Raw genomic sequence first — 144,179 nt, forward strand, 5'->3', positions numbered from 1 at the left:
CCCATCAGGAGTTGGTGAACTGAACCAGTTATGTGAATCGAAATGTTAATCCCAATAAACCTACTGCACCCTGTAATTTCACATGAAATAGATATGGACGTAGTCAGTAGTCATCCAGATAATGGACCTAATTTGACTGATGAATCTCTGGCTTTTTTTTTTTTTTCTCCAAAGCCCAGGTGACTATGTCCATGTCCAAAATAGTGAAGCACCCAAAGTGCGACAAACGTTTTTGAGTCTTTTTGACGGCTCTATTCTCACTTCTCACCATTCTATTCACGTATGCTAATCTCTCTTTTAGGCTATGTCTTTTTTGTTAGAATTTTAGGATATGTTTGACGTGAAATTAAATAAGAGAATAGAGTTGCAAATGGATCGAATTTGAACCATGGTATATTTGAATTCAATAAGATATTGTTTGTGTCGAATCTGATCTAACTCAAAGATTTGGTTGAATTTGATAGGACTTGATCTAAATTCAAATCTTATTGGTAAATCGGATCTTCAGATATGATTCGATCCAACTTGTTTTCTTTAAAAATTAAAAAGTTATTAAAAGATTAATAAAATATATTAATTTAAATAAAATAAAAAACAAAAAATACAAGTATTTTTTAACTATTTCCATCACACACACACACACACACACACACACACACACACACACACACACATTATATATATATATATATATATGTTTTTATAAAAAAAATATAATATAGTAAATTTATAAAAATATATATTTATAAATAAATAAATAACATAATATATATTGGATCAGATCTTCTCATATCGGGTAGGGGTGATCCGAATCCAATCCAATTACATATGGGATCATATTATCCAATTCAGACTGATCCGAATAGGGGGTGATCCGAATTCGACCAAGTAAGATTGGATCATGATTCGATCCGTTTGCACCCATATAAGAGATAAGCATACAGTATAGGGAATTTTTTAATTACACCAATGCCCCATTGACATTTAGAATCCTTTTGATTTGCAGCTAAAATTGGAATCAAAATCCTTAGGAATCAGAATGGTCTATTCTCATAATCTTTTTGGTTTAAACAATAACATGATTTCATTCCCAAGGGAATGGGATGGAATGACCATTCCCTCATAGGAGAAGCTATTCCACCAAGAATGAGAATGAGATTCCGATTCCACCCAACCAAACAATTGGTCATTCCAATTCCAAACCCCTATTCCTGCAAACCATTCAAACCAAACAAAGCCTTGGAGTTTAACAATCATTCATTCTGTTTTAGTTGGAGACTGTTTTGAATCATAAATCCGTGTGACAGGGTGTTTCGAGCACTAGAAAACACAAAGTCTTAACGTCCTATAAGTAATGTGTGGTGCTACAATGGATGATAAGCACACATTCTTCGTCAAATAAGATGCAAGTATATGTCTGTCTTTTAAGCATAAACCGTGTTTTAATTCAAAGCATTGCAAGTTGAAATTTCAGAAATATGCAGTATTCTTTTTACATCAATATCTCAATTCACCCTATAAATTTGTAGTTCAGTTTGTGCACATGGGATTTATTGTTGTAGTTTGATCAGTCAACTAAACCTTACTTTATTTGTTTTAAAAATATGAAATTGAGGTTGGAATTGATAACCAATAAATGAGTATCGATTATTTAAAACATGGAAGTATTCCACTGCTCATAAGCGTGAGGCATGGTTTAGAATGCAAATTCATTTCATTCCCTTCCATTCAATGTTGAAACTATTGAGAATCTTGATATGCAAAATTTGCCTATTAAGAGTTCCATTCAAGTAACTTTTGTTTATTTATTTATCTTGTTATAATTTGTTGTCAATTGAATGTCATATATCGACCTGTTCATAGGCCATGCTGGCCCAGGTTTGGGTCAGGCTTTGTTTTTATATTAACAAAACACATTCAAGCTCGAGCCCAAGCCCAACCCAACGATTGGGCACAAGTCTTGAGCCCGAGACTGGCTCTCATATAAAGTTCGAAGTCCAATCTAAAAAAAAATAGGAAAATGATTTTTGTTATTCAATAAAAAAACTACTTTATTTACATCAAAATACCTCAAAACCCAAACATAATGAGCAATCTCACTATGACTAAAAAAGAAAAGAGGAACAAAGAAAATAACATATATATATATATATATATGCATTATCAAGTCAGCCTCGGGCTCGAATTAGACTTTTTTGAGAAAGTCTGAGCCCAAATCGAGGAAAAAAGACGTCTTGTGTTTTGGGCCTGAGCCCAAGCTCATGGAGTCTAAATTCACGCCCAAGCCCAACGGACCTTATTTCTATTTATTTTCCTTTCTTACTGTTTTTCTCTTTATTTTTTCTTGTGATCTTTTCTCCCCCTCCCCACCCTTTCGTTTGTTTATTTGAAAAAAAAAAAAAAAAGTATGAATATGGTCCCTTGTTCATGGAAGCTTTCTTGACTAAATACCCCTCGTCTTGAATCTTGCATTACGACATTTTTGTTTCTCATCGTTAAAGTCCATCAATTAAATCCTCACACAATAATCTTAATGATATGTAAACTTGTATTTTTAAGACATACCTAAAAATTAAATCACATTTTCTATCTATGTGACAGGTAAGTAATTCAACCATTGTGACCCATGATGTCATAAATAAATAATAATAAATTTTAAAATAGATAAAAAAACAAGAATATTAAGAATAAAGAAACTTTGTAGACAATTTTGGCATATTTCTATTACTGCATATTTGTGATCATATTAAAAGAAAGACAAGTATGACAAATACTTTTTTTATTAACGAGGAAAATGGAACATAACAATTTAAAAACAGAAAATGAAATCATTTTCCTACTTGGATGGTGGGTTAGTGGTTCAAACATTGAGGTCAAATGTGTCAACTAATGACACCATGGTTAAAAAGAAAAAAAAAATATACAAAATAAAAAAATGTATTGAACAAAAAATAAGTATGGTAAAACTAAAGTTATTTATATTAGTAATGTTGTAAATGAAATATAAAAAATAAAACCAATCTAAAAATGAAACCAGTTGGAGATGTGTTTGGGACCATTGTTGACATCAGAAAAACCGACACCACTTTAAAGTCATATCAACAATTCGGAATTGATGAGAAATAAAAAAAAAAAAACATGTACAAATCGATTATGCAAATTGAGCCTAAATGAAGAACTGTCATTTTCGATATTTCCTCATTTATTTATTATTATTATTATTATTAATATTTGCGTTAAATGACATGGGATCCAACATAGAGCCATGAAAATGCTGCAACAATGAAAAAAACCACTATTGGGAAATAGTTCCAAACAAAACATCATTGTTGATTTCTTATAAACTAGCTTATGTGCCAGCAATGGAAACAAACTAACAAATATTACTGATTTATGAAAAAATCGTTATGGAGGATTTGGCAATAGCATCAAACAACGCCTTGGTATCTAGAGGCGGGTCAATATTGTAATTTTCTAAGTCAAATGGGTAAATCCATGATTTGGCAATTAAATTAAATATTAAAAAATAAAAATACACAAAATATAAACTTTGTAAAATATATTTGATGCATCTCTAATGTTATATATTCAACATATTAAAATAATTAAAATAAGTGTAAAAATTATATTACTTTTATAAACGATGGGGATGGAATACAAAATTCAAAATCAACCCAAAAGCAAAATGTTTTTTTGTTCATATAGGTGGTAGGTTAGTGATTCAACTGTTTAGTTCAAATACATCAATATAAGATGTAATTATTAAATAATAAAATACATAGAGTTCTAGGAAATGTATAAATATGTTGACAGATTTGGACATATATCTAATATTATATATTCATTGTATTTAAAAAACAAGTGTGATAAATAAAAAATATTTTCATTAATATTGGAAATGGGGTAAAAATTAGGAAAAAATAGCATTGTTATCTAAATATTGACCCCACTAACTAGGTCAAATGGCTAAATAGGTCACCATGTTAATGATTATTGTTGCAAGCAACTAGGTTGGTGGTAGATGAACCTATAATCCTGATTGGGTATGGATTGACCTGCTTAATCAATTGAGTTGACCACAATATATAAAACAATGCTTAAAAATATATTGAAATTGTATTTTCTTCCCAGTCAATTAGGTAACATAAGTTAAATACAATAATAAGAATATATATATATATATATATATATATTGTATGTATGTAAAACTTATAGAATACATGAGGAATTTTTGACCAATCAAAACCTCTCTATGTAATTTGATAAATACCCCATTGTCGGTTATCACTTTTATGACATCGGTTCATCTATTGTAAGGTTTTTATGGTACCATGTCATTGTTTTTTTCCGTATCATAATCGAACTCTAAACAAAAATATGTTTGAAAAATGAGACTTATTGTTATTAAAGATGGGGATGGGTAAAAAAAAAGGCCTTAACATGGCCCGTTGCCCTAGTCAAATAGGTCAATAGTTTAACTAATAAGGTCATTTGGTTGTTAACCAAATCTCTCTCTCTCTCTCTCTCCCTCTCTCTCTTTTTCTCAACCAAGTGGTCTGGCTGGAAATATATTTAAAATTTTGTCAAAGTGACAAGTTAATAAATCCAACCATCTATTCAGTCATAAGTTAAAAAAAAAAAAATTGATGTAAATTATAAGAATAATTGAAGATAGGTCTGGAAATACACCATATTTTGATTTTTTCACTTGTTGTATGAGTTCAAATAAAAATATTATTATTACTATTATTATTATTATCACCATCATCAATAACCATAATAACAACAGTGACATAATTTGAAACTGTCATGTATGATGCACATACACATTCCGTAGTACACATAATGCCCTTCAAATGAGGATGTTTTGAATAGAGTTAACTTTGGCTGTTGGCACCCAACAAATTATGCTGTTCAGATCGCCTTTGGGTTGGATACGTTCACCAATTCATGCCCATGTCTATCATTATGGTTAAAAATAAATAGGACACAATTACTATATTACCCCAAAAATGTTCTCAACGGCGGAGGCAACAGTTAAAGTTTTTCCTTTTGAATATGCCTCACATGAGGATGTGCTTCTAGGCACGCGCCTCACATATAAATCACATGGTTTATCTTGTAATCGCCATTAGAGTGGTTCGATCAAATAGACCGCTGCAGTGATGGAGGTGTCTGGCTTCGACACACTGCCGTGGACTTAATTGGTAGAATCACCAAATTCAATGTAGCATTAAACCACTCCAAGTGTCCAGACTGCATAGACTATGACAATGATGTATTGTCTAGGTTGAGCCGTCTGGTTCTTTGAATTGTTATAAAAGTTAATTGGTCTAATTAACTAGTTGAACTATCCTTTCCGATAAGGCAATAACTGACAATGGATGAAGTACCAGTGGGGCCGACCACTTTGGACCGGTCGGTCTATTAAGTAATTGGCAAAAGTTGGTTGGCTTAACCATAGATTGAAAACATATAATTGACTGTCCTATTTAGGACCAAATGTCATACATATATATATATATATATATATATATCTTATATTTGTCAAAATAGTTTCAATAAAAATGAAAGAAAATACTAGTTTTCAGACAAGAAAAAATATGAATTGATTAAATTATTAATCAAAATAAAGGCATGGAACTAAAACCATTATAATTGATTCAATCGATTTACGTCCGTTGGATAGATCTGACCCGTTGATAGCCCAACCCATACTCTTGAGTCTTATCTTAATAATAGAAGCAAGTCCTGTTTTAGAAGGGTGTGGGGGCGGGGGGAGGATTAGCCAAAATGGGAGATGTAGTATGTATTTGGTACATCCTCCATTTATTAAATAAATGTTTATATTTGATTTGTCTTTAAAATCAAGAAAAAAATAGTTGATTAACATATTTTTGAGATTTATTGACAATTAGACGTCACTAACATTATATAAATTGAACAATAGAACAGTAAATAAACACTAAACACTTTTGTGTGAGAGGAAGTGTTAATATGAAGTTTATTACAAATGTTGAATTGCACATAAATCAAAACAAGAATTTATTATTATTTAGATATAGAAACAGTTCGATGAGAAAACACAGATTTTTTCTCAAGGCATTGAAGACGCCAAGAAGAAGGCCGTTGAAGACTATATTGCCTCTCCGCGTTTTGACGATCTGATGGTGGATTCTTACAGAAGGGGGTTCAAACTGAGCAGGTGGATGATCCGGAACATGTACCCCGACCTCGATGTTAGTGCCATATCCACTTCGCGTATAACTCAGGAGATGGCCAATGCTGCCGATGGCGAGCTGGACTCTGAAAGGGAGGCAGGGCCTTCGGGTGTTGTTGAAGTGCTTTATGATGGCGAATAAGTAGCTCCGAGCATGTAAAGATATTCTTTTTTTTTTTTTTTGTTAGTCCCTTCTGATGGCCAATGTACTCCTGTTTCTTGCAACAAAATAGATAATCTTTTTGCCCAAGTGTTCATTTTCCCCGAACTGATTCTTTGTCGAACTGAATATGCCACTTTCTTGTTCGGGTTATTATACTTCCGCGACCAGTTTTGTTGCGAAGGCTTTTGCAGCGAACTGATTTTTTGCCGAGCTGATAATATGCCCGACTTTTCTTTGCTTGTTTACGCCGAGGTTCCTCTTGGCTCTGCATCGTGGCCCATAGGACCTGATTTCGTCCACTTCGTTTGGTGGTTTATAGGTAGTATCGCCTTAAGTTCACGATGTTCCACGCTCGAGTTACTTGTTTGCCTTCAAAGGTTTCGAGTTCGTATGCCCCCCCGAGCGCTCTCTTTACTTTATAGGGCCCTTCCCAGTTTGGTCCAAGTTTGCCCACGCTGGGTTCGGGCACCATAATCTTACGAAGGACCAGGTTGCCGAATCAAAAGCTTCGTTGCTTTACTCTAGCATTGTAGTAGCGAGCTACCTGCTGCTGGTATGCCGCTGTCTGGATGTGCGCGAGGTCCCTTACCTCGTCCAATAGGTCAAGGTTGGTACGTAACTCATCTCCCTTTGCCCGATCGTCGTATGTTTCTAGTCGCAATGTTGGTACTTCGATTTCCGTCGGGATCACTGCTTCAGTGCCGTAGGTGAGGTTGAAGGGGTTTTCTCCCGTGGCGGTTTTTTTTGTAGTTCGGTGAGCCCACAAGACACTTGGTAGCTCTTCGGCCCACAATCCCTTAGCTCGATTCAGACGTGCTTTCAGTCCGTGCAGGATGGCTCTGTTCATTACTTCCATCTGACCATTTGCCTGCAGGTGCGCGACTGATGTGAAGTTTTGCCAAATCCCCATGTTCTGGCACCACTCTTGGAACTTGATATCCTCAAATTGCTTGCCGTTGTCAGAAATTAGTACCCGAGGTAACCCGAAGCGATATACTATGTTCTTCCAAAAGAAGTTCTGTATGTTTCGGGCCGTAACAGTTGCCAGAGGTTCGACTTCTATCCACTTCGTAAAGTAATCTACTGCAACAACTAGGGATTTTCTTCCACCTGTTGTTGGTGGGAATGGCCCCAGGAGGTCAATGCCCCATTTTGCAAAGGGCCACGAGCTGGCGAGGTATTTGAGGTCGGAGGCAGGTTGATGGTGGATATTGGCGTGCTTCTGACACTTGTCGCATTTTCTGACGAGCTCGACAGCTTTTGCCTTCATCGTTGGCTAGTAGTATCCTTGTTGAAGTGCTTTTTGGGCGAGTGCTTTGCCCCCCAAGTGTCCGCTGCACAGGCCTTCATGAGTGTCACGAAGTACGAACTCGGCTTTGGCAGGTCGCAGGCAATGCAAGTAGGGGAGCGTGTAAGACCGTTAGTATAACCGTTCGTCTATTATGACGTATTTGGCTGCCTGGCGCTGCACCCTCTTGGCCGCATTGCGTTCTGCAGGGAGGGTTTCGTCTACCAAGAAGCTCGTGAGTGGGTCGATCCAGCTCGGCTCTGCTTCTAGGACGGGAGCGACCTCTGCCCCCCCAATAATACTAGGCCGAGGTAAGTCCTCTATGTACACGGTTCTCATGTTGTTGTGACTTGTGCTGGCTAACTGGGATAGAGCGTCGGCCTCGGTGTTCTCTGACCTCGGGATTTGCCTGATGAAGTGTGATTGGAAGTTGAGCAGGGCCTCTTTTACTTTCGCCAAATATGCAATCATGGAGAGCTTGCGTGCTTCATACTCGCCCGTAACTTGGTTGACCACGAGTTGGGAATCGCTGCAGATGACCAAGTGCTTTGCCTTTACCTTTCGCGCTAGGTCTAGCCCAGCTATCAGTGCTTCGGGCCGCATAAGACTATTCCAGCTCCGTTGCCTTGCCGGTTTGAGGAACCATCCACGTGAAGGATCCAGGGCTCCTCATCCCAGTTCGCGTTTTGCCTGACCAGGAGATATGCCACACTGGCTGCTACTTCACGGGGTTCAGACTCTATTGGCTCGGGAGCTCCGGGTTTGCCCGAACTGGGGACCTCAGGCTCGACCTGTAGGGCTTCGTGGCTGAAAGTGCACTCGACGATAAAATCTGCCAAAACTTGGGCCTTAATAGCAGTTCTTGGCTTTGTACTGGAGGTTGTACTCGCTGAGTTCGATGGCCCATTTCGTTAGTCGACTGGAAACCTCGGGTTTGAGTAAAACTTGTCTCAGAGGTTTGTCAGTCAGGACGATGACGGTGTGAGCCTGGAAGTATGGGCGGAGTTTTTGAGCTGCTGTCACCAGTGCGTATGCTAGCTTTTCTATCTGCGGGTACCTTGTCTCTGCTCCCTGCAAAATTTTACTAACATAATAGATGAGTCGCTAGACCCGGTCTGTTTCTTTTATTAGTATCGAACTGACCACCTCGTCGCTTGCCGAGAGGTACAGTTCTAAGACCTCGCCCTCCTCGGGCCGGGCTAAGGTCGGCACACTAGCGAGGTAACCTTTTAGCTCGTCAAACGCGAGCTGGCAGTCCTGGGTCCACTTGAACCCTTTGCCTTTGATTGCTGTGAAGAGAGGTAGGCAGCGGTCTGCTGATTTGGACATGAAGCGGCTTAGAGCGGCTATGCAGCCGTTTAGCCTCTGAACTTCTTTTACTTTTCGATGTGGTCTCATATCTAGAATGGCTTTTATCTTGTCCGGGTTGGCCACAATACCGCGCCGATTGACAATGTACCCTAGGAATTTGCCCGAGGTGACGCCGAAGACACATTTGTTGGGGTTCAATTTCATGCTAAACTGACGCAGGATTTGGAAGACAAAATCTAAGTCTTGTATTAATTCTTGTGAAAATTGTGTCTTGACGACCATGTCATTTACATAGCACTCTATCTTCGTGCCAATCAGGGGCCGAAACAGCCTATTTACAAGTCTTTGGAAGGTCGTCCCGGCATTTTTTAATCCGAAGGGCATGACCTTGTAGCAATATAGGCTGAACTCGGTTATGAAGCTGCTTTTTTCCTCATCGGATTGATCCATCCGGATTTGGTTGTAGCCCGAGTAGGCGTCCAGGAAACTTAGCAACTCATGTCCCGAGGTCGCGTCCACTAGGCGGTTAATTATGGGGAGGGGGAAGCAATCTTTCAGGCAAGCTCGGTTCAGGTCGATGTAGTCGACGCACATGCGCCACTTGCCGTTTGCCTTTTTTACCAGCACTGGGTTGGCCACCCAGCTCGGGTAATAGACTTCCCTTATGAAGTTTGCTGCGAGGAGCTTCTCGACCTCCTCATCGATCGCCCTCTAGCGTTCTGGGGCTAAGTTGCGTTTCTTCTATCTAACGGGTCTGACTACAAGGTCAGTACTAAGTTTGTGAGTTATCAGGCCGGGGTTAATGCCAGGCATGTCAGCCGTAGATCAGGCAAAGATATCTAAATTTTGAAGTAAAAAACTCACCAGTTCGGTTCGTAGGGGTTCCTCGATGGAAGCTCCGATCTGAAGTGTGCGAGCTGGGTCTGTAGCCGAAGTCGGGATTGCGACCGTTTCCTCTGTGGGCGAAGCTCATTCCTCACCTTGCTCCGTAGGCCGCTCTAGTTCGAGGTCGTCGGCCGCCTTGGTTTTTCCCTTCAGGGCAGCAACATAACACTTGCGGGACTCGAGCTAGTCGCCCTGCGCTACCCCCACACTAAAGTTCGTAGGGAACTTCATGGCCAAATAATAGGTGGAGACCACCGCCCGTAGGATATGCGTGATCGGCCGCCCTATTATGGCATTGTATGGGGAGGGGGTCGCGACCACCAAGAAATCATGGTTGAGTCTGACCGCTAAAGGCCATGTACCGACTTCCACAGGTACTGTTATTTTTCCGAGAGGCCTGACTTCCTCTCCATTGAAACCCACTAGGGGAGTGCTTGCGAGCTTCAGCTCGCTCCTCTGTAACTGTAGCTGGTCAAATGCTGATTTAAAGAGGATGTCCGCTGAGCTGCCCAATCCACGAGTACGCGTCTGACCTCGAATTCGCTGATCCTTAGTTTAATGACAAGCGCGTCATCATGGGGGTAGCGGACCCCTCGCGCGTCGTCCTCCGTGAAGAAGATTGGTTTTTTGGTCTTTGGTCTCTTTGGGGGGTTCCGTTCCTCGAGGGCTACTTCGCGAATTGAAGTCTGGGCCGCTGCCGAGGTACACCCTGCTACCACCGAACCTCCCACAATTACATGGATGGTTCCCCGAACTGGCCTCTCTTCCGGAGGCTGTCGCTGCAACGGTTCGGCAGGTCTATTGCTAGACTCAGGGGCATCCTTTTCGTGCTCCCCTTGCCGACATACCTTATTGTTGTTATTGTTGTGTTGTACAAAGTTTCTCAAGTATCTGCGACGGATGAGCCCCTCTATCTCGTCCCAGAGATTATTACACTGCTCGGTACTATGACCATGGTCTCTATGGAAACTACAATACAAATTCTTATTTTTCTCGTTCGGATTTCCCTTTAGGCGAGGTGGCCACTTCACGTATGGGGCGTCCTTGATTGTCATTTAGATCTCGGTCCGCCTTGTGTTTAACTACGTGTAATCCGTCTGAATTGCTAGGGGAGCTCGGAACGACTGGTTCGCTTCGGCTCCCAGGCCGGGTTTTTCCCATTGACTGGGTTGGAGAGCTCGCCTTCCCTCTTTCTTTTCTCGTTCCCGCCTTTAGTTCGTTGGTTGATTTCTTCCTCTGTCCTCATGAACTTGTCCGCGAGCTTGAGGAATTCGGCCACAATTGCGGGCTGGTTAGCTACCATGTGCCATTTGAATTCTTTGTGTGTTACCCCTCTTTTGGCCGCCGCGAGCTGCACCGCGGGGTCCAACCGCGGTATCTGCAAGCATGCTTCATTGAATCGCTTGATGTAGCCCCGTATGGATTCTCCTTCCCTTTGGACTACTCCAAAGATGCTTTCCTCTGTTATGGGGCACCGTTGGCTGGTGACAAAGTGTGCGGTGAAGACCTGCACGAACTGGGCCCAACACTTTATCGACCCGGGGGCCAGGTTCCTGTACCAAGTGTGGGCTACCCCTCTGAGGGTGGTGGTGAAGGCCACGCACATGCACGATTCGCTGGCCCTGGCGAGGTGCATTTGGGGCTGGAAAGCGTCAACGTGGTCGTTGGGGTCGAAGGACCCGTTGTACTTGTCCAGAGGTGGGAGCTTGAAATTTCTGGGTAAGGTGACCGCTAGGAGTTCTGATGCGAGGGGGGAAGGAACTGAGAGAATCGAGGCAGCTCCTACCTCATCCGAGCTCGTCTCTTCTTTGCCTCTGAGCTCTGACAAGACACGGGTCGCGATTCGGCGACTTCGCTGGCGCCTTCGTTGTTGAGTGGGCCTTGTACTGGCGCTGCTGGCCTTCGTGTTGCCGAGCTCGATTGGCTCGGAATGCTGGTAGTCTGCCGCCAGTATGCCGAATCGGTTTTCCGTGAGCGGGAACTCGGGCTTGGAGCGCCGAGGTGCCGATCTCGCGAGCGAGGTTCCCGACCCGCCTGCGAGCTACGAGGCGGGGATGATTACCCTTGCGTTTGTCAATTCGGCCGTCGTCCTTTCTGCTGGGACATAATCGTCACTGCCTAACCGTCTCTCTAACTGGAGATGGCGGTGTCAGTGGCGGTGGCAGGTGGTCGTTTAGAGTGCGGCCGCCAAGCGTCAGATCCCAAGTCAGTCAGGTGCGGCGCCCTCGGGTACGGACTTCCTCAGTGTCAGGCATGGTACGACTTGTTTGGTTTTGGTGCCCAGAAGGTGATGCAGAGTGGTGAGCGGGGCGAAGTCTTGAGTTCGGAGGTATCTATAGGGCTGGTCAGTTCGGCGAGGTGTATCCCGAACTGTTACAAGGCAAGACAGTTCGGCGAGATATATCCCGAGCTGTTACAAGGTTGGCTAGTTCGGCAAGGTATATCCTGAACTGTTACAAGGCAGGCCAATTCGGCAAGGTATATCCCGAGCTGTTACAAGGTTGGCCAGTTCGGCGAGGTATATCCCGAACTGAAGGTAGGCCAGTTCGGATTACTCTGGTTTTGGGCCAAGGGTGAATTTGGGCCCCCCATAGGGAGTTCGGTCCGCTGGTGTCCCCTTGTTCACGCTTTAGGCTAGCCTTTTTGTTGAGCTGTTGTTTCTGCCACGTGTCGCATAACTGTAAGGTCGGGCCAAATCTTCCTTCATTAGGTGTGGGGGCGGGGGGAGGATTAGCCAAAATGGGAGAGTTAGTATGTATTTGGTACATCCTCCATTTATTAAATAAATGTTTATATTTGATTTGTCTTTAAAATCGAGAAAAAAATAGTTGATTAACATCTTATTGATATTTATTGACAATTAGACGTCACTAACATTATATAAATTGAACAATAGAACAGTAAATAAACACTAAACACTTTTGTGTGAGAGGAAGTGTTAATATGAAGTTTATTACAAATGTTGACTTGCACATAAATCAAAACCAGAATTTATTATTATTTAGATATAGAAACAGCTCGATGGGCAAATGCTGATTTTGTAATGACATGGCACCGTTTGATAACGGAAGTTATACCACGGTTACCACTCCAGTGGGTGAGAATCGTGAGATCTTATTTTTGTGGTGATTTGACACCTCCATGGCGCTCATGCCCGTGACACTAGCATAGGACAAAGGTACAATCCAACGTCACAGCGTCACCGTGGTATACTGGTATTTTCATAATTGCAGAAAACCTATTTTCACGGTTTCCCTTTTGTGATTTGAGAACTCCCGTCATTGAGAGGGCTGGCTGGTGATGATAGCATCGTTTTCTTTGACCAAGATAGCCATGTCGGGAGCGTTCTCGTCTGATCCCTAGAGAATTATGCCTATGACAGGTAGATGCATTCTACATACGGGTTTATCAATCTACTCAAATCCAGCGGTTCAAGACTCTTGCACCTGGTCCTATAATCCTCTCGTGCATTTTCTAACATTTTTCCCTTTCCTTCTCCACCTCCATCTCTTTGCTTCGGCGTCCGTTGGCCCTTCCAATCTCAGGCGCCGTTGGAGTTCCGACGAAACCCAACATCTCAGATCTTGTTCTTTTTTTTGGTTTTGTTTTGTTTCATATAATTCTGAATTTCTGGTGAATATGAATTGTTTGGTGTGATCAGGTATGCTTACTTTCTCTCTGTCAAATCATATTTTCAATCATTCATAACAACTGCTAAATGTTAGTCCCAAACAACTACTTTTAAAATCGAGAATTTTCTATTGTCACAAGAATTTGGAGTGTTGCAGTAATTAGTTTACTTTGATTAGACTCCTTTCCTTTCTTATAAACTCGAATTTCTCAAGAGATATTTCTCTGCTTTCTTCGTTCGTGTTTTTTACGTCATTGGTCTATTGGCTTTTGATTGATCTCTGCGCATTTCTATCATTTTGATTTACTATTTATCAAATTTAATTACTTCACGTGAATCTAGGAGGGTCTGTATTTTCACCATTTAGGACTAATTACTTGCAATTGGTTGGTGAATGCATCTGATTTTGGATAAAATATTTTCCTGGTGTAAAAACTTCAGTTATTTTGCTCACAAAACCCATTTGGTCTTGCCAAAAAAAAAAAAAAAAAGAAAACAAAAATCATTTTGTGGTCTTTATCTGCACTTTCAATTGGACTAGAGTTCTTTCTCTTGGCTTACTTTTTTTTTTAATAATTTTTTTTTCTGTTTAACTGAAAATACACGTATTGGTGATTATGGTTATTTTTGTTCCTAGGTTATAGTGGGCATTGCAGGATAATCATGGTAAATTAACCATGGTTGACGTTTATATAAAATTTTAAACATATTTTGGCGTTTAGATCAGTTGATGGGCTGGAATGAAACTTCTTTTCCAAATGATTTGGTTCAGAACAGTTGATGGGCTGGAACGAAACTTCTTCTCCAAATGATTTGGTTCAGAAGTGTTGATGTGCCATAAATCCTGACGGGAAGCATGAACTTCGTTAAGGGTGTTGCTGACCTCATTCGGAGAACATCCAGTGGCCATTCTGGAGATTCTGGTTCATGGTCACATAAGTTCTCTTCTCCATCTCCAAAGATCTGTTTTAGGTACTTCTATCCTGTGATTTCCCATAATGATGCTTATATCCTTTTTCATTGCATATGTCTTGCCATTATGTATGCTTTTTTTTTAATATCTTAGTCAACCTAATATTTGCAGGATATTACAATTCAGAAAGATTTCCTTTTTTTTTTCTTCTCTGAGTTGTTTGTCCTTCTTATTAGATTATCCTATATCAGAAACAGAAAAAAAAGGCAAACATAGATGCTACCTTATCAACCCATCCAGATTGTACTCTCTTTTATTTTAATGAAATTTTCTTTTTTTACTTATCGAAAAAAAACATAGGAGTATGTAGGTGGATACAAGACCAGCATACAAATGCTTGAAATTATGGTTTTTACTTGCACAGTGTTTTGAAATGCTTGAGTAAGACTTCAGAGATCTTATTGAAGGGCAATCCTCCTAATGGCTTCACTATGGTGGTAGCTCAATCCTAAACCCTGGGTTGGTTTGCATGGTTTTTCCTATAGAGTGGATCATAGCATCTTTTTGGTTTTAGTAGTCCCATTGATGTTACAAACTAGTCCGAAGTGTGAGTCAGGTCCCTCTTAATCAATTTCTGTATTGCAAAGCAGGGGAAACTATCCTCCCTAGTCTTGCCATAGAAGGTAATTCATTAACACAATTAGATGGGGGGAGTGAGGATATTGGCCCTTGGTATCTTGTTCACTGCATTAATGAAACTGGGAGATTTTAGTTGGAATTAAGGCACATAATATATTGGATTCTTGGAAATAAATGCAACATTTATTTCCCCGATTTAGAAGAAGAGTGGGGCAGTTTGTATAAAAGACTTTAGGCCAATAAGTTTGATAAGCAGTCCATAAAAATTCTTGGCCAAGGTGTTGTCATGTAGGCTGAAAAAGGTGATTCACGAGGTGGTAGGGGAAACTCAAATGGAATTTGTGGAAGGGAGGCAAATTTTGGATTGGGCTTTGGTGGCCAGTGAATGCATTCACTCAAGGTTAAGAAGTGGGAGACCCGGCTTGGTATGTAAGTTAGACATTGAGAAAGCTTATGATCATGCGGACTGGGATTTTTTTTTGGAAGAGGTACAAAGGTTGATGAGGTTTGGGAAGAAGTGGAGGAGCTAGATGTGTGGATATATATCATCAATATCCTTTTTCATTCTTCTTAACAGTGTCTCATCTGAATTTTTCCAAGTTTCCAGAGGGTTGAGACAAGGGGATCCAATCTTCTCCTTGCTATTTGTATTAGTGATGGAAGTGCTGAATCTACTTATGAAGAAAGGAGTTCAAAAGGGCTAGTTTGAAGGCTTCAAAGTGGGTTTAGATGGTCCGTGTATTTCTTACCTTCAATATGCAGATGACACGCTCTTTTTTTGGATGCATCTGTAAATTAGTCCTCTGGAAAGGTTGGGAGGAAGAGAAGAAAGTTCATCTTGTCAGTTGGGATCAAGTCTGCCTCCCCATGGAGGAAGGAGGGCTGGGTTTAAGGAAAATTAAGGTCTTTAATTCGGTTCTCCTTAGTAAATGGATTTGGAGATTTTCTCAAGAAAGAAGTGCATGGTGGAGGAATCTTATAGCAGCCGAATATGGTGTGAATAGGGGCAGCTGGAGTTCTCAGGATCCCCTACCAAATTGGGGCTGTTCCATTTGGAAAGGCATTATGAAAAATTCCCCATTTTTGGGGAAGGTTTAAGCTTCAAAGTTGGGAGAGGTGACAGAATCAGCTTCTGGAAGGACCCTTGGTGCTTGGAGAATCCTCTGTCTGAGATTTTCTCTCTCTTGTTTCAGTGTGCTGCAAACCAAGATGCCTATTGCTGAATCCTATTCCATCTCGGGTAATGTTGTGACCTGGGTTCCCTAGTTTAGAAGAAATTTGTTTGACTTGGAATTGGAAGCGGTTTTGGGACTGCTGGCAACTCTCCAAGATCAGAAAATTGACTCCACTGTGGAAGATGAGTGGAGGTGGAAATGGAGTAATGATGGGTGTTTCTGAGTCAAGTCAGTGTCTTTCAAACTCAGCAGTTCAGGTGCAGTGAATTTTCCAAGTAAGCAGATTTGGAACTCAATCAGCCCTTCCAAAGTGAATTTCCTATTCTGGACTATGGCCTTGAACAAGTGTCTGTCCAGAGTTAATCTTGAAAGAAGAGGAATGTAGCTGTCAGATGTCTCTTGTGGTCTATGTGGGCTGCAACCTGAGTCTACAGATCATCTGTGCCTGCATTGTCCAATTGCTGCCCAGGTGTGGGATCACTTTCTTAGTGCTGTGGGTATTTGCTGGGTCACGCTGAAATCTGTCAAAGACCTATCATGTTGCTGGAAAATTAGGGGCTTGAAGGAAAAAGGAAAGCTGGTGTGGAGTACCTGTGGCTGTTCTTTGGTCTATTTGGACTGAAAGAAATAACAGAATTTTCTGTAATAAAAAGAAAAGTCCAGATGAGATTGTGCAGAGTGCAGTCAGTAAACTGGTCTCCTGGGTAGCTGTCAGTCCAGTTTTCAACCATATGAATGTTTTCCAGTTTCTTAGGAATCGCCCTTTCTGGTGTCTGTAACTGTTGTTGAGGTTTGATCCGTCACTATGTAGACAGATCTCTGTTGTATCTTCCTTCAGTTTTTAATAAAATTACCTTACTTTTTTTTAAAGAGCTATTTTGGCAAAATTTGAGATGTTGACAGGGATGAAAGTGAATCTAGAGAAAAAGCCTCTTGGTTGGAGTTGGAGACTTAAGTTGAGAGGATATGGAGCAGTTTGCAACTGTGCTGGAATGACCTGAGGAGATCGAAGAAGGGGCCGTTGCTGAGTGGCGACTTGAGAAACCTTTTCACATTAGGAAGCTTAAAGCTGGTTTTTTCTTGTTCATCTTTAAATGCAAGGAGGAGGCAAGTGACATCTTGTTGAGTGTACAGAATAAGGTTTGAGAACCTGATCTCAGAATTGGGAGATGGAATCCTCTAGTCGGAGTAAGTAATCACGGATATGGGTCCTCTGAATATGGTGTAGGTTACTGTTTTTGGGATACCCTTGCATGTGTGGAGCTTTCAAACTTTTAAGACAGTGGGAGATGCTTATGGTAGATTTAGATTTGCTGACGCTAGAACAAATTTTCAAACTTTTAAGACAGTGGGAGATGCTTGTGGAGAAACCTTGTTGCTGCTCGTATTTTAATTGAAGTCGATGAGATCCACCTTGTTCCTACTTCCCTTTCTCTTCGTTTTGCCAGTGAATCCTTAAACTTGAGACTGGTTGTTGAAGGATCTTACCCAAGAAGGTGGATTGAGAACATGAAATTATAAAGAGGAGAGACCCATAAGATTAGTTTGGGTTCTGGCGATGTTGGAAGGAAGATGAATAGTGAGGCCTAAAGGAATGAGCACACGGTTGAAGATGAGAGTATTTTTTTAAGCAAAAATATTTATGATTCGGTTGGGGTTTTTACCTTGGGTTGCATAATGGACAGTGTAAGTAGAGTTCCACAGAGAATTAAAAGTGGTGGGGTGAATAGGCTGGGGCACATGGTAATAGGAAGAAAGGAGAGTTTTGGGGAGACGAAAGAAAAGGAAAAAGTTGGTTTTTCAGAAGATGAAGAGACGACTCGGGCAGGAAAAGCTGGAGAAGGCTCGATTGCAGTCCAAACTTTGAAGATAAAGGTCATCAATAATGTTGGAGAGTTTTCTGCGAAGCGTCATTTCAATTTAAGGGTTTCAAACAAGAGAAATTTTAAGCAATTACGAAAAGTTAGAGGCGTACATTTCAGTTTAAATTTTATGGGAAGAGGCATTGGAGTCTGAGTCTCGAGACTACTCGGAAGTGTTTCTGTAGAGTGCTCAATGTGGAAGCTCTGTTGTTCCCCTCTTAATCTAAGAGAATTCTGCGATTAAAGGAAGAGGGGGAAGACAAGTTCGACTCAGCAAGCAGGTAAGTTTATCTCTTTTGGTGACTTTCTTGTCGAGATCTTTTCATTTTTGTCACAGACATGGAATCTAATGGAGGGGACTCAAGTGGCTGTTTGTTTAGAAGGCTTGGAAGGTCAAAAGGAAGGAAGGGAGGTGGTTTTTGGGGAAGTAGCAAAGGAGTTAGTGAGGTGGGAAGGGGAGGACAAGGATTGTTTGGAAGGGCTGGCTGTGGAGGGGATGATGCTAAGAGTGTGAATACTGAATTTGGTGATGAGGTTGCGAGAGAGGCTTTGGATAAGAATGAAAAAAGTGGCTGTTCTGTGGACTGCGAGGATTTTCAACAGTTTGAAATCTCAGTTGGTCATATAGGAGTTCATTTAGGATAGAGAAGAGCTATGAACAAAGTGTCATAGGACCTACAGAAAGGAGTGAAAAGAGAGCCAAGCAAGTGTCGCCTTGTTCATGTGTCTAAGGTTTTGTCGAGGTTGAAAGACAGATTGATTAGGGCAGGTCCTTCTAACAAATAATAAGAGAGTGTACAGAAGGAAGAGATTAAAACGTTTAGATGCAAAGAAGAAGGATAATGAAAGGATGGGGGAGGAGATTCTGTAGAAGGGGAGGTGAAGTCGACCCTGACAAAAGAAGGGTCAGGGGAAAAGAAGGGGTAGATCAAGCTGGTGCGGGTAGCCCTACTTTGTCTCAACAAACCGACAAGGAGGGGGGGGAGTGAAGATTAAGACCTTGGTGGTGGATAGGGAGGTTGAAATTGGCAAGAGTTTAGGGCTGTTCTTTTGGGTAGGTGAAGAGTTCGCTAGAAACGCTTTTGAAAAATTTGAATTGAGTAAAAGGGAGGAGAAATTGAAGAAGATGAGGCAACGGAAAGATGAAAAAAAATTGGGATGAGGAAGATGATGGGCTTAACAAGTTGTTCGATCCTGAAGACTAGCCGATGTTTGAAGGGTAGTTTTGTCCTTCTTTTTGTCAGTTTTGCGTCTTTGAAAGCCTTGTTGTATGAAGGGGGGAGTCCCAGTTTTCCTCTTGTTTGTTTCGTGACTCTGTAAGCTTTGCTGTACGAGGGGGGTGGGATTTCTCAGTTTTTCTTTTGGTTAGTCTTGTGTCTTTGTAAGCTTTGTTGGGTGGTAGTTCGTGTGTTATCTTAACACCCCTGTAGTGCTGTAATATGCTCTTATTTTATCAATAATTTTTTTTTCTTTTACTCTTAAAAAAAACAGTATTTTAATCACTGACCACTACTTGAAGATCAGAGGATTCAACTCGAAAAGCTACTGTTATCTGTGCAACTTGGATGAGGAGACAGTTCTCCATCTGTTCTTTTCTTGCAAAGTGGCAAATTTTATATGGAAGCTCTATTCTTTAGTGTCTTTCAACCATCATCTCTGGCAGAAATTTTCTCTTGGTGGCCAAAACTTAGAGGAAGCAAGAAAGCCAGAATCTTGTGGAGCTGCATTCCATTTGCGGTCTGCTGGTCACTATGGAACCAGAGGAACAGAAGATTATTTGAGAATAAATCAAAGAGCATCAATCTATTGGTAGCAGCAGTGGGGTGCCTACTGCTGGGAAATCTTTCAGGGAAGCATTTTTTGATAACTGAGACGTTTTATTAATGAAAATAAAAATGAGGTAATTAGTACAAGCATTCCTATGGTAGGGTAGCGATTACTACCCTACCTCAACAGTGTTACAAATAATTACAAGGTAGCCCAAAACATTTGGTTTCTGTTTGTTAGAGTTCACAGAAAGGGGTATTTTGGTCATTTGGGTGCATCTGTGTGAGAGTGAAAGGTCTGTTTTATTTATGTTTAAGTTGTGTGTCCCATCACTTATGAGGGTCAATATTGACTTTCTTGCAACCAAGCTTATGTGAGATAAATGCAAGTGGGTCGACTAGAGAGGATAGTTTTTCCTCATCTTGCCGAACCCTTCTTCTTCTTCCTTCTCCTCTTCTTCTCTAATTTAACCTAGAATCCAATAGGGATTTTACATGGTATCAGAGCAATAAAACCTAGTTTTCTTTTCCTTTTTTTTTTTTAATTTTTTCCCACTGTTTTTCTTCTTCCTGGGTTCGCCGCCAACCAGTCCAGCCTACTTTGATTTTCTTCTAGCCTGAGTTGCAGCTTGTCAAGAGGCCAAAAAGGAGTGGTCGTTTTGTGGTTTTGGAGGTGAGTATGCCTCCAGCTACTGTGGTGGTGGTCGTTGAGGTGGTGTACTAGAAGCCCTCTATTCTGTGATACGAAGAGGGCTGTTTGTGAACAGGTATGAACAGGTCTGTTTTTCGCCCAAGTAGTGGACTGTAGAATGTATTTTGGTTCAAAATTTTTTTTTTGAGGTATGAAGTGACTAGCATGCAGTGGTGTGGTGTTCTCCTTTGTTTATACCTCGTATGTGTGCTGGACGTAGTTGTTTTTGGCTGCTGAATTTCATGACTGCAGTGGTGTGGTGGTGGTGTACTGTGTTGAATGGTGTGTGGATGTTTCTGAATAGTTGAAAGTAAACCCTTGTGTCATGTAGTGGTGTTCATACTGATTTCTGTGGTGGTGTTCATACTTTCTGGTGAGCAGAGCAAATTTAGTTGAAAATGTCATCAACTGGAGATGGTAGTGACAACAAAACTGGAGTTATGATCTCTCCAGGTTACCTGAATGTTCAAATGTCATCCATTAAGCTGAATGGTGAGAACTATTTGCCTTGGGCCAAGTCGGTGGAAGTGTTCTTGAAGGCCAAGAAGAAAGTGGAGCATGTGAGAGAGGAAAAACCTTACTCTGACTCTCTTGGGTTTAGTGACTGGGAGCAGGAGGATGCTCAAATTATGACATGATTGTGGAATAGCACGGAACCAAAAATCAGTATGAACTTTATGTTCCTAGATACAGTTAAAGAGATTTGGGATCATGCTAAGAAACTGTATTCCGGGCAAGACTATAACTAGGGTGTATCGGTTGTACCAAGAGTACTTCAATCTGAAGCAAGGCAGCCAGAGCTTGGAAGAATACTATGCAAGTTTGAGGAACATTAGAAATGAGTTTAATGAGTATCATCCCCTGACACCGGATGTTTAGGTTCAGCAACAACAACGTGAGCAACTTGATGTGACTAGATTTCTGGTAGGTTTGAAGGCTGAATATGAACCTGTCCGTGCACAAATACTGGGGGGGGTCTGCCCTTCCTTCACTAGAAGAAGTGTTTGCCCGCCTTAGGAGGACATCTATTGAGTCTACAGAGCATTCTTCTCTCTCAGACAGATCTGGTTTAGTGGTAGCTAAAGGTGGAGGCCGTGGAAATAGAGGTGGTGGTAGTGGTGGCCATGGACTTCCAAGAAACCGAGGTGGTCCCATGTTTAACCGTGCTGGTGGCCGGAGTGGAGGTCGAGACTTAGGGGGAGGTCATGGTAAAGGAAGAAGTAATGCTCCTAGGAAGTGTATTTACTGTGGATTAGAGGGGCACACTGTTAATTTCTGCTATGATTTACATAGTTCACTCGACACTTGGGCTAACCATGCTATGACTAGGGGCAGTGGTGCAGTTAGTGAAAATCCGCAAACGGATCAGATTCCCTTCACATCTACTGGTGCTTCTGGGAAGGAGATGGTGAGTGTACTTCATGCAATATATGAGCAGTTCTTTCAAACATCTTCTCAGCAGAACACAACTACCCTTGCCCATTCAGGTATGGTTTGGTAGGTTCAGTGAAGTACTGAAAAACTTTGGGATGAAACAGTGTCAGGTAGACCATTCTGTGTTCATCCATGACTCAAAAGATGGGAAGATCTTGCTAGTTGTGTATGTGAATGATATTGTCATAACTAGGAGTGATAGTAATGGAATTGACAGGTTGAAGAAATTTCTACAAGACCACTTCAATACGAAAGATTTGGGTAAGTTGAAGTACTTCCTGGGAATAGAAGTTACAAGGTCAAGACATGGAATTAAATTATGTCAAAGAAAATATGTTCTTGACCTACTTGAAGAAACAGGATTGCTAGGTGCTAAACCAACAAAGACTCCTATGGAACTGAATGTCAAGTTGAGTGTTGATGCAGGTGAGGAGTTTGATGACCCTGGAAGATATAGGAGGTTGGTGGGAAATCTGAATTATTTGACTATTACCTAATCAGATATATCATTTGTTGTGAGTATGGTGAGTCAATTTATGCAACATCCTTGGATTCCTCATTGGGAAGCTGTTCTAAGGATTGTTAGGTACCTGAAGGGGGCTCCAAGCCGTGGTTTGCTATATAAAAGTGGAGGGCCCCTTGAGATAGTAGGGTATACAGGTGCTGATTGGGCTGGTTCTATATCAGACAGGAGATCAACTACAGGGTATTGTACCTTCCTTGGTGGCAATCTTGTAACTTGGAAGAGCAAGAAACAAACTATGGTGGCAAGGAGTAGTGCAGAAGGTGAATATAGAGCTATGACTCATAACACATGTGAACTAGTATGGTTGAAGAACTTGTTATAGGAGATGGGGTTCTCATTTGACAAATCCTTGAGACTACATTGTGATAACCAAGCAGCTGTTCACATCTCTTCCAATCCAGTCTTCCATGAGAGAACCAAGCATGTTGAGAGGTTGATTGTCACTTTGTAAAAGAGAAAGTGATCAGTGGAGTGATAACCACATCTCATGTGAGCTCGAGAGATCAGTGGGCAGATCTCTTTACATAGGGATTGTCTTGAGGTAGAGTAGATTATATTTGTAACAAGCTGAGACTATATGACATATACTCTGCAGCTTGAGGGGGAGTGTTAAGAGTTCACAGAACAGGGGTATTTTGGTCATTTGGGTGCATCTGTGTGAGAGTGAAATGTCTGTTTTATTTATGTTTAAGTTGTGTCCCATCACTTATGAGGAGCAATATTGACTTTCTTGTAACCAAGCTTATGTGAGATAAATGCAAGTGGGTTGACTAGAGAGGATGGTTTTTCCTCATCTTGCCAAACCCTTCTTCTTCTTCTTCTTCTTCTTTTTCTTCTCTTCTTCTTCCTTCTCCTCTTCTTCTCTACTTTAACCTAGAATCCAATAGGGATTTTACACTGTTAACCCCTTGCTTAGCTAAATTATCAGTCATCAGCTAACCCATTTGCAAATCTTTGCAAGTCTTTGCACTCATTTTATGTTTATAATTTTTTTGATCAATACATTCTGTATTTATAATCGTGCTCTTTTTTGGCCATTCAATCTGCTAAATTCATTTCTATAATTCCATAATGCTTTCTGACTATTTTGTAACCATCCGGTGACAATTTAGACTCACCTTCAATGATTAACTTTGTGATGCTCATTTCTCTTGCCTGCTGTAATCCATGAAGTACTGCAGGAAGCTCAGACCTTGTTGAATCCCCATAGTTGATTGATTCTGAAAAGATAGCAGTGGTGTGCCTTTGTGCATTTCTAAATCCTCCTCCCACATCTGATGGACCTGGATTTCCTACATTGCTCCCATCAAATTTGAGCTTGATAAAGCTTTCCTCAGATGGTATCCATTGAATACATTTTTTGGGTTTCCTTGAATAGGATGCAGCCACCTCTCCCCACATTCTCTATAAGTCATCATGAGAAAAAGTTGAGAAGAGCTCCAAAGATTTAGCCCAATGTGTACTGCCTTGGCCATTACGCATTCAAAGATTACCTCTTGATTTCTCTCCTCCTCCAATACTTTTGCATTTCTTTCTTCTTTTAAGTTCTATGTATATATACTGCACTATGAAGGATTGGCATATCAAGAATTTCGTGACAATTATGTTGTGGTGCTAACCGTTAAGATTGACATATCCAGTTCTGGTTTTATTTTGCTTTGCTGCTTTCTGAAGTTGGTTTAAGGTTTACCAATCTCATTGGCGTTTAAATATGGTTGAAGTTATCTGAATAACATTTTGTAATTTCTCTGTTTCTTTAGTGAGGTTGGAGATGAGGCAATTCTGCATACACTTTGGGGAAGATATGAAAATGCAACTGATAAGGTATTTTTCTCTGCATTTTTTATTTCTTTTGAAGGCTACACAACAGGGGGTACCCCAACCCCAACCCATAACCCCCAACCCAGGTGCAGGCGGGATTTGATCCCAAGTGTCCGCTATTTTTCTTTGCATTATTGTTTTAATATCTTTGCTGAGGGGACTCTCTAAAAAAATTAAAGGCTGATGACCAACTGTAGGTGCTAATTTTAATTATTCCGGCAGAACTTTATTGGATGTTGCATCTTATTATTGGTTGTTTTCTTTCTACACTATTTTTTTTTTTATGAAAATTTGTTTTTCAGGTTTCTTGGTAAATTTATTTGTTCTCTTTTATCCTCTATACTTTTTCTTGTTCTTTTCGAAGTTGTAGCAAATTTCCATGTGCAATGATGGTTTCTCAATGAATAATGTATAGAATTGTGCTAAAAAAGAGAAGGGGTGGGGGTGGGGAGCACATTCTGGTCTTCCATAAAGCATGGGCAAAGCCTTACTACATTGTTATGATCCCCATTTATGTTACATGGACAATTCAGAAATCAGAACAGGTAACGTATACGTGTCAGGTACATATGGACACTGACACTGATATGACAGTTGAAGGGACTCATCTCTTTGTCAACTCTGTAATGCACTAATGTGTGATTAAAGAACCCTAACCTCTTAGGGTAGAATTTGGACATGAATGCATAATGTATAATATTTGATAATTCAGTATAGTCAAATTTAAATTAAATCATTAAATCATTAAATCATTTTCTTGGTATTGTTTGCGTTGATTCATGTTTCTACATTCAACTTGTTTCCTTTTTTTTGTTTTTAATGATAATTCAGTATAATTAAATTTAAATTAAATCGTTAAATAATTTTCTTAGTATTGTTTGCGTTGATTCATGTTTCTACATTCAACTTGTTTCCTTTTTTTGGTTTTTAATGTTAATGTAAAGCTTTATTGATGTGATAAAAGATTGTTATGTAGGTGACATTTGCCCCCTTTGCTAGGCTAGCCTTCACTGCCTATCCCACCTTTACTGTTGCATATAGCTTTTATATACAACTTTCATTGGTTACCCCTCAACGGTTGTTCCCTATTTACTCCTTGTTTTGCAAGTAACTCAACCAAACAATTTGCTGATCTAGGCACGTGAGCAACATACAGCCTTCACTGCCTAATCCCACCTTTATTATTGCATATAGCTTTTACATACAGCTTTCATTGGTTACCCCTCAACAGTTGTTCCCTATTTACACCTTGTTTTGCAAGTAGCTCGATGAAACGATTTTCTGATCTAGGCACCGAGCGACAGAGCCTTCCTGCTGCACGAACAAAACCTTCCTCAGCTACCATATAGATTTGGGCTATAAGCCAAAACCTTTGCCTCCCTCAGAGCATGTCCTAACACCTATGAGGCCTCTCCTCTTTCATTCTACAGCATGTTGATAACTCTAATCTCCTTAAGAATGGGGGTTTAATCTGTTATCCTGATCATAATTAGATCAATTGTTAACTGAATGCAGTGCATCTTATCCTGGAAGATTCCTGGATTTTTCTTGTTTGAAATGCTTGACAATATAGCCAATAGCTAAGATCCCTGCATAGTCTTTTCCTCTGGGGAAGAAGGAAAAGACCAGAATGATAAAAAATGAACGTACAATAGTTTTAGTTGCCAGGTAGTTTCTCCTTGTGTTTTGGGGACCCTATGTATCACTGAAAGCAAAGCTAATTTTCTGTATTTATGATGTTCTTTATTCTCTCCAATACATGATACATGACTATATGTTGACAGTATTTGCAAACTGGTTGTTAACAATACATAATTTGCATGGTGATTTTGAATTTGTTGCAATTATTGCTTGTGCTATTACAATTTGGCATGTTTAGTTGATCTCCTGTTATAAACTTCCATGCTATTTTAGGCTGAAAAGAGGAAATTATTTCACATTTTCCTCAAGCAATTCCTACTTGTATACAAGAACTGGGTTCCTGCATTTTCGAAACAGTTGCCTGAGGCTGCTCTATCTACCCCTGGGGAATATTCATCAAGTTTTAATGATGTAGTTGTTGGTTGCTCTGCTGGACATCCTGCTGAAATAATTCTTATTCTAGCTCAAGAGATAGCGCAATTAACTGCTCTTGTGAGTGAATGTAAGTGCACCTATTGTTTTTATTATAAAGATGCCTCTTTTCTATTGCTTCTTAACAATTATGATACTGATATTTACTGGGATATTTTACTTTCAAAGGGTATAAAACAAGTCTTATTCTAAAGCAGACTAGCTTACTTTCTAACAATTTTCTTTTTCTTTCTTAATCCAGTAAACACCAGTACAACACAATCTATGGACAACTCAGGGATTTTCTTGATCTCGAATATAACTGCTGATGGGTTACCTATCTTGGAAGCTTTGACAATTGTAACTCGCTCAGTGCACAATTGCAAAGTATTTGGCTACTATGGAGGCATTCAAAAGCTTACGGCACTGATGAAAGGCAAACTTCCATACTTCTCATTTTCTTCATTTCTTTGTGTCATTGGTATTTCTATTTTGTTATTTTATTTCTATCTATAATGTTCACATTGCATCCAAGAGTATCTAGCATCTATAAAATTCTTTTCTGGGATAGTAGCTGCATTGCACCAACCCAAACATTCAATGCACCTCTTATCCACCTTGAGTTCTATAGAATTGGAATGGATGTACAAGTCTTCCTTGTCTCATTTGACTTGGTAAATCTTTTGATTTGTAATTAGATTCATTTTTTGATAAGTTTTGCAAGAGAAGGAAACACATTGAGGGCGACATTGAATTTAGTGGGAGAGGGGAAAGAAGAAAGACTCTGCTGTAAGGTGGAGTCTTTGGGGAAGGGCTTTTTGAAAGAAGTGCTCAATGAAAATCATCAGTTGGAATATGAGAGGTCTGGGAAGTGAAAGAAAGAGAAGGACAGTTAAAGACCTATTAAGAAGAGAGAAACTGGACATAGTCTTGATATAGGAAACCAAGCTGGCAGAACTGGATAGAAGATGGGTCAAAAGTGTATGGAGATCAGGAGGAGTTTGTTGGACTTCGGCTCCTTCTTGTGGAGCCTTTGGAGGTCTAGTTACCTTATGGAGGGAGGATGCTGTAGAATTAGTGGAGGAGCTAATAGGGAGATTTTTTGTGTCTCTAAAGGTTAGGAATGTGGGGGATGGTTTCACCTGGGTTTTAACCAATGTCTATGGGCTAAACACGTATAGAAGAGAGAAATGAGATGTGGGAAGAATTGTATGGTATACGAGGTCTTTGGGAGGGTCCTTGGTGTCTTAGAGGGGAGTTTAGTGTAATTAGGTTTTGTAACGAATCTAATAACCCCTAAAGAACGGATACAACCAGCATGAGGAAGTTCAATGAATTTATTAATACCTGTGGTCTAAAGGACTTACCCCTCTTTACAAGCCAATTTTACATGGTCTAATTTCCAAGAAAACCCCCTTTGTTCGAGTTTAGACAGGTTCCTCTTTACTAAATAGTGGGAGAACCATTGGAGGAACCTGATGGCTAAAGCTCTACCCATAGTCACTTCTGATCACTGCCTTATCCAGTTAAGTGCTGAAACATTAACCTCTGGACCACAACTTTTTAGATTTGAGAATATGTGATTACTCGGATTTTGTGCACTTGATTGGGGAATGGTGGAGAGAAGACTTAAGAGGGGTGATTTGGAATGGAGTGAGATTCCACAAAAAGTTGAAAAGGTTGTGATCCAAAATCGAGTGGAATAAGGAACACTTTGGAAGGATAGAGGAGAAAAAATTACCTTGGTGGCTAGGATTGAGGAACTAGATTCCAAAGAAGCTCAAAGGATGATGAGTGAGCAAGAAAGGATTTTGAGAAGAAACCTAAAGAAGGATCAAGAAGAGGTCCCTCTAAGAGAGGAAATTTCGTGGAGGCAAAGGTCAGGACACAAATGGATTAAGGAAGGGGATGGAAATACAAAATTTTTCCATGCAATGGCTAATGGGATCTGAAGAAAAAAAATTTGTGGCTATGGTAGAAGTGAATGGGGAGGAAGTCACAAATCAAGATGAGATAGCTAGATTGTTTGTGGATCATTTCAAATCAATCTATAGGAAACCGTTGAATAATAGGCCAACTTTAGAAGATTTGGATTGGACTAGATTGTCTAAAGAACAAGTAAATTGGTTAGAAAGGGATTTTAGTGAAGAAGAGATCAGACAAACGGTGTTTTCAATGGATAGATCCAAAGCTCTTGGTCCAGATGGATTTACAATGGCTTTTTATTAGGATTGTTGGGATGTGGTTAAAGAAGACCTTGTTGGGGTATTTTAGGAATTTGCAAATAAAAAAACGGTAAGCCCTGGAGCTAATGCTACTTTCTTAGCCCTAATCCCAAGAAGGCAGATCCAAAGGACCCTAAGGAGTTTAGCCGATTAGTCTAGTGACAAGCATCTATAAAATCTTGGCTAAAGTGTTATCGTTGAGAATTCGAGTAGTACTACCCTCCATCATCATTCAAGCACAAGGTGCTTTCATGCAGGGAAGGCAAATAATGGATCGGATCTTAATAGCAAATGAGTGTGTGGAGGACATGAGAAAGTCTAGGACTCAAGGCTTTGTATGTAAGCTAGATTTAGAGAAGGCTTATGATCTTGTGGATTGGGGTTTTTTACTTGAGGTCCTAGGGTGTTGTGGTTTTGGAGATAGATGGTGCAACTGGGTAAAGGGTTGTATTTGGTCCTGCCATTACATGGAGTGGTCAAAGATTTTTTCCCAACTTGTAGAGGCCTTAGACAAGGTACCTCTCTCCCTGTTTCTTTTCACCTTAGTTGTAGATGTCTTCAGTAGATTAATGCCTAAGGCAGATAGGGAAGAGGAAGTGAGAGGTTGGAGAATTGGAAGGAACAATGTCCGAGTAACCCACCTGCAATTTGCCGATGATATCATAATGTTTTGTAAAGGGGGTGACAGGTGAGGAGTGACGTGGATAGAAAGACAAGTTACATGCAGTACCTCAAGTATACAACAATAAGCACACGAAATACTAAGCTGAAAAAAGCAAAATAAGTTGGATTTTTAGGGATTTCAGACCTGAACTTGAAGTAAAACTCCTCCTGGAACAGTTCGCTACAGTAACAATGGCAGCAAGCTGGTCTCCCGCGCAGATACGCAGCCATGGAGGGACTGGAAGGTGCCAAAATGGGTCGACTCCTCAAAACCCAAGTTCCCCATGCTTGAAAACCCTGGCTGGGGCTGAGCTACAGCTCAAACAAGAGAGAAAGAGCTAAAAAAAACCCCTACAGAAACAGCCCCCCTTCTCTTTTATAAGACTCACTAGCTTGCTTGACAAGCTAGTTAAAATATTTACACATAAGCCCCTAGAATGTTTCCCTCTCACCAACAACTCCTTAGGAACAAAACTAACTTCAAATGAACACCTAAAAGATTACTTTTGTTACAAAAAGATCCAAGAGACCAAAACCCAACAGAAGTGCACCCAACTACTCCTGACCAAAAATCCAACTTATAAAATGACGAAAATACCCCTGGTCCCAAACTCTCAACAAAGCTACTCAAAGACAACAATTTGGGATCCCACTACAAAAACATGAAAAACAGAATACATTCACACATTTCTTTTTTTTTTTCCTTTTTTCTTCTTTTTTTTTTGCCTCATCAAGGAGTGAGGAATCTCAGAGCACATCTACAACACTTTGAGAATGTCTCAAATTTGAAGATAAACCTGGATAAGAGTTGTGTGGTAGGTGTTAATTTGAATGAGAGGACTCTTTCAATATGTGGTAGATTGTTTAGGTTGTCTCATTTCTTCTTGGCCCTTGCAGTATCTAGGTCTCCCTCTAGGGGCTAACCCAAGGGAGAGTAGATTTTGGACCCCAATTCTGGAAAATGTTGAGAAAAGATTAGGTTTTTGGAAAAAGAACTACATCTCTATAGGGGGGAGAGTGACTTTATTGAGAGCTACTCTAGCAAACCTACCGGTTTATTTTTTCTCTATCTTTAGGATTCCTGATAGGGTGGCTAAAAAATTGGAGAGGATAATGAGATCTTTTATGTGGGAGCCTGGGGAGGAAAAGAAAGATCACCTAATCAATTGGGAAATAGTTTATAGAAGTAAAGAGGAGGGTGGATTGCGTTTAGGAAGGTTGGCACTGAAGAATAAAGCTCTCTTAGGAAAATGGTTGTGGAGGTGGCTTAGAGAAAGGGAGAGGTTGTGGCATGAAGTGACATCTAGTATACGCCGCAAACGGGAAAATGGATGGGATGCGGGTGTATCATGTTAAGCTACGTTGGCATCTCCTTAGAAAGCAATTCAGAGTATCCTCCCTCAGTTTCTCAACTTTGTCAGGTATGATGTCAATTCTGGTGACTGTTTTATTTTGGGAAGACACTTGGGTGGGTACTGTTGCCCTTAAGGACAGGTTCCCAACACTCTATTCTTTTTCCCTTTACAAGGAAAAAAGCTATCTCTCATTTCCTCCCATCTCTTGCTTCACTCTCTTCCTTAATTTGGGACTTTGGCTTTCGGAGAGGTTTGAGGGATGATGAATTTAGTAGTGCTTCAGACTTGTTGTCTCTTCTTGGCAATGTCTTTTTGGACCCTCTTTGTTCGGATGTGAGATTATGGTCCCCTCATCCAAAAGGTTTTTTCACTTGTGCTTCATCTTTTAAGTCCCTTTGCTCTTCCAGGGGACATTTGGGTTTTCCGACCAAGGAGATTTGGTTTAGACATGTTCCTCCTAAAATTGTTATTTTCTGCTGGGAGGTGTTCTATAGAAAGATTAATACTTTGGACTTCTTGCAGAAGAAAAGGCCTTTCATGTGTTTGTCCTCTAACTGGTGTGTACTTTGTAGGGCTAGTGGTAAGGATTGCTCCCACCTACTTGTATCTTGCTCCTTTACTAGTGCTATTTGGAGTTGGATTTTTTCCTTGTTTGGGTGCAGGTGGAATCTGTCCATGGAATTAAGTCAGTTGTTTGGTCCTTTTTTTGTGGCCTACAAAAAAAGGAAAAATGATGCGGAGATGTATTAGAGCAGCCGCCTTGTGGACAATCTGGGAAGAAAGGAATGCAAGGGTATTCAAAGAAAAGGAAATAAGCATTTAGGCTGTTGAGGATTGTATCTTTATTAGGGCCATTCACTGGTTAAGAACTATGGACTTCTTTCATACATTTTCCTTTGATGATATTTGGAGAAACCGGAATGCGGTGGTCAATAGCCATACAAGGAAGGACAAGGAATCTGCAGTGTGGAAGCCTCTGCCTGAAGGTTGGGCAAAGTTTAACTTTGATGGTAATAGCCAAGGAAACCAACCCAGGCCCATCGGGGATAGAAGGGGTGCTGAGAGATAAAGAGAGCAACATTTTAGCATTGTTTTTAGGCCCTATGGGAATAGGAGTAATAGAGCTGAGATCTTAGCGGCTGTACAAGGTATTCAGATTGCAGAACAATTAGGAGTTGAACATTTGGTAATTGAGGAGACTCCAAAATTGTTGTGGGTTGGCTGATAGAGCCAGCTTCAGCTATGTGGTGATACAGAAACTTATTGAGGAAAGTCAACTGGCTCACAAGAAATATGACAGTTACCTCTCTTTGGGTGGGAAGATCAGTATATACTTTAGTGGATGGGCTAGCTAAGCAAGGGGCTTCAAGGGATCATTTATTTTGGGCCGCCGTGTAATTTTATTTCTATTTTTTCCTGTTTTAATTTGATGTAATACTTTGTTAGAAGAGGTAACAGTTCGTGCCTCTTCATTTTCCTGTATTGCCTTAATTTCTGGATTACTAAGGTATTTTCATTCATAAAAAAAGGAAACACATTCTAAGTGCCAATGGAGAGACTGGATTATAACAAAGCTTCAAGAGAAGCAGTGCAATGACATAAGTACATCTTAGCTGGCGACCTTGGAGGAGTCATGACTCACTTATGACACCCCTTGAGTGTCCTTTCATCTCCACTTGCTCAAATCCCAAAAAAGAACATCTGAAGGCTTGCAAGAATACTAGAATATCTATTCTGGTCAAGTTACATGACCAATTGAATCTGAATAGGCTCATGTGACCTTCCTAATGTGTCCTCTAAAATCCTTGACTATTCTTGGAGGCACCAATAGAGAGCTTATCAAAATTTGAACCCACATGCACCCTGTGAGGTGGGGTTGAACTCTACTGCAATCTGGCTATGGAGAGTTAAAGGGTTTTGTATGGCTGCCTTTTGTTCTTGTAGAATAAAAATAAGTAACCGAGTAACACAATGAATGGGACCACAAGAAAATATCAGTTTTGGTCCACTGTATCACTACACTCCCCCTCAAGTTGGGAATAGATGTTGATCATTCCCAACTTGCACAAATCTGTTTCCAATTTAACTTCGGTGACTGCTATGGTGAAGAGATTAGCAAGCTACATATCAGAGGCAATATATGCCACGACCTGGACATCTCTTAAAGTAAGCAAGGATTCTTTCCACACCAAGCATATGAGTGGTTCTATGAGAGTATGCATTGGATGACAACGCTAATAGCATAAGAGATGTTAGGATGTGTGAGACATAGATAAAGGAGTTTCCCTACCAACTGTTGGTACATGGCTTTGCCTTCAAGAGGCTCACTCCTCTTTGCACTTATCTTATGATTTAACTTAATGGCTGTGTCTACTGGTTTAACTTCCAGTTTCTCAGTGTCTTTAAGCAGATCAAAGATATGTTTCCTTTGGGAGATGAAGATACCATGTCTAGAGTGGGCCACTTCAATTCTCAAGAAATGTTGTAGGTCACCTAAATCTTTCACTTCAAATTCCTTATTAAGCAATTGTTTAAGTGAATCAACATCATCAATATCACTTCCTGTCACTACAATGTCATCTACATACACTACAAGAAGGGCTAGAGAAGCACCATTTCTCTTATTGAAGAGGGTATTGATCTAAATGGGCCTGTGATATTCGTCTCTTGAAGAAGATGTTTCAACTAAACTAGTTGACAGGTAGCATGGGCAGTTGCCCTATATTCAGCTTCAGCACTACTCCTAGCAACAACACTCTACTTCTTGCTCTTCCAAGTAACGAGATTTCTGCACAATAAGGTACAATAACTTGTAGTAGACTTCCTGTCCATTGGAGACCCTGTCCAATCTACATCTGAGTACCCTACCAGAGACATATCTCCCCCTTTTTTATACAAAATCCCTCATCCAGGAGCACCCTTTAGATACTTCAACACCCTCATAACACCATCCCAATGAGCAGTTGTTGGATTCTGCATGAATTGACTAAGGACTCCAACACTAAAAGAAATGCCAGGCCTAGTGATGGTAAGATAGATCAACTTGCTTACTAGTCTTCGATACTCTATAGGGTCTTCTAATGGCACTCACTGATTATCAGTCATCTTCACATTGGGATCCATAGGAGTTTCAATTGGCTTGGATCCCAACAACCCTGTTTCATCCAACATATCCAAAACATACTTTTGTTGGGACAAAGAGATTCCCCACTTTGATTGAGCTACCTCAATTCCAAGAAAGTACTTCAAGGTTCTTAGATCTTTAGTTTGAAAGTGTTGCTGTAGGAATTGTTTCAACTCATCAATTCCATGTGTATCATTGCCAGTGAGAACAATATCATCAACATACACTGCTAGAATGATTTTCCCAGATGACGAGTTCCTACTAAACACTGAGTGATCAACATTGCATTGTTTTAAGCCAAAATCTTGCACCACACAACTAAAATGACTGAACCATGCCCGCGATGATTGCTTCAGCCCATAGATAGCCTTCTTCAATTGACACACCTTTCCTCACTCCCCCTGAGCAACATACCAAGTGGGTTGCTCCATATATACCTCCTCTTGAAGATCACCGTAGAGAAAAGCATTTTTAAAATCAAGCTGAAATAAGCACTCAAACATAACCTATTTTACCCACATGAGAGAAGGCTTTTGAATAGTCCACACCTTAGGTCTGAGTATACCCCTTAGCAACAAGTTGAGCTTTGAACCGCTCAATACTGCCATTTTGATGGTGCTTAATTGTATAAAACCATCGATAACCAACAACCTACTTCCCAGGTGGTAAGGAAGTGAGATCCAAGTATTATTGGATTGAAGAGTATGAAATTCTTCATCCATCGTCTTCTTCTAGTTAGGAGATGAGAGGGCTTCTTGTAGAGGACACAATAGAGAAACAGAGAATAGAAGGGAAATGAAATGTTGATGTGAAGGAGACAAGTGAGCAAAGGAGACGTACCGGGAGAAGGAGTGATCTGTGCAAGTACGCTTACCCTTATGAAGAGCAGTAGGAAGATCAAGATCTAAGGATGGTGGATCTGTTAACAGCAATGACTCTGGTGGCATGTTAGAAGCTGGAGCTGGATCAACTATTGGCGACAATTTTGGTTGTTTATCATGTCTAGAGTATATTATGTGAATAGATGGTTGAATAGGCTCCTCCACAGTAGGAAAGGGAATAAAGACATCACCAGAGTTAGAGGGAAGAGGAATAGAAGGAGAAGGTTCACGTCCAGAGAAATTCAGAGCAACAAAAGCTTTCTGTAAAACTAGATCATAACACTTGTAACCTTTTTGAGTATGAGGTAACCAAGAAAAACACATCTAATAGCTTTGGAGTCAAGTTTATCTTGGCTTGGACCCAATTTGTGAACAAAACGCACACAACCAAACACACGAGGAGGAAGAGAGAAAGGTGAAGTGGAAGGAAACAAGATAGAGAGAGGTAACTTACCATCTAGGACTGAAGAGGGCATATAGTTTATGAGGAAACAAGAGGTGAGAATTGCATCACTCTAATAGATTTTAGGGACTGACATTTGAATCAACAAGGCCCGAGCAGTTTCAATCACATGACGAATTTTCCTCTCAGCCACACCATTTTGCTGCGGAGTGTGCGAACATGAGGATTGATGTATAATAACATGAGAATCAAAATAAAACTGAAAATTATTATGAAAGTATTCATTGGCATTATCAGAATGAAACACTAATGCATACACCAAACTAATTCCTTATCTCAGCATGAAAAGATAGAAAAATAGAGAACAATTCTGAACGATCCATCATTAAGTAAATTCATGCCATTCTTGAATAGTTGTCAATAAATGTTACAAAATATCTAAATCCATTATAAGATGACACACGACTAGGACCCCAAACATCTGAGTGGACTAAAGCAAAAGGACTCTGGACTTTCTTATCATCCCTAGGAACAAAAGACACTCTATGATGTTTACTTAACTGACATGACTCACAATCTAGCTGAATTACAAACTCCAAAGTTGGGACTTGCTTTTTCAAAATACGCAGAGAAGGATGACCAAGACGACAATGCCACTGATGTGGTGTAAGAGAGGAATGGAGAGTCTTCTGAGGACCATGGTCATCCAAGTAGTACAGTCCTCTAACTTCACAACCGCCACCAATCGTCTTCCCCGTCTTGAGATCCTGAAAGACAGTATGAAGGATAAAATGTTATTGAACAATGAAGAGTTTGAGTAAGCTTACTTATAGACAAGAGACTAAAGGGGAACTTGGGAACATAAAAAATAGAGCATTAACTAAGGTTAGAACCAAAAGACACATTACCAATACCCGTACCGGTAATAGCAGAAGGAGAACCATTAGCTAAGGTAACGGTTTGAGAGGTAGAAGGTGGTGACAAGGATAATAACCTATATGAGGAGCCAGTTATGTGGTCTGAGGCACTAGAACCAATTACCCAGGGTGAAGGTGAAGAACTAGGAACAAGGCAAGCAATACCTGACTTCACAAGTGTAGCAGTGGTAGAACTAGAAGAGGTAGACTGGCGAAGCTTTTCATACTCCTTATGTGAGATTAAGATTTTGTCTTTATCCTTACAAACATTGGAAGCGGGAGCATCTTCAGTCACACTAGACTCCCAAAGTCACCTTCCACCATTGCATGGTTAACCTAGGAAGATAGAGGGCCATAAAGATCATAACAAAAGTTGATTGTGACCTCGTCCACAATGTGAGCACTGACGATCTGAACCACAACCACTACCACTACAACCACCACCACCTCTTGCACCACCAACCTCTCTACCACCTCCTCGTGCACCTCTGGGCCCACAACCAAAACCCCTCATATTACCTCCACCTCTACAACATATATTCCTAGTAGGAAAACCTCCTTTGGAAACCACCATGGCTAGTCTCTCTAAAGGTGGGGGATAATCAGTTAATCACTATGTGGATTTGATGCTCTCCTTATGGGAGAGAAAACCTCGGACAAGGATGGAAGATCACTACTCCCTAAGATTTGGGCCCGCATTGGTTCAAATTCAGACCTTAACCTAGATAAAAATCTTGCTACATCTAGATGTTCTCTTTGTTCTTGTTGAGCCTTCAAATTAGTGAATAGAGGTTGATAAACATTGAGCTCATTCCTTAAGCTTTTTAGAGAAGCATATTCTTCAACACTTTTATCCCTTTGTTGAAGAGAAAAATAATTTTGGTATAATTGGTAAATTCTTGTGACATTGTCTTGTCCAGAATACAATTGCTTGGCATGGTCCCAAATTTCCTTGGCCATGTCTAGAAACATAAGGTTCACACTAATGTGATTCTCCATACTATTCCAAAGGGATGCCATAATTTGGGCATTCTTTTGTACCCATTCATTGTACCCTTCTGATTCACTTTTCAATGGACCCTCCTTGATGTACTTCAACTTGCCTCTTGCAATGAGAGATACCTCAACTGACTTGGCCCATGGGATATAATTATACGATTGAGTTTTACCATAGTTAATTGAGAAGTCATGAAATCTTATTGCACAACTACTGTAGGTTTAGTGCTACTATTTGATGAAGCCTTGAGTGAGAAGAGATCACTGATTTGTCACCTATGCGAACTGTCAAACAGCTGGTGTGCAACTATTGTAACACACCTTTTTCTTTAGGAAAAACACCAAAAATCATCAGCCTTCTACTTTAGAAACACTTGGGAAAGGTTACACACTTACCGCAAGGTTTCACCACACCATAAACCACTACAAAATCACCACACATTGAGGGGCACCTACCTCACAACGGCTGCTCTCTTCGAATTGCTGAATAGAGGGCTGTTAGAAAAACACCACCAACAAACACAAGACTGCAACTTGAGGCATTAAAGCCTCTTTTCCAAGTGGGCGATCAGCCCTCTTAAGTCATTTTCCTCTCCACCAAAGAATAGAGAATATTCTCTATTCCTAGGGCACAAAAAGTTGAGACGTGAACAGTGCCGTGAACGGTCCAGTCGACCTCAGGGCTCTGATACCATGTTCCAACCTTGATAAAGAAAAGAAAAAGGAGAAAAAGGAGAAAAGAGGAAGACTAGCATGGAGAAATCTAATTTTCTCTCCTTACTGTTGATCTAGGTTGTATTAGCATTCTACTAAAGCTGAAATAACTACAATACCCTTAGGTAAGTTACAACAGACATGAGAGAGAAAAATAACATGAAAAAGACAATAATGCCCCTATTAACTAATTCTAACAATTCTAACATGAACCATCAAGTCTAATTGTGGTTATTTGAAAGGGGTTGTAATCAGTCATACCACCAGTCCCTCCAACATCTTCTCCAGCAGATTTTTGTTCATTCCCAAAAGCCTCCATGTTGGACTCAACAAAGAGAAGAAAAGAAACTCAACCAGCTCCCCTTTTGAATAGAAGGATTTCCCAAAAACTGAGAATGGGATCAACAGATCATTAGATTAACTGTTTCTCAAAGAAAAAAACCCTAAAAACAGTCTCGGAGAAAGTTTGAAAGAGTAGCCACTCCTTACAGAGGTTCCTCTGCTGTCAATCTTTAGAAAAGCTGAAAAGCTACCCAGAAATTTCTGAGTGCCATCTTCTATCTGAGATTTAAACCCTAAATCTCAATTGAACTCAGTATCTTTGATTCTTTTTGACTGGTGGGCAATCTCCATGTAAGAAAAAACCTTGGGCAAGCTTCAACTACCAATCTCCAAGAATCAGGACACGAGAAGAACTAAAACTCCAGCCCTAAGAAAATCTCATGTATCCGGCTAGCTAAAGTTTACAAGAGTGAAGAGCAGACCTAAACCTGCTATGATACCAACTTGAATTTACTGCTGTTAACTAAACACATTTAGGATGAAAAGTAACCCAGAAAAGAAGAAGAGAGAAGAGAAAAGGAGAGAAGGAAGGAAGAAGAGAGAATAGAAGAGAAAGGGGGCGGAATTTTATGTTACTGCCACCCTAAACAATGTTATTTATATGTGCCAGCATAACATGATGTAAAAGGACTGAAATACCCTGCCGCCTATAACAGTACATTAATCAGCAAGAAAAGATAAAAGAAAATAACAAAATAAGTAACGGAGTAACATGATGAATGAGACCACAAGAAAGTATCAGGTCTGGTCCACTGTATCACTACAATTATCTATGGGATCTTCCCTTGTTTTAAATTTTAGTGCTGAGCATTGCTTTTTTGTCTTGTGTAATGTATGGAACTGCTAAATGATCATGGAATTTTCTATTTAATGTCATGTCATTTGTTTCTTTCAGCGTCAGTTGTCCAGCTTAAAACAGTTAGTGGTGCTTTTGCTGCTGACGAAGGATTATCAACTCCTACTTCTGAGAAGACTAAGGTCTTACAAAAGATACTTGTATATGTGGTATCAATAGTTTGTAGTTTTATTGATTTAAACTCAAGCATGTATGAGAAAGCTCAGTTGTATGCGAAAACTTGCGGGTTTTCTGGTTCATGTGGCAATGTATTTTCAGTTGATCCTTATAGTGATCTGAAGAGTGTTTCTGGAACTGATCAGAAGAGTCTTATTCCTGAGACAAGGGTGCTTTGGCATCAGAAGGCAATTGTATCAGTGATGGAAGCTGGGGGCCTGAATTGGTTAGTAGGTAAGGTATGCCATTTCTATTTTGGATTTTCTTGTTCTTTTGATAGGTAATGTAACCATGTGTTCAACTATGTATTTCTAGTTTTTCTGTGATTATTCAATAATGGCTGCAAGTCTTATAAAATTTTCATTCTTAAGAACTTTTGGATCTTTTCTTAATATTTACTTGATTAGTTTTACAATTGATTTTAATTGACACTATCATGTGCATAACTCTTGAGTAGTAACTGACTAACTGGGTAGTTAAATATAATCTGAGCATCTGCCTATAGTGTGTGGCAAGCGAGCTCTTGAGTTGATTCAGCAAGTCTAAGAAGGCATTCGTGTCTGATAGGTTGTCGTTAAATGGTACACTTGATCATCTATCATGAATTTAAAGAATTTACTGGAAATAGAAAAGACAAACATAATGCAAATATATTTGAAGCAGTGTTTTAAATGTGTAAGGCGCAAGGGCCATTTTACGCTTGAGGCGCATGGCACAAGGCGAGGTGCGTGCCTTTTTGGGGGCAAGGCACACAGATCAAAAACAAATGCAAAAATTGTAGGGTATAATTAAAAGACATATTCCTAAACTTCAAATTAAATTAAACGATTAACAAACAACCTATTAATATGTCAAATGACAACAAAAATCTGAAATAATCAAGTTCTCAAGTACTCACCAATGACCAGTCAACATTCAGTTCAAGACTTCAAGCAAGCTACAAGCCATTAATGCAATACAATGAACAATCACAGAGTTAGAGTCATGTCATAGTCATACTATCATAGGCAATTTTCTTTCAAAAAAAAAAGAGACAGACAATTTTCCTTCAAAAAATGACATAGGTTATAGACATAGTCATACAGTTTTCTACCCAAAAAATGAGTCATAGACAATTTTCTACAAAACAAAAGTGATAGACAGTTTTCTATATAAAAAAAAGAGTCTAAGGTTCCAGCCATTCTTCAAGACTGAATCAACATCCTCTTCATTGTCATCTGACTTGTAGTCATCAAAATCCTCTTCCATTTCTTCTTCAACTTCAACATCAACATCAACTTCTTCTTCCTCTTCTTCATCTTCCAATTGAAGCTGTCTTGGTCTTTTTCCACTAGATTTTGTTGCTCTTGCTTGTGAAGTTGAAGCTCTAGACCTTGTATACCTTAGTGGTTCTTCAACTCCAGAAGCACGAGCAACATCTCCCCATGTTAGTGTATCATCATCAAACACCAAATCAGCTTCTGCACTATCCTCATCACGTCCGACTTCCCCCATTAACCCATTCATTACTCTCATCTCTGTCTTTTCATGAAATGGGGTCATTAGTGCCACATGAGTCAAAACTTTCTTTAAGCATCTGGTTGAACTTAACAAATACCAAGTCATTCAATTGCTTCTGATCCAACCGATTTCTTTTCTTAGTATGAATCTGTTAATTCAAAAAATTAAATAAGTGTAAATTTAAGATAGTTTATCCCCAAAAAAAGGAAGTATTCTAGTGTAGTAGTTTGGCATACACGCTCAAATACGCTCCAATTTCGCTCACATCTCGATGCACTACATGTCAAACTTAGAACTTCCACTGCAATCTTTTGTAGATCCGGGGTAAAAGCACCAAATATGGTCCACCACTCAGCTAAAAATATAAATATTAACTGAACTAGTGATCATTAGACTAACTAAAAATATTAAGAGTCAAATATTAGATCATTTATTAAATCAATGTTATTTACCTGGTGCTTTAATCTTCCTTTGGGAAATAGCCATATTAAAACCAAAAATGCCTTCTGCATTGTTGCACTTGAATATTTCATCATTGAATAAACTTTTCTTGTTCTTGTCCTTCTCAGGCATCTCAATTACTTTAAAAAACCTCGTCATAACCTCTTCATTTGTTTCAATTCTCTCTTGATCATCATAATAAAATTGGGGGTTCAAAAAATAACCAGTTGCATGCAATGGTTGGTGGAGTTGGCATTCCCACCTCTTATCAATAATTTAAAAAATATCTTCATATTTTTCTTTCCTTCCACCAAATGCCTTGTCAATGGCTTCCTTTGCTCGGCCCATAGCCTCATAAGTGTAACCCATGAAAGGCTTGTTTTCACGATCCACCAACCTTAATACACGAACAAGAGGGCCACACACTTTAAGAGTAAAGATGACATTATGACATTATTCCAAAATGTGGGCATCATGATTGTCTCCCCCTATTCTTTTCCCCTTTGCTTCTTTTATCCATTTGCTATCATTCCATTCCTTTGAGTTGAACAAATCTCTCAAATTCTTCTTTTGTTTGTATATACTCAGCAATGTGAGAAAGGAGGTAGTAAAACGAGTTTTTGCTGGCCCAATCATATCTCTTTGATTTGTGAACTTCCTCATCAGGGTCAATAAACCTGGATGGTTATAGATATATCCCGTAAGTGCAATTTTTTAAAACAATTATTTTAAAATTTAAGTTTATATTTATTATTAATATTCTGCTTTTTTTTTTGACAGTTTTTTTGATTTTTTAGTTTTTTTGCTCCTTGCTTCAGAAAGGCATGCGCCTCACCTTGCACCTTAGGTGCAAATTGACCCCTGCACCTTTTTCTGCCTTGCACTTTTAAAACACTGTTATGGTGTTGAAGCAATGTTTTTGTATAATCAGCCTCCTTCAAGAAAGGAACTCGCAACTCATGGTAACTTGGGAGTTTTAATCCCGAACCAAATTGCCCTATTGCCTCTACCATTGCTGCAAAACATTTTAAGCATACGGTATTCAAGTGAATACCGGCTTGATAAAACCATCTAGCAATGTGTATGCATACTTGCTCTCTCCCTTCTTTATTATACGCATAACTAATAGTGGTTTGCTTCATCTTTTTCTGTTCTCTTCTCAAATTCACAGTTTCTTCTGGGTTGGAGTAGGAAAAAATTTATCCAAAGGCCCTTTTGCCTTCTTATGGGGGGCTGTTTAGAACTTTTTTTTGAACTTGAAGCTGAAGGAATGTGATCGCCACCACCAAGCACTTCTACTGTCCCCCATCTCATCTTCATCTTCAATTATATTTTTAAAATCATCAAAATCAGGAATTCTGCCCTCTTGACTTCCAACTATGTCCTCCATTGATTTTTTTCTCTGCATGTAAGCTAATATCTCTTCTTTCACCTCTTTTGTGCATTTAAGACAGACTTTCACATTTCTTCTTCCACCAATTAAATGCTCTTTTGCTCTATAGATCCCTCCATTTGTCACTTAACCACAAAATTTGCAAGTGATAGAAGTTGTATTCATTGGATCTTGCAAATAACAATATTTTCAGCCCGGGTCTTTCCTATAGCTTTCTTGAGTATTGTTGGACTTGTCTCCCATCTCTTTACTATACTTGGTTGGCAAAATTTCTTATTGGCAGATAACAAATTGCAATTTGCAACTATCAATACTCATATTTGTGAATCTATCAGACTTTGAAAATAAATAAACTATTCTACTTGACAATAACACAAATAAATAAACTATTCTATTTGATGATGAGAAAAACTGAACTGTTTAATGAGAAAAAAAAACTAAAAAAAATGAAGCAGAACCGTTATTTTTGTGTAAGAACCAAGAAGCAAGACTGCAAGTCTGCAAGTATGCAAGTCCTTGTAGAAACTATAAAGAAGAATGGGAAGTTTTAATGAAAGTAACTAAAAAACAATGGGGTGGAGCCCCTGTTTTAATGAGAAAAACTGAAAAAAGGGGTGTATCCTCTGTTTTTATGATAAAAACTGAAACAATCTGTTTTAATGGGAAAAACTGAAAAAATGGGGTGGATCCCCTGTAGAAGAAGGGGCGGAGCCCTTGTTTCACTGAGAAAATGGGGCGGAGCCCCTGTTTCACTGAGAAAAGCCAAAATAAATAAATGGGGCGGAGCCCCTGTTTTCTCAGCCTGGACTGCTGCAGGAAGAAGAAAACAAAAAAAAAAAAAAAAATATATATATATATATATACCTGATTCAGGCTTGGAGTCTTGGACGACCTTGAGCTTGAACTAGATCTGGATGAGCTTCAGCTTTCTTTGGTAGTCTGGTTTGGAGTCTTCCCTCCACTTTCAGACTTTTTTTTTTTCTTTTGGTTGTTTTGGCAAAGACCCCTGCCGATTCAGCTTCCTTTTTTCCCAAGTTTCCTATTTTGTATTTTTTTAATATGTTTTCGAAGTTTGTTTAGATTGGAGTGCTTAGACATCATCCAGGCTGCCTTGGCTGCCTGTCGCCTGGCCTGAGGCACACGCCTAGGTGCAAAGGTGAGCGCCTGTCCAATGGTTGTGTGCCTTAGCCTGGGTGAGGCGTCCAGCCTGGAAAGCGTGCTGCCTCTGTGCCTAGGCATGCCTTTTAAAACATTTATTTGAAGGCATGCATTCAAGAAGATAAGAAGTGGTAAATGCATGATATTTATGAATTGGATTAAAAAAGTAGTGTATGGAGGACAGAGATGATGTGGCCATGGTTTGGGGAGGGCAGCTTATGTAGCATGCACTGTCTGCTGTGATTCTGGTGCAAGGAATGAGGTGATTCTGGTGGTCTAAATTATTATTTTTTTATCGGCAACTAACAACTTTTATAAATTGTTGGAAAAATAGCTATGCACAAAAGGTATGCCAGGTCTCCCAAAATTAGGCCAGCCCTGCTACCCAACCCATGATCTGTTTCAGTTTACTGTCATTCAAATACTTTGGGATGACTCCCCAAAAGGGTCAGTTCAACTTTTGAATCAGAACTTTATTAAGGAACTTATGGTTGTGAGTTGAACTTATGGTGTTCTGGAGTCAAAGTGTTTCTGGGCAATTCCATATTACCCGATGGGGTGCCTGGTTTAAAATGTCTATAATCAAGTACTTATTAAATCAGTTTTGACCAGGTTAAGGGCCATTAAATGCCCATTTAGTTTTATTATTTATAAACAGTAAAATGTACCAATTAGTGTAGGTGATTCATGAAGGGCTGAATTCATGGCTCTGATGGAAGGAGTGCAATGCGCAAGAAGTATGAAGATCAAAAAGTTTATAATCAAAGGGAATTCTAAATTGGTGATGGCATGATGATAAAGCTGGGGGTAATGATTTGGATGTACTGGAATGAGATTAAGAAACTTAGGTGGTTGACTAAAATGTCATAAAGTTGAAATTTTAATGGGTAAAAAGTACAGCTAATAATATAGCTGATTCTTAGGTTAAACATGAGGGAGCAGAAAAATACATTAACATTAGAGAGTATACAACCATTTCTCTCTCAACAACATAAAAGTAGTCGGGGAAGCAAACTCGTTAACAGCTACACTCCAAGAAGCAATCTTGCTGATTATCTTGCAAAGAATCTCATCATCATTAGAGTTTCTGCTTTTGAAAATCCTGCTGTTTCTCTCAGAATAAATTACACAAACCACAGCAGCAGGAATCATCTCCCACACTATTGTTGTTTGCTGCTTAGGCCCTTTATCCTCCAAGAGGATAGCAGGGCAGAAATGGAGCTTGGCTGCACCCATGAGATATTAACTGCTCAGATAAATTTAATCAGATTCTTTGAGGAAAATGGCGGTGGATGAAAAGATGCTCAGCTGTCTCCAGGGAGTATCCACAGAACACACAACTAGAATCTTGAATTGTATTCCTTCCCTCTGAGCAGACCATCTCTAGGTAGACTCTTACCCAGAATAAGAGATCAAACCAGATAGGAAATTTTTTTGGGGGTGTGGATGCTCCAAATAAGCTATGAGGAACAACCTCTGAGCTGTTTGTCTGTCTCAAGGAGGTAGCAAAGGACTTGACTGAGAAACATCCACTGCTGCATGCCCTCTGCATGGCATCCATAACAGCCATAATCTTTGCTGTTAGAGAATTTCCTTGTCTGATTGGGCTTGAAAACATTATAACAGCTGACCCACTTCACTCCTACACACACCTCCTGCTCCTGAAGGTTACAGGTTTCACATGCTGCTACCATCAAAATTAAGCTTTATGAAGTAGACTCTTTAGTGGCTTGTCTGCAGTGCTATACCACCATTTGGCCTATGATCTACTTAGGCCTTCCCCTAGGTGCTAATCGTAAGGAAAGTAGAGAAAGACTTAAACATACCCTGGGTTAAAAAAAAAAGACAAATATACTTTGTGACTCTTTTATCCTTCATTTTCTTTTAAATTTTCAAAATACACCCTAAACTCGTGGATGGTGGGTATAATGAACTCCTTCCCTCTCTCCCTCCCTCCCTCTCTCTCTACATGGCCGTGTCTGAACAATAGCTCTAAGAAGATTGTAAATAAAAAATGGGTTTATTACAATCTTCTATCATTCGTCCACAATCCTTACAGAGGACACACACTTGAGTATGTGGGGTAGGGTTTCACCACAATCCTTACAGGGTCATTAAGAGCATTCATGGTGAAGTAGAAAACGGCTGGGATGCAAAAGTAGCTTCCAATGCAGCTCCGAATTCCCCCTGGAAGGCAATCTTTGAGGTACTACCAACCTTTCTTCAATTTATCCGTTTCGGTGTTGGGTGTGGCAATAAAGTTTTATTCTGGGAAGACCTTTGGGTAGGGGATTTGCCCTTTAAGGTTAAATTTCCGGACTCTACTCTTTATCAAACCTTAAAAACAAACCTGTTGCTAGGGTTGGCATACTTTCAGAATTGGGTATCTCTTGGGACTTTGGCTTTAGAAGGGGGCTAAGGGAAAATGAATGTGAGTCCCTATTGCTTTTGCTATCAACCCTTGAGAAGGTCTATTTAGATCAAACTACAGCTGATAGTAGAGTATGGTCCCCAACTTCTGATGGTTTATTTTCTTGTGCCTCTTTCTTCGGTTTGCTCACTCATTCTGATCCTTTGGGGGTGAACTTTCTAGTGAGAGAATCTGGTGTAAACCGATCCCTCACAAAGTACAAGCCTTATATTGAGAAGTGTTCCTAGGGAAGGTAAACACGTGTGATGTGCTACAGAAAAGAAGGCCAAATAAATGCCTTTCTCCTCATGTGTGTGTCCTCTGTAAGGATTGTGGTGAAGCCCTACCCCACTTACTTTTATCTTGTTCTTTTGTTTCTTGTATTTGGGAAATTGTTTGTTCTCTCTTTGGATGCAGATGGGCTCCCCTACATGTTGTGGTAAGTCTATTCAACCGCTCCTTCCTGAGGCAATAGAAGAAAAGAGAAAAGTGCTTATGGAAGGCAGCAAGAGCTTCTGTTGTATGGACTATATGGGAGGAAAGAAACCAAAGACTCTTCTCTGAAAAAAGTAAATCAAAGGAGGAAGTCATTGAAACCATAAAAATCAAAACTGCATATTGGGTGATGACCATGAAACTATTCAAAAACTTCTCCACGAATGAGATTCTAATAAGCTGGACTGGAGTAGCACAAACAGATGCACCCAAAGAAGATGTGAGAGCGGAGTGGAAACCACCTGCACTAAACAATCTAAAACTAAACTTTGATGGGAGTTCCTTTGGTGACCCGTGAAGGGCAGGTATAGGGGGTGTTATTAGAAATCATTTAGGTGAAGTTGTGGCACTCTTCTCAGGACCAATAGGTATTGGTGACTCAATCATAGTTTTCAAGGCGCCAAGGCGAGGCTGGGCGTCTAGGGGGCGCCTTGTCGCCTAGGCGATGGATTTTTTATATAGAAAACATAGATCCTAGGGGGTTTCCCTAGGTGCCATAGCCATATTTCCTTAATAATTACTCATAATTTTCATAAGAAAAGTATAGAGTTCATGTTAAAGTACAGAAAATCAACATATTCATGAGAAGAAAAAAAAGAAGGAAAAGAAAATTCACAAAATATAGGGGCTGAACCCTTATTTTTGTTATAGGAAAAGAATAAAAGAAAAATAATAAAAACAAATTAGTATATAAACACAAAAATGAATACTTTAGTTTAATAATGCATATTTTATAATTATAATGTCAAAAAAGAAAGAATTAAAAAATATTTTGCAATGCATAGTACAGAACTGCTTGGCGATTAGGCGAGGCGAGCCTCAAAAGGCGCCTTGTCACCTAGGCGTCACCTTGCCAACTATGGACTCGATACAGGCTGAAACTTTGGCTCTACTTCAAGGTTTAAAGATGGCTGAACAGATTGGTACAACAGATTTAGAAATAGGAGACTCACTGCTGGTCATTTCTTGGGCTAAATACATCACATCAGCACCTTGGAAGCTCAAATTTATATACAGAGAAATTGACATAATTGCAAGGAGGTTCAACTCTCAGTTTGGTTGGGTCTATAGGACTACAAATGGGTTGGTGGACACCCTGGCAAAACAGGTGGCAAATAGATCTACCTTGTACTAGGCAGAACTGTAGATGTTTTGTAGTGTTTGCAGATTTGCTTAATGCATTATGCAACCTATAACTATTGTATTTCAATATTTCACTTTTATTAATAAAAATCTTCTTGCTGATAAAAAAAATGATAGAGATACTATGAGATGACTTAACCAAAAATCAACTTTGTAATATCCATGGGTGTGAATCCTTTCACAATCTACACAGAATCAGTCCGTATATGTTTAACAAAAAAATGGGTGACGTATATTGAAACTTATTTTCAAATATCAAGAATGACACCTTTTTTGGATGGTGTTGGTGATTTATGATCTTTCATCATTGTATCCCACCTCATCTAGATCTGATTTATGATCTTCATCATATCAGTATCGTCATGTAAAATTGGTCCATACTCATGAATTTCCCCAAAAGACAAGCAACAAATTTCAATTTATGATAACCCAAAATAGGTGATTGGAACCCCTCAAAGAATATCAAAACATACATTGAACTACAATAAAAAGCCTCTAGTTACAACAATCAATACTAATGAAAACCATTTTTTGTGTTTGTCCCATAAATCATCCACCGCGAGAAAACAAATAATAAACAATTTGAAGCAAAACCCAAAATCAAGCAAAAAGAGAAATAACTGAGTACTAATCGTCGTTTAAGGAGCTGCTGGTTACCTCAAAGAATAATAAGGAGCTTGAAACTGATCATGCTCCTTATCGTCGTTTACAAGCTGCTTGTTACCCTGACCAAGTACTGAGTACTTTTTTTCCACTTCTCTTCCTATATTCCTTCTTCTCAAAAGGGAAAAATAGGATTTTTAAAATTTTAAATGGTCCTTTTCATTGATGGAGGGTATGTTTAAGTCCTGAGGGATTAGACTACAAGGTATGTTTTAGTCTTTTTGAAAAACTTATGGTTCGTTTTAGTCAATTTATGAAAACTCAGGGTATGTTTAAGTCTTTTACCTATTTTAGTACTCAATTTTAGAAAGGTGTGAAAAGAGATTGGGTGCATGAAAAAGGAATTATGTCTCTTTGGGAGGTAGAATTACTTGGTAAAATTCATGCTTTCTAATTTGCTAATTTATTTTCTTTCACTCTTTAGGGTTCCACTAAGGGAAGCATAGAAACCCCCAAAAGATAACTTTTGTTACAAAAAGACCCAAGAGACCAAAACCCAACAGATATGAACCCAAGAGACCAAAATACTCCTGGTCCCAAACTGTCAACAAAGCCTACCCCCCCAAAAAATAATTTGGGATCCTACTACAAAAACATTCAAAACAGAATACATTCACGTTTTTTTTTTCATTTTTTTCTTCTTTTTTTTTGGCCTCATCACATGGTGTTGAAAGCAATCTGTTGGGATTGGGTTTGGGCATTAAAGATATTCAAAGGTTCTATGGTGGACTTCTGCCATGAGAGGGTGGACCGCAATCGACAAATCTGCACTTCATAGCACAGACAATGATGTCATGAACCCCTCTTGTAAATTCCGTCAAGCTGTTTAGGATATGTTTCATTACACTATTTGTTTGGCAATTTGGAAATAAAGAAGCAAAAGAACCTTTGTAAGTGATGGTGGACCTTTGCTGCACTTCTCTCTGCATGATCTGCAGTTTGATGAGTTGCGCTTTTGTTCTTGGTGGTTTCAAAGGCTTCAAGCATAGGCTGCTGATCAGGAAAAAAAGGGTTTCAAGCATAGGCAAGCAAATTGGGCTTCAACAGGTAGGGGTGGAAAGGGTCTCTAAGCTAGTTATATCCTGGGCAAATCACAAAACTCCAGGTGCTTGTGCATACAGACACACTTTTAGGGAAACCGGTAGCTTAATGAAGGATATAGGCACTACCTTCAAGTGGATTAGGACTGCAAATGGGATAGTGGATGCATTAGCAAAGTAGGAGGTTTATAGGTAGCAACTGTCTTGGGCAAAGTTGTAATTGCTTTACTGTCTTCAAAGCGGTTATTTGATATTCTTCCAACAGTTGTTTGTTCTGTTCATGACTAATCAAATTAAAAAAAAAAGTGATTTCAAGCATAGAATTTTTTTTTTTGTTTTTTTTTTCAAGAGAATGGTTTGTCATATAGTCTTTATTTTGGTGTTGATGAGTCATTTTCATATCTTCCTACTTGATCTTTTGTTTTTGGTTTCCTCCCCAACTATACTTTTATCAATGAAAGAAACATAGATGCATTTATAAATATTGTGTTACACATCAGATTTTTCCTTTTTCCAAATAAAATAGAATTACAGTATCTGTGCTCTTTAATTTATTCACGGAAACTGGTTGTTTTATTTCAGAACTATTGCGTGTTATCAGAAGACTGAATATGAAAGAACAATGGACTGACAAAGTACTTCAGTATTTAACTTTGTGCACTCTTCAATTAGCATTATCTGATAATGCACGTGCTCAGAATCACTTCAGAAGCATTGGGGGACTAGAGGTGCTTTTGGATGGACTTTCCCTTCAATCAAACAATGTATTGGAGTCCACAAATACCTTCTGCACTGATAACGAGAGGTTATTAGTTGAAATCACATTTCTTGCAGCCTTTCTCTTGCATTTCAGTTGCTTATTGGTTATGCATTTAATGGGCTGCAGTGTACAAAAAATTGATCACCAGCCTAGTTTATGATTGAATGAATTGTTCGGACAATTTAGTTTGCTTCTCATGACTTCACTGTGATGTTTTCAGTTGGATTTCATTTTGTAAACTTCTTCATAAATATCATTCTAGTTTATTGATTGAGGGAATTAGATAGTTAAGTTTAATTCTCACAAAATAATTTTGTTTTCCCAAAAAAGTTTAATACTTGTCATTGTTATGTACCAACCCATGTTGATATAGACCAAAATTTCGAACCAATGGCTTGCCCCTTCAAGGATTAGCTCTTTCATTGATCATGGAATCATGTTGGGAAGTTATTCTAGACATTGCATGCTTCTGCATATGTTTGAATTGATGTTGAAAAACATGGAGGTGTGAGGCAGGCACCAAGGCCCTTAGATATGTTAGGCATACACCTTTGTCAAGTAACATAAAATAGAATAACAAATCAAGAAGAAAATAAGAAGAGGAAATAGAGAAAGCACCAAGATTTAATGTGGTTCGGCTTGGTAGCCTACATCCACAGGAAGAGAGCAAAAAATATCCACTATGAGAACTGAGAAGAGATACATGGCTGACCTCTCTACAGACTCACAACAAAACATCCACTAGCTCCACCCTAATCCCACACAACCAATGGCTTAAATAAGCAAAAGGCCAAATTATACCAGAATTTCACACATGCCCCTCTTCCTCCCATAAATACATACAAGTCCCCAAAATTTATCAGCATTGCAAATATACCCCTATAACCTCCAAAAACCCAAATACAATATATCTCTCGACAACCTTAAGGCCTGAGGCTCAGGCCTCATGATTTACCAAGTTATATTTTTTTCTTGGTAATTATGAGTAAATTTGTAAAAAAAAAGAGGGGAAATGACCTCAATACAAGAGGGAATCTGGAAGATTTCAAATCATTACAAGAATAAACTGTTCTTCCTTGCTATCAAAAATGATAGAAATCCACCTATTACAGAAATTAGAAATCTGATCCCCTCAAATTTCTGTTTCTCTTATTTTCAATCAAACCAAACATAACATAAGGATTAGAATCCATGAATTTATTATGTGAACTTCGATCAGAAGGATTTCTTTGATGTTTTGCAGGAACATGTGGCCTTGATTGAGGTAGACGTACGAAAGGTGGGAAAGGAAGTGGTACACTTGAGGAGATAAAAAAGGAAGTGGTACACTTGGAAAAAATCTTCAAAGGTGAACAAATTGAGGAGATCAAAAAAGAGAATGGAGGGGGAGGAATGGGCATAGGTGGTAACTAGTTACAAGCAGCATAACACGCCTTAGGCTAAGAAAAGGAGGAAAGCCAGAGGTTGTCGTCGTTGACAACCTCCACTAGGGAACTTTTGGTTGACCTGCAGCTCAAGATAACTTAGAAAGATTAGGCTCACCTCAAAGAGAAACTACATTGAGATAAGGGACTCCAGTGGCTGTGCAAGATATTCAAAGCCAGCAAGACACAAGCGATCCGACTAGAGTTTGAAAAGACCCTGATCAAAGTTCCTCCCGTCTCCAACCTAGGTCATTGGAGAGGAGACCCAATTCTGTGGAGGTAGAATTGAGGGGTGTCCTTGATGGAATAGAAGCTGTAGGGGTCTACATGCTTAAAGAGGTAAGTCCTTTTGATTCTCTTCCTGCTAATTCTCTTCCCTAGTTTCTATTCTCTAGATGAGAGAAGAAGAAGAGACTTGAAGGGAGAGGACTGGGGGGGAAGAGGTGAGGGAAAGTGGGAGGAAAAGGAAGTGGCGGGACGGGGAGGTAGCGGGTGTTTAATAAATAATGTTTAGGGAAAATTGCAGATTAGTATCCTGTACTTTGGGCCTAGTCTCAATTTGGTCCTTGAACTTTAAAATGTGTCAATCTGGTACCTGAACTTCCAAAACGTGACAATTTAGTGCCCATTGTTAACCAGCCATTAAGCGGCATGTGAAAGGATGTACATGTCCTTCAGCTGTCAGTTAGTCATCAAAGTTTATTGCATCTTGGATATTGTTTGTTCTTAAACCAGAGCTTGTTAGTTTAAGCTGTAGAGACTGATCTATGTCTCTTACATCTTCTTTCCTTTTTTGGCCCTTGGGACCACCCTTTTATGTTGTAACTTATGTACAATATCTTTTGTTTTATTATTTCTTGTAAGACAAGGACATAACTGTCCTTTCCATAACATTGTATTATCTCATATATAAGTTAATTATTTCTGGGCGTGGGGTTGAAGAGTGAACACACCCTTTTCACTCTCAACTTATTCTTCTCTGATTTGATCCAAGTTGACATGGTATTAGAGCAGGTTTTTCAACCTGTCATTGGTTGACATCCTTTTAGATCTGTGAGATCGACCCATCTTCTTCAGCTTTGGATTTCGTATGTTGCTGTACTGATCTGCACATCTCTACTGCTATTTCTCTGGAAGCTTGCCATCAGAAATAGGGTTTCTTCATTTTCTCTCAATCAGCTACTCCAATCACTGTGAAACTTCAGATCTGAAGTTGCCCAGGTCAGATCTATATAGATCTATATATATATATATATATATATTTGGTTTGGATCCCTTTTGAAGAGTGTACTGCCCCTCTTCTTGTTCGACAGTCAAGAAAACTTACCTTTTTTTGACTGTTATCAGTTCGAGAAGACTGTATGACTGGTTTCTTTATTGGATTTTGATTCCTCTCTGTGACGTGTGGTTGGACACACTTATTCCATCGAGTTTTGGACTTTCTTGAACCTTTGGCTGGTCTATTTTCTCAGTTTTCCTTGCCTACTTTGCTGAAATGGCCATGGAGAAAAGAGATATTCTACCAGTAAAGTTCAATGGAACAAACTATGCCTTCTGGAAATTCCATTTCCAGTTCTATGTTGAAGGAAATGGATTATGGGGATTCGTGGATGGTTCCACAAAACAATCAGATGAGTCTGATTCTAAGGGGCTGAAACAGTGGAAGATCGACAATGCCAAAGTGGTGTCTTGGCTTCTCAGATCTGTTGAAACTGAGATTGCTATTCCAATGAGAAGTTATCGAACTTCTAGTGAGATGTTCACCTACATGGAAAAGGTGTGTCAACAGTCCAACATCTCGCGTCAGTATCAGATAGAGACAGGGATATTTTCTTACAGTCAGGGTGAGAAGAAAAATACAAGAGTACTATGCTGGTTTCATGAACTTGTGGGCGGAGTATGAATTAGTTCACATGGGTGAAAACACCTCTGCTTGCTGCATCAAAAATCTGGAAGAACACTTTGCTAGGAGGAAAATCATGCATTTTCTGATGCATCTGAGACCTGAATATGAAATTGTAAGATCCAACATTCTTAGTAGCCACTTATGGATCATTGATTTCGGGGCCTCTAACCATATGACAAGGGCTCACACTGGTCAGTTCGTTAAACCCAAATCCTTGAATAAACATATTATTACTGCTAATGGAGAGAAACTAGATATTGTTGGTTGCAGTGATTTGTCCTTAACCACGTATGTTAATTCTTGTTTTCATCTACCTAAAACTTTCTTTGTTCCTAAACTTACAACTAATTTGATCTTAGTCGGTCAGGTAGTTGAGGATGGTAACATTGTTTCCTTTTCCCATGATGGCTGTTTGGTACAGGACTAGTGCACTGGGATGGTGAAGGGGAAGGGGCGTAGACTGGGTCAGCTATTTGCCTTGGAATTGGAAAAGACACCAGGGCATTCATCCACATTCTGTTTACTTACTACCACTCCTGGTACTGAGGTTATTTGCAGAAATAATGTATGGCACTTGTTGTGGCATAGGCGCCTTGGGCAACCCTATGCAAATAAACTTGAGTCTTTGTTTCGTAATGGTTATTTGTCTTCTAAAGCTACTTCTTTTAATAATGTTGATAAGGCTTGCATTTCTTGTTGCTTGAGTAAGAGCCATGTTTTACCCTTTCCTTCAGTTGTTGAACATGCTTCTATTCCTTTTAAAATAATACATAGTGATGTTTGGTCATCTCTAGTTGTTTCCAGATTGGGATTTAAATATTTCGTTACATTTATTGATGATTGCACTCGCTTTACATGGATATATTTCTTGAGAAACAAATCTGAAGTTTTTTCTACCTTTAAATCCTTCCTAGCAAAAATAAAAAACCAATTTGATGCAAACATTGGGGTTTTCCATTCAGACTCGGGGGGTGAATACCTTGATGGAGATTTTCAAATTTTCTTGAGAGACAATGGAATACAATCCCAGAGATCTTGTCTTGGCACTCCACAACAAAATGGAGTGGCTGAGCGCAAGAACAAACATATCCTGAGCATAGTTCGAACTCTTCTTCATGATTCCCATTCTCCTACTTCATTTTGGGTGGAGGCGGCCAACACTACTGTGTACCTTATTAACATTCTTCCATCATCTGTCTTGCATAATACAACCCATTTTCAAAGTTTGTTTCACCGTTCACCTGATTTTTCTATTTTTCATGTCTTTGGTTGTGTATGTTTTGTTCCTCTTCCTCCACATGAATGCACAAAGTTGACTCCCTAGTCAGCAATGCGTGCTTTTGTGGGATATAGCCCTAATCATAAGGGCTTCCTTTGCTATGATCCGAAGTGTCGTTGGGTTCGCGTATCCCGCAATGTCATCTTCCTTGAGAATATGTCCTTTTTCGCTCACATTGTTAAGTTGCCTACTACTTCCATTTCGATACTGCATTCTTTTGACTCCACAAGTTCTTTAGATTCACCTTCTATTCCAAAGTTGCTTCGTGTCTATTTCAGAAAGAGGCTAGCTGCTCCAGCTCCTATCGCCTTGCCCCCCTTCATCACCAGAAGCTGATCCATCATCTCTAGCCACGGGTTCTCATCCTTTTCTTGATCCTGTAAGTACTCCTGCACCTATCAGTGATCCTCAAACACCCTCTAATCCTCCTTTACGTCACTCTTCTCGAATTTCTCATCCTCCTGACCGCTATGGTTTTCCTTCAAACCATAGCTCCTTCTCTGTTGTTTTGTCTACCACAGATATTCCCACATCATACCAGAAGGCTATGGATGTCCTGCATTGGAAAGAATGATACTTGGGATATGGTTCTAGCTCCTCCAGATGCCTCTCGTATTGGAAGCAAGAGGGTGTATTCAGTGAAACTCAATTCCGACGGGAGTCTTGATAGATACAAGGCACATTTGGTGGCACAAGGGTGCAAGCAGGAGTACGGGATAGATTATGATGAGACATTGGCCTTTGTTGCTAAGATGGCCACCGTCCGTTTGTTGTTGGCCATATCTGCAATTTAACACTGGGAAATTCATCAGATGGATGTCAAAAATGCTTTCTTGCATGGGGACCTCAAGGAAACTATTTATATGAAGCCTCCACTGGGATACTATGATAGTTCTTCCCTAGTATGTCGACCCAAAAAGTCCTTGTATGGTCTTAAATAAGCCCCTAAGGACTCAAAAAGTCCTTGGATACTATGACAATTCTTCCCTGGTATGTCTTATTTATCAAGCTTATTTTCGTTTAATATGATGAATATATAATATCAAACTTAGAGAAGGAAATATATTTTTGTTAGGGAATTGATTATGAGAGTTTCTCAAAGAGAACAAATGCACTGTCACATGTGGTAATTAAAAGTATTGAACTATTTATGGAATGAACCCTAATGGGTGGGACTTTGGTATTCCTAGAAATTTCACTCATAGGTGTCCTCCCTAGAAAGCAACTATGTTCATTTTTCGTTTTCTCTTGCCGTATCAAATATGACCCCTAATTGGGTAAAGTTTTGGGGGGATCGATGGTGGGGAGAATCACCTCTTTGCATCTCATACCCTAGATTCTATAACCTCTCTTTGCAAAAAACAAAACCCTTGCTGATGTAGCAACCTATGTTAGTGGAAACATTTCTTGGAGCCTAGATTTGAGGTGAGGATCAATGGGAAGAGAATAGGTTGAGTCAGTGGGCCTTGTTCACAATTTGGACCTTGTTTTTTTTTTTCCTTTTTTTTGGGGCTAACGAAGGGGTCTTTTTTCATTGCTTCAATGGTATTTTCTCTATTTCTTCTTTAAGCTACTAGATGAATCTACTACCGAGCCTAACATTTTTCCATTTCCTTGGAAAGAATAGTGGGTTGGTTCTTCTCTTAAATTCAAGATTTTCTGTTTGGAAGCTTCTTTTCAAATCAACAACACTTGTGATAGACTCTGGAGGTTTCAAGCTGATAGCACAATGCAACTTGAGAAATGTGCTAATAGAGAAGTAGAGATGAAGGGGGTATAGGAATAGGAAATCTTAGGCTAAGAAACACAACATTATTTGGGAAATGGTTATGGAGATTGGCATTGGAACAGGACAGACTTTGGCATAGAGTGATTATTAGCATTCATGGATTGGCAGACAATGGTTGGGATGCAGGAGTCGGCCCCAGGGCTTCCCGATGCTATCCCTAGAAAGCTATTGATGGTATTTTACCTTCATTCCTTCCTTACGTCAAATTTGATGCTTATGTAGGAATTAAAGTGTTGTTTTGGGAAGATGCTTGGGTTGGAGATATTCACCTTAATGAAAGGTTCCCTTCTATTTATTCACTTTCTAAAAATAAAAGAAAAGTGATCTTTTCAGTTTTTACTTGGATCAATCTTGTTTGGACAGTAGAATTTGGAAACCTTCCCCATCTAGCATGTTCACTTGTTCCTCCTTTTTTGATGTCTTTGTTCAATCATCAAACCCTGTAAGGAGCTTTCCTTCAAAGGAGATTTGGTGTCAGCTTGTACCCCCAAAAATTCGGACTTTTTGTTGGGAGGTGGTTCTCCAAAAAATCAATACTCTAGATATGTTGCAAAGAAAAAGGCCAAATGTGTGCCCATCATCCCATGTTTGTAGCCTCTACTTGGGATTTGGTGAGACGATCACACACCTATTAATTTCTTGTCCATTTGTTTTCTTTATTTGGGCTTGGTTCTCTTCTATCTTTGGTTGTAGGTGGACACCTCCCCCAGATGTGGCAAGCCTTTTTGACCCAAGCTTTTTTAGGCAACCGAAGAGATGTGGAAGATTAATGTGGAGAGCCACAAGAGCAGCTATCTTATGGTCAGTTTGGGAAGAAACGAACAATAGAATCTTTAAAGACTTCTCAGCTGAAGACATTTACAGGAATTGGGAAGTGGTGGCATCTACAACTTCCATGAAACCTATTGTGCAGGAATTGTGGTCCCCCAACACAACAAAGAGTGAAATTGAACTTCGATGGGAGTTCTAGAGGTAACCCAGGCCCTTCAGGCATAGGAGTAGTATTTAGAGATGAAAATGGCAGAATTGTGGCTTTGTTTTCAGGACCAATAGGAGTGGGGGACTCATTGAGAGCGAAGGTGATGGCCTTGCTTCAAGGTGTAAGATATGCCAAACAATTGGGGTTATACCAAATTGAGATAGAGGGAGACTCTAAATTGTTGATTGAATGGCTGCAATATGGTAAGTTGGGAGCCTGTATTTATAGACAGCCCAGAAGGGAAATCCTCAACATAACAAGGGAGATCGGTGCATGCTTCAAATGGACAGGGAGATCAGCTAATGGTTTAGCTAACACGTTGGCTAAACAAGGGACTGTGAGGAAGAAAATGTTCTGGGCAGTTTTGTAAGAAATATTACTGGGGGCTCAACACCTACTTAGGGGTTGACAGCTGTACTTAAATCTGGAAAGTTATTATTAAGTTATATTAATGAAGTTACTGTTTCCAATAAAAAAAATGTGCTAATAGAAGATGATTGCCAAGTTGTTATTCCCTGGCTTACTTAAAAGGAGGAACTAGTCTGGAGGTTTAGACCTTTGGTTAACATAGCCAAATCCATTGGAAGCAGTCTGAACTGCTTGCTCAGGTGAATCCCTGGTTTGGAGTATGCCAGGGTTTGGGGTACATTTGTCATCATCATCATCATCATCCAAGCCTTATCCCAACTATATGGGGTTGGCTACATGAATTCTATGTATTGTCCCTATGGTCTAGCCTGGACAAGCTAGGGAGTTTCAAGGATTTGGTGCAAATATGATGGTTAATAAGTAAAAAAAATTCTTTATTTAATTAAGTCATCACATGTAGATCTGTTTTACCTGGATGATTAAACTGCTGACCCACCACCTAGTCATCACAAGCTAGGGGGGGAGTCATTCTGCATGTATGTTTGGGGCCTTTTGCTTGAGCAAGAAAGCTCTCATTGTTCCTGCATTTTTTTTTTCCGATTGGTAATTGAAGACTTTATTAGAATAATAAAAAAGAATGTCGGAAGACTTGGGAAAATCAGGGGAAATCCTATTTTTGGTATAAATTGTTTATAGATACATGGATTTGATAAATCATGAATATACAAACCTTAAAAAACATAAGGAAAAATAGATTACTTTTTTTGTAAATTTTGTTTTTTCCCAAAATTTTTAGTAAAACCAATAGATCTGTTTATACATACAAAAGGGTCAGCATTTCTATTCATTTGAGCACCCAATCATGGATATATAAGAAAAGAATTAAATGAAAACAATTGCAAAAAAATCCTTTTTCTTTGTTCCATGGAGATCTAGCATGTAAACCAACTTAGATTCAAAAAGGTTCCAATTTCCAATTTCATTGGTTTTTCCTCAAATACCCGGTAGATCCTAGGTGTTTTTCTATTAAAGATTTCCCCACGAAGTTTGAAGCCAAATGAATGAAGTTATGTTGTAGAATAAGATTCTTATTGTCACCCTAGAATAGTTATAATGTGGTAAGGCCATAAGGGTAGTCCAGAAACATATTAAGAGGAGCTTATTGCTAGACTTTATAGGATGGAACCGGTGGATGAACTCAGGTAATTTTCCTTACTCTAGCATTTCTTCTTGAGGAACTCTTGCCAGTTGACGACTCCTTCGTTCTATCCTGCCTCTTTGTTCCCTTTTTTTCTGTTGAATCAATTTAGTTATTTGTGTTAGGGTCTGTTTGGCTAGTTAAAGCGTTTATTTATTTATTTCTGTTTTTGTACTCACTTACAGCAGGGGCACAAGGGTCTTTTCCCTTCTTATTTCTGCCGCCCTATATAGTATAATAAAAGCTGGCGCTGCAGCACTGTTCTATTGCTCCAAACTTTTTCTTCTTCCTTCCTTTCTTCCTTCTCCTTTCTCTCTTCTCTCCTCTTCTCTACTTCCTCATATTTCAATCAGATTTATTGTCAAGATGGTATCAGAACAAGGCTGTTGAATCTGGGCGACCAAGTGTTTTCTCTTCAAGTTGCTGAATCTGGGCTGATCAAATCAGATCTGCAACTGGTACAACCCTAAAGTTTTCTTTCTTCTTTTATTTCTTTCCTCTATCGTGTACCAAGTGGGGAGCAAATGAATCCAAACTACTGAATGTCGGCAGACTTTTGTGAGGGTTATATCTTTTATTTGTTGGATCATGTGATCCTGTAAATGTCAATAGACCTTTGTGAGGGTTATATCTTTTATTTGTTGGATCGTGTGATCCTGCACCTATGAAAAGGTGACTGTAGGTTGTAGATGACCTGTTTTCTCTGCTTGTTAGTCTAATTTCATGTGTGTTAGGATCTCTCTTATTGATTAATGTTGTGGTGGAACTTACACGTTATTGATTAATGCTGTGGTGAAAATCAGTCTCGTCATAGTTCTTCTTTGGAAGTTGGTGCTGTTTGTTTTTGTGCTCAGATTAAGTCCAGAACTGAATTGTTGTGTGTGGAGCTTTTGTCGATATAAGGAGGATCAAATCAGAATACTATTCTCTTGTGCTTACCATGTTGTCTGAGAATTCTGCTACTTTAGAGATTTCAGGGAGCCACAATGGAGTGAGTGGGGGAATGGATATGAGTTTCCCCATGGCTGTTATTCCCTTTGATGGTCTGAACTACCTTGAGTGGTCTAGGGGAATAAAACTCTGCATCACTGCTAGGGGGAAAATAGGATACATCAATGGGAGAGTGAATGAGCCAAAGTATGGAAGTGCTGAATATGATAGGTGGAACCAAGAGAATAGTATGGTGATGTCATGGCTCTTGGTTTTCCATGCTGCCACAGGTAAGGAAGACTTTTATGTGGGCTGAAACTGCTTGTGAGATATGGGAACAAGCAAAGTCCACCTATTCAGAGAAGAGACACTATGCCAAGATATATCAATTGCAAGCTGAATCCTCTACTTGCAAGCAGGGGGAGAGGAGTCTCTCGATGTACTATTCTGATTTGACATCGATATGGGAAGAACTTGATCACTACCAGAATGTGAATTGAAAGTGTGATGAAGATGCAAAGGCGTATAAGTCACTTGTATCTCAGCAACGGGTCTTTGCCTTCCTCCTAGGGCTGAATTCTTCATATGAGTCCATCGGGGTGCAGATCTTGGGTAGTAAAGACTTGCCATCAGTTCAGGAGGTGTATGCCTTAGTGTAGTCATAAGAGAGTAGAAGAAGTGTGACGAATTGTGTAGAGGGGGAGTCAGTTGCCCTAGCTGTTTGGGAAAATTCAGATACAAATGTTGGAGGTGCTTTTAAGAAAGGTGACTCTCAGAAGAGAACGGAAGATAAGAGTAAACTTTGGTGCACTCACTGCTAGAAGACATGACACACGAGAGATACATGTTGGGATCTCCATGGAAAACCTAAATGGGCACAGGATTTGGGTAAGAAATTAACACCTGATTAGGGCAAGAAACCAAGCCAGCAGAATCATAAAAAGTATAGCTCTGCTAATATGGCGCTGACATAGACTAGTCTGTTGGTAACTCAGGAGAGGCATCCCAGTTCTGATCCTAAGGAAGAAATTATCAACTCTTTTCGTGACAATTTGGAATTGTATGGTAGGACTCTCCGCCAGATGGATTTTGGTCCTAGTCCCTCTACCTCTTTGGCGTCTACGTCAGGAAAAGCTGCCACTGCCTTCCATGTGTCATTCTCATACCACTGATTCTCCTTGGGTTATTGATTCTGGAGCCTCAAAACACATGACCGGTAAGTCAAATTTATTTCAGACATATAACCTTCTCTCTGGGAGAGATAAGGTGAGACTAGCTGATGGTTCTTTCTCTACCATAGCTGGCCAAGGTACTATACCTCTCCCACTTGACCTTACCCTTTCTAATGTACTGCATGTTCTGAAATTACCTATAAATTTGCTGTCCATTAGTAGTATAACTCATTCCTTGAACTGTTCAACCACTTTTTTTCCGTCTTCATGTGTGTTTCAGGATTTGGTCTCGGGGAAGACGATTGGTAGAGGAAGCATGGTGGATGGTCTCTACGTGTTGGAGAATAAAGTCTTGTGACTATAGAGTCCATGAGTTTGTCAAGTGAGAGTCAAGCGTATTTATGGCATAATCGTCTTGGTCATCTTTCTTTTGAGTCATTAGAAGTTATGTTCCCAAAGTTGTTTGAGTCATTGTTAGTGAGTCAGTTACAGTGTCAGACATGTCAATTGAGTAAACATTGTAGAAGTTCTTTACCTTTGAGAAATAAAAGATCTGAATTTCCATTTCATATTGTTAATTTTGATGTTTGGGGCCCTGTTACTCTACCCACTGAGGCTGGATATAAGTACTTCATTACCTTGATTGATGATTACTCTAGATACACTTGGGTTACCCTATGCGATCTAGAGATGAAGTGCCAAAAATTGTGAAAGACTTTCAACGCATGGTGTTCACTCAGTTCCAAACTGAAATCCATATTTTCCAGTTGGACAATGCGAAGGAATACTTCCATAGTGCTCTCACGGAGTTTTTTGCTTCGAGTGGGTCACTTCAACGAAGCTCTTGTGCCAGGACACCCCAACAAAATGGCGTTGCTGAACGAAAGAACCATCACCTTCTCGAAGTAGCTCGCGACTTATTAATTCATGTGAATGTGCCAAAACGTTTTTGGATGGATGCAGTTTTGTGTGCTACATACATCATCAACCGTATGCCATCTTGGTTACTAGAGTATAAGGCCCCACATCAGCTTCTGTTTCCTATAGCTCCATTTTCCACCATTCCGATGCGTGTTTTTGGGTGCCGTTGCTTTGTCCATAACTTGTCCCCTACTCGAGGTAAGCTTGATCCTTGGGCTATTCCTTATGTTTTCCTTGGTTACCCTTTATCTCAAAAGGGGTATCACTGTCCTACCTCTCACAAGTACTATGTCTCCATTGATATATCATTCTTTTTGAATCAAACTTTCTTCTCAGTTTCTCCTCAAGGGGAGAGTAGGGTTGAGGAGAAACAAGCGACTCAAACTCAAGTACCTCCTTTACCTGATCCTCCTCCATTCCGGGTTTTTCATTGTCGCCATAAAAGTCAGCAGAGCTAAAGAGCCGTGGAACCTGATACTGTGCAACCAACATCATTGGATTCACCAGAGACAGTTCCGTCTCATCTGCTAGGTACACTTGCTCTTATTGATATGCCTGTTCTTCTCAATGTTGATTCACCTGTCATCAATGATCTTGATCATTCTATTGCTAAGAGAAAGGGTGTTAGGTTTTGTACCACTAATCATCCTATCTCTAATTTTGTGTCCTATGATCACGTTTCACCTTCATTCCTCTCTTTTGTGGACAGTGTCCCCGTTCCTAAGAGAATGTTGCAGAAGCTTTATCTAAACCTGAATGGACAGATGCAATGCGGGAAGAAATTGATGGATTACACAAAAATGGCACTTGGGAGTTGGTGGACCTTCCTGAAGGGAAGGACCAGTGGGTTGCAAGTGGGTGTTCACAGTAAAACACAAGGGTGATGGAACTGTTGAAAGCTACAAGGCTAGACTGGTAACAAGAGGTTTTACACAGGTATATGGAGTGGACCATGCAAAGACTTTTGCTCTAGTAGCCAAGATGAACTCTATCAGGATCCTTCTTTCATTGGCAACAAATCTTGATTAGGAACTTCACCATTTGGACATCGAAAATGCTTTCTTGAATGGTGACTTGGAAGAGGAAGTGAACATGACCCAACCTCCAGGTTTCTGTGCCAAAGGCAGTGAACAAAAGGTGTGTAGGTTAAAAAAATCTTTATATGGGTTGAAACAATCACCTCGGGCTTGGTTTAGTAAGTTCCATTTAGCAGTTCAAGAGATGGGGTTCAAACAATGCCAGCCAGATCACAATCTACTTGTGAAAAGAGGTGAAGGGAAAATTGCGGCTCTTATTGTGTATATGAATGACATAGTGATCACAGGAGATTGGGAGGCTGAAATATGGAGACTAAAAAAATTCTTAGCCACTCAATTTGAGGTGAAAGATCTAGGCCCCTTACGCTATTTCCTTGGAATTGAAGTCACCCACTCTCACAAGGGCATCTTTATTTCCCAACGGAAGTATTACTAGGTCTACTAGAAGATACATGCAAGTTGGGGGTAATACCAATTGACTCACCAATTGAAGACTCTTGTATTTGTCTATGACCAGGCCTGATATTGCTTTTGTAGTGGGTGTCCTTAGTCAGTTCATGCACAATCCTAGGACAACTCACTTTGAAGCTGCAGAGAGGATCCTTAGATACCTCAATATGTTTCTCGGAGCTGGTTTGTTGTTCCAGAAACATGGTCACTTAAAGGTGGAAGTATATACTAATGCTGATTGGGTAGGAGCAGTCGATGACCGAAAGTCTACCAGTGGGTATTGTGCCTTTGTAGGAGGAAACCCGGTCACTTGGAGAAGTAAAAAACAAAGTGTGGTGGCTAGATCTAGTGTTGAAGCAAAATATAGAGCAATGTCTCATGGGGTTGCTGAAATCATGTGGATAAGAAATCTGTTAGGTGAATTGGGTTTTGCAGTGAACAATCCTATGTCACTCTACTGTGACAATAAAGCTGCCATCAATATTGCTGCTAATCCAGTCCTTCATGATAGGATGAAACACATTGAAGTGGACAAGCATTTTATTAGAGAGAAACTTGTAAATGGAGAAGTGTGTACTCCATATGTCAGCTCAGAAGAACAACTTGCAGATATCTTCACCAAAGGTCTTCATCATGTGTGGCACAATGATTTGTGTGACAAGTTGGGCATGATTGACATCTATGCTCCAACTTGAGGGGGAGTGTTGAAATAATTTAGTTATTTGTGTTAGGGTCTGTTTGGCTAGTTAAAGCATTTTTTTATTTCTGTTATTTCTGTTATTGTACTCACTTACAGCAGGGGCACAAGGGTCTTTTCCCTTCTTATTTTTGCCGCCCTATATAATATAATAAAAGCTGGCGCCGCCAGCACTGTTCTATTCCTCCAAACTTTTTCTTCTTCCTTTCTTCCTTCTCCTTTCTCTCTTCTCTCCTCTTCTCTACTTCCTCATATTTCAATTGGATTTGTTGTCAAGATTTCCCATCACTCTAGTTTGTTTCTACCCTTTCTTGTTCATCTTTCTCCATTTTCTTTCTCCCTAATCATTTCCTATACTTTCTCTAATTTGCGGCCTTAACTATGGAATCAACAAAACTTTTATTTCAATATTTGATGCTGGCTGGCAATTAGGTGTTAACAATTTTGGAGTTTGGTGGAGGTTTTATCTTTCTCACAAGGAGATTTCCTAAGTTTGATAATTTCGTAGGAAAAACTTCGTAGTCTTATCTATCAAATCTTGGAGTAAGTTTAATGATTGAGGCCTGAGGGCTTTCTTTTTTCATGGAATGAAGACAGTGATGAGGGCAAAAATCTGGTCCGAATCTAGTTTGTTGGTAAGGGTCAATCAAAGCCACTTTGCATACCCGCAAGAAAGCAGGATGGAGGGTTGTGATACTTCTTGGAGGAGGGCTTGTCTCTTGAAAATAATGGGGAGACCTCCAAGATGGAAGAGAACAGGAAAATTGTTGGAGCTGGATGGTTGGGTAAAAGGAAAAGCTCACATGAATGATAATGATCTCAAGAAGGTAGGGGGGGCAGAGTACTTAGCTTCTCGAAAGTGTGCTATGTTAGGTTATGAGAAGAAACATTGATTTACAAGGTGGAAGAGAGGTTGGTCTTTTAACATTATTGTTGGTGAGGGAGAATGTTGTAGTGGTTCTAGATAAACTAGAAGGTGATGCAGTTTCTCTACCAGTTTCAACGCAAGGGAGGTTCAGGCTGATCCCTTAGAGGAAAGAGGTGAATGCTGTAAAATGGAGAAGAGCTGTCTTGGAGGTAAGAATTATTTCCATTTCACCTCTGGAACCATCTGGTTTTACGATCCATTGGGGAGTGTTGCTTGTGAATTTGTTGAAGTGTGCAATGAGATGACAAGCCTGCAAAATGTGAGATGGGTAGTGATTAGGGTGCGTGCTAACACCCCATAGCACATACCCAAGATGGTCAAGGTTAAGGAAGGAAATCAGGTGTTTATGGTGATGATTGAATTTTTGGTGGTGTAGTGACAGACTGGTAGACAAGTCATCTTCTCATTTACCGAAAATTGTTGCTTTTGGCTTGTGTAAGGATGATGACAATTGTGGAGAAAGGGCTGCAAGTGGATCTAGAGAAGGTGGAGGTAGTGTCTAGACTGTTGGTCAAAGTTACACTTTGGACCTGGAGAAGGTGGTGGTAATAGAGGAATGGTTGGGGGAGAAGGAAGTGCTAATTGAAAAGAGAAGGTTCCAGAAGAGGGGGGGAGGTAAAGAATAAAGAAGTAGTGAACTGAAAAGAAGCAATGGGTCAAAGCCTCTTGTAGAGAACACTGATGTGGGCCCCACAGCTATGGTCCCACTGTGTTTGTAGGGTAGAATGTGTTCTAGTCATCCTAGGATCCGCCCTTAGTATTTACGTAACAAATAGAACACAATAAAACTGAAATAACAGATTGACCACCAGCTAACCCTAGGATGACTAGAACACATTCTACCCTACGAACACAGTGGGACCATAGCTGTGGGGTCCACATCAGTGTCCTCTACACCTCTTAACCAAATCGAGGCTGACCAAGCGAGTGGTGAATTGAAAGAGAATGGGAAAATTGGTCCCGATTTTTTTTTTTTAATTTTTGGTAAAAGGGTAACAACAATGAAGGAAGACATTGGCAGAAAGGCTTAATGGTTGGAATTAATACTGGTCATGGCAACTCTCAAGATAAAATACCAGATCATTTTGAAAAAACAAATTTTGAGAAACATTAGGAACGATTGAAAGATAACTTTGATGAAGAAAAGTTTTCTTCTGATACCAGTTATTGTGAGCTTTGCAAGCAGAAGAGGTGATCCAACCAAGACAAATATTGTGGGGGAAATAGACACTTTCTATGGGGACCTATGATTGTTATTTGAGGACTATTTGCAATGCAGGGCAGGATGGTTCAGTAGTGGCTGCAGTAATGTCTAATGGTGGGCAGAGTGCTAATCATTTTTAAATTGAAATTAAATTTTATTACTTTATATGAAAATATTTTTATAATTAAAATATTATTTTTGATTAATTATTAAATTTTACTTGAGTTTTATTGTTTGTCTTATTATATTATTTATTTTTTCTCTTATTAGTATTTTAGATATTTTTTTTCCATCTTATTTCAATATTTAAGTTTTAACTTAAACATAATATTTTAATACATTGATGAAAATTAAAATATAATGTATTTAGAAGGTAGAGAGAGAGAGAGAGAGAGAGATAAAGATAGAAATAGACGGAGAGAGATAGGAGGTGGGAAGGAGATGCTGGAATTAGATGGTTTATTGGGCATGTGAGATATTTCCTTGTTTTAAACCTAGACCTGTCCCTAAACCTTTAACCAGTCCTTCATATTTTCTTAACCAACCTTTAGGCCTTATTTTGGATCGCTTTTAACTTTTACCCATTTATCAGTTTCTCTTTCCCCTTGTTTTCTTTAAATTTAGAGCTCTCCATGTTCTGTCCATCCCGTTTTATTGGGAATTACAATCTATGAGTTAAAGCAAGTTAAGGGCTTTGGCTGGGTGTCCCATAATTTAGTAATCGTTGTTCAGATAGAAGATTTATTGTTTTTCATGGTTTTGTCATCTTTTTGCATAAATCTGATCTCTTCAGTTAATGTGTTAGTGTTGAGGATGGTATCTTTATGTTATGAGTTATGACATAGATAAGTTTGTTATTCTTCTTCTATTTGTACATGATAAACTTGCTTTGCTTTCAATTCCTGCATTATAATTATTTGATGCTTGTGACATTCATTTGTTGTTCTTCCACACTTCCATGTACTGATGTTTTGGATTAACCTCTATCTCAGAGAGGAAAATCGTTTTTCAGGTCTTTTTGAGCTTCAACTTCTGTCATTAGAAGTCCTCAGGGAGGCTGTGTATCCTTCAAACCGTTAAAAGGATTTAATTTCGAATTTTCATGAAGAATTAATGCACCTTACTAGTTTTCTTTGAGAAATTGCTGTGATATTCTTTTGTTATATAAAAATAGATGCTGTTGACCTTAACAACTATTTCAGTTTTGGAAATTTGAACAATTTGCAGTTTCTATGTGAGAATGGAAGAGTTCATAAGTTTTCAAATAACATCTGTTTACCTGCTTTCATGCTTCAAGACTTCAGGCAGCAGAGAATGGGCTCTGGACAAGCTGATTCTCAGATTCCGGTTTCAGACTCTGAAAAGGAGATCCCCAAAAAGTTTTTGACATCAGGATATGTTATTCCATTGGATACTGCTCATTCTTTTTCTCAATATTGGGATCAGTATTCTATAAGATTAAGCAATATACTTTGTTCTTTCCTTCTTGCTCCCGAGGATATTAAATTTCAGAACGTTCAGTCATCATTTGGTCGAGCTGCTGTTCCAGTTTCCTTGGTTTATTGGGAACTTTCGGTAAAATGGATTATGAAGGTTCTTCTGACCATTTTCCCTTGCATTAGGGCTTGTGCTAATCAAAATGTGATGCCAAGCTATTTAAGGTGAATAATTAACTTATACACAAGAATTGCTAACTTCTCTTTTCCATTTTTTGTTGAGAGAATGCTTGTAATTCTATGGCTAGATTGCAGTTTTGTTTATTTCCTTTCTTTTTTCTTTGTTCTTTTTGTGGTTGTTGCCCATTTATGCATGTTTGCTTATGCTATTTCTTGATTTCCATCTCTGCAGGACTTTTTTGAATACTTTGCAGCATTGTACTCTTTATGCATTTAGAAGGGTTCTTATTTCTGCACCAACATTACTTAAAGTATTTCGGGAAGAGAGGATGTGGGATCTTCTATTCTCTGAGAACTTTTTCTATTTTGGACCAACTTCTGAAGAGCTCTTTGGGGAGTCCAGCATCTATTCTAAGGGAGTTCCAGGAAATGTGGAACTGTTTTTGACCTCTAGTTCCGTTAATAATCAAATGAAAGCAACTGAAATTCAAATTCTTCAAATGGAAGTTGTATCATTTGTGGAGTTTACTGCAACATTTAATGGGATTGCACATAACTTGGTGGGTTCTTTTCCCTATTTCTTTATGATGTCCTTTGTGTTGTACTCTTCTTCAAGTTTATATATGTTGTAAAGATCAAAAAGCATGCTAATAGGTTGCTTCTTTGGTGTCCACGCTATTTCAGTTGTTTAGATGGAGAGCTTCCTTAATGGTTTAAGAGTTGTCTGGTCATTGTGAACATTGTGCCAGTCTTAACTGCTATGACATAATCTTGTACTGTGGAAAAGTGGTTTATTGAAGTTTGTTTATATGCTTTGTGAACCTACTGGATATGGATGATGTCTTGTTCATGGACTAACATTTCCTTGTTATGTATGAGGCTATGAGCCTTCTCTATTTTAAAAGTGTGAGTGGGCTATTGAAGTTATGTGGTTAGAGTTTGTTTTATGGGTGTTTGATGTTTGTTGCCATGTTATTTGTTAAGCTGATACTATTTAGGGTTTTGAAGTCTGTTTGATGGCAATAATTAGAGTTGGGTCCCGAATTATCGAAGACTTTTTTCTGAAAATGATTACTAAGGACCAATTCTGTTTGACAATTCTTGCATTTGATTCTTATTTTTCACTTGTGAGGTGACAATTCTGTTTGACCTCAAAACATTTCATCCATTTTGAAGCTTGCTGTGGTGGTCTAATGCTTCTTATTTGAAGTCACTTGTGAGGTATCTTGTGTAGCTGACCCCATATAGTTTGGATAAGGCATGGATGATGATGATGATTTGGGGTGTTTTTGTGTGGATGTCTGAAGTTGTTATGGAAATAGACTTTTCATTTGCTTTGCTTTTCTAACCTCTTGCTAATCTATGTTTGTCTATCGTCCCCCATTATATACTTTTTGTTCTTTCTTCTTTTTCTTACCATGGGGAAATTACATGTCATGATTTGATGCAAATTGAAGGATCTAAAGGAGCATGTGCTTAGACATTAGACACCAATAACAATGTTTGTTTACCTTATCAATTGATGACAGAGATAAATACATATAGAGGTAGGTATTCACCCTTAAAACTTAAAAATGAACTCAGTGAGGGACCTAGTGATTTATCCATTTCCATCATTTTTTTAATCAATTTATCCATTTCCATCATTGATAACCGAATCCTCATTTTGCACACACACGTTAGTTAGGACCCGTGTAATGCATGGACTTTGTTAAGTGAAATCGAAGCAGAAGAAGCTTTATAACATTCCCAAGTAGGTCGAGCTAGTTTCAGTACAACCTAACCATAATTTCATTAATGGGTAAACTTACTGACTTTAAATTGGGATTTAAATTAATGAAAATAAATATTAAACTAATAAGTTTGCATGATCTTATATTATTTTTTCTTTTAATTTTTAGTTTTATTATTTTTAGATAATGTTGTACTAATTTTAAATGCATTTTGAATAGATATTAATTTTAAAAAACACTATAAGTAAAAACTACTTTTTCTTAATTTTATTTTATATCAAATTTAAATGGATTTATAATTTTAGTTTTATCAATAATAAACATTAATAATTATTTTTATTATATTTAATTAATATTTATTATTTTAAATGGAACGTAAATTGACTGTTTTTTTAATTTTATTAATTTATTTTAAAATTTCGATTGAATATTATAAAAATTGATTATTTTTTCATTAATACTTCTTATTATGTAAAAATAAATTTTTGTCAATAACTTTCCATTTTTATTTAGTGGATTTCATTTTATTAATAATTATAAATTTATAATTATGTGGTAGTGCATTAAGTGGATGTTGAATTATACCTTTTAAGTTTACTTGTAATTATAGCCGATCCCATATATTTGGGATAAGGCATAGATGAAGATGAAGTTTACTTGTAATTGTATTTATTTGGAAATGGAATTTGTGTTATTTTAGACAACTCTATTGGTTGGACTTTAAGAAGCGACAATCTTCTAATTCAGTTTCTTAGAGTTAGATGATTTTGTTGTTTTTAGGGGTATTCAGTGTTTCTGTATATTTGTTATGGGCTGAATCCCCTCTTGCGTAACTTTATCAGGGGTAAGGTTTTACACCCCCCCCCCCCCCCCCCACCCCCCCCACCCCCCCCCCGATGTTTGGGGTCTAAAAAGAATTTTTATGGGTTATAATTAATTGGTATTTAGAATTTCAGATATTGATAATTTTGTTGTTAAGTGAAGGAAATAATATTTATTCTGATTTGGAATTAACTTAAAAATTAACTATTTTATATATGGAACTAGATTATTTAGCCTTATAATCTGCCATTTATTATTAATAATGTTATAAATTGTAATCAAATAGAATTTATTTTTTTATCATGAAATAGATAATAATTATAATTTAATTATGTTATAATTTGTAATTAGATGGAATTTTATTTTTATTATATTTATTATTAATTGCCAGCATATGGAATGGATATAAAATCATAATCAATTGAAATGGATACAGATATAATTGTATAATAATGAAAAATAACAAATATTCAGAAAACCAGAAACAAGATAAATATGCAAGGAGAAGGGACAGCACACCTAACGTGGACAACATTGTGTGTGTATGTGATGCATGACACTGGAAGAACTCTGACTAATCACCAACTCTGTTAATGAATACAAGATGATTGATTACCACTTTCATGATGCCGGATGATTGATTGTAGTTTTTCAGGTATTCTGCCTTTCCAGTATCGTAGTTGAACATATAAATATATATATTGGTATACAGCATGATGAATATATAATACTATAGACGTGATTAACTTTTTATTAAGCTTTTTATGTATATATGCATGTAATATATTTATGTATGTACATAGATATCATATATAATTACATAAAGTTTATAGTTAAAATCCAATTTTTTATATTTTTATTTTTTCTTTATTTGTTAAAAAACTTTTGAACTTTTTAACATCACTCATGCATCAAATGGGTCTTTGCCTAAGTTTCAGTAACTACGAACTTCCCATTCGTTTGAGCCTAATCGTCCCTCTTCTCAAGGTTCAAATGATCCCTTTCTGCCAGAATCTGGAAGTACTCTTGTACTCTAGTTTCAACTCCAAGAAAGAAACCCCCTAATTTTCTACTCTGTGCTACTTATTTAGATATTATCTCCTTCCTCTCTATTTCAGGCTCAACACTTCTCACTCTGTCAAACTGAGCTTGTTTTACCTGTTCCTGTGGCTGTTGCTCAATGTTGATATCAACAGTGTTCTTTTCCTCTCCTACGACTATCCCTACAACTTCCACCTAAGCCCCTGGAGATATCTTACCTTAGACTCTGTACCATAGACATTAATAAGGTTTTCTTTGTTATTGATAAGAAAGAAGTTTCTATTTTATCTTGTTCTTCTCAAAATAAAATCTACTTTATCTTGTTCATAATTTGCTATTTGGTGGGTATTGTAATTCTTTTCATACGGCAGCATGTTTTATTTCTATCAAAAAGCTGAATTTGGAGGAAAGAGAGTAATGAACTGAATTTGGAAGAAAGACGGTAATAAATTGATACTATGCCTGGAACTTTACTTCTTTTGTACCACTGCAATGTCAAAGAAGTAAACTTGACTTTCATTAATTCTTTAGAATGTAGATCAAGATATTATCCATGGATCTACAAATATAACAAATTAATGATCACGTTAAAACCTGATCATTGGGGAGTATAGTTCATTGTAGTTACAAGGACCTTGGAAAGTCTATTACAATTTCCAGTGGGATAGTTCCTTCACTGTTTCACATAATGTTGGCCCAAGAATTACTGAAATTCAGCTTACCTTGTTGTTTTGTTTTATGACAGCCAGAATGTTCTGCTTTATTAGATGCCCTCGAACGTTCTGCTTGCCAACCTGAGATTTCTAGTATTCTTTTGAAGAGTCTGCATCGTATATTACAAGTGGCATCTGAGCAGACCATTTCTTCTTTTAAGACACTGGATGCAATTTCTCGGGTGCTGAAAATTGCCTGTATTCAAGCCCAAGAATTCAAATGTTCTGACAATGTAATTCCTAAAGAGGGTGAGGATGATGGAGGCATTCTGTCTGGGAATTGGCAGAGAAAAAGTACAGCTGATACATCTGAAATATGGCTTAAATGCCTGGAGGCATCCTTAGAGCTCTTTACTGAATACCTGTCAATAGCTGATGATGCAAAGAGTGGGGTTTTGCATAATCCAACATGCATCGATTGTCTGTTTGATTTATTCTGGAAAAGAAGTTTGAGAAAGCATGTATTGAGACTTATTCTTGACCTAATGATGGTAATGCCTTATTAGTACCATCTGGTTTTTGTTTTTTCTTACATGCATAAGCAATGGAAATGAAAGACTTCCAACCTTTTCCTTTGTCTAATGATCATTTTGTGCAGCTATCACTGTCTTCTGAAAAAGATGATACGGCAAAGTTGCAGTTATGCTCTAAGTACTTGCAAACATTTGCTAGTGTAAGGGAAAGGGAAAAGAACTTTGCAGAATTATCAATTGATCTATTGGTTGGTATAAGAGAGATGCTTCTAACTGATCTAGTGGTATGCTTCTGAGGTTTTGTTCTTCCTAGAGTTTTATATATTATAATTCTGTGTATTAGAACATTTTGTTGGCAAAGCAACTTATGCTGGGTTTCTTTTTGTTGACCTGATTCTCTATGATTTTTTCTTTTTCAGTATTACCAGGATCTGTTTCGTAAGGGAGAATGCTTTTTGCACATTGTCTCATTGTTAAATGGCAACCTTGATGAGAGAAGTGGAGAGCAATTGGTCCTGAATGTCCTTCATACTTTGACCCATCTGCTTACAGGGAATGACTCATCAAAGGTACCTTGCCTTTTTTTTTTTCTCTTCTTTTCATATTCAGAGTTTTAAAGACTATTTTGTATCTTAATAATTTCAGGGACTATTCTTTAATGCTTATGCCATTAACCCTGCCTTCTATACTGCAAAATTGAACAAGTTGTCTGTGTACAATTTGGCAAAACATTCAAAGTCTGGGATTAATTTTTGTTCTAATTGATATATCTCTCTAGTCTGTCATATTAAGTAAAGATTTATGGTTCAATGCATTATTAATATCAATATCTCCTCCCCTTCTTTTTATAACTGAGCCCAAAGAATTGGTCCCTAACTGGCCCTTGTTTAGCTAACACATCTGGCAGGCATGCTACAAGCCAATTACACTCATTCAATTTTTATTTGACATTCCTTGTCAGCCTTTTAATTTTCTTGAGTTCATGCCTATAGAACCACAAGGCATACTCATTATTCAACATCCATCCAATTACAACCTGTGAGTCACCTTCAGTGAGCAGCTTGTTTATATTCATTTCACTAGCATACTGCACTCCTTGCAGCACATCAATATACTTATATCTTCTTGCTTTTCCCCTTGGTAAACAATCCTTTTGTACATAGGCTTTTGGAATATACAATAAATGTTCTTACTTTTTTCAAAAAAAAAAAATCTTCTGACTTGGTCGACTCTAAGATTCAGACATTTATGTGCAGTTAAACAGCCCATCTGAAATGTCTCTTCAGCAAAAGCACCTTGATATATTCTTACCACCTTACTAGTCGCAGGTTCAATTTTGATAGCAAAATTTGGTGACTGCCTTATGGTTCTTTTAGATATTTGGTGAATCTCAAAGAATTATTGGAATTATTGATAGAAAGTCACGCTAGTAGATATTTTTTCTTTGTCAATGATTGGCAAAGGACTGTTGATTGCAGATTAATTATTCCTCTTAAGTCCCTCGATTTTTTTAATTATTATGGTTCTTTTAGATTTATTTTCTTGTTTTTATGTCAAGTCAACTTCGGAAGATCCAGCTTCTTTTGTCTCATCTGCAGCTAATTTATGGTTTACAGTGTTGTTAGGATGGTAAATTGCTAGAAATTTTGGTTCTGGTGGTTGGAACTTTTAGGTTTTTTATTGGACTTTCTCCTATCATTCACAACTAGGAATGATCCCCGTACTAAGTACAGGGCAACTACACTTATGTATCATTTTGGTTTTTACTTTTTTTAGCTTTTTATAACAAAATTTTTTTATTTGTGATTCACTATTTATCATATAATTATATTTAATTTAAATAATCAAATCAGGTTTAATTTATAACTTTAAAGCCTTCATAAGATTTCTACTCAAATTTGGAAATTGAATTACAAAGATTTATATGAGCTGCACATATTTTAGAGTAGAAGCTTTTTTATGATAGCCATGTACATAAAGTTAGCATTTATTTAATTTAATATCTAATGATTAATGGCCCATAATTAATTATGTTGTTATTTAACTTATTAATTTAATTAAGTTAGTTTAGTTTTATTAATTAATTAAGTTAAGATCCAGACTCTATAGTGGTGTATTAATTAATGTTCTACTATAACCATGTATTTAAAGGTGCTAGAAGAGGCGGCAATAATGGGTTGGGTCTACCATCGTTTAACTATTTAACTGGGTCAAAAAAAAGGCCCAAATGTATTCATCCTTTTGGCCCACAGATAAAAACAGGTCAGATTAAATGGAGAGAGCTGCAATCAGGCCCCAAATGTGTTCTCTTTTATACCATGGGCTCTTAGTTGGGGGATTCCCTATTTAAGGCAACATGAAATACATAAAACTATAGTTGATTGAAAATTCAGTTTCCCGGTTCATCACTTACATACTATCAGTCTTTCAAACTTGTAGTTTGAGGTGGTTTATGTGTTTTTTTTTTTTTGTTTTTTGTTTTGATGAATAGTCACGCTTGTGCCATCATAGTGGATCGAGTTTGTGTTTTAATAAACCATTTCCAGGTAGTAAGACTAGAAGAATTTAAAGTGGAGTTAAGCAGTAATGCTTGTGACGAGTGGGCTGATTCTCTGAAAATGGGAAGAACCCATTTCAAGGTACTGTTAACTGAAGGAAGCCATGTGTTTGAGTGGAGGGCTCTAGTCTGACTACTTTATATATATATATATATATAAAGTGGAGTTGCACGTATGATTTTTTTTTTTTTTTTTATATTAACTACTTGCAATTTAGATATATCATAGTTAAGATATAAATTGAAAATTAATAAAAGTAATAATATGACTAAAATAAACTTAAATACTTGTACTAAATGTGCACGTGCAGAAACTTTAAATTATAATAATTATGATGATGATGATGATAATGATTATTATTGTTATTATTATTATTATTGTTACTATTACTATTACTATTATGATGATTATAATAATTTTTATGTACTGTTTCTATCTTAAATAAAAATAATTTTTATTTTAACAATTATTTTTATTTAATATCATGATTATATAACATTAGAAATGCTCCGAAATGTCTTTGACAACTTTATACATTTTTATTTTGTGTTTGGTCTTTTTTTAAATATTTATTATTCAATTATGACATCATGAATTTCTTTGAAAAGTTGGATCATTAACACACCATTTAGATAAGAAAATAGCTTTGCTTTCGGATCAGTTTTAAATTATATATTTCATCTACATTATATAAATAATGTTTACTTATCACACTTAAATTTTGTTTGACATAATTAATATATAATTTTTTATATATTCTTTTGATTACTTGTACTTTTTTATTAATTTTTAAATATTTATTATTTAACTATCATATCATTGATTAATCCATTTGACCTAAACCATGACCCAAAAAAAGTTTATTTTCTAGGTTGACATTAAATTTTGTATTACATTTCCATTATTGATAAAACTGTATCTTATGTATAATATTTATTTTTGTTCATTATAATGAATGAATAATATTATAAATGTACCCAATATTTTATTTTTTATAAATCTATAACATTATGTCTTAATTGTGATTCTTTGTATTTTCTATTTTTAAAAATTTTATTATATGACTATGACATCATTTCATTTCTAGGCTAATTTTAATTTTGGCATTCCATTTTCATCATTTATAAAAATACTTCTTACATTTCATACTTTAGTTTGGTATAATGAATATACAATATTAGTGACGTGCCCGATTCTTTTTATTTGTTTGTATTATATATTTTTCTTTTATTATTTAATTATGACATTATTTATTAATGCATTTGACCCCAAATGGTTGAATTTCTTACCCAACACCGAGAGGGAAGAAAATGGTTTTGTTTTCAAATTATTTTTCAAAATATTTATTTTTATATTATTAAAATTAATGTTGTGGATTTAATTAGTAAAATTTAATGATGAGAAAAATATATCTTAAGTTTATGATTTAATAAGAGAATATACCTTAGATATGAGATTTAATGAGAGATAATAGGACAATAGTTTTACTTTCAATTGGTTTTAAATTTTACATTCCATTTCCATCATTAATAAAAAAATTTCTTATTTATCATTAATGTTTTCAACCTATCATTAACCTAGCCTATTGAATTGTTCGAACCGTCACTCGGCCTTGATCTTGGGCTTGGTTTGTTGAAACTCCCTCTTCCAGTTAAAAGGCATTTAACTCGAACGGTTCAACCATTGCCTTGTTTGACCCGGTAACTAGGTTGCAAGTTGCACAATTAATTATGTGCAAACTTTTGGAAGACATACTTCACTTCAATGTCTGATTGGGGTTATCTTTTTTTTTTTTGAGCAACTCTTCAAGATCTATACGTCCTAAGGGCCTTAGGCGCCTTGCCTTGCTATTTTCGCTAAAAAACCCCTTTTTTGGCTCCAAATTGCAATTTTTAATATTTTTTATAAATAAAAAATTAAAATCTGAATTAAAAAACATAAATAAATTTTACATAAAACATATATTATATGTAAAACATAATTATAAAATATATCATAGTTGTCAAGGCGACGCCTAGGCGACAAGGCGCTCTTTGAGGCTCGCCTCACCTAATCGCCAAGCAGTTTTCTACTTCCTACTATAAAATATTTTTTTATTCATTCTTTTTTGAGATTATAATTATAAAATAGACATTATTAAACTAAAATAATCGTTTTGTGTGTTAATATACTAATTTCTTTTTATTATTTTCTTATTTATTAGGGTTTATTCAGCACAAACATTGCTAAATGTTGTATTGAACCCTCAAAGACTTCATAACCTGAACTAATAAGTAAGGAAGAACTTAAAATTTTATCTAATCAGCACATTTTCCTCTTCCATATATTCTGCTTCTTCTTCTTCTTCTTCTACTACCAATACATTTTATTTTCTTCTTTTCCTATAACAAAAATAAGGGTTCAGCCCCTATATTTTTTTAATTTTATCTTCCTTCTTCCTTTTCTTCTCATGAATATGTTGATTTTCTATACTTTAATATGAAATTTATACTTGTGAAAATCATGAACAATTATTAAAGAAATATGGTTATGGTACCTAGGGAACTACCCTAGGATCTATGTTTTTACATAAAAAAATCCATCGCCTAGGCCTGCCTAGGTGACCAGGTGGCGAGGTGCCCCCCAGTTGCCTTGCCTTGCCTTGCCTTGCCTTGCCTTGGCGCCTTGAAAACTATGAAATATATGTAAAACATAATTATACTATTTATTGATAAAATATGTATTTTTACACACACACAACACACACAAACACACATATATAATGTTGACGTAGAGCAGTTTGACTCGTTTGACCTTGATAGTCAAACCAATGACCTGTGACCCAAAGGCAAAAGCGGGTTGGCCTTCGGGTTGTTTTTTAAAACATTGTTTATCATACTTATTATTGTTTAATATGCCAAATATATTGTTAGTGTCGAGTATGTAGGGGTATTTTTGTCTTTATACTTATGTTGAGGTTGCTGATCTGTAATATTATATTAGAATTAGTGTCCCTTGCTTAAGTAAGGGCACGTGTCTTTTCCATTATGTTAGTAATATAAAACATGTTTGGTCGAATGGGAAAGGTAATTCTTTTTTCTCTCATTCGAACCAGACTTTTCTTCTCACCTTTTCTCCTCTTTTCTCTCTCTCTCTCTCTCTTTCTTTCTTCTTTCTTCTTTCTTCTTCTCTCTTCTTAGCTGGTATCAGACTAACAGAATTCAAGGGCAGGCAGAATCATAATATGGTATCAGAGCACAACTAAGCAACTCGGATCTGCCCAGATTTCTGTTTTCTACGCACCTAGTCTAGGGTTTTCTCTTGATTTCTCTACCGTCGATTGGAGATAAGGGAAAGGGATGAAAAGGAGTGGTCGCCCTCTTCCCTTGGAGGTCTCTATGCCTCCAATTGTGCTGTTCATGGTCGGTTGCTGTGGTTTCTAAGAAGCCCTCCCCTTATCGATGAAGAGAAGAGGGCTGATTCGTGTGGTGTAGTGGGTGTCTTGTGTGGTCTGATTTCTTTTTGTGTGGTTTGTTTTTTGGGTGATGAGGTAAGAGATTTCTATGCATATTTTTGTTATGAATCGAATAGGAAGTATGTTTCAGATCATATGGTGGGATTTCAGACTGTAGTGTGCTAGGGTTTATGCTGTTTTTTAGTGTGACTCGACGGGGGAGTGGTCCTCATAGTGGTGAGATTTCAATTAGTCGTGGGGTAGGGTTTGTGGTGTAAAAAGTGCAATCTTCAGCAATAACAAGTGTTGAAACCAGTGTGATCAAGTAGTGTGCAGTGTGCCGAATTCAGTAATAACAGAATTCAACAATGGGAGATAGCAAATCTAATGTGATGATACCTACTGACTACCTGAATGTTCAAATGACCTCCATTAAACTGAATGGAAGGAATTATGTACCTTGGGATAAATCTATAAAAGTTTTTTTGAAGGCAAAGAAGAAGGTGAAACACATAAGGGAGGAGAAACCCTCCACTGATTCTCATGAGTATGATGACTGGGAACAAGAGGATGCACAGATTATCACGTGGTTATGGAACAGTATGGAACCCAAGATTAGTGTAAATTTCATGTTTCTGGACACTGCCAAAGATGTGCAGGACCATGCTAAGAAGTTGTATTCTGGTCAAGACAATACAACCAAAGTATATCAGCTGTATCAGGAATACTTTAATCTGCAACTGGGTAATCAGAGTCTTGAGGAGTACTATGCTAGTATGAAAAACATTCGTAATGAGTTGAATGTTTATCACCCCCTCACCTCTGATGTCAAAATTCAGCAACAACAGAGAGAACAACTTGATGTGATTCGATTTTTGGTGGCGTTGAAATCTGAGTATGAACCAGTGCGGGCTCAGATACTAGGAGGGTCAGCTCTCCCTTTCTTAGAAGAGGTGTTTGCTCGACTTCGGAGGACTTCCATTGGATGTACTGAGAACTCTAATGTTTCTGATAGATCAGCCTTTGCAGTATCAAGGGGCCGTGGTGTTAGAGGTGGAGCTCGGGGAGCTCAGTCTGGTCGTAGTGGTAGAAGTTGACCGATATATGGCCGGAGTGGTGGTGGTGGACCTACATATAACCGTGGTGGTGGTCGTACTAGAGGTAGAAATTCAGGGGGGGTCCAAGGAGATGTACTCATTATGGTATGGATGGACATAACATTAATTATTGCTATGACTTCATGGTCCACCCTCAACTTGGGCCAATCATGCCATGACTAGTGACAACAGTTTCAGACAGGAGAGTCGTTCAGCTGATTAGATGCCTCCTACATCCACAGAGGTTCTTGGGAGGGAGATGGTGAGTGTTTCCCGTGATGAGTATGAGAGGTTTGTCCAATCTACATCTCAACAGAAGATGACTACTTTCGCACACTCAGGTATGGCTTGTTTGGCATCTACACCCAATCCTTGGATTATTGACTTTGGAGCCTCCGATCACATGGTTGGAACTCCAGGTGTGTTTTTTTCCCTCTCTCATTGCTCAACATCACAATCTGTTACCCTTGCTAATGGTTCCACATCCTCCATTTGTGGTGTTGGCAATGTTAACATGACCCCCTTATCTTTATCCTCAGTTTTGTATGTCCCTAAATTTTCGTTTAACCTTATGTCTATTAGTAAGTTGACCAAGTCATTCAATTGTTCCATTACTTTTTACCCTTCTTCGTGTGTTTTTCAGGATCTCAAGACGGGGATGAAGATTGGTGGAGGGCATGAAGCTGGTGAATTGTATTATCTTAACAGTGGTGGAAGAACATCAACAGCTCTCCAGTCATTTCTCTCTCCTCTCTAGTGGCACTATCGATTTGGTCATCCTTTGCTAAAAGTTTTGAAGTCTTTGGTTCCTTCGTTGAGTCAACTTTCTGTTTTAGATTGTGAGTTGTGTTAGTTGGGGAATCATCATCATGTTCCCTTTAGTCCTAGGGTTGATAACCGTGTGTCGAGTCCTTTTTCATTGGTTCATTCAGATGTTTGGGGTCCTTATAAAGTGATGTCATACAATGGATATAGATATTTTGTCATTTTTGTTGATGATTATTCAAGGATGATGTGGCTCTATTTAATGAAAGAAAGGAGTGAATTGTTTACCATCTTCCAAAAATTTTATGCTGAGATTCGCAACCAATTTGGTGTTCACATTAAAATTTTTCATTCCAATAATGGTCATGAATATTTCTCTTCATCATTTCAAGAATACTTGGACCAACATGGCATTATAAATCAGACCTCATGTACCTACACCCCACAACAAAATGGGGTGGTTGGGAGAAAGAATTGTCATCTTTTGGAAACAGCTCAATCCCTCATGCATCACATGAATGTTCCCAAACCCTTTTGGAGTGATGTGGTGCTTACTTCTTGCTTCTTGATTAATTGGATGCCCATTTCTATCTTTGATGGTAATTCCTCATTCACTACCTTGTTTCTCACCTTGCCTTCATTTCCTCTTTCTCCCCGGGTTTTTGTGTGTGCTGCTTCGTCCATAGTCTGAGCCCTGGGAAGGACAAATTAGATGCACGATCCATTAAGTGCATCTTCCTTGGCTATTCCCGGACCTAGAAAGGGTGTAAGTGTTATCATCCTAGTTCTCGACGTTCCTGTGTGTGTTGATTGCGGTGCTTACTTCTTGCTTCTTGATTAATTGGATGCCCACGTCTATCCTTGATGATCATTCCCCATTCACTACCTTGTTTCCCACCTTGCCTTCATTTCCTCTTTCTCCTCGGGTTTTTGGGTGTGTCTGCTTTGTCCATAGTCTGAGCCCTGGGAAGGACAAGTTAGATGCACGATCCATTAAGTGCATCTTCCTTGGCTATTCCCGGACCCAGAAAGGGTATAAGTGTTATCATCCTTGTTCTCGACGTTCCTTTGTGTGTGTTGATGTTACTTTCTTTGAGCCTACTCTGTTTTTCTTGGGGTTTGGTGATGCTTCTTCCTCTTCATCACCTCCTCTTCTTCCACTTCCAGTTGCGGATTTTGTTCCCCTTGTTCCAGCTGTGACCAAGTCCTTGCCTCCAGAATGGCCACCTATCCGTCAAGTGTATACACATCGCCCACATGTATCGGCTGCTACTCCTCCAGCTCCATCAATGTCAACAGATTCGGCAGTTGTCTCCACACCAGCCCCAAACCCAGTATCTGGTCTTGATCTTCCCATTGCCTTGCAGAAAGGTAAACACACTTGTACCCTTCATCCTATTTCTAATTATGTTTCACTCACTCACCTTTCTGCTTCCCATCGCCAGTTTATCTCTTTGTTATCCTCAGTTGTTGTCCCCAAGGATGTCTAGGAAGCCCTTGCCTCTCCAGGGTGGTGTTGTGCAATGGAAGAAGAACTCTCAGCTCTAACTCATAATCATACTTGGGACCTCACCACTCTTCCTCCTAGGAAGTAGGCTATTGGTTGTAAGTGGGTTTATACTGTTAAGTATTTACCTGATGGTAGTGTAGAGGGCCTAAAAACTAGATTGGTTGCAAAAGGGTACTCCCAAACCTATGATATTAACTATACAGAGACTTCTCCCCAGTTGCTAAGATAGGTTCGGTTCGTATTGTGATCTCTCTTGCTGCTATGTATGATTGGCCCCTCTATCAGCTTGATATCAAGAATGCTTTCTTGCATGGTGATTTGCTCAAGGAGGTCTTTATGGAGCAACCACCGGGGTTTGTTGCTCAAGGGGAGGATGGTAAGGTATGCAGACTAAAGAAGGCTATTTATGGGCTTAAACAGTCTCCTCGAGCATGGTTTGGTGGTAAAGAAGTTTGGTATGAAACAGTACCAAGTTGATCATTCAGTCTGCAGCATGACTCTCAAGCAGGAAAAATCCTATTGGTGGTGTATGTAGATGATATTGTTATTACCAGGAATGATAAAATGGGCATTGACAAGTTGAAGACTTTTCTACAGGAACATTTTCAAACAAAGGTCCTCGGTAAATTGAAATATTTCTTGGGGATAGAAGTAGCAAGGTCTAAGTATGGTATTAATTTGTGTCAGAGGAAATATGTGCTTGATTTGCTAGAGGAAACAGATTTGTTAGGTGCTAAACCAGTTGAAACACCTATGGAAACAAATACTAAGTTGAGCAGTGATATGGGTGAAGTGTTTGAAAACCCTGGCAGATACCGACGACTTGTAGGTAAACTGAACTACCTAACCATTACTCGGCTAGATATTTCATTTGTGGTTAGTGTGGTAAGTCAGTTCATGCAGAAACCTCTGGTTCCTTATTGGGATGTGGTTTTAAGAATTGTGAGGTATTTAAAAGGGGCTCTTGGTCGTGGTTTGATATACAAAAGTGGTGGAAAACTTGAAATAGAAGGATATACTGATGCTGACTGGGCCGGTTCTATGTCTGATAGGAGGTCTACCACAGGCTATTGCACTTTCCTTGGGGGTAATCTGGTGACATGGAAAAGTAAGAAGCAGATAGTCGTGGCGAGAAGCAGTGCAGAGGCAGAATATAGAGCTATGGCACATACTACTTGTGAATTAGTGTGGCTAAGGAACCTTCTACAGGAGATAGGATACAATGTTAACATTCCAATGAAGCTCTACTGTGACAATCAGGCTGCAATTCATATTTCTTCTAATCTGGTGTTTCATGAAAGAACCAAACAAATAGAAGTTGGCTGTCACTTTGTGAGAGAGAAGGTGTTGAATGGAGTGATAGACACTGCATATGTTAACACAGGGAACCAGTGGACAGACTTATTTAGGGTTAAGTCGGGGAAGAGTGGACTACATATGTAACTAGCTGGGATTATATGATATACACTCACCAGATTGAGGGGGAGTGTTAGTGTGGAGTATGTAGGGGTATTTCTGTCTTTATACTTATGTTGAGGTTGCTGATCTATAATATTATATTAGAACTAGTGTCCCTTACTTAAGTAAGGGCACATGTGTCTTTTCCATTATGTTAGTAGTATAAAACATGTCTGGCCGAATGGGAGAGGTAATTTTTTTTCTCTCATTCGAATCAGACTTTTCTTCTCACCTTTTCTCCTCTATTCTCTCTCTCTTTCTTTCTTCTTTCTTCTTCTCTCTTCTTGGCTGTTATCAGACTAACAGAACTCAAGGGCAGGCTAAATCATAATATATATGATGTTAAAAGCATTCCTATTTTTTTTAATTTCTATATTTTTGCATTTTATATATTTTTGAATTTTATTATTTAATTGTGGCAACACGGATTGGCCCATTTGGCCCAAATGGTTTAATTTCTTACCACCACCTAGATGAAAACACTATTTTTTTCTAGGTAGATATTAAAAGTATAACTTTTTATGTTATTGGAATTATTAATTTATTATGTATGGATTTAATTATAGAATTTAATGATGAGAAAAAACAAAAAAAAAACCTTAAATATATGATTCAATGAAGGTGAATGCAAATTAATACCTTAATTGGTAGATTTAATAAGAGAGAATTGAATGAATTGAATATCTTGAAATTACCTCTCTACAACTCATTTAATATGAATAACCAACTACCATATTTGCCCTCATTTTTATCAATAAATTTAAACATAAAGGGTAAATTTTGTCCTCAGAAAATTCCCGAAATATTCTTGAGGCTATTCGTACTTTTTAAAGTAGTATATATATTAGGTGCCCATGTTTTTGTTAGATATTTGTTAGGGGGTCTTTCTTGCATGCCAGATAATAACTATGGGATGTTCAAAAGGTCCTCTATGTAGAATAAAACTAATCCCCTAAGGCTCATTATTTGATCCCTTACGTTTTATGGATAATTCTTACAGCTGATAAAAAATGATAAATATCCTGGCTATAGACTTAGGGACCATTGTTTAGTGCAATGGTAAAATCTTGGGCTGACAAGCATGAGAATGTGGGTTTGGTCTGCTCTCCTGCAAAAAGTTGCTGAGGTTTGGGTCTACTCAGTCCACCCCTCCCAAGGCCTTGGATGGCATGGACTACTATTGGGTAATGACCCTTATCCTGTTTGTAGATTTCTTTCTTTTTTATGTTTTTGACTTATAAAAGTTAACTGACCATCTTTAAGTTCGACGTTCATACACATAAAAGAGAATAAAGTTCCTTCAAAAGCCAATAATAGAATGCTCTAAACTGAAAATTTTTACCCAACTTAAGATAAATCATCTGATAGAAGCACATTGCATCAGAAAAAGAAGAAAACTAAAGGAAACCGTGGAAATGTGGTCTAGTCAATCTAAAAAAAGAAAACTCAGATTGGAAATCTTGGAGGACTCTGCTAAGCCAATCCAATCAAAACTCCTGGAAGAGCACGGGGATATTATCAGACCTTCTCTGAACCCTAAGTCCGATTAAGTGTTCCTGTCTCTGTCTTCAACACTATAATCAATATGTATTCTTACCGATCCTATGCAGAATAGGCTGATTATTGCACTTCTAGGAGGACATGCCATGTTTTTCAACAGCCACATTAATGCAAAAGCCCTTATGTAATGGACTGATGTTTTAGAAACTAACACCTTTTATGAACATCACTTTATTTACTATGGTTTGGTTGTTATCCTTCTTTTTGTCAAAGAAAATTGAATAAATATCAACATTTTTAATTTCTTGCTCATCTTCACTATATTGTTTGATTGCCAGCCAGACTGGTGTGAGGGGAAAGTATCTCTTTAGTTTTGTTCTTGGCTCACCATTTTTTCATAATTTTATTCATTATTCAGTAGTGTTTCTTTTCTCAGTTCTTTATTTTTCACAGGCTGCATTCAGAACCCTTGTGGGGAAGGGTTATGAGATGTTGCAAAATTTACTGTTGGACTTTTGCCAATGGCATCCAAGTGAAGGGCTTCTAAATGCTCTGCTTGATATGCTTGTTGATGGGAAGTTTGACATCAAAGTGAACCCTGTAATAAAGGTTAGTTATAAGAAACTAATCTACAAAATTTGTATTCTTTTGATATAAGATCTAAGCGTATCTGTTGCTTCTTCTTTCTCGTTTTATGTTTAGGAATAGGAACTTGTAACTGAATTCAGGATTTTTAGCCACTAATGTTAATTTTTCACCATTATCTGTTTTGGTGCAGAATGAAGATGTAATCATTCTATGTTTTAGTGTTCTCCAGAAGGTGGGGTTTAGTTTTTTTTTTTTTCTTTCCAGTTTTGATTTCCATAATTTTGAAAATTTTGAATGTTGTGACATTTTGATTGTACGAGTCTGTGCCTTTCTGAATCGTTACTTTTCTTATGGTTGGGCAGAGCAGTGATTCTTTGCAGCATTATGGATTCAATGTATTTCAGCAACTGCTAAGGGATTCCATCTCCAATCGTGCTTCTTGTGTCAGAGCAGGAATGCTTAATTTTCTTCTTGATTGGTTTTCTGAAGAAGTGAATGAAAGTGTCGTTTTAAAAATTGCACAACTAATTCAGGTAATTGGTGGGCATAGCATATCTGGAAAGGACATACGCAAAATTTTTGCACTTCTTCGCAGTGAAAAAATTGGAACGAGGCAGCAATACTGCTCATTGCTGTTGAGCAGCATTCTGTTTATGCTAAATGAAAAAGGACCAACTGCCTTTTTTGATCTGACTGGGAATGAATCTGTAAGTCCTTGACTTTTTTTTCTTTTCTTTTCATGGTATACGTATCATCTTGGTCCTCGGGCTGGGTTTGGGTCCAAGACTGAGTTTTTTATTTCTGGGCTAGGCTCAAGCCTAACCCCTTAGCTCAAACCTGGCCCAAGCCCAGCGTGATTATTTACATGTGTAAATGCATACGTATGTACATACATACATATATAGATATGTATTTAGATATATACATAAATATTTGTATAAATGCATACATACGTGTGTGATTTTAGACTGTGTCCATTGACCAACCCGAGCTTGGTTTGGGCCTAAGCCCAAGCTGAGTGCATCAAATTACAGTGCAGGCTGGGCTTGGGTTGGGAAGATTGGGCTTGACCTCGGACTCGGTCCTTAGGCTTTAGTATTTTAAAAGCACAAGGCACAAAAAAGGTGCAAGGGGCAATTTGCGCCCGAGGTGCAAGGCGGAAGGTGAGGCACACGCCTTTTTGAAGCAAGGCACAGAAATACAAAAAAAAAAGCTAAAAAATAAAAATATCAGAAAATTCAAAAAAATTGCAAAAAATAGAAAATATTAAACATAATATTAATAAAAATATAAACTTAAATTTTAATTAAATGTTTTAAAAAACCTATTATCTAAAACTAAATTACATAAACATAAGATGTAATGCGTATTCAAATGAAAATTTAATAATAAAACCAAACATATACAACATTTCCAAGCATGCAAACTCATAATCTCTTTTTTCCTGAATTGCATTACTTCAAGTAGCTAATGTGATGTAAAACATATTACATTCCTGATTCTACAAGCTGCCTAGGCGCACCAGGTGTGCACCTTTTGAAAGGGCTGTGCCTAGGACCTAGGCGAGGCACATACCATAAAATGTGCCTCACCTATGCACTGCTTAAGCCCAAATCTTAGGGTTGACCATAAACCCAGCCCAACCTGCCCAACTTGCACACATAGTGAAGGAGTTCTTTTGAATCTTCAAAAGAGAGGTACTAGACCAGAATCGATTGATCCGTTTGTGGGGTGCTCGATTGGGCCCAAAGAGAATGAAGCCCAACCTTTAAAAATTAGGTGGCTAAGGGAACCAGAAAGATTCTGTGAAAATATTTAAATGGCTGATTAGAGATATAATAACCATTTTTCAACGGGCAAGGCGATTAGCAAATGGGTTAGCTGATTTTTTTTACAAGACAAGAGGTGCATTAGTTTGAACTGTTAGTGGCTCAATTGCAATTCAATTCATGTAAAGGGGGCTGTATCTCACACCTATGTTTAAATGTTCTTGTAACACCTTTATTATTTGTAATAAAATCTTCATCATTGATTGAAAAAGAAGGACTGAGACTAAACATGAAAGGGGGAAAGCTTGTGAGAGGAATAAGGGTAACTTAAGTGGGTCGGGCACATTAGTTAATAAAAGGGATGGGTCATGTGACAACTTAAAAGGTCATGTGGGAAACTTTAAGGGGCCAATTATGGACACTAAATCTGGTCCATTATTGCCCCCCCCCTCGATTCTCGTTACAGTCCAAAAGCATTGGGTGGGAGAACTCTCTTTAATGGAGATATAGAAGATGTCACTGGAAGGTTTTAATGGAGATTTAGAAGGAGCTTATTCGTTGAATGAAGAGGATATCAATTTAGAGGAGTCTGAGACACTTAGTATTGGCAGTGTTTGCTTGGATAGAAATCCAAGATTCCAAGAGGAGGATAGCTTTGATATTGAAAAGCTCTTTTTTTTTTTCCTTTTGGAGGAAGAAGGCAATGACAAATCAAAGAACCTAACTGTACCAATGTTATCTGAAGCCTATTTTGGGGTTGGTAGGGAAGAAGATAACTCCTTTCATGTTGGTAGCAATCACTGCCCAATTGTTTTTGGGACTCTACAAGAGAAAGGTGTCCTGTTGGTGATTTCTAGTTATCCTTTTGTGCGGAGTAGAGATACTCTAGTGTGGGTTTATGTACTAACAGGTGATGGGTGAGAAGTGTTTGGAGCTCTATAGGAATTGGTTGGTCCTTTCTGCCATTATGGAGGGGGTGGGGGCTCGAGGGGTCTAGTAACAATATAGAAGAATGAGGTGATGGAGTCTCTGGAAGAATTAATAGGCCGGTTCTCAGTCTCTTTGAAATTCAAGAAACATAGGAGATGGCTTCATGTGGGTACTGTCGAATGTTTATGCTCCTAATAGATATAGAGAGAGGTGAAATATGAGAGGAGCTCTTTGATGTTAGAGGCTTGTTGGACAGACCGTGAGAGGAGCTCTTTGATAATACAAATGAGACAAATAATCCCAATCAATTGATCTCTACTAGTATGAGGAAGTTCAATGAGTTTATTGATGATTGTGCACTAAAAGAGATTCTCCTCTAGCAGACAATGCTCACTTGGTTCAATTTGCAAGTCCCTCCTATTTGTTCTAAGTTGGATAGGTTTGTTTTCAATCCTGAGTGGGAAAAACATTGGATAGGGTTGATAGCTAGGGCTTTTCCAAGAGGCACTTTAGATCATTACCTGATTAGTATTGGAACTAAGGACTTTCTTTGTGACCATAGATCGTTTAGGGTTGAAAATATGTGGCGCGCACCAAAAGTTTGTGCACAAGGTGGATGAATGGTGGAATGAGGAAGTGGGGGATGTTTGGTGGAAAGGAGCTAAGTTCCATAGGAAGACACAAAGGCTTAAATGCCAAATTAAAGAGTGGAATAGAGATTACTTTGGAAGCTTTGAGGAGAGAATTGTTAAGTTAGGAGGATAGGACTTTGATATATGTTGGAAGAGATTTTGCTTAGGGAAGAGATCTGTTGGAGGCAATAATCAAGTCATCAATGGATTAAGGAGGGGGATGGCAATACTAACCCTTTCGGCTTGTTCTCTTGTTCTTCCTTTTTCTCTTCTTTGTGTTATGTTCCTAACCTTCAGCCTTTCCATTCTAAGTTCGAAGTTCTTTGTTGGGAAGTCTCTCCTAGAAAACTAAACACTTTGGACAATTTGCAAAAGAGAAGACCTAGACTTAGTATTTCCCCAAACTGGTATACTCTTGCCCCTTTGTTGTAGATCTTTGGGAAAACTGTTTTGGTCTTTTTGGTTGTAGGTGGACTGAGCATCTGTAGATTGGCAATCTATTTGACCCTACAGCCTTTAGGTGACCTAAGAGAAGAGATAAGGTCATGTGCGGATGTGCCAGAGCTACTTTGGTGTGGACAGTTTGGGAGGAAAGAAATGCTAGACTCTTCAATGACAAGGAGAGAGAAGAGGTTGCAGTTTGGGATTGTATAATTAACAGGGCTGTAATTTGGGTAAAAGCCTCGGGCTTATTTTCACACTTTTCCCTTGATGATATGTGGGAGAATTGGGAACTGGTTACGAAAAGCTCTGCCGTCACAGATAAGCCTGTGATAGATTAGGCCCCTTGAAGAAGGATTTATCAAGCTAAACTTTGATGGCTGTAGTCTAGGCAATCTTGGGCCTTTTGGTATTGGGGTATTGTTCAAAAATGTAGAAGGTAGTTTATAGCATTATTTTCAGGTCCAACTGGAGTGGGGGGTGCTGTTAATGCGAAAGTTCATGCAGTACAGGGAGTAGAGATTGCTAGAGACCAGGACTATGAGAACATTGCTAATTAAAGGTAACTCTACACTGGTAATTAGGTGGCTGAAGGAACCGGAGATAGTGGCTTGGTCCTTTAGGATGTCTTTGCGAAGATTCAAGTGACTAACCACAAATATGGTAGTTAGTTTTCTATGGGAAAGGAGATTTGCAAATGGGGTGGCAGATTGTTTAACTAAGCAAGTTGTGCATAAGAATCAGTTATTTTTTATTCAATTGTAAGTTTGTTTATTGCTTTTGAGGCTGCATCGCGTGCCTCTTTGTGGGAAGCTTTTACTGTATATCTCTTATGGAATTATTGAATCTAAATAATATTCGTATTACTTACAAAAAAAAAAGAATACTTGACAATATTCCCAGTACAGATGGGGTGGTTACGGAATAGCTGTCAAGGTTGTAAAGGCATACTTAATAGAGATCTGCAATATGGTAAGGGCTTTGGGAGCAATAGTCAAATGGGTGCCAAGATCAGCAAAACACTAACAGAATCACTTGCAAGATCAGGAGTTAACAGGGAATAAATGTTTTGGGAGGTGGCCAGTTTTAAATGCATGTGATCTTCAATTATGCAACTTCTGGATAAAATAAATGGTTTTGGTGATTCCTTTTCTGCTTTAAATTATTCATGCAAAATGTTGAACAAGAGAAGAGAAAGAGAGGAGAGGTGAGTGGACTGAGAGCCCAAAAGAATGCTGCAGGCATGTGCAGTATGTTATTATTTATACTAGGATGGTCATACAACATAAAAAATGAAGAAATTACAAAAGTACCCTTGCGGTACTAAACATATGTGTACAACAACATCTGTCTACACTCCCCCTCAAGTTGGGGCATAGATATCAATCATGCCCAACTTGTCAAAGAGATCATGATGTCTGGAATGGTGTAGCCATTTTGTAAAGATGCTACAAGTTGGTTCTCAGAGCTGACATAGGGAGTACATACTTCGCCTATTTCTCTCTGATAAAATGCTTGTCAACTTCGATGTGTTTTGTTCTATCATGTAGCACTGGGTTAGCAACAATGTTTATATCTGCTTTGTTATCACAGAATAGAGTCATAGGCTTGTCCACTGGGAAACCCAACTCACTCAACAGATTCTTTATCCACATACTTTCAGTTACTCTGTGAGCCATTGCACGATATTCAGCTTTAGCATTGCATCTAGCCACCACATTTTGCTTTTTACTCCTCCATGTAACAAGGTTCCCTCCTATAAAGGTGCAGTAGCCACTAGTAGACTTTCTATCACTTTGAGATCCAGCCCAATCTGCATCTGTATAAACTTCAACTTTCAAATGCCCGTGCCTTTGAAATAACAAGCCAGCACCAAGAAACTTTTTTATATATCGGAGGATTTTTTCTGCCGCTTCAAGATGAGTGGACCTAGGTGCATGCATGAACTGACTGAGGACACCAACAGCATAAGCAATGTCTGGGCGAGTCATAGAAAGATATAACAATTTCCCTACAGGCCTCTGAAACTGTTTCACATCCTTGAGAGGTTCACATTGGTTGTCACCTAATTTATGGTTGGGGTCAATGGGAGAGTCAACTGGCTTCACTCCCATCTTTCCAGTGTCTTGAAGTAAATCTAGGACATATTTCCTTTGGGAAATGAAGATACCCCTTTTTGATCGAGCAACTTTAATTCCAAGGAAGTATCTGGGAGGTCCTAGATCCTTCACTTCAAACTGAGTGGCAAGGAAACCCTTCAACCTTTGGATTTCTTCCTTCCAGTCACTAGTAACAATTATGTCATCCACGTATACTATTAAAGCGGCCATTTTGCCTTCTCCTCTTTTCACAAACAGTGTGTGATCTGATTGACATTGCTTGTATCCTTTCTGCTGAACCAAGCTCTTGGTGATTGTTTCAACCCGTATAAAGACTTCTTCAACTTGCACACTTTCTGTTCATTGCCTTGAGCTAGTAGACCAGGGAGTTGAATCATGTAAACTTCATCTTCAAGATCACCATTCAAGAATGCATTCTTGATGTCAAGCTGATGTAGATCCCAAACCAAATTAGCAACAAGAGAGAATAGAACTCTAATGGAGTTCATCTTGGCAACAGGGGCAAAAGTTTCTGCATAATCAAGTCCGTACACTTGAGTAAACCTCTTTGCCACTAAGCGAGCTTTATACCTCTCCACCGTTCCATCAGCCCTTCGCTTGACAGTGAACACCCATTTACATCCAACTGGATCCTTTCCCTTAGGAAGATCTACAAGTTCCCATGTGCCATTTTTATGAAGGGCATTAATTTCTTCCTTCATGGCATCTGTCCATTCAGGTACTGAAAGAGCTTCTGCCACATTCTTGGGGATAGAGACACTGTTAATAGAGGTAAGGAAAGCACGAAATGAGGATGAAATGTTCTCATAGGAAACAAAGTTGGAAATGGGATGTTTAGTGGTGCACAATCTAATACCTTTCCTGTGAGCAATAGGAAGGTCAATGCCATTAGCATCCGAGGTATCAATTTCAATAGAATCAGGGACATCATTGGGAGCCAAGTTACCTGAGTGGGTATGATCCTCCCCCGAGGAGTTTGATGGTACTGGAGGTACAACTTTTAGATTCTCCACAGTTCTTGAATTTGGTTGGCCTTTGCAACGACGAAAGAAGACACGAAAAGGCGGAGGATCAGGAAGAGGAGGGAGTTGAACCGGTTTTTCCTCATGCCTACACACCCCTTGAGGAGAAACAGGAAAGAATGACTCATCCTCAAAGAAAGAAACATCCATGGAGACAGAATTTTCGAGAAACAGGATCAAAACAACGGTATCCCTTTTGAGTGAAGGAGTAACCAAGGAATATGCATGGAATAGCACGAGAATCCAATTTCCCACGGGTGGGAGACAGATTTTGGACAAAGCACTGACAACCAAAGACACGAGGAGGAATGGGAAGAAGGGGGGCCTTAGGAAAGAGAAGCTGATGTGGGGCTTTGTACTAACCAACGAGAGGGCATACGGTTAATGAGGTAGGTAGAACAAAGAACAACCTCAAGCCAAAAACGTTTGGGACATTCATATGGAGTAGTAAACCCCGAGCCACTTCAAGGAGATGTCAGTTCTTCCGTTCAGCCACACCATTTTGTTGTGGTGTTCGGGCGCAAGAGCTACGGTGAAGTGAACCACGCGAAGCAAAGAACTTCGTGAGATCACTATGAAAAAACTCTTTCGCATTGTCTGATTGAAAAATTTGGATTTCAGTCTGAAATTGAGTGAAGATCATCCGCTGAAAATCTTGGATTTATTTTGGTACTTCCTCCCTGGTTCGCATAGGATATACCCAAGTATATCTAGAATAATCATCAATGAGGGTAATAAAATACTTGTAACCACTCTCAAATGGTAAAGTAACAGGGCCCCATACATCAGAATGAACAATGCGAAAAGGAAATTCAGATTTACTATTTTTTTGAAGAAAATGAGTTCTACAATGTTTACTTAACTGACACGTTTGACAAGAGAAATCTAAAACGGACATTGACTTAAACAGTTCTGGAAACACAACTTTTAAAGACTCAAAAGACAAAAGACCAAGATGACAATGCCATAAATAAATTTGACTCTTACAGGACTGATTCATAGACTCTGTAACATGAAGATCAACCTTATTCTCCAACATGTAAAGTCCATCAACCATACGTCCTCCTTGAGGCCAAATCCTGAATCACACAATGAGAAGGGAAAAAGGTCACTGAGCAGTTTAAGGAATTAGTAACACTACTAACAGAGAACAAATTAATGGGAAATTTTGGAACATGTAGGACATCAAAGAGGGTAAGGCCAAGGGGAAGAGAGATGGTTCCATGACCAGCTATGGAAGTGTATGATCCATCAACTAGTCTCACCTTGTCTCTTCCAGAAAGAAGGTGATAGGTTTGAAAGTAAGAGGACGTACCAATCATGTGTTTTGAATATCCAGAATCAATGATCCATGGAGAGTCAAGGGTGTGAGAAGCAACATGGAAAGCTATGGCAGAGTTACCTGACGTAGATGCAAATGAGGTTGAGGGAGGAGCATCCATCTGACGAATTGCTCTACCATAGAACTCTAAATGGTCACGGAAGGAATTCATAATATCCTCCCTTGGGTCAGATCCAGAGAGATGTGTCTGAGTCATAGTAGGGATGGAGGGTTGATTCTCCCGAGTAGCCATGTTGGCCATGTTGTATTTCTTTGTACCTTGTTGTTCGGACCTTTTATTCACATCTGAACCTTGCTTCTTATTCAGATCTTGAGCCCATTTTGGTTTCCCATGAATATCCCAACAGGTATCTCTAGTGTGTCGGGGTTTTTGGCAATGAGTGCACCACAATTTGTCCTTATCTTCTGTTTTTTTATAGAGATCTCCTTTCCTGGAAGAAGATCCCACACTAATAGAAACACCCCCTTTTGCTGCCAACACAACTACCTCCCCACCGGGGTTGTTCATCAAATTCCTTCTGCTCTCTTCAAATTTTACAAGAGCATAAACTTCCTGAACTGATGGAAGATCCTTAAAACTAAGAATCTGGACTCTGATAGATTCATACATAGGATTTAGACCATGTAAGAAGGCAAACACTCTTTGTTGGGAGACAAGTTTCTTGTACAGTTTTGCATCCTCGTCACACTTCCAATCCACATTCTGGTAATGGTCCAACTCCTTCCAGACAGAAGTCAAGTCTGAGTAATATACTGATAAACACCTCTCTCCTTGTCTACAAGTAGACAATTATGCCTGCAGTTGATAGATCTTGGCATAGTGTCGCAGCTTTGAATATGTAGATTGTACTTCTTCCCAGATCTCATTTGCAGTTTCAGCCCACATGAAATTCTTCCTTATTTGAGGTTGCATGGAGACTAAGAGCCAAGACATAACCATACTGTTCTCTTGATTCCATCTATCATATTCAGCACTCCCAGAGAGACAACAGCGATATATAACTTGATCCCTCTTGCAGTAATATATAACTTGATCCCTCTTGACCACTCTAGGTAATTTAAACCATCAAGAGGGACAACAGCCATAGGAAAGGATAGGTCACCACCCCCACTCATTCCATTCAGCATTGAAGAAACTCCAGATGTGGCTGAATCTTCACCACTCATGATTTTAGGTTTAAAAAACAGCACCCAAAGAAGGAGCACTGCTTCACAGAGTTGTTATAGAAGGCACCAAGCACTTCTTGACCTTCAGTCCACTAAAAAAACTGCTATTGTAGCACACAAACAGGTCCTTATGACCTACGGTTTCACAGGGATCCAAGAACAAACACTGTTGTTGCAGCGCGTAAACAGGTCTGTATAACCTACAGTTTTACAGGGATCCGAAAAGACAAACACTGCTGTTGCAGCACATAAACAGGTCTGTATGACCTACGGATTCACAGAGATCATATGACCCCACAACAAAATGGAAGGAGCAAGGTGAAGTTCACCACACACCTAATCGGCAGACCTGGAACAGTGCCAACTTCAGGGCAGCCGAACAGTCAATGAGAGCAAAGTAAAAGAAAGAGCTACTTCAGTCCATCAACAGGGTAGCCGAACAGCAGTAACACAAAAAGGAACACTTAAGTCGAATACTAGGGCATCAACAGTCCATCAATGGGTGCAAAGTAACACAAAAACAAAACTTCAGTCGAATACCAGGGCACCCGAACAGCAGATGAACAGTAGATAATACCACCTTGAACATCAGATGATAGCCTCTCTATAAACCAGAATTTTCTCTACGCTGGAAGATGAAAAGTCTGGCAAATTTCTTTGAACATCAGATAGAAAACTCTCTAGAAACCAGAACTTTTTTCTACGCTGGAAGATGAAAAAATCAGATTTGCTCGACATCACCCTTCAGGCCTGGACGACTCGCTCTGATACCATGTTGAACAAGAGAAGAGAAAGAGAGGAGAGGCGAGAGGACTGAGAGTCCAAAAGAATGCTGCAGGCGTGTGCAGTATGTTATTATTTATACTAGGATGGTCATACAACATAAAAATGTAGAAATTACAAAAGTACCCTTGTGGTACTAAACATATGTGTACAACAACATCTGTCAACACAAAGTATTATCATTATTCAGGAAATACATTGATCTATTCTATTTTATATTGTTTAATTTTATAATTTGGTTGTGATACCTGACTCTTTCTTCTTTCTTTGTTTTTTTCTTAAAGGGAATTGTAATAAAAACACCAGTGCAGTGGCCGCACAATAAGGGGTTTTCTTTTTCGTGTTGGATCAGGGTAGAGAACTTTCCAAGAACTGGAACAATGGGCCTCTTCAGTTTTCTTACAGAAAATGGAAGGGGGTGCTTTGCTATGCTTGGAAGAGAGAAGCTCGTTTATGAGGTTAAAGTTCCTTTTTCCTTGAATTGTTCTCATATTATTTATAGCATATGGTCATTATTTTATTTTCCAAAGTTTAAATGCTAAATATTATTGCATGGAAATGAGAGCTTCACTTTAACTACCAAAATGTCTAGCTTCTAATAATGTGCTGATACAACACATGACATCTAATTTGGAACCCCTTCCAAATCATCAGATTCCTTGAGACTGAATTTTGATGGTTGCAATCTAGGAAATTTGCCCAGTCTCACTCGTTGTAGAAGTGCCAATGATGAACCACTACCTTGTTCAGTTACCCTCAGTCAAGCACATTCACCTCCTTTTGAGTTCCAATTGGAATGTTAAGAAACATCCAATCCAGACCAAGAGTTTGATCAACCACCAGGTGGCATGCCCACCATACAGAAGAATCATGGACTCTACTTCACCCTACCTCAGTCTAGATATATAACTTAGTTTGTAGATAGTACCGCTTAAGCGTGATGGCAAATGATCTATCAGACATGATAGTAGGCATATACTTGGCCTTGCTTCTTTAATTTGTTCTTGTAATAACAGCTCATGTATGCTCAATGTAATCATTCATCTTTTTAGATGCCATGCTATGGAATTGGAGCCAGATGGTGAAAGCTTTGGAATTCTGATCACTAATCATCCATTTCTCCCTTTCTTTTTGTCTGTCTCTTGATTTATAACCTTCTAAATCAGAACATTGATTGGATGATCAGCTTTTTATTTTCTTACCATTTTGATGGTTTTTTATTTAATGTTATAGTCAATGTCTAATGCAGTAAAATTATGGCTGTTGCAGTCTATCAATCAGAAACGGCAGTGTGTTTCATTGCAACTCAATCTTGTCCGTAAGAAATGGCATTTTCTTTGCATAACTCATACCATTGGAAGAGCATTTTCTGGGGGAAGCCTACTACGGTGTTATCTTGATGGTCATCTTGTATCATCTGAAAAATGCAGGTGTTTTGTCATGTATTTCATTAATTTTTTTATCATTCTCAATTCAGTCATTTTTGGTAAAATTGTTTCATAACTTTGTCTTTTGTCATGTGTTAGGTATGCAAAAGTTAATGAAGCTTTGACACGCTGTACGATTGGAACTAAAACAAATCCAACTGTTTATGATGATGAAAGCTTGGTATCTGTCAAAGATTCATCTCCTTTTCTTGGTCAGATTGGTCCCGTGTATCTGTTTGGAGATGCTATTTCTTCTGAGCAGATACAGGGTATCCATTTCCTAGGACCAAGTTACATGTATTCTTTTCTTGATAATGAAGCTGCACTTTCTTCAGACAGCCCATTGCCTAATGGAATTCTTGATGCAAAAGATGGCCTTGGATCTAAAATAGTTTTTGGTCTCAACGCACAGGTGTATTTTCTTTACTAGTACAATTTCATGGGGACACCTTTACTTTATCTTTGATTATAAAACTGAAAAATCTTACTATCTTTTTGCAGGCCAGTGGTGGTAGGACTTTGTTTAATGTGTCACCACTGTTGGATCATGCACTGGATAAGAACTCTTTTGAAGCAGTAGTTCTGGCTGGAACACAATTATGTTCCCGTCGGTTGTTGCAACAAATAATCTATTGTGTTGGCGGTGTCTCAGTATTCTTTCCTCTTTTAATTCAGTTTGATGGGTCTGAATATCTAGGAGATGAGCAACTTGGGCATACATTTCTTAGATATATCACAAAAGACCGTATGGCAGCTGAGGTTATTGAGCTAATAGCTTCTTTTCTAGATGATAATCTAGCAAATCAACAACAGATGCATCTTATTTCTGGCTTTTCTATCCTGGGATTTTTATTGCAATCTGTTCCACCACAGCAACTTAATTCAGAAACTCTTTCAGCTTTGAAACAAATGTTTAGTGTTGTGGCAAACTGTGGTAATGTAACTTTGACTTTATCTTAAGCTAAAATATGTTTATATTAGAAGTTATGTACCTTTCATTATTCTGGAATCTAGATTTATTTGCTTTCAAGATTGTTTTATCTCACCTTTGGTTTCTACTATCAACCAGGGTTGTCGGAGCTATTGGTGAAAGATGTTGTTTCAAGTATATTTCTTAATCCATTTATCTGGGTATATACTACCTACAAAGTCCAACGTGAAGTATATTTGTTCCTCATCCAGCAATTTGATAATGATCCAAGATTACTCACAAGCCTGTGTCGGCTCCCTCGTGTGATTGATATAATATGCCAATTTTACTGGGATAAACCAAAAGGTCGTTCTTCTTTTGGAAGCAAGCCTCTTCTTCATCCTATAAGTAAACGAATAGTTGGACAGAGACCAAATCAAGAAGAAGTTCACAAAATCCGCCTCCTTCTATTAAGTCTTGGTGAAATGAGCCTCAGGTTAAATGTCTCCTAATTCTGGCATATCTCCTACATGCATTCTAAATTGTAGATTAGCTGTATTTACTAATCATTTTGATTAGCTGTGTTCACATAAAAAGTTCTATCAACATGACTTTTCAAAATCTTATTTTGCAGGCAGAACATTGCAGCATCAGATATCAAAGCTCTCATAGCTTTCTTTGAGAGAAGTCAGGATATGGCATGTATTGAGGATGTATTACATATGGTTATTCGTGCTGTTTCTCAAAAGCAGTTACTTGCTTCTTTTTTGGAGCAAGTCAATATTCTTGATGGCTGTCACATTTTTGTTAATCTTCTTCATAGGTATGCCTCTGTATTACAATATGAATCTGAGATGATCTTAAATGAAAGTTATAAGCACAGTGACTATAGATCAATGTCTACAAAGGTGCTTGAGGTATGACTGATATGGTAAAGTAAATTAGGCATACAGTCATACACTAAGGTGTGGATCATGCCATGGTAATGATTTCTTTTATGGGTAAAGGATGTTTCATTAGATCTACAATATTATCTCCTATGGAGACAATACTTATTAAAAGAATGATCCAACCTACTGTTGTTAGGAACTAACACAAGGAGAGGTATCATATATAAAATAATCTCTAAACACCAATGACAGAAAGAAAACAGCAGATCATAGTATCTTGCATTCTCATCTCATCCACTGCCTTTTATATCATTTTGATCCATGCTATGAACTGATCTAATACTAGAACTCAATCCAAGATGACAAAACTAAAATTTGTAGTTTGATCTGGAGCAAGATAAGGAAATATGCCCAAACAGCATGTAGAAGCAAAGTATACACTGATAGTTATTACATCCCTAGGCTAGTCAATGGATGAACCCTCCTTAAATTGGTCAATGTTAAATGAGGAGTCCCTTAGTGAAAATTAAATTAATAGCTCTTGGGTTTTGAAAATGTGTTAAAAAGTATTGTTGAAAGACTGTGGGTCAAGTCAGGTCGGTATCAGGTTGAACCCGGTATCAGGTTGAACCCTATAAGGTCAGGGCAGGCTTGAAAATTACATGTTATTAAGTCAGGTTGGGTTGGGGTTTGGGTGGAAGGCTGGAACCATTGGAGGTTGGGTTTGGGTGAAGGCAAACTCTTACCCAATCCAAGTTATCCAACCTGTTGGCATCCCTAGCTAGTTTGTGGTTAGATTTTCTTGACTGCTTCACATTCCTCCATGTAGCACATTTCCCAATTTCTGTCAACTGATCGTTTATGCAAGAAAACTTGAATATCTACCACTAGGGTGCTTCCATCTATGAAAGAACCAATTAAAGAATCCCACTACATGTAAATCTTGTTATACGTGTATCAATGTGATTAGTGTGTTTAGAGACCTCAACAGTGAGATTTAGAGAAGGATTGGTTGTTTCCCTGTAAAATGTTTTGCACTTCTTCTATATGTGGCTAGATTTTTACTGGAAATAAATATGATTAAATTTTGTATATTCTTTCTGATACTACTTAATGAGGTGTGGGCCTTCCTGGTCTTCCCACCTTGATTTGGTTGTGCACATAGTTGTAAGCTCATTTCCTTCATAAATGCACCTCACTTAGGGAAATAGTGGAGAGAGGAAAATAAATGAATCAAGATTTTGATAGTGGTCAAGATGTGAAGCCATGTTAAGTATTCGCTATATATAGTAATCAGTAAAGATGAATAAGGTTGGGATTTAAGGTAGATCTTAATACCAACGAGGAAACAGGATATCAAAAGTGCAACTTTGAGAACTTAATATATGTTTTCCTTAATAAATGAATTTAGTAAAGAATTCAACATGCTAAGTACATGTGAATAGAAACTGTATATTAATTGCTGAGGATGGTCCCTAGTCCCTACTACTATATCTACTGACATTTATTTCAACTTGTTTATGTAGGGACTTTGAGCCAATAAGATTGCTCAGTTTGCAATTCTTGGGAAGACTTTTGGTTGGACTTCCCTCTGAGAAGAAGGGACCCAGATTTTTCAATCTTGCAGTTGGAAGATCAAGATCTCTTTCAGAAAGCCATAAGAAGATCAGTATTAGGCTGCAACCGATTTTCTCTGCAATATCTGACAGATTGTTTAAGTTTCCACAAACAGATCATTTGTGTGCAACCTTGTTTGATGTGCTTCTTGGTGGTGCTAGCCCTAAACAGGTAATGTGAAATTTTATTTCCATAGACTGGTTTATTCTTGATATGAAAATGCAACTATTTGATTATTTAGGTTTGGATGAGATGGAAGTCATCTTCTAACTTATATTTTAAAATTGAGAACTTCTTTGAACTTCTTCTTACTTCTACCATGAAATTGAGGTCCAGGTATTACAGAAACATAATCAGTCCGAAAAGCACAAGATCAAGGGAAATAATACACACTTCTTCCTTCCTCAGATGTTGATGCTCATTTTCAGATTTTTGTCAAGATGTGAGGAAACAGCTCAAAGAGTGAAAATATTAAGAGATTTACTTGATCTTCTTGATTCAAATCCTTCGAATATTGAAGCCCTTATGGTATTGTATATTGCATGTTATTGATGCATATCTAATTTGATCAGAATGTAATCTAACCATTTATCATTGTGAACAGGAATATGGGTGGCATTCCTGGCTAGCAACATCTTTGAGACTTGATGTGTTTAAAAACTATAAGGCTGAGTTTCAGGTTCATGCTGACAACGAGATAAATGAACAACATCTTGCAAGGGGCTTATTTTCTATTGTTCTTTGCCATTATATGAATTCCATAAAAGGTGGCTGGCAGCAGTTAGAAGAAACCATAAACTTCCTGCTCATGCATTGTGAACAAGTAATGATCCATAATTTCATTCTGATATTATTATTTTATCTTTCCCATCTTTATTCCATCCCTTACAGTATCTATGGTGCAGCCTCTATTCAACTTGTTTTAATGTATGCAGGGGGAAATTTCAAGGGACCTGCTTCATGATATCTTTGATGATGTAATTGGAAAGCTTGTAGAAGCGTCCTTTGAGGATAACATTTTTGTCTTGCAACCATGTCGAGACAACACATTATATCTCTTAAGATTGGTTGATGAGATGCTTATCAACGAACTTGGCTATAATCTTCCGGTATTAATCTATTAGAGGTGTTTATTTTTGTTTATTTTTCACATTATATACTTGTTCATGTCAATTTTTTCCATCTCTGTAACCCAACCATATACTTGTTCATGTCTATCTTAAGAGATTGCAAAACCATTGAAACAAGCCCAAAGAAACAGTACTCATATTAGCTTCAACTGTTCAACCTTCAACCACCCAACAAAAGACCGTTTCCCTCCTAACTGATCACTTTTACTTAATATAGATTTAAGATTGAAGAGTTAGCCTTCTCATGTTCCCTTTAGTAGATGCTTGGTTGCCCTTGCATCAACCACCCTGCTCCTGTACTTTAGAATCAGAACCATACAGTCCCTTCCTATGTTAGGATATTGGAATGCATTATGAACTTATCTACTCTCAACTGTGTTACCGAATCCTCCTCACTCTTTGTTGACCTCTTCATGTTTTATTTCATTTTTCTAATAAAATATATTTGTTATTTCCTACATTCATTACAAAACGAAAATTTTCAACTTGTTTATAAGGCTTTTGATAGAATACTTTGTAATGGAATAATTAATTCTGTTCTTTTTTCAATGGAAAAAAAAATATTGATTGTTTTCTTGATCAGAAGGAGAAAAATAGAAAGGAAAAGGAAGAAAGAGAAGGGAGAGAGGGTAAGAGAGAAGAGAAGAGAGGAAGAGAGAAAAGTTGATTAGAGAGACAACAAGTGGGCTGGTGGTGCCAGCCATTGTATTTATATTAGAACGACATAAAAAATTAAAGGGATACAAGTGCCCTTGCAGCACTAGTAAACAACTAACAACTTTAACACTCACCCTCAAGTTAGGACGTAGATGCCAATCATGCCCAACTTGACACATAAGCCATTGTGTTGTAAGTTATGTAGGCGTTTTGTGAAGATATTTGCAACCTGTTCTTCACAACTTACATAGGGAGTACACACTTCCCCACCAGTTAATATAGTGTTTGCCAACCTTGATGTGTTTTGCCCTATCATGCAAGACAGATTTGGCTGCAAAAGTGATAGCAGCCTTATTGTCATAAAGAGACATGGGACATACTACATGTGAACTACTGTTGCTGAAAAATCTCTTGTAGGAGATGGGGTTCTCAGCTGACAAGCCTATGGAGTTGTGTTGTGATAACCAAGCTGCAGTCCACATCTCTTCCAATCTAGTCTTCCATGAGAGAACAAAGCATATTGAAGTTGATTGTCACTTTGTAAGAGAAAAGGTGATCAGTGGGGTGATAAGTACAACACATTTAAGCTCAAGAAATTAGTGGGCAGATCTGTCTACAAAAGGGTTGAGTTGTGGGAGAGTGGATTACATATGTAACAAGCTGGGAGTATATGATATATACTCACCAGCTTGAGGGGAAGTGTTAGAAATGACAAAATAAGGGGTAGTTTGGTCATTTTGTCATATAATTAGAAGTGAGTTGTCTATTTTATGTGTGTTTAAGTTGTGCCTCATACTTAATAGGGTCATAGATTGTCTTTCGTATCATAATGCACAAGTTATAAATACAAGGTGGGTCGGTTGAGAGCGAGATTTTTCTCTCCGGCCGGACTCTTAACCCTTTCTTTCTTCTTTCTTCTCTCCTCTCTTGTTTCTAAACTAGGACTGAACTAGTGTCAATCTATCCATAAACATGGAAAGAAGGTGAGGTCTTCTCATAGGAAGTAAAATGGAAAATGGGTTGTTTAGTAGTACAGGACCTGACCCCCTTTCTTTGTGTAATAGGGATGTCCAGGTCATCAACAATAGAGGTATATGTGGCAATGGGGTTAGACACAACAATGGGAACAAAGGTAGCTATATAGGATCCAGTGTTTTAAAAGGCGTGGGAGGCGTATGCCTAGAGGTGTGCTTCTAGGCGTTGCGTTCCCAAAACGCCCTAAGGCATATGCCAGAGGTGTTGACACCTCTAAGGCGTACGCCTATTGCACTTTTTTTCATGAGGCGTGCTAGAGGCGTACGCCTCATGCACATCTGATATAAAAAGGCAGAAAATAAAAGAAAAAAGAAAAAAAAAAAGGAAAGGAAAGGAAAGGAAAGGAAAAGAAAGGGAAGGGAAAGGAATAGAAAGGGAAGAAAAAAAGAGAAAAGGAAAGGGAAGGGAAGAAAAGATAAGGGGAAAGAAAGTGGTTTGCCCCCTTCGCTTCAACAAGACCTCCCCCCCTTTTCAACTAATGTTATGCATCTTTGTTCTTCTTAATATAAAAGATTTGTATTAAAAATAAAGAAAAAATAAGATCCCCCTCCCTCTTCATCCTCCTCCTAACCCCCCTCCTTTTAAGGAGGCTTACGCCTCTTGTGTTCTGAACTATGCCTCACGCCTCTAGGTAGTGGAACGCCTTGCGTCACACCTCCGCGTTTTAAACATTGATAGGATCTGCCCTTCAAGAATTTGATGATGTTGGTGGTACTAACTTCAAGTTGATCCAGGGCTCTTGAACTTGGTTGGCCCTTACAACAGCAAATGGAAACATGGAATGGAGGAGGATCAAGAAGAGGAGGGTGTTAGATCTACAACTTGAACCAGTTTCTCCTCAACCCTATTTTTCCTCTAAAGAGAAATAGGGAAGAAAGGCTCACTCTCAAAGAAAGACACATAGATAGAAACATAGTACTTCCTACATATAGGTTCAAAACATAATGAGGTCAAATGTAGCTTTATTGACAGTTTGGGTCCAGGGGTATTTTCGTCATTTTATAGTTCAGATTCTGGTCAAGGGCAGATGAGAGCACATCTGTTCGGTTTTGGTCTCTTGGATCTTTTTGTAACAAATGTATCTTTCGGGGGTTCATTTGAAGTTAGTTTTGTTCTTAAGGAGTTGCTTATGAGAGGGAAGCATTCTAGGGTTTTATGTGTAAATATTTTAATTGGCTTATTCAGCAAACCATTGGGATTTATAAAAGAGAAGGGGGTTGTCTCTATAGGGGTTTTTTGGTTCTTTCTCCCTTGTTTAAGTTGTAGCTCAGCCCTAGCTAGGGTTTTCAAGTATTGGGAGATAGGGTTTTGAGGAGTCAACCCATTTTGGCACGTTCTAATCCCTCTATCGCTGTGTGTCCGCATGGGAGGCCAGCTTTATGCCATTATTACTATAGCGGAACTGTTCCAGGAGGGGTTCTACTTCATGTTCAGGTCTGAAATCCCTAAAAATACAACTTGTTTTGTTGTTTTCAGCTTGGTATTTCTTGTGCTTATTGTTGTACACTTGAAGTGTTGCATGTAATTTGTTTTTCTACCCACACCAAAACACCGATAACCCTTTTGACAAGAAGGGTACTTTAGGAAAACATAGGGAATAGTACGAGGGTCAAGTTTACCCCAAGGAGACAAGTCATGAACAAAAAAACTACAACTAAACACACGTACAATGAGAGGGCATGTAGTTGATGTGATATGCAGCACAAAATACAACATCCATCCAAAAGCATTTGGGAACATTCATATGTAGTAATAATTCATGAGCAATTTCAAGAGATTGACGGTGAAAAACTTTGTGTGGTGAAGGGAGCCACACGAAATGAAAAACTCTATGAGATCACTATGAAATATCCTTTGACATTGTCAAACTGGGAATTTTGGACTTTCATTTGAAATTAGGTGAATATCATGCGTTGAGAATCCTTTACAAATTTGGGTACTTCGTCTCAAGATTGCATTGGGTACACCCATGTAAATCTAGAGTAATCATCAATAAGTGTGATAAAATACTTGTATCATGTCTTGGTAGGCAAAGTAACAAGTTCCCAAACATTACAATAAACAATGTGGAAAAGAAAACCAGATTTACTATTTCTTAAAGGAAAATGATTTCTACAATGTTTGCTCAACTGACAAGTTTGACATATGAATTCTAACATGGACATTCACTTAAACAACTTTGGAAACAAAATTTTCAACAATTCAAAAGATAAATGACCAAGACAATTGTGCCACAAATAGACTCGAGTCTTACTAGACTGACTATTGGACTCTGTGATTGAAAGACCAGCCTTATTCTCCAGTACATAGAGGCCATCTACCATGCTACCCCTGCAGCACACAAGAAGGGAAAAAGGTTACTGAGCAATTTAATGAATTGGTAATAATACTAACAAAAAAACAAGATCACAGGTAACTTGGGAACTTGCAAAGCATTAGAAAGAGTAAGGCCAAAGGGTAGAGAGACAGTGCCTTGACCAGCTATGGTGAAGAATGAATCATCAACTAGTCTCACCTTGTCCCTCCTAGAAAGCAGGTTTTAGGACTAAAACAAATTGGACTTATCTGTCATGTGGTTTGAGGCTCCAAAATCAATTATCCAAGGGAAATCTAAGGTATGGGAAGTCACATGGAAAGCTGTGGTAATTAAAAGACATTGTTGGCCTGACTTCTTACTCAACTTCTGAGACGACTTTGGCTTCCCATGAAGATCCTAGCATGTATCACTAGTGTGCCTAGATCTCTAGCAATGAGTGCACAAAAGTTTGCCCTTGTTATCTACTCTCTTCCGGAAATCACCCTTCTTAAAAGAACTCCCACTAGTTGTGTTTACTCCCCCTTTTGTTGCCGAAGCAATTGACTCCCCCTCAAAACTGTTCATCACATTTCTCCTACTTTCTTCAAATTGCACCATGGCATATATGTCTTGGACTGAAGGGATATCTTTACTACCTAGGATTTGCACCCTAAAAGATTCATATGTAGGATTCAGCCCCAAAAGAAAAGCAAACACCAATGGCTGGGAAACCAGAGATTTTGATGCAGTACAGGAGAAGGCCAATAAGTTCTATGCAAGTTGGGACCACTCCAAGACATATAAGAAGCTTCGGTGACATCACTAATCTAACTAAGTAATAAATTACCGAGTTAGCGCCAGCATGAAACTTCTATCTTAGTTCGAATTTACCAAGCTAGCACCAGCGCAGAACTTCTATCTTAGTTTGAACTTACCAAGTTAGCACCAGCATGGAATTTCTATCTTAGTTTGAATTTACCAAGCTAGTGTCAGCGCAGGACTTCTATTCTAGTTCAAAATTACCAAGTTAGCATTAGATCACGATTTCCGAATTTTTGTTCAATTAGGTTTTTCTTTTTGAAGAGTTTTAGTAGGATTCTATTGTGGAGTTTTTCATAGATTAGGAAACTTTCTTGTAGGAGCCATAAGGGTGTAAGCCTATATAAAGAGTAACTAGGGGAAGGCTAAGGGAGTTTTTTTATGTTGATTTTCTCTTAATTATTCGGTGAAGAATTCTTCTTCCTAATAATTCGACTTCTACTCTTTTCTTTTAAGCTTTTCTCAGCGTGCTTTGTTTCCTTACTACACCAGATTTATAGGCCTTGGCATCTTCATCACATTTCCAATTCATATTCCAATAGTGATATAACTCCTTCCAAAATGAAGTCAAATCTGAATTACTGAAAGACTTCTTTCCCCCTGTTTAGAAGTCGAAGATGCAGCTTGCAACTGGTAATTTTGCATAGTGCCTCTGATCTGAGTAGGTGGACTTTACTTGTTCCCAGATCTCCACATAAAATTTTTCCTCACTTGTGGTAGCATAGATACAAGCAGCCACAACATCACCATATTGTTTTCTTGGTTCCATTTATCCTAGACATCCTAGTCAGCATTTCCAAATTTTCGGTTCTTTAACTTTTCCATATATGTATCCTATTTTTCTCCTTGCAGTGATATAGAGTTTGATTCCCTTCGACCACTCTAGGTAATAGGGCCATCTAGGGGAATAACAGCCATGGAAAATTCATATCCACAACCCCACATTTCCTCTGCAACAAGTTGCAAGTATTAATAGCACAATGACAAACCTCCCAGCAAAAGGCACTCACTTTGTGAAGAAGTAACTGAAGAAGACAAGGATTTAAAGAAAGAGGCACAGCTGAACACCCCTGAAGGATTACTAGACCATATACAACTATCCCCCTCACTGTCATCAAAGAAAACCCATTCAAGAATTTGTAGGAGATATGAAACAAAGTCCAGTTCTGTATCACTTACATTCCTACAGAAGCCCAAATTCCAACGAAGGAAAAGTATCCTTAAGGAGCCTCACCCACCCATAGATCTTTTCAGAATTTAATTTTATCACCAGAGTTGAGACCAAACCTGATGTGAATAAGAAAATGCTTAAGAACCTTATGAATAGGTTTCCAAGGAGATACATTGGAGTTGAACCCATGTTCTTACACTTTGTCAACCCAAGATTTACCATTACATTTAAGCAATGAGTTATATTAATTAAGAATGCTTTTTTATACATATTAATCAATTATCTTGGTTCAGTAACCATTATATATACACTCAAAATAACCCAAAATAGGCTGCACATTTAATATGAATATATAAAAATCAGTTAATTGGCCCCACTAAGATGGTTATAACTATACTACCTACCTTGTTCTGTGCCTAGGTGATGGGCCTCCAAAATGCCTAGGTGGTTGCATAGTTGACACTTATGCGATGCTTTAACCAAACTAGAATAATGTGCTCTGATGCCATAATATTAGGGAGAAAAGAAGAGACAAAACATAGGGAGAATGAAAACAAGCAAAATAAGTTTCTGTAGTAGGACAACCTGCAATATGTTTGTCTTAATAAAATAATGGAAAAGATAAGTTATTCACTTTTTATTCCTCCAAAAAGGTAAGCTATTTACTTGATTGCATGCATGTGGAACATTATGCCCTTTACAGCCTTTTCATTTAGCTTCCTTTCTGAGTTGTTCTTTTCATATATTTTTCACTTTTTGCTTTTCAAGATTTATGTAACCTACATCTTAGGGGTTATAGATCCTTTTTCTAGTTCGGATTATTGGCTTCTTGAAATTGGCATACAATGCAATACCGCCCACCACATGATATCATGCAAAGTATGGATTTTCTAGTTCGGATTATTGGTTTCTTTTTACATACTTCAACAATCAGTGGATTCAAAGGTAAAGTAACATAATTCTTTCCCTGCAGTATCCTGGAAGTAGCTCAGGTATTTTATCTGATTGCCAAGAACTAGAGAGTAACAAAGATCTGAGCTCTTCTATTTTTGAGACCATGCATGGAGAAGTTGATGACCAAGTTCCCAGGTAATGCTTATTGTGCTTTCATTGGTTATATAAAAATGTTATGCCCACCAATTTTAGTACTCTTAGTAATGTATGTTTTCTTACCTCCAAATTTGTGTTAGATATTTTGTTTGCATAAGTCTTAAGTATTACATAAAATGATTTTGTTTCCATAAAAGGGCCATAAGAAAATGTCAGTCCCAGCTATTCAGGGTCTTGGAAGGGGTGGATTGGATGTGGGCCTAACCTTCACTATATTCTTTCACGGATTGGCCACTCTCAAACTTGAACCCACTTTCTCATGCTTGTCAGCCTGAGATTTTACCATTGAACCAAGCAGTGACCCTAAATACTATGATCTGACCTTTTCTAAAATTTGAAGCTTTGTAGAAATGGTTTCCTTTATAATAGGATTATTGTAAAGAAGGCAAAGCTTCCAAATAAACTTCAAGAAACCCAAATGGGAAACTGGAGGGGTAGGACCAATTAGAGTCATCAACAAGATAAATTCAGATCATGATTTAAAGAGAGCCCTAGGATATGAGATTAGGAAAGTAGGAATTTGCCAGAAGTTTGGAATTGATAGCTTAAACCTAGAATTGATGATTAATTCATGAACAAATACTTCTTATTAGGTTATCAATCAAAAAAGTTTATCAGGAATGAAGAAATACAATCTGGAATGCAATGGAAAAATCTGAACATTGACTGAAAATAAAGAGCATCAAATGGTCCTAATGTAAATGAGTTGAATTTGAATCTGTTTTATATATCTATCAGATATCAGATAGAATTCGGATCTCTCATATTCTTATTGGAACGGATTCGGATATACCCCTATCCGACTTCAATTCGATCCATTTGCAGCCCTAGGATCAACTTGGTTCAACAACCTAAATTCTTTTATGGAAATCTGTCAAGGAAAAAAAAAATTGCTAAGGATATTAAAGCAAGACGAATTACCTTATCTGGTTCATTAGCCTTAAGCCTCTTCTGAACCCAAAATTCCAAGAGAGATTAGCCATAAAATTAGAAACACAAGACAAAATGAGAGTCTTTGAGATCCAATAAAGCAAATTATTCAGGGAAAAAGTAAAAATGAACATTGTCCACCAGAGATTTGTCCAAAGTTTGACACAATTCCCTGCGAGAGCTGCTTTGGTGTGGATTGTTTGGGAGGAAAGGAATGCCAGAATTTTCATTGATAAGGAGAGGGATGAGATTGGTTTGTGGAAAAGTATTTTAAATAGGCCCATATGTTGGGAAAAGTCGTTGGACCTGTTTTTACCTTTCTCCTTTGATGACATATGGAGGAATTGGGAGCAAATTGCCAAAAGTTCTGCTGTTAGAATTAAGCCTTTGGTGGAATGGAAGCCTCCTGAAGGTTTTATTAAATTAAATTTTGATGGCAGCAGCCTTGGTAATTCAGGGCTGTCCAGAATTGGGGGAGTTTTCAGAAATGCTGAGGGGCAGATCATGGCTTTATATTCTGGTCCTATTGGTATGGGAGATTCAGTAATTGCAGATGTCCAAGTTGTTCTTAAAGGAGCAGAGATTGCGAAGGAGCTTGCAGTGGAACACTTATTCATTGAAGGCGACTCTAAACTGGTTCTTGGGTGGTTAAAAGAGCCGAAGATTGCAACCTGGTCCTATAGAGGGGCTTTGAGAAGGTTCAAATGGTTAACATCAAATATATCAGTCACACTTCAATGAGAAAGAAGATTGGCAAATGGGTTAGAAAATTTTTTACCCAAACAAGGGGTACATAGGAATCAGCTTTTTTGGGCTCATTTGTAAGCTTTATGATATGGTTTAGAGGCTGCACCTCGCACCTCTTTGTGGAGATTTTGTTGTATGTATCTTTGTTTTTTATTAATAAAATTACTATTATCTATCAAAAAAATTGACACAATTCCCATAACTAAACTTGTGCCTTACAAACTACAAGAAGGATTCCAAGAGGAAATCAATATATTTCCAAGAGTATCTCAAGTGTTGCATTTCTTGTCAGTTAAACATTCCATCCATTCACATGAAATTCATGAACACTTTGGACGACAGAGTGCCAATGGTTCTCAATCTCCACAGAAAACCTTGATAACCATTTCCCCAATAGAAACAAGTTCCTTGAGCATCATAATCTACCAATCCCCAAGCCACCATTTGCTTTGGTGAGACTGTGCTATTTTATAAGAGGTTCATTTTGGGCTCACCTGCCTGTTGGGATAAGGCATGGATGATGATACCTCCCACGAGAATATACAACAAATAAATTTTATAAATATAATATGCATTACTCTATGCTTTGTGATATCATATCTGCACATTTCCATTCATGAATATTTTTTTGTGTTTACTAATGTCTTTTTCTTTTCAATCTTATTTGTAGAATTCTTGATCCATCCTTTTTAATCTCAAATTATTCTCTTTCACAGACATCCACAAGTTTGTAAGCCACCTATCTCAGATGAAGATGACATAATAGATGATGTCTGGTGGAGATTGTTTGACAAGCTGTGGCTTATTATCAGTGCGATGAATGGAAAAGGACTAAGCAAAATGCTAGTTAAATCTTCACCAGCAATGGGGCCATCTTTTGGCCAACGGGCACGTGTCCTAGTTGAATCGTTGAATATTCCAGCTGCTGAAATGGCTGCAGTTGTTGTATCAGGTGGAATTAGCAATGCATTGAGTGGAAAACCAAATAAAAGTGTTGATAAAGCTATGGTACTGAGAGGGGAAAAATGTCCAAAAATTATTTTTCGACTTGTCATCCTATATCTCTGCAGAGCTGATCTAGAAAGAGCATCTAGATGTATTCAGCAGTTCATTTCACTGCTTCCTTGTCTGCTTGCTGCTGATGATGAGCAAGGCAAGGGCAGATTACAGCTATTCATATGGTACGGGTTCTCCATGCATGTTTCCATGTAAAATTGAAACTGGTTATTCTCTTTTTGAAATGAATCATCTAAAATTCCTCCTAACATAGAACTGAAGATACATAAGTGCACTTCTATACACTAGTAGGGATATGACTTCCAGTTGCAACTGTGCCTAGGTCCTTGCTCACAGTTAGATCGCAATATGGAATGCTTGATGATGGGGCACGTTTTCATGTCATATCGCACCTGATACGTGAAACAGTGAACTGTGGGAAGTCCATGCTGGCTACTGGTATTGTGGGAAGAGATGATTCATCTGATTCTGGCAGCAATGTGAAGGAAGCAAATACCTTTCATGGTCTAATTCAAAAGGATAGAGTCCTTACTGCGGTTTGTCATTACTTGTTCCTTTTTTACTTTCATGTGTTTGACTTTATTATTTAAGTGTATGCTCAGATATCCTTCAATCTCAGTCGTAATTGAAATTGGAAATGACATTGAAATGTCAAAACAATCCTTTGTATTGGTAACTCTTTCCTCTTAGTTGGGCCTTCATAAGGTAGTTGGAACTGAGGGACAGAAAAATCCTATTTACATACTGGTTCATGAAATATCAGCAGGGTCATTTAGCTGTTTTAATGTTTTATTTCAAAGATATTGTTGATTAATCTATCTGGAATCTATTTTTTTCTTAAACCACAGTATTGTAATTTTCTTCATTTTTATTTCTCAGGTAGCTGATGAGGTAAAATATGTGAAGACTTCAAAATCTGATAGAGCAAAGCAGTTGCATGAGATCTGTTTGAGGTTGGATGAGAATTCATCTACGGAATCTTACCAGAATAGGGTTTTTGAAGATGAGATACAAAGTAGCTTGAGCATGATTCTTTCTTCAGACAAGAGCAGAAGAGCTGCATTTCAGCTTTCCCATGATGAAGAACAGCAGATCGTCGCTGTAAGAATTTAATTTGATGTTATGTGTTATCTACTTATCATTGAAGCATCTATGGTTATGACTTTTTTTTCTTATCTGGCTATTGATTAAAGTTATTACCAGCATGTGTACTGATAGTTAGTTGTTCTTGAGCAGGAGAAGTGGATTCACATGTTTCGTGCTTTGATTGATGAGAGAGGTCCATGGTCTGCTAATCCTTTTCCAAATAGTACTATTACTCATTGGAAACTTGAGAAATCAGAAGATGCATGGAGGCGTAGACCCAAGTTAAGACGGAATTATTGTTTTAATGAAAAGCTATGTCATCCTCCATCTACTGCTTCCATTGGTCCCAGTCGTCTGGCCTGTGAAAGCAAAACTAATTTGGTGAGTCATATTCCTGAACAACTGAAGCGCCTTCTATTGAAAGGAGTACGTAGGATTACAGATGAGGGAAGCCCAGAGCCTTGTGAAAGTGACACTGAACTAAGTGCAGAAAAAGCCTCTTCCCCTGATGATTCTTTGGTAAATGAAACTGAGCTTTCTAAGGAAAGCAATGACCAGGATGTTCAAGATAGAAAGGATGCTTCCTCCAATACAATGGAGACAGAAACTAGTGAGGTATGCACTGGTACATAAATGTGTTCTACCTTTTCCTTGTAGATGCAGTGCAGCATCTAATGTCTGGCTTCGTTTTGTTCAGGTTCTCATGTCTCTTCCTTGCATGCTTGTCACACCTAAGAGAAAATTAGCTGGGCATTTAGCAGTCATGAAAACTGTCCTCCGTTTCTGTGGTGAGTTTCTGGTTGAAGGTACCGGAGGATCATCTGTTTTCAATAGCTTTTGTGCTTCAAGCAGTTCTGTTCCTAACAAATCTGGCCAATTGGGAGGAGTCCATAAGCAGAACTTAACCAAATTTCCCTTGGATGTTGACGCGTATTCTGAGAAAGAGAGTGGCCTTGATAACACTGATGTGATTGATGAAACTTCTCTTCAAAGAAAACTGAAGAAAATTAAACGCCACCGGAGATGGCGTGTCTCCAAGGTGGTAAACATAGATTGTAGATATACACTTGTAACTACTTACGTATTTGATGCCTTTAGTCTGACATTGCTGTGTTTTGCTCTTTGTGGTAGATAAAAGCTGTTCACTGGACTCGCTATTTGCTAAGATACACTGCCATAGAGATTTTCTTCAACAATTCAGTTGCACCCATATTTTTGAATTTTGCATCACAGAAAGATGCCAAAGATGTTGGAACTTTGATAGTTTCCTGCAGAAATGAACTATTATTTCCAAAAGGAAGTAACCGTGACAAGAATGCAATTATTTCCTTTGTTGATAGGCGTGTGGCACTGGAGATGGCAGAGACTGCAAGAGAGAGTTGGAGGAGAAGGGATATTACCAACTTTGAATATCTAATGATACTTAATACACTTGCAGGCAGATCATACAATGATTTGACTCAATATCCTGTCTTTCCTTGGGTTTTGGCTGATTATTCTTCTGAGAAACTCGACTTTAACAAGTCTTCAACTTTTCGTGACCTCTCAAAACCTGTTGGAGCTTTGGATATGAAACGGTTTGAGGTGACTATTATCTCCTGTTTAACTAGAGCTTTCCCTATCAGTTACTATTTTCCTTATTTTACAATTGTCCTATCCTTATAATTCAATTCACATGCAGGTTTTTGAGGATAGATACCGTAATTTCTGTGATCCTGATATTCCTAGGTATGCATGTGTACCTTATTTTAGAACATAGCATTTTTTGCACTATTAACTATAACCAAGACTGTTTCCTGTTTCCACTTGATAACCACTTTGAAAAGTGGCAATATTTCAAAATTACTTGCAAATGTTATTCAGTATCTTGAAAAGAATTGGGAAATTGCAGACATATTAGCGAAGGATTAAGTATTAATTTATATAAAACTTACAGGGAATGTTAAAAAAGCATGATAAAACAAAGGGTCTCAAATAACTATCAGAGAACATCTATGTATAACAGTAAAATATAGATAGGTGCTATTGAAAATGCATCTCATCCAAATATTGTTTCCATACATCCAAGAGCCATATAATATGGGTATAAAAGATGATAATCCACATAGTTGCTGTTGAGAGAGCCTGTTTTATGTTAAGTCTTGGGAGGGGAGGCAGGGTAGTCTAGTAATTACCAAAAGAAAATAAGGACACTACTCGGTAGGTCCTAACTACCAAGGGTGTTGCTTTCCATAGTCTTGAGAGTGGCCATCCTTTTATGAATTAATGTTGTCTCATTAGCAGTGCCCTTGTGCTTTTTGTTGCAGTTTCTATTACGGTTCTCATTATTCAAGCATGGGAATCGTTCTTTTCTACCTACTTAGGTTGGAGCCTTTCACAGCTCTACACCGGATGTTGCAGGTATCATAGATTTAAACAAAAACAATTACATTTTCATCGATCAATTTTTGTCATCTAATTAAGAAATGATCCAATTTTAGTTGCATGGTCTTCCTTAAATCATTTTACTTTATTCACAATTTCTTTAACTGTAACATCTTCAAAAAATAAAGGTCTCTAAGGTTTCAAATGGACCTGAAAGTATGAGGTTTGGTATGCTTTCTATGCTGCTAACATCGACACTTTTTTTCTCCAGGGTGGTAAATTTGACCATGCAGATCGCCTTTTTCAAAGTATTGAGGGCACATATCGCAATTGTCTTTCTAATACAAGTGATGTGAAGGAGTTAATACCTGAATTCTTTTACATGCCAGAGTTTCTTGTTAACTCAAATTCGTATTATTTGGGTGTGAAACAGGGCGGTGAACCCTTAGGAGATGTTATTCTACCTCCTTGGGCCAAGGTATATTAAGTCCCATCTAGCTTCTGATAGCTAGTGGAAGACTTTCACTTTATATGCTACTATTTTAGTTAATCAAGGGAGCCTTAGGAGAACAGTTTAGTCTATTTTTTATTTAAAATAAAGAATAGTGCAGAAAAATGTCTTTCAGCATCCTGAATCATTTCTTTTGCCTGTTCTCTATGTATACCTAGAAAGTTTGACATCTATTACATGTCTGAGGGTATGAAAATGGACCTAGTATGTATCTATTGCACATCTCCTGTTCTTTGTTTCTCCTCTTCCTCATCTTCATTTTGACTACAAATTCCTAATCTTGCTTCTTGCTGATATTCTTTTGATCATCATATTTTGCTGAGTGCATTCATCTAAATGGTTTTCAAATTTAAGTTTCATTTTTTTGGGTGAAAAATTTTAGGTTCCCCAGAAACCTTTTTTGGCCTTTGGATTCTTCATTTTTTAGGCAATGAAAGATAATTTATTAATTGTAATATGAGGTAATACAAGCCTTAGGACGTATGTCAAAAAGAAAGGGCAGCCCAAGGTGCCACAAGCCCAATGAAAGATAATTGTATTAATCAGGTTAGTATACCATATTTTTATCTTTTAGTAAAATCCATTCATTTATCGAAAAGGGGAAATTTTGTTTTAGGTTTTCTTTCTTTTTCAAGCTTTCCTTTATTACTATAATTTTTCTTTTTCTTATTTTGTTTATGGTAGATTGAGTAATTTATTGCTATGCATTCTCTTTAAGTTCAATTTATCTTGCTTCACTTGCTTTTTCAATTTATTGGGGGTGTTGAGTAGTGGTTTTATTACTATTTTTGTTTTAGGTCTCGCTAGGAAATTGCATGAGACGAAAACTAGAGGCTGTTTTTAATCAAATAATTCCTTTTGTGAGTCCAATAAAAAGTTTATCAGGACCTTAAATTTCTGAGTTGCAATCAATTACACAGGGCTCCCCCGAGGAATTTATAAACAAAAACCGAGAAGCTCTTGAAAGTGAATACGTAAGTTCCAATCTCCATAACTGGATTGATCTGGTTTTTGGTTACAAGCAACGTGGAAAACCTGCAGTAGAGGTATGTGCTTGCATATATGTTTAGTTAGTTGCTCTCAGCTCAGCTCAACTCAACTAAACCTTAATCCCAACTATGTGGGTTCAGTCCTAATCCCAGGTTCATTAATCTCCTAAAAAATTATGTTGGATCTCCAGGCAGCAAATATATTTTATTACTTGACTTACGAGGGTGCTGTTGATCTTGAAACAATGGAAGATGAACTGCAAAGATCTGCCATTGAAGACCAAATTGCAAATTTTGGGCAGACACCGATCCAGATTTTTCGTAAAAAACACCCAAGAAGAGGCCCACCAATTCCTATTGCTCATCCTTTATATTTTGCTCCTGGTTCAATAAGTTTGACTTCAATCATTTCTAATACAACAAGTCCACCATCTGCTGTATTATTTGTCGGTATGTTGGAATCAAACATTGTCCTTGTGAACCAGGGACTCACCATGTCAGTCAAAATGTGGTTGACCACCCAACTGCAATCTGGTGGGAACTTTACCTTCTCTAGCTCACAGGTGAGAATGGTGATTCTAATACAGTTTTTGCATTGTACTATTTAATGGTCTAGTCACCATTTCCCAGTAAAATTTATGGAGTAAACCTTTTTCTTATCTCTTGTCAACATTTTTGCAGGATCCTTTTTTTGGAATTGGTTCTGATGTTCTATCTCCTCGTAAAATTGGTAGTCCTTCAGCAGAAAATATTGAGCTTGGAGCACAATGCTTTGCTACAATGCAAACACCATCAGAAAATTTTTTGATTTCATGTGGTAATTGGGAAAATAGTTTCCAGGTAATCTCTCTTAATGATGGAAGAATGGTGCAGAGCATCCGGCAGCACAAAGATGTGGTCAGCTGTGTTGCAGGTATCAATTTGTATCTTGTGGAGTAATAGTGCATTCAAACAATTCTATGATAATTCCTTTATTGAACAGACTTGTAGGGAATGCTGGAATAGTGGTAAAATTTGAAAACATGGTCAAAATTGATCTAGACTTCATTACCAACTACAGGACCCTATATCAAAAGAAGTCTTAAACTATATGCTCTAGAGTTCAAATCAATTCTCCCCATCCAAGAGGATATATCTCCAGAGACTGAGGAATAGTTCTCTAAGTAGGATAAGCTTACAATATATTTTTTTGCCTTTTTGAACCGAGGTGCCTCTAAGAGGATCATAGGTTTTTTCATTGCATATCATGCGACACTTCTCTTGCATCTGGAATTACATTTTTCTAGCACATAACCACAGAAATGACAATGAAAGCGTCTAGACGTGGTCAATGAAGAAAACAGTGGCCAGAGAAAAGGTGCATACACATGTCAAACTGGAGGAAAAGCAATTCAAGGATGTAAGGACCCAGATGCAACAAACTCAACATGAAATTAAACTCTAAACCTTTCTTACAAGTTTTCAGAAAGAAAAAATAGATTTTTATTGCTTTAAGGAACTAAGAATTAGATTGTAAAAAAATAGCATAATTAAACAAGGATATAACATATCATTACCTCTATATATAGAACTCTTCTAAAGTCCTTCTACAACCCCTACAATCTTATGTAGACCAGGAATTCAATCTATTAAAGAAAAAGTTGGAACAATAGATTTTGGACCATGCATGAGACCCATGTGAAGAAAAGAAGGGAAATAGGGAAATAATTCCCTGAAAGTCAAAAGGCAATAAAACCTCCTGCAAGCTCTCCTCTCAGAAGATACCTGTATTAAAGGCAGTACTGGGACAATTGAAAATCCATTTAGTCCATTTCATCAGAAATCGAAGTTTGGCTTTTCACCAAAATCTGATAACAAGATACACCTGCTTTTGGATACCCCTCGTTCCCATGATCAAGTTGTCATGAAAACATCTCCAGCATCAACTTTACAGAAAATGCATGAGACCCATGTGAAGAAAAGAAGGGAAATAGGGAAATAATTCCCTGAAAGTCAAAAGGCAATATAACCTCCTGCAAGCTCTCCTCTCAGAAGATACTTATATTAAAGGCAGTACTGGGACAATTGAAAATCCATTTAGTCCATTTCATCAGAAATCGAAGTTTGGCTTTTCACCAAAATCTGATAACAAGATACACCTGCTTTTGGATACCCCTCTCCTCTCAGAAGATACTTATATTAAAGGCAGTACTGGGACAATTGAAAATCCATTTAGTCCATTTCATCAGAAATCGAAGTTTGGCTTTTCACCAAAATCTGATAACAAGATACACCTGCTTTTGGATACCCCTCGTTCTCATGATCAAGTTGTCATGAAAACATCTCCAGCATCAACTTTACAGAAAATACATTGAAATTAGACCTAGGCATTTCCTTATATTTTTGGCACTTCTTTTTCCTCTTCTTTCATATTGTGGTCTGCTGGAGTGATTAGCTAGTGTAGTCCCATTTCCATTTTTATGTAAATCAATATGTAACTAACATAGTTATGGGTGGCAAGGTAGTTCTTGGGTTATAAACAAGGTCCAAAATCGTATCGTATGTACCAATACACTCAAATCCAAGGGGTTTGGGTTGTTTCAGGGGTTAGCCAGGCCTATGACCAACGCTTATCAGATTTTGGGAAAAAACTAAGAACAAAGGGAAGTGTGCCCCTTGAAACACCTGGTACACATGTTCTTGCATATCAGGTATTGGGTGTATCGATACTTTAAACCATGACTATAAAGGACAATCTAGTCCTTAGTTTTACTTGGCAAGGATAATCATGTTATTGGACATTATTTATGGTTTAAAATGTCCATAAATTTCCTAATATTTCCATTTGCATGGTTTCCAACATGAATTATTACTAGAATTTACATGTTCCCCAATAAAAGCTACCAATGCTATGTGGAGTACAAGAGATGGTATTATAACATAAGTTGGCAACAATATTTTAAATATTCAGTATTAATGTTATTGGCCACCGGATATGGGCCAGCTAAAAATTTTTTTCATATGTGAAGTTAAATCTTTGTTTTTATTCTATGATAAATTACTTGGTTGATTGGTTAGAATCATTTGCACTTTCTATCAATTTAATTTTTGCTTGAGTTCACTCTATCATGTAGTTTGGATGATTCGGAACAAGATAATAATTTCAAAGGGTCTACCTTATGCATCTTTTATCATTATATAAAATAGCATTCTATATTTTTGAATATTTCACAATGTTTCCACCATGTTTATGATTTCTATAATATTTCAATACGATGTTTTTGACCATTCTAACATGTTTCCTATATTTGGATGACCAATATTTTTACCAACTTTAACCTTTTAAACCTTGACATTATGTAGTAATCTATATGTATCCAGCCACTTGATTGGTGAGAGATATTTTAGAAATCCCCACCAAATACGTCTGGTCATTCTCTTTTATTCCCTCTTTCTTCTCAAGTTACAAGTTTTGTGGAGCAAAATAATCAGGTATTAAACTTCAAATTTTGGAAGTAGTGGTATAATTGAACTACTTTCATTTAATGACTCAATATTAGCAAGAACATGGACTGTAGAAGTCCTCATTTTAGGGCATATATATAGGATGTTCCAAGCCGGCAGTATCCTATAAATTTTCTGTTTGTTGCACTTGAATCTCTTACGATGTTCCAAGTCAGAAGCAAAGAATGCAGGTTAAACTTTGGTCTACTTTCATTTTTCTGTTAACATTGTTGAGTGAGACACATATGTGTAGATATGCGGGTAATTTTCTAGGGAGAAAGAGGGTTCATACTCCTCGAAACCGTATAGCTGCAGGTTACTCATGATAGTGAACATTTGTAACACGAAATGTGCTTCGAATTAACTTTCTACAGCGTCATTATTTATTCTTGTAGCTATATGATTTATACCATAATTGTTCTATATCAACTAGTGTTCATTCTATTCATTTGATTCAATCATTTCTGAAATATATAGGCCTGGTTTTGTTTTGCTTAGTACAAGCAACATCCATTCAATCATTCCTTCTGCTGTTTAACCTTGTCCTATTTGTTTCGGTCTCACTAGTAGAAATTTTACTCTGAAATTGTTGTATTTGATGGATAGTTTACGATCAACAGTACAATTTTAGAGCATATACCATAACTGACTGTAAATATTGACCCGAGGTATCATGTTCTCATTGATGTTTCATTTGTTTATTTTTGTATTATTTTCCGAATAGAGTTCAGTATTTAGGTTAAAAATGCCATAGGCCTATATCCAGTCCATTCATCACAAGACCCCAGATATCTGGGACCAACATTGGGTAATGGCCCCTAATACTACTGTTATTTATTTTACTGTGTTGAACAGGGAGATCTATTGATTGTTTAGTTTCCTTTTCTTTTCTGGCCAACAATAAAAGATTCACTTCAATTTATGGGCATCTATTGAGGCTGCTTTACTGTTTGTACCACTTAATGGCGCCATTGGTCCCTATCATGGGTCTTTGGAGGCGTAAATATGGACACTGACATTTTTTGCAAGTAGACTAGGTATAGACCCAAACGTTTGGCATTTGTGTATTCACAGAATCTACTTTTGGTACACTAGATAATGCGCCATTGGCCCCTGTATTCACAGAATCTACTAAGGCAGCATAATCTAGTGTACCAAAAGATGTGTTATGCCATTTGAAAGGGCCACGTGTTCTCTTAACAAAGCTCGAATTTCAGCATCATAGCTGGTGAGAGCCCAAGGCCTGCCTTTTGCATTGGTATATTATTTGTTGGCATGTTGGAGGATGAACCCTTTTTCTGCGTTACCTGAATCTGGATCAAAAGAGTCATCAGTAAACAAAGATGGAATATTATTGGGATGTAATGGTTAACGAGGTTGCGGAGGCCTAAACGGTGGATACTCTAGTTGGAATTTTAATGCTGAATTTACCACCTGCATGGGTTCTTGGTTGACATTCTCAAATAGTTCATGATGATAGTACGCATGGGATGCTGGGCTATGGATGAGGGGTTCAAGCCAATCTGGGCACCACACCAAACAGCCCGTGCAAACAGGCATTGAAGGAATAAGTGGTGAACTGTTTCTTCTTGAAGCTACGAGGACAGACTTTTCAACAGAAGGAAAAAAAAAAACAAATGCTGCATGTTAGGTCCATATCCAATCCACTTCTTAACAAAGACCCCCTAATGGTAATGCTGCAACTTGGGCCGTGTTGGCCTGAATCCAACCCTAACTAAACCCGAAAAAGTTGGGTTAGGTTGGGTCGGGTTGATGCTCATGTTAGGATTAAGATTGAAATTCATGAATTCAACTTTACTTTGGGTTGGGCTAGGGTTGATCCCTTAGGCAACCCAAGCCCGATTCTATAATACATGTAATATATAAATATATATTAAAACAAAGTGGTCTATAAATTTTTTCCTTTTTTGAATTATTTATTTTTTATTCTGTCATTTTTTAAACAACTAATGAGATGCACTTTCCCAGAAACCTAAATAATCTCTTCTCATAAAATTTCTTCTAAACTACCTCCCTTGCTTTCTCCAAAATTATCTATAACGCCTATTTATCTTCTAAATTATCTCTAATTCCTATTTATCTCCAAAATTATCTCTAATTTAATAAGGAGTTTCTCTCCTAAATTATCTCTAATTCCTATTTATCCTCTCCCCTACTTTTTATTTATATGTATATAAAGAAAGTTTGGATTAAAAATTTTAAGAATTATTTAAATATTCTAACAAAATTATATAATAATTTTAAAATATTTATTAAAAACACAAAAATAAATTTTATATTTTTACCAAATATATCATGAAATTATGTACTAATGATTTAAATTATGTTTTTTTAAATTATCAATTTAAATGTTTTTTAAATATTTAATAATATATAATAGCATTAAATAAATAAAATTCAAATAAAAATTTTTTAATATTTTATAGATTATTTAAATATTTAAATAACTAAGTATTTATCATAATTAGATTTTAAATAGTTAAAATAACGAAATTATGCAATAAATTTAAAAATTTTATTCAAAGTAGAAAAATATTGTAACATAATATTGAAATTAATAGTAATTTAATATATTACAAAATTAATAATGAAATTATGTAATAATAATATAAATTATGATTTTATGGATAATTAAATTCAATTTTTAAATATTTTACATATTATTTACATATTTAAATAACTAAATATTTTAAATAAAGATTTTAAATAGTTAAAATAAAGAAATTATGTAATAAATTAAAAAAATCTAAAAAGCAGAAAAATAATTATAACATAATATTGAAATTAATAATAATTTATTATTTTTACATAATATAGTAAATAATTATTTTCACTTATATCAAGTAATAATTCGAGAAAGTCACTTTCAAAAAAATTAATATTTATTAATAATATTTTTAAACTCTTAATCTGTATTTATTATATAATTATATATACTAAAATTAATGTTTGTTGTCTTTTGTGAAAAATGCATTTTCAATGATTATGTATAAATTTATTTTGTTTTGTTATTTAATAGAAAACTTTCAATAATTATTGGAGATTATATTACTATTATTGAAAATTTTAAATTTAAACTATTATTTGAGATTATACTATTTATTGACTAAGTTAATATATTTTTAGTAATTGTATTTTTGTAATTTTTGTAATTCTTTTATTTTTCATTATCAATATATTTTCAATAATTATGTATTTTTGATATAATTTTTCAATAATTATCGAAGATTAAACTATTGGTTTTAATCAGAGATAATACTATTAATTTAGCTGAAATAATTAGTGCCCATGATTTGGATCGGTTTGGTCATAGGCTATTTGGCCCACCAAATTGACCCGTTCAGATTAGGGAGTTGGTCAGCTAAAACCAACCAACCTTTTGTGAAAACCGACCCACTCAAGTTGTATCGGTTTGGGTCAATTTTTTGGTTTGGTTAGTTTGATCAAAATATTCAAACTTAAAATTTTAATTCAATTTTAAAAATTACAGCGCAATTATTAAAAAATAAATTTAAAAATTAGATTAATGATATAAAACACTTTAGACTTAGAAATATGGGAAAATTCTCACTTTTCAATATTAAAAATTATATTTAAAATATAAAATATTAATATATATATATATATCCATGGCTAGGTCGTTCGATTTTGGTCGGTTTACAAATGGTCAAAGTGAAACTGATCCAACTTGGTTGAATTGGAAAGTTTTTGAACGAAAGCAACCTAAAATACTAGAAAATCGACCAACTCGAGTCAAGTTAATCGAGTTGGTCGGTTTCATTAGTTTGATAAATAAATCTAACTGAAATTAATTATTGTTACTTTTGTACTATAAAAATTTATTAAAAGTAGTATATAAAATATGAATAATTATTAATTATTTAAAAATTTAAAAATATAAAACAATTGTATACTCTTATGTCATTTTTGAAATTTTCTCCTTTTTTTGAAACAAAGCGATCTTTAATTCCTATTTTGAATTTTTGAAACAAAGTTAATAATATAAAAAAATCAAAAATAATTATATATATATATTAAAACAAAGCGATCAACAAATTTTTCTCCTTTTTTTGAATTTTTTATTTTTTTATTCCATGTCATTTTTGAAACAACCAATGAGATGCACTTTCCAATAACCTAAATAATCTCTTCTCCTAAACTACCTCCCCCACTTTCTCCAAAATTATCTCTAATTTCTATTTATCTTCTAAATTATCTCTAATTCATATTTATCTCCAAAATTATCTTTAATTCCTATTTATCCTTTGCCCTACTTTTATCTATATCTATATAAAGAAAGTTTGGATTAAAAATTTAAGAATTATTTAAATATTCTAACAAAATTATATAGTAACTTTAAAATATTTATTAAAAACACAAAAAATAATTTTATATTCTTACAAAATATATCACGAAATTATGTACTAATAATTTAAATTATGTTTTCTGAATTATCAATTTAAATGTTTTTTAAATATTTAATAATATGTAATAGCTTTAAATAAAAAAAATCAAATAAAAATAATTAAATATTTTATAGATTATTTAAATATGTCAATAACTAAATATTTATCAGAACTAGATTTTAAATAGTTAAAATAGCGAAATTATGTAATAAATTTAATAAGTCTATTCAAAGTACAAAAATAATTATAACATAATATTGAAATTAATAATAATTTAGTATATTTAAGTAAAGAAATTATGTAATAAATTTAAAAAAATCTAAGAAGTATAAAAATAATTATAACATAATATTGAAATAAATAATAATTTAATATTTCTGCATAATATTGTAAATAATTAATTTCACTTATATCAAGTAATAATTCGAGAAAATATCTTTCAAAAAAATAATATTTATTAATAATAATTTTAAACTCTTAATCTGTATTTATTATATAATTATATATACTAAAATTAATATTTATTGTCTTTTGTGATAAATGTATTTTCAATGATTATGTATAAATTTATTTTATTTTGTTATGTAACAGAAAACCTTCAATAATTATTCGAGATTAGATTACTATTATTGAAATTTTTAAATTTAATTTATTGTATTTTTGTTATAAGTTATTGATTAATATTTATTAGAGATTAAACTATTATTTGAGATTATACTATTTATTGACTAAGTTAATATGTTTTTAGTACTTATTGTGTTTTTGTAATTTTTGTATTTTTCATTATCAATATATTTTCAATAATTGTGTATTTTTGCTATAAATTTTCAATAATTATCGGAGATTAAACTATTGTTATTTATCATAGATAAGACTATTAATTTAGCTAAAATAATGAGTGTTCATGAGTTTGTTCGGTTTGGTCGTAGGCTATTTGGCCAACCAAATTGACATTGTCAGGTTAAGGAGTTCATTTGATCAAACTTGGTCGAATTGGGATGTTTTTGAAAGAAAGCCAACCTAAAATACTAGAAAACCAACCAACTTGGGTCGAGTTAATCAGGTTGGTCAATTTCATCAATTTGATAAATAAACCTAACTAAGATTGTTTATTGTTATTTTTGTATTATAAAAATTTTATTAAAAGTATTATATAAAATATGAATAATTATTAATTATTTTAAAAGTTGAAAATATAAAACAATTGTATACTCTTATGTGTTTCTATTAGAGTCATTTATTACAACACACTTTTAGGGATGACAATTTTCCCCATCCTCATCGAGGACCTGACTTCCCCGACCCGATGGGGCTGGGGATGGGGATTGTTTTGGCAAGGTGGGATGGGGACATGGATTAACAGGAATCCTCGGTCAAGGTCGGGGATGGGGATTGAGGTCTCCGCCTCATCCCGATCCCGATTATTTATATTAAATATACTATTATATTATTTATATTATATATATATATATATATCAAAACATATTTAAAATATTATTTATAATTTAAAATTTTTATATATTTTAAAAAATACTATTATCTAAAAACATTTTAGGGATTCGGGTCCCCACGGGGAACCCATCCCCGTCGAGGATCGGGGTTGGGGGACGGGGGATATGATTCTCGCCCCGTTGCCATTCCTACACACCTTATAGTTTTACATATTTATTTAAACTAAATTTATAGTTTTCATTTTACTAAAACATCCCATATATTTTACAATTTATTAACTTAATTAACCTTTCATTAAGGAGTGTTTGCTTTGCCATTAGGCCTATGATTTTTTATTCCAAAAATACCCTTAACACTTTTTTGTATAAAAAACAAAATTGACCAAATATAACCAATAGAGTGGTTGCTTGTGTCTTATTAAGGGCAAAAATGGCATTTTTATTTTTATTTTCTTTTGATTAAATATGAACATTAGGGTCAACACGGTCATTTTCCACTATCATATAATGGAAGATTGATTAAATCCATTGCAAATTATAAGTGGTGTTTTAGTAAAATTCTAATTATAGGGTAAATTTTAATAAATCCATGAAACTATAAGGGGTATTTTAGTATATGGCCCTTTTTATTATTTAGCTTTCTCTTAATAGATCTCGTGCATCGCTTGGATCCCGCTAGTAGGTAATATATAACATACCTTGATTTGTTTAAATGCATGATATTTGTATAGTCCCCACCATATAGTATCATGTATTTCTTTTAAGATAATCACTTCACTTAATCCTAATTAGAATGACTAAAACTTTAATAACATTATTTTATGTTTTTTGAAAAATTTGGGCTTGATGAGATCAAGTGCAGGTCGAAAGTTGTTAGGGTTTCAAGCCACTCGCCTTCCAAATTTTTCGCAGTTCTAAGGGGAGCGCAAGTCTCTGTTAGATCCGCCATTGAAGCAACGAAGAGATCTTGGATAGGTAAATCTCTGTTAGTTCCGCCATCAGTTTTTTCGCAGTTCTTTAAAGCTTTGCTAGTCTTGACATTGAAGCATGTTAGTTCCGCCATTGAAGCAAGACATGTGAACTCATGTGCTTTTACTAGTGAAGCTTAAAAAAAGCTAAGACAAATGCTATATCATTGTCTTATATGCTCTAGAAAAACAAGACACGTGAAATGTGTATGCAAATAGGAAATCTTTTTCTCCCCCTTTTCCATTTTATTCCTTTCCCCTGAAAATAAGAATATCTTCGTTTTAGTCAAAATACTCCATATTTTAGTCGAAATTAAGAAGATCAGCTTCATGGACAAGTACAACCAAAACATACACCCTCACTAGGAGTTTATGCTTCGATTTTCTCAATTTGTTACATTTTCCTTGATAAAATAAGTAGATGGATGTATTGCCAATATGTACACCAATGCAGAGCAGAACTGTTTGATCCTGACCACACTATATTTCTGCATGTGGTTTCCTTGGACCTAACTTACAATTACAAAAAGAATATGGTCTTGCCATGGGCATTGAAATCCATTTGTAGGGGCTACCTAAATATGCATTATTTTAACCATTATCGAGGAGAAGTTCAATTGAGTGTTATCAAGTGAGAAGAAAAAGGGGTTTTTTTTTTTTATTTTATTTTGTGAGAAGAAAAACGGTTTAACATTTAGAAAAGGCACTTTCAGCATTTTAGATTTTCTCTTGGTGCTTTACCTATTAGACAATAGTTCTCTTACTGGTTTGTACAACAGCACTTATTATATAACCTTACAATCATAGTTCACAGTTTTTTTCTGAAATACAGTGAAATTTATCTCTGACAAGCATGAGAACACTGGGACCAACATTGAATAATGGCCTTTTATAGCGAAAATTTTCTATTTCTGCAAGGGGTGGAACAAAAGTATATTGTCTGCAAGGAGACCAACATTGGAATATCTTCGTTTGTGAAACAGGCTTTCCCCTTTCAATCTTATTTAAAGTATATTGTCTGAAAAGAGCTAGTGTGGTACTTCAACATTGAAGACTGCTTAGTGACTAGATGGGTGCATTTTTCTTTCTTGGTAAGTGGATTTAAACAGTTCAAAGCATCTGGGTGTTGTTCTTCCTGATCCACTTGTATCTTCCAACTTAGAAAATTTTGAAGTTTCTTTTCTGGTATTCCTGAACTGCTTGATCCTATTTCTCTACCAAAATTCCGACTGATACCAACAAGAATTTGAAGTGACAGGCTGAACTTTAGGAGAAGACTAGAAACCAAATAACTAAATGCCGTGTTTAGGCATATCTTAGTCAGTGAAGAACTTTTTTGGTTAAATATATGTTTCTCTCTTATTTGTATCAAATTAAGCACAGCATTAAATATATGTTTCTGCTAACTGAAATTGAAATTGATGTTCATTTTTGTTTTTGTAAATTAGTTTTCGAGGTTAATGTTTCTATGTTGAGCTGAGAAATCAGCGAAATCCATTTATCAGATCAAAGTATATTGCGAATAGAACCATAGAAGATAATGTGTAACAACAGTTAGGTATACAATTTTCTGATATTTTCTGCAATTTTCTGTAATTTTCTATGTTTTTTTTTGCATTTTCTGGTATTTTCTGCAACTTCCTAGTATTTTCTGCTATTTTCTGCAATTTTCTAGTATCTTTTTGCAATTTCTTATATTTTCTGCATTTTTGCAATTTACTAGTATTTTCTGAAATTTCTGATATTTTTTTGCAAATTTCTACAATTTTCTGATTTTTTTTTTTGCATTTTCTGTAATTTTTGCAATTTTATGCTATTTGTGGAATTTTTCTGCTTTTTTCTGAAATTTCTGGGACTTTTTTATATTTTCTGCAATTTTCTGTTATTTCCTGATATTTTTCTATAATTTCTGCCGTTTTTCTACAATTTTCTGCTATTTTCCTGCATTTTCTACAATTTTTGTGAATTTTCTACAAATTTCTGGTATTTTTCTGCATTTTCTTGTATATTTTTGCATTTTTCTGCAAATTTGTGAATTTTCTGCAAATTTTCTGATTAATTTCTGTATATTCTAGTATTTTATGTTATTTTGGGTATATGGGTCAACCTTACCCATTTATACCACACGGCAATCTGGGGGGGGTTGTTTCTCTCAAAAAGTTGTTCTTTTTTGGGTATACGGGCTGGCACGACCTGTTTCTACCATGTGGCATCATTGAGAGGTGTTTCATCAAAAATGTTATTTTTGGGTACATGGGTTGATCCATCCCATGTATACCACATGACAGTCTCGGGAGAGCTGAATCTCTCAAAAATTGTTGTTTAGGGTAAACGGGTAGGTGGGTTAGTATGAGTGAGAGTGGGGAAGGGTCATATGAGTGGGTCAAGTGGGTCAATATGGGTGGGTCAGGGTTGGGGTGGGTTGTGACCCTTCAACAAGCATTGATGATGGGTCATGGTGGGTTGGTATTCAACCCTTACCTAATCCACCCATTTGTCACCTCTAATCATAAGTCATAATTCATAATAAACTATAATCATTTTTCTAACACTTGTTTTTCTGAATTTTGTACCAAATGATCAATTTGGAAGGAGTGCAAATACAATGTGTAGAGTGCAAAATCTTGTATTTTATATTATTTTGTATGTATTTGCATTGTACATATTTGTATTTGTACTCCTTCCAAATCGAGTTAAATGAAACAAAAAACATCAATAAACAAATACTAATGAAACATAGGATTAATATATATAGTAAAAGTTAAGATTTAAAATCAAGAAATTCTATGAAGTTTTAAGGGATGGAAAAAAGGTTGGGTTGGACCCAACCCAACTTGATCGGATTGGACTAGGATTAGGGTTAGGGTTAGGTTTGGGGTTTAGAATTTAGGGTTGGAATAGGTTGGCCTCAAAATGTAATGTTCTTTTTTCTTAAGTTGGCATTATACCAATTAAAGTAAGATGGAATATGATAAAATGTGCCTTTTTTTGGATAAAGTCATTGGCATACAAATGATATGGCTTAGTGAGATGTGCAGTGTAATCAAGTTGGTAGGGGTGTTGAAACAAGAGATCCCTCGATTTATCTGGTATCATGCCTTTTCATCATCATAGTTGAACCTTAGAAATTATAAGTACCCGATGTACAAAAAGACAAAAAAGTAGTTACAATATGAAACGCACATGAATGCAGCTAGCAGCTTAGCACATCCAAATGTCAAGGGGATGGGGAAGAACAAAGTATGTTTTCCTAAAACAATCACTCTTTGTTTTCCAAAAATTTCAGCTTGAAAAATTTTGGGCTTGATGAGACCTAAACCGAGTTGGCTCGATTTATTTTTGTCTTTCTATATTTTGTCAAAATGTTACTCATTTCTTAAGCTTAAAATTAATGGATCGATAGAATAAAAAAAAAATATTTAACAGATGAAGTTCTGCTTTCAACATTATTGTATGTACAAGAGTAAATTACTAAGACCCTGTATTATGAGGTCCGTGATAAATACCCCTTTCTAATTGTTTTGTGACAAAGACCTCCTTGTATTATGACTGTGAGACAAAAGCTTCCTATTAGTTTTTTATTGAAATCTGCAATTGCAATATTTTTTAATCCTCATATTACCTTTGTAATAAGAAAAATACTATTCATCTTTCCTAACCTCATGATACACAAACAGCAGCAGAAATAAGGGGAGAACAAGTTTAATCCAATAAAAGAAAAACGGTAACCTATGTTGAGTGGTTTAGGCCCAAACACAACTGCATCAAAATTAACTTTGATGCCTCTTGCTCGAATAGTGGCAATTGTGCAATTGGTTGCATAGTTAGGAATCATCAAGTCTAAGTCCTGGAATCTAAAGCTACTGGAATTGGAATTTTGACTATCAATCTTGCAGAAATTGGGCAGCTTGAGAAGTCATTAATTTGGCTATCAACTATAGGGATCATATAAAAGATGACTCTAAGCTAGTTACCGACTGCCTCGATGGTAGACTTGCACCTCCGAACGACAATCTGGTTAGCTCGTAAAGCTCTTTTCGGCAGGGGAGTGCTAGGGGTCTGATTTTATTTTCATTTGTGATTGGTATGTAAGAGCTACCGGCTTGTGTAGCTCATCTTTTGCTATAAAAAAAGAAAAGGAGATCGAGGATTACCACCGCGTCTCTGTAATTTTCCTCAGCATCTTATCCGGTTTTGTCCGTGATATGTTTCCAGGTGCGAATCATTTCGTCCCACGCAGAATTGTCGAGTCTCCGGCAAAATTTAACCTTCCCTGAATTGCTGGCTTGATCATGTCATTCTGTCTCCCGATCCTGAGGTAATGTAATGCCCTTGGATCAATTGTATTATTGGGCAATTTTCTTTGTATATATCCTTTCGAGGCAACACACGGCTTCTCTGTGTCGACAACAATGACAAAACGATATTGCTTTTCTTTTTTTTTTTTCAAGTTAATAACAAATTAAGGATTAATTTTAGAGTGAAGACCATGTCGCATCCAAAGATAGCGGCACCGAAGCTCCCTTCATTAGTTAGATCTGCTCGAAAGAGTTTTAATTCTCTCAAACTTTGGAGCTCCAGGAGGTGCGAGATGTTCTTCAGATCAAATAGAAAATCGAAAAGCTCCTTGCCTTTCCCTTTCCATACGCCATTATCGCAGCGGTGTTTCATGCCCTGTCCGCACACGTCACACGCTCTGATTAAAATAGCGTACTCCAAGAAGTGTATAGGGAAGAAACTAGAAAGAATAAATCTCAGCGAAGAGCAATATTAGTATTACTGTGTTAGTTGGCTTGCCGAGAGAATCGTAGTTCATCATGTGTCGCACCTTCTCCGGTACGGAGGAAGAGAGAGTGTATGTGTGCCTCGTCAAATACGATGCAAGTCGTTTTCATTGAGGCAGCGATGAAGTTTTTGGAGAGAGTAGATGAGAAGGAGAAGAAACATGATAATGGATTCTCCTGCTTAACGCGGAAATGTCGTAAGCTTTGCTTCGGTGCTTTAAAAGGGATTCCGCTAAGAACTCGGTTGCATCGTTCTGAAGATTCAGGCAACAACTTGTAAGTGGAAGAAGAAGAGAAGAATAGTAAGAGATCTTCTTCATATCTTCGTTTTCGTCTGTTTTTGGTTCTCTTAGATTGACCTTACAGTTACAGAGCAGACACACACATACTCTCTTTCTCCTCTTTCTCCTCTCGTCTTCGCCCATTCTTCCATCAGTCCAGCGGACAATAGAACAAGACTCTATAAAATCTGCTGCATTTGGGTTTTGGAACATTCCCTATAAAGGAAGAAGAGAGATCGGAGGAGAGAGAGAAATGTGGATCTGTTGTTCATGTATGATGAATTGGGAAAGATGAACAGTATTTTTTTTCTAATTGTCGGAAAGGATAGTATGGGAATTGTAACGACAGATTTCAACGGAAAACTAACTAAAAGGGAGTTTTATCTCACGGTCATAGTACAAAAGGATCTTTATCATAACTGATAAGGTGGTTTTGGAGTATTATTCTTATACAAAATTCTTTTCATAACTTGAAACTTTTAATAAAATTCGAAGATACGTAAGATTCTTACTGAAGAACTGTGACGCGGCAATTCTTTGCATTGTGTGACAAAGTTTCATTTTTGTAGTTATCTCTTGATTTTGTTGGTCCCCACTTAATTTGCATCAAATCCGAATATATGCATCCACAGAAATCCTTCAATTCAAATAATGTAAATAATGGAGTTTGGAAACAATACCTATTAATTCTTGTGCAGATATAAATTAGCCCTTATAGGTTCTGGTAATCATAAAAACCTTTCCTATAGTTTTATTTTAATAAAAATCTCCTCTGAATTTTTAAAAAATTGATAGAAATTTATCTTTTATCACTGACCCAAACAGAAAAATGTTTAATAGATTCATATTTTTTTTCCAAATGCCCATTTTACCCTTCTGTAAAATGGTACTGATATAACTAACTAATAACAATTACCCGTGAAGAGCAATTGTTGGACGTTAACTTCCTGGGCATTCCTTCGTCAAATGTTAACTTAATGCTAAATACCATTGAGGGTGGAAGATTCCAAATAACAGTTAAAAGGGAAGATAACTCACTGATGATAACTATAGAACCTCAAAGAGTGATGATATCCTTGGCAATAGTTCTTGAAGCCATATATATATATATATATATATATATTTCTGCTCTAATTCAACAAAAATGGTTGTTTCCTTTTCAAGAAATGGATGATAGAGTCACAGAACAAAGTATTTCACAAAAAAAAAAAAGACCCAGAGAGCAGGGAAAATGGATCCAGCGGTTAAATGAAATCTCGAAAGTAGGAGTTTGGGTTGGGATCCCGTAGTTAAATTTATCACGATTCTCAATAGGAACGGAATATTTGTATTTTATCACTAATTCACTATGTCTAGAACTAGGTCACTGAGAAATTGAGACGACAACAATTCATTGAAGAGTTGTGCTCTAGTCCCATCAACCTTGAGAGACAATGGAGATTATGCTCATATGAACATATAAATGCTTTAAAAGATAATGGAGATTTTGTGTGTAGTGGGTTTTATTGTTCGAGGTCTGAAAATTGGTCATTTTGGTTCTGGAAATTGGATTGTGTGGTCAAATGATTCCACAAACTCTCACAATTCAGAAATCACCATTAATCTCTTCCTCTGTTTTTCTTTTTTTTTTTAAGCTGAAGGTTATACCCTCTATTTCGCTATTCTATCATGGGGGTTAGAATTTCAAGAACAAGAGGAGAAATTCATCTTTGCATGCCTGTGTAAAAGGAATCCCAATTCGAGTTAGACCAAGAAAAAGCCCGAAAGGCATTGAAAAAAACTCGACGAGCAACTCCAAATCCTCTCTCCCATAAAGAAATAACTCCTCCAAAGAAAAGGGTCTCTTCTTCTATTTCGTTCTGGTCCGTTCTATCTGTTCTATTCGTTTTCTTTACATTTTGCAAATAACACAGTCCTGCTTTTGTGAGGGCCTATTCTTGCATTTGGAGGATTGCCATGCTGCAATGTAGGTGTTTCCATAGTAATGGTTCTTCACCGGCAACTGTTATTGGTCGGCTTAATCTCTTCTTCATCTGTTAGTTATTTCAGTGTCTATTTTATAAAAGGGTAAAAATGGTACTTTGAAAAAAAATATGGATCGATTAAACGTTTTTCATTTGGATCAGTCAAGGAAGGGAGGTTTTTGTCAAATTTTTTAAAAGTTAAAAAAAAAAAAAAGTTTTTATTAAAGTGAAACTATAGGGAAGGTTTTTATCATTATCAGAAATTATAAGGGAGGTTTTTGTATTTTACGCTATAAATTATCCGGAGGTGTCCGACCATGATACATACCGGCCGGCAAGACATGACAGAACAAGATTATTCTTTTATTGTTCAACTAAAGTCTAAAAACATGATTCACTCTCTTCCCCAACCACAAAATCAGGCACCTTAGTTCTCCGGGTTGTTATGCAGAGATGCAGTCCAAATTGCATACAAAATCGAACCAACCCAAATCAAATCTAACAATATGCAGTATTTTTTTCCTAAACATATTGATCATCTGGCCATTATTGATGCAGCCCAGATTTCCCTATTTGCCTGGTTTCAATGGCCACGCCTTACGAGTTACGTGACGACGTCTATTCTCTTGCATGTAGCTAATCAAATGATCCACGTACTGATCGTGCAGCTGCTTATTGCCCACCATCTCTGCCATCTTCCTCGCATTGGCCCTCAACTCGGCGCCCTCGTCGCTCACCATCACCAACCTCAGCGACTCGGCCACAGAGCTCCTTGTGAACGACCCACTTCGTTCATCTCTCTGTATCTCTACCCCCAACTTTCTCCATGCTAATAGCCTAGCATTCAACCCTTGGTCTGCCAAGTAGGGCAGTAGAATGAATGCATGCCCGAACTCAAGTGCCTCGATTATCGAACTCCAACCGCAGTGGGTCAAGAATCCACCAACCGATGGGTGTGCTAAGATTCTCTGCTGTGGTGCCCAAACCCTACACACCACCCCTTGACCCTTGGTTCGTTCCTCAAACCCATCTGGTAATAGTCCCCACACTTCCTGGGTCAAGCTGGATGGCTTCCTTAACACCCAGAAGAATGGCAACTCAGAAAGCTCTAGGCCAAGAGCCAACTCCGTCACATCTTCTTGGCTCAGTGTTACCTCACTCCCGAATGCAACATAAACCACCGACCCCCGCCCCTGTTGGTCTAGCCACTTGTCATCCTCACCCATGGCATCTTTCACTGCTGGTGCCGCCGGAGGGAGTAAACCGACCGGAATGACTGGCTTGCGGAAGATCTTTTCCTCGAGGAGACGTAAGCAATCGGATTCGGATTCGAACTCCATACAGCTTCGAATGACCACAATATCGCACCCTAGGACCGCTGATCCAATTCGGTAGGTGTCGGAGACACTTGAAGCATTCCGGTCTAAGCCATCGACCAAAGGATCCTATTGTTCATCTCTTCAACCTATATTTATGGGAGAAGTTTTACACTTTCAAATCAAAATTCCTACCCATGTGTCTAACCAACTCCTTTTATGCAGGCAGTTAAAAAACAATTCAAAACTTGAACAGCCAATTTTAATACTACAGGAAAACATCACAATAAGTCGGGTTATAGTGGACAATAGGACAGTGGGATTGGGAAGGTGTTTGATCTATCTAATAATTGGTTTGGGTTGGTTATATTATCCCTCCACATAGTAGGAACTGATTTGGTTATAAAATTTTATTAAGCAAAAAGAAAACTTAAAAAATCTATGACCTCCATTCTACATGTTATGCTCCACATAACTATGATCATAGAGGCGAAACGCCAATGGGAAAGGGACCCACTTGGGCGGAACGGTGAAGTCTTCCGGCGGGAGCGGTGATGAGGATCTGATGGCGGGAGCGGTGATGAGGGGAGTTGTGCACACGATTGTAGCCCCCAACGAGAAAGCCAAGTTGTTGTTGCAGACACAGGAAAGCAACTTCGCCATCGTTGGCGGTGGTGACCGCCGGAGGTTTAGGGGGATGTTCGATTTTATCTTCCGCACAGTCCAGCTGGGGCCACTGATGCAGCCCTTGTTGTCTCATCTGGTGGTCAAACAGGGGAGTACAGTCAGCTTGGTGGGGAGAGAGGATAGTATGTGAATTAAAAAATATTATAACAACGTATTTCGATGGAATGCTAACGAAGGGGTGTTTGTCTCGCGATCATAGTACAAGGGAGTCTTTGTCCAACCATACGGGTGTTCTATGCTTGATTTCATCAAAACCTATATCTATAAAAAAAAAAAAAAAAGTAAAAAAAAAAGCGAAAATTATAATTTTACCCTTTTTCTATCGAATCTCACGATATCACACGGGCACAAACCAAACATGAAAAAGACAGAACGTTCAATAATATTATTTTTTTCCCTTCCCGTCCTACACGCCAACTCGAGCCAACAATCAATCCGTAGGGATACAAACAATGGATTATGAGGAAATCAGATGGCAGCAGATTCATTGAACTTGTAGATGCGTGAGGGAGAAGTCCTCCACTCCACTCCACTCCTAAATGGCAAACAGTAAGAAGGCAGCGGATTTCTAGTGAGGCTGTCGATGGATTGATTGGATTCTGTCGATTTGATTTATTAAATTGGATTTTGACATTAAAAGTAAAAGAGAAAAAACCAGTTGGGTATCGGATTATTATAACAAAATTGAGATCCAATACCTCGATACTGGCAGTCCTATAGACATCAGACAAGACAAGGGAATAACTTTGGCCCGTTTGGCAAGTTTTCTCGTGCCGTATTCTGTTTGTTTAGAAGCCCTGAAGAAAGATTTTCAGGGCAGTGGTCGTCCATCGTTCGGTTGGTGGTTTGCGTAAGTACAGCTCACATCCCAATATGGATTGTTAGGGTTTTTTTCTTGTTTCTTCTTTTGTGGTTTTGCTAGGTACAGTTCATAACAATTTCATTTTTTTGTCAGTCAAATTGTTTTTTGTTTGTGTTTTATATGGTTTAATGTGAATGCATGCTTATATAGGACACCACTATATAAGGACTCCACCGGGCAGTTCTCCACCAGGGAGTTCGCCACCAAGCAGTTCGTCACCAAGTAGCTCTCCACCAAGCAGTTCGCCTCCAAGTAGCTCTCCACCAAGGAGCTCGCCACCGGGCAGTTCTCCACCACGGAGTTCGCCACCAAGTGGTTCGTCACCAAGTAGCTCTTCACCAGGGAGCTCGCCACCAGGCAGTTCTCCACCAGGGAGTTCGCCACCAAGTAGTTCATCACCAAGGCACGTCACCACCGGGTCAAATAATGAGGTACTTAGCCAAAAAAAAATTATATATCACAAAAAATGGTACGTGACCAGAAACGGTTACATCAGGTTCTCTTAGATTGACCTTACAGTTACAGAGGAGACACACACATACTCTCTCTCTCCTCTTTCTCCTCTCATCTTCACCCATTCTAACATCAGTCCAGCGGACAATAGAATAGGACTATAAAATCTGCTGCATTTGGGTTTTGGAGCATTCGCTATAAAGGAAGAAGAGAGATCGGAGGAGAGAGAGAGAAATGCTGATTTGTTGTTCATGTATGGTGAATTGGGGAAGATGAACAATGTTTTTCTTCCAACTATCTGCAAAGGTAATATAGGTATTGCAATGACAGATTTCAACGAAAAACTAACAAAAATGGGCTTTGTCTCACTCTCATAATACAAGAGAGGGTCTTTATCACAAAACAAAATACAGGGGGTCTTTATCACAGACCCCAAAATACAGGGGGTCCCTAGACAAACTGATACGGTGGTTTTGGAGTATTATTCTTATACAATTTTTTTTTTCATAACTTGAAACTTTTAATAAAATTCGAAGATACGTAAGGTTCTTACTAAAGAATTGTGACACGGCAATTCTTTGCATTGTGACAAAATTTCATTTTTGTAGTTAGCTCTTGATTTTGTTGATCCCCACTTAATTTGCATCAAATCCCAATATCTGCATCCACAGAAATCCTTCAATTCAAATAATGTAAATAATGGAGTTTGGAAAGTCAATTCTTGTCCTGATATAAATTAGGGTAAAATACAAAAACCTCCCTTATAGTTTTTGATAATCATAAAAATCTCTCCTGTAGTTTTACTTTAATAAAAATCACCCCTGAATTTTTAAAAAAATTGATAGAAACTTCCCTTTTGTCACTGACCCAAACAGAAAACGTTTAATAGATTCATATTTTTTTCCAAATGCCCATTTTACCTTTTCTAAAATGGGTACTAAAATAACTAACTAATAACAATTGCCGGTGAAGAACAATTGCCGGATGTTAACTTCCTGGGCATTCCTTCGTCAAATATTAACTTAATGCTAAATACCTTTGAGGGTGGAAGATTCCAAATAACAGTCAAAAGGGAAGAAAACTCACTCATAATAGCTGCAGAACCCGGAAGAGTGATGATATCCTTGGCAATAGTTCTTGAAGCCATATATATCCTTCTGCTCTAATTCAACAAAAATGGTTGCTTCCTTTTCAAGAATTGGATGATAGTCACAAAAGAAAGTATTTCACAAAAAAAAAAAAAAGACCCAAAGAGCAGGGAAAATGGATCCGGCAGTTAAATGAAATCTCGAAAACAAGAGTTTGGGTTGGGATCCCGTAGTTAAATTTATCACGATTCTCAATAGGAACGGAATCTTTGTATTTATCACTAATTCACTATGTCTAGAACTAGGTCATTGAGAAATTGAGAGGATAACAATTCATTGAAGAGTTGTGCTCTAGTCCTATCAACCTTGAGAGACAATGGAGATTATGCTCATATGAACATATAAATGATTTAAAAGGTAATGGAGATTTTGTGTAGTGGGTTTTATTGATCAAGGTCTGAAAATTGGATTGTGTGGTCAAAACCGCCATTAATCTCTCCCTCTGTTTTTTTTTTTTAAGCTGAAGGTTATACCCTCTATTTCGCTATTCCATCATGGGGGTTATAATTTCAAGAACAAGAATTTCATCTTTGCATGCCTGTGTAAAAGGAATCCCAGTTCGAGTTAGACCAAGAAAAGGCGAAAGGCATTGAAAAAAACTCGACGAGCAACTCCAAACCCTCTCTCATAAATAAATAACTCCTCCAAATAAAAGGGTCTCTTCTTCTATTTCGTTCTGGTCCTTTCTATCTGTTCTATTCGTTTTCTTTACATTTTGCAAATAACACAGTCCTGCTTTTGTGAGGGCCTATTCTTGCATTTGGAGGATTGCCATGCTGCAATATAGGTGTTTCCATAGTAATGGTTATTCACCGGCAACTGTTATTGGTCGGCTTAATCCCTTCTTCATCGGTTAGTTATTTCGGTGCCTATTTTATAAAAGGGTAAAAATGGTACTTTGAAAAAAAAATATGGATCAATTAAACGTTTTTCATTTGGATCAGTCAAGGAAGGAAGGTTTTTGTGAATTTTTTAAAAGTTAAAAAAAAAAAAGGAGGTTTTGTATTACCTATTTTATTAAAGTGAAACTATAAGGAAGATTTTTATCATTGTCAGAAATTATAAGGGAAGTTTTGTATTTTACCCTATAAATTATCCGGAGGTGTCTGACCATGTTACATACCGGCCGGCAAGACATGACAGAACAAGATTATTCTTTTATTATTCAACAAAGTCTAAAAACATGATTTACTCTCTTCCCCAACCACAAAATCAGGCACCTTAGTTCTCCTCCGGGTTGTTATGCAGATGCAGTCCAAATTGCATACAAAATCGAACCAACCCAAATCAAATCTAACCATATGCAGTATTTCTTTCCTAAACATATTGATCATCTGGCCATTATTGATGCAGCCCAGATTTCCCTATTTGCCTGGTTTCAATGGCCACGCCTTAAGAGTTACGTGACTACGTCTATTCTCTTGCATGTAGCTAATCAAATGATCCACGTACTGATCGTGCAGCTGCTTATTGCCCACCATCTCTGCCATCTTCCTCGCATTGGCCCTCAACTCGGCGCCCTCGTCGCTCACCATCACCAACCTCAGCGACTCGGCCACAGAGCTCCTTGTGAACGACCCACTTCGTTCATCTCTCTGTATCTCTACCCCCAACTTTCTCCATGCTAATAGCCTAGCATTCAACCCTTGGTCTGCCAAGTAGGGCAGTAGAATGAATGCATGCCCGAACTCAAGTGCCTCGATTATCGAACTCCAACCGCAGTGGGTCAAGAATCCACCAACCGATGGGTGTGCTAAGATTCTCTGCTGTGGTGCCCAACCCCTACATACCACCCCTCGACCCTTGGTTCGTTCCTCAAACCCATCTGGTAATAGTCCCCACACTTCCTGGGTCAAGCTGGATGGCTTCCTTAACACCCAGAAGAATGGCAACTCAGAAAGCTCTAGGCCAAGAGCCAACTCCGTCACATCTTCTTGGCTCAGTGTTACCTCACTCCCGAATGCAACATAAACCACCGACCCCCGCCCCTGTTGGTCTAGCCACTTGTCATCCTCACCCATGGCATCTTTCACTGCTGGTGCCGCCGGAGGGAGTAGACCGACCGGAATGACTGGCTTGCGGAAGATCTTTTCCTCGAGGAGACGTAAGCAATCGGATTCGGATTCGAACTCCATACAGCTTCGAATGACCACAATATCGCACCCTAGGACCGCTGATCCAATTCGGTAGGTGTCGGAGACACCTGAAGCATTCCGGTCTAAGCCATCGACCATTCTAAGGATCTCATAGAGGCGAAACGCCAATGGGAAAGGGACCCACTTGGGCGGAACGGTGAAGTCTTCCGGCTTCGTCCGACAGTCATCATCCCCACCCAACAAAGCATTCGGAGGCCCAAAGAAGGCAAGTGCCGATGCATTGAAGAGACTGAAGAAAGCAGAAGGCAGGCCAAGCTTGGCTGTGATAGGCGACAACCAGTGAGGCGCAAAATCGTGAAGGATCCAGTCTGGGGATGAGCTCTCCAAGAAACGAGTCAAGGGTCCCTCCAACCCATCGAAGGCCTTCTTAAGGTACTGGACGTTGTGGTATGAGAGATCAACAGTTGCCTCTGCGTTCTCCGGCAAACCGTCGGTGGGAGACAAGGGGAGCTCCACCAGATGCACGAGAGATGATAAGCTTGGAGGGATCTTGGGGAGTCTTTGGATGTTTCTGGGTGTGGAAACGAAAGAGACGCGATGACCCCTTTCAGCTAAACGCTTGGAGAGCTCCAAAAACGGCATCATGTGCCCAAAAGCTAACCATGGGAACATCACTACGTGAAGCTCGTTATTGTTAGCCACAGAAGAGAGAGACGCCATGTCCACGGCACAATAGCAGACTCCGGAGAGAGTGTCCGAAGAAGCGAAGTTGAGATCATCTAAATACTGATAAAAAATTGATAAAAAAAAAAATTAACGGTCCCAAGAGATCACCGTGTCTACTCAAATGTGACTCCAAAAGAATTAAAAGATATTTACGTCTTTTTCAAATGCCAGTTGATGTATTGTCACATTTCAATAATTGGAGTACTGAATTGTCTTTTTCTTAAAGTTAGAAAACCCAGGTATCACTCGACCCAAACTACAGGTACTAATTTTGAGTATTTCCCAAAAAAATAAACAAGCATCATGCGAGTGACGCAAGGAAATTACTTGAACGATAGAAACCGGTCAAACGATCAAAGGATCAGAGCATTATTACTATACCGAAAGGAGTGACAAATACCCCGCAACTTTCACTTTACAATAAATAGCCCCTGGAGTTGCGTCATTTACATCAGTAAGGGGTGATTCAAATTCGATTATTTGATCGAAAAATCCATCGTCATATAAAGTTAACTAAATTCAACCAAATAAAAAAGGTAAATCGAATCACGATCAATCCATATTTTTTATTAGATTCAATATTTAAATGAAATAGTAAAAGTTTTTTTTTATGAGACAGGATCTGTTACTCACAAATGGGCGGCTCTTACATACACATCCACCTGAACATCTCATGTGAATAATAATTAATAAGTACGTGAGATGTTTCTAATGCATGTTGGGATGTACATGTGAGGCACCAAAAGCAAATCTGATCTTTTATTTATATATATAAATTTATGATTTATTTAATTTTTCTTAATTTATTATAAAAGGGAGTGGATAATTTTTATAATTTAAGATGAAAAGAGACAAGGAGTTTTTGTAATTTACCCAAAATTAAATGTAATTTACTCAAAAATCCCTTTTTTTAATCCTCAAACTTTAATCCAAAAAAGAGAGAAGATTTTTTTCCAAATTACTACTCGAAAAAAAAAGCATTACAGATCATCTATTCCAATCATACGGGTGTTTTATACTTGATTTCATCAAAACCTATATCTATAAAAAAAAAAAAAAAAGCGAAAATTATAATTTTACCTTTTTTCTATCGAATTCCATGATATCTAAACGCCAACAATCAATCCGTAGGGATAGACAATGGATTATTAAGAAATCATAAGGCAGAAGATTTCATTGAACTTGTAGATGCGTGAGGGAGTCCTCCACTCCACTCCACTCCTAAATGGCAAACAGTAAGAAGGCAGCAGATTTCTAGTGAGGCTGTCGATGGATTGATTGGATTCTGTCGATTTGATTTATTAAATTGGATTTTGACATTAAAAGTAAAAGAGAAAAAATTAGTGTTGGTGTTACTTGATCAAATTGCACATAATTATATTGAAATTGGATTCACTTTAGTTGGGTATCGGATTATTATAACAAAATTGAAATCCAATACCTCGATACTGACAGTCCTATAGACATTAAACAAGACAAGGGAATAACTTTGGCCCGTTTGGCAAGTTTTTTCGTGCCGTATTCTGTTTGTTTAGAAGCCCTGAAGAAAGATTTTCAGGGCAGTGGTCGTCCATCGTTCGGTTGGTGGTTTGCGTAGGTACAGCTCACATCCCAATATGAATTGTTAGGGATTTTTTTCTTGTTTCGTCTTTTGTGGTTTTGCGTAGGTACGGTTCATAACAATTTCATTTTTTTGTTAGTCAAATTGTTTTCTGTTAATGCGTCCTTACATTTTGGTGTGTCATGTATGGATTAACGTGAACACATATGTCCCACTTTGTTGTGCTATGAATAGATTAAAGCGAGTATGGTAGTGTAGTCAATGATTTGATATAGGAATCACTGATTATTTTTCTTTTTCTTTTTCTTATTGCGTTTATATTCATCTGTATTATTCTGACAAAATGAATGTCGATCTATGAGCTTGTGATGCAAGGGGACACTAGTTACTCTTGTGAAAATTGGACTCTGGTTACCATAAGGCTTTAGACGTAAAGATTTGTAGACACAGAGGAGACTACACAAGAGAGATCATAATTCATAATATGCAAGTCGTTTTAGGCAAAGCCTATAGTCCTGTATACGACTTTCTTATCTTGGTATAATTATTCTATATTAAAAGCAATTTTCTTATTTTCACTTTCTTCACATTACATATAAATCTATTAATTGGATTCAATCCAATGAAATTATAACTATTGTATATTAAATAATCCATTCAATTGATGGATTATTTAATAGATCATTCCCCACCATTTGTATTGGTTCAAAATTGCGGTTTTGTTGTTGTTTGTTGGGTGATAAGTTGATAGCCCATAGTATATGTTTTATTTGTCTAATTTCATGAAACTCTGTACAAGAAATCCAAGAAAGACAGAATGGTGTCACCCACCAATAGCACTTCTATCAACAAAGCAGAGCCAACCACTTCTACATTATTAGACACTCTTTGTTGGTTTTTGACACGTAAGACCATTTTGGGTAAATTATAAGAACTTTCCCTCAAAGCAGAGCCAATCTGGGTGTTGTTGGTTTTTGCCACCAATAGCATTCAAAAATTTCCTAAGAACTTTCCCTCAACTTCTTGTTTATCTCTTACTTTCTATCAAACAATATAAATAAGAAAAAACAATAGAAAAAATAAAAGAAAAAAAAATTGACTGGAATCGTAGAGCAAGATATATGCCCATACAAACTTGTGTCAATAACCAAAAGTTTATTTGATGGTGGTTAGTGTAGCTAATACATCATTTGAAAATGCCTCCACCATAAATGCAAACTGGACACCTGCGCAAGAAAATGTTTTCATAGATTTACTTGTACAACAAGTCTAGTGTGGGGGGATGGTAGCAAGTTGTTTGAAACCAGTTGCTTGAAAAGAAGTGAGGCAGAGCTTTTTCACACAAGTTGGGCGGAAGTTCAACACGAAATCATTTAGTAACAAAATACAAGATTTAAAGAGTAGGTATAAGGAATTTATGAAGCTAAGGTTTGGGCAAACTGGATTTGGTTGGGACGA

At 37.6% G+C, this 144,179-nt stretch overlaps 1 protein-coding gene and 2 pseudogenes across 8 annotated transcripts; 1 reads left to right on the plus strand and 2 right to left on the minus strand.

Annotated features, from left to right (window-relative positions):
* Nucleotides 1–13,106: 13,106 nt before the first annotated feature.
* LOC148850688 (binding protein) lies at nt 13,107–117,468 on the plus strand. Of its 7 annotated transcripts, XM_088947544.1 has the most exons (40): nt 13,110–13,249; nt 13,413–13,528; nt 14,271–14,470; nt 24,265–24,328; nt 26,240–26,468; nt 26,640–26,813; nt 38,893–39,243; nt 49,835–50,057; nt 67,288–67,356; nt 67,498–67,956; nt 68,144–68,471; nt 72,253–72,711; nt 72,819–72,977; nt 73,113–73,262; nt 85,468–85,623; nt 85,793–85,834; nt 85,965–86,309; nt 96,093–96,266; nt 97,078–97,238; nt 97,335–97,647; nt 97,737–98,169; nt 98,305–98,641; nt 98,780–98,968; nt 100,562–100,823; nt 100,989–101,180; nt 101,257–101,475; nt 101,588–101,761; nt 108,734–108,849; nt 111,264–111,728; nt 111,887–112,100; nt 112,444–112,665; nt 112,801–113,265; nt 113,348–113,689; nt 113,782–114,234; nt 114,332–114,378; nt 114,957–115,050; nt 115,286–115,492; nt 116,446–116,571; nt 116,706–117,077; nt 117,196–117,468. In XM_088947544.1, the coding sequence occupies exons 3-40, from the start codon at nt 14,355–14,357 to the stop codon at nt 117,451–117,453; spliced, it is 9,159 nt and encodes a 3,052-aa protein (XP_088803670.1). In that variant the 5' UTR covers nt 13,110–13,249; nt 13,413–13,528; nt 14,271–14,354; the 3' UTR covers nt 117,454–117,468. The 7 variants fall into 7 exon arrangements, with proteins under 7 accessions (XP_088803671.1, XP_088803670.1, XP_088803674.1 ...); XM_088947545.1 differs by lacking the exon at nt 13,413–13,528 and having other exon boundaries at nt 13,107–13,249; XM_088947543.1 differs by having other exon boundaries at nt 13,119–13,528; nt 14,276–14,470.
* Nucleotides 117,469–134,340: 16,872 nt separating this feature from the next.
* LOC148850689 (putative UDP-rhamnose:rhamnosyltransferase 1 pseudogene) lies at nt 134,341–135,866 on the minus strand (annotated as a pseudogene).
* A 3,609-nt stretch (nt 135,867–139,475) lies between these two features.
* Nucleotides 139,476–141,269, minus strand: LOC148850690 (putative UDP-rhamnose:rhamnosyltransferase 1 pseudogene; annotated as a pseudogene). Its single transcript, XR_016098663.1, has one exon. The product of XR_016098663.1 is annotated as a putative UDP-rhamnose:rhamnosyltransferase 1 pseudogene (transcript).
* Nucleotides 141,270–144,179: the final 2,910 nt, after the last annotated feature.

Source organism: Nelumbo lutea, chromosome 5 (assembly GCF_056320005.1).
Source record: "Nelumbo lutea isolate HS-2025 chromosome 5, American lotus-T2T, whole genome shotgun sequence".
Classification (NCBI taxonomy): domain Eukaryota; kingdom Viridiplantae; phylum Streptophyta; class Magnoliopsida; order Proteales; family Nelumbonaceae; genus Nelumbo; species Nelumbo lutea.

What these genes read in the sequence shown, in the direction of transcription:
- LOC148850688 (XM_088947545.1), top strand. Translation starts at nt 14,355, where the DNA reads ATGAACTTCGTTAAGGGTGTTGCTGACCTCATTCGGAGAACATCCAGT. An exon ending in AAGAACAGCAGATCGTCGCT is followed by an intron (nt 112,666 to 112,800) that starts GTAAGAATTTAA and finishes GTTCTTGAGCAG; the next exon opens with GAGAAGTGGATTCACATGTT. An exon ending in TGGATATGAAACGGTTTGAG is followed by an intron (nt 114,235 to 114,331) that starts GTGACTATTATC and finishes ATTCACATGCAG; the next exon opens with GTTTTTGAGGATAGATACCG.